Below are 112,087 nucleotides of genomic sequence, written 5' to 3'. Positions count from 1 at the left end.
TGTGAGAGCAAACCATGTTGCTGTCAAAATAAGCAAATCAGTGCTGCAGCTGAATGTCGTACCTGCAAAGCAAACGGTGGTTAACAATAAAACACAGTAACAGTACAGTAAGACCCGGTTCACACTTCTGCGTGTGCCGGGTTCGCATGTCATGTCGGAGCGCACTGCTCCGACATGACATGCGATCAGCTGTGCGGTGCGAGTTTAGCCATACAGTTTGTATGGCTAAATTCGCACCGCACCCGCAGCAAAGACGCACAGGAGGCATTTTTGCTGCCGCATCAGGATCTGATCGCACAGCGGTTCACACTTGTGCGATCCGATCCTGTGCGAACTGCACGATCGCACTGCGATATGCGATCAAACTGGGGGTGTCGTTAAGATTACATTGACACCCCCAGCGTATCGCATATGGCAGTGTGAACTGCCGGGGGTGCGTGTGCGATGCGGGAACAGGCTGCGAATTCGCAGCCTTCCCGCATCGCAATAGTGTGAACCGAGCCTAAAACAGTAGAATGACATACCTGCAAAGCAAACAATGGTTAAAATACAGTAAAACAGTAGGAACAATAAAATCGACAATTATTTTTAGCTTTATTTTTTTTTTATTTTTTTTTTTTTTTTTTTACACTTTTATTGTAACTATAAACGTTCCATGTTAGGGTCTCTCAAAATGTAATAGCCATCTAACTTCTTTCGAGACCCTGTGTGAAAGTGTTCCCTAGACTGTGCCATGCTGTACCCTATACTAATACTCCACTAGTGTGTGTTAGCGATGGAAACAGTCACCGAGGCAGAGACCAGGTTCGCCAGGACAGGAGGGACAAAAATAGCGGGTATCATGCCTATATCCACACTTGCTACAGACACAGCATTTTTTTTTTGGGGTGTTCTTTGGGTAGGGGGACATCTGGAAAATGCCTCTCATGCAGCTGGGTCACTGCATCTTGATTGGGGAAATTGGGCCACAGCACCTTCTGGATACAGAAGGGCTGTGATGGTCTCTTCCTGAAATTTTATGAAGGATCCACTTCTTCCAGATGTTTTTTTGTAGTACATAAGCGTTAAAAAGAGCCAATTGGAATGCATATACAGACACTTTTTTGTACCAGCATCTGGCCTTATGGGCAATTAAGTATTGCCCCATCATCTAGTTGTTGAAGTCCACCCCTCCGATTTTACGGTTGTAGTCGTGGACACAAAGCGGCTTCTCAACAACCCCAGTCGTGTAATTTGGACTGCATTGTCTGCGTGAATGGAAGACAGAACAAAAACTTTTTGTTTGTCCCTCCACTTTAATGCAAGCAATTCATTGCACCTCAGGCAGGCTCTCTCCCCCTGACTAAGTGGGGCAGTTACAAGCTGTTGGGGGAAGCCCCGGCGATTAGATTGCACGGTGCCACATGTGCCGATTCCTAATTGAAAGAGGTGTCTAAAAAGTGGCACACTTGTATAGAAGTTGTCCACGTATAAATGGTACCCCTTTCCGAATAAGGGTGACACCAAGTCCGAAACAATCTTGCTGCTGCTCCCTATGTAGTCTGGGCAGTTGGGGGGGCTCTGCATTGCTATCTTTTCCCACGTAAACCATAAAACTACATGTATAGCCTTGTCCCTGTCACAGAGCTTATACATCTTGACCCTATATCTGGCACGCTTGCTGGGGAGAAACTGTTTGAAAGCAAGGCGGCGAGAAAACTTAATCAGGGACTTGTCATTGCAGACTTCTTTTTGGGGGGATAAACAAAGCTGCAAATATTTGATTGAAGTGGTTTACGAGGGGCCAAAGTTTGTGGTGTCGGTCATATCCAGGGTCACCCCCTAGGACGACAGAGTTCATTGTCACTGAAGTGCATGAACCGCAATATATTTGCTCGTATCGAGCCCTGGCCATGGCAGAAGAGAACACGGGCATATGATGAATTGGGTCAGTGGATGAATATGACCACAACTTATTCTTTTTTGTAATGCCCATGTTGAGGGATAGGCCCAGAAAGGTTTTTAATTCGGAAACAGTTCTAGGTTTCCAGCCAAAATGTCTGGCAAGAGTCAAATTTAGATTTGCCACGATAAATTGATTAGCATACAAATTGCTTTGGTCCACAATAGATCTGTACACATCTTCCATGAAAAACAGCTCAACAACAATCAAGGGGAGTAAAATTGGCTGTTTCCACCTGAATTCCAGGTTGGCCAGTGAATGGGGGGGGGGGGGGGAGTACGGGCGCTGCAGAATCTGTGGGCTGCCAATCAGGATTTGCACAGGGGGAAAAGTACTATGTGCTCTACGGGCCTGCATTCAAATTCTTGGTGGCTGCAGGCCACTACTTGTGCTAGCCACCACACCAGCTTGAACTGCACTTATGGGACTCCCCACATCACCAAGTAATACTGCAGTGCTGGTTTGTCTACGACCAGGGTTTACTAGGCCGTTGGTGCTGGCCAGTTCACCAGAAGTTTGAGCAGCACAAGTACCGACACTCTGCTGCATACGAGAGTCATGCGGTTGTTGCACCTCAGCAACAGAAGAACAGGGACGGGTACGCCTGACCTTAGCAGGGACCACTACACCGTCATCAGAGCTATCTGCCAGGGTGCCGCTGCTCTCTATAGGATTGAATACTAAGCCTGATTCCAGGAATGCCACCATCCTTCAGGGAGTCAGGCACTTGGCGCCTCTAGTTGCCGCCATGGGACCCTAATTTGCTGCTCTCAGTCCTTCAGAAGCCTCCTTTTGAGAATCTTTGGGAGACTCCCCTGCTTACGCTGTCCCAGAAGGTGGACTTCTTAGTGGCTATCACTTTTGCGTGCAGGGTGTCGGAATTGGCGGCATTAACCTAAAGTTCACCTTAGTGGTTCACAGAGATTAGGTGATTCTTCGTCCCTGTCCGTCGTTCCTTCCAAAGGTTTTCTGATTTTCATTTGAATGAAGACACTGTGTTGCCTTCCCTGTGTTCCAGGCCTAAACATCCGAAGGGTTGCATGCCTTGGATGTGGTCTGGGCAATTACGGTGTACCTGGCAGCTACGGAGTCTTTTAGGAAGTCAGACTCAGTGGTGTACAAACAGGGGGGGGGATGGAGGGGCGGTCCGTCCCGTCCCAGGTGCCACACATTGGGAAGTGTCAGGGCGCACCAGGGTGACACCCAGGCCTGGTTGCCAGACTGCCTCTGCCTCTCCCTAACACAGGAGAGCAAAGCAAGGAGCAGGAGGAACTGAGGCAGAACGGGAGATAGCGAATAACTGGCACTGAATAAACAGCTGGTGCTCTAGCAACCAATCACCTGCTCATTTACCTTGCAAAGTTAACTCCGGCAGCCCCCGCTGCTTATTCAGGGCTGATGGTTCTTTTTCTTCCATTCTGCCTCAGTGTCTCCTATTCCTTGTTCTGCTCTCCTGTGTCTCCCACTCTGCATGTCCTAATAAGGTAGGAAGGGGAGAGCTGGGAGGGGCTGTGTAAAGTAAAGGGGGCCCATGGGGGGCTGTATAATGTAAATGGGTCCATGGGGGTGGCTGTGTAATGAAAAGGGGCCCATGAAGGGGGTGTGTAATGCAATTGGGTCTATGGGGGTGGTGTAATGTATAGGGGCCCATGGGGGGGCCTGTGTAATGAAAAGGGGCCCATGGGGGGGCCTGTGTAATGTAAAGGGGTTAATGGGGGGGCTGTGTAATATTGGGCCCATGGGGGCGGTGTGTAATGTACAATGGTTCAGAGGTGTGGGGGGGCTGTGTAATGTAAAGGGGTACATAGGTGTGGGGGGGCTGTTATGTAAAGGGGTACATAGGTGTGGGGGGCTGTGTAATGTAAAGGAGTACAGGGGCTGTGTAATGTAAAGGGGTCTAGAGGTACGGGGGCTGTGTTATGTGAAGGGGTCCAGAAGTACGGGGGGCTGTGTAATGTAAAGGGGTCCAGAGGTACGGGGGCTGTGTAATGTAAAGGGGTCCAGAGGTACGGGGGCTGTGTAATGTGAAGGGGTCTGTGTAATGTAAAGGGGTTCAGAGGTACTGGGGCTGTGTAATGTAAAGTGGGTCCAGGGGTACGGGGGCTGTGTAATGTAAAGGGGGTCTTTCTACATTTTACCTGCAGTTATACCTGCAGTCCTATAGATTTCTATTAGGTTGCGTGTTTTTTTCTGCATTTTCTGATATAGCACCAAAAGTCCTCCATGCTGCATCTTTGGCGCACTTTCAGAAAACAGGAAAATCATTTTTTTTTTGGGGGGGGGGGGGTTGGGGAGTGACACCGTGTTTTACTGCACCAGGTAACAGCAACCCTAGTGATGGCACTGGCAGTAGCACATACGTAGTAACTATGCCACTGCCAGTTACATGTATTTCTGTCTGGTGCCTCAGGTCAGTCTGCGCCGTTTTTGCAGAGGAGGAGGGGCCTGGCCACAGGGGAGAAGAGGGAGGAGGAATCTTTCAGGTTCCGGGCTGCATTGTGCGGAGGCGCTACACACAACGTCACTTGATGACACAGCGATGTGCGGTGTGTTACCTGTCCACCTGGGGAGGGGTCCGGATATAGGATCCGCCCTGGGTGCCAAATGCTCTAGGTACGCCCCTGGTCAGACTCACTATTTGTGCTTACAGATGGGCCTCGGAAAGGGTTGTCCGCTTTCTCTGTGACCATTTCCAGATGGATCAGACAGATGGTGATTCAGGCCTATTCCATCAAGGGTCAGGTTCCTTCTTTCCCTGTCAAGGCGCACTCTACTTGGACGCTCAGTGCCTCCTGAGCCTTCTGTCATCAGTCGTCAGTGACGCAGGTTTCAAGCTGGCCATCTGGTCATCAGTGCACACTTTCACAAACTTCTATAAAGTGGATGTGTTGGCATCTGCGGATGCTTCATTTGGCCACAAGGTTTTGCAGGCTGCTGTTTAGAAGACCTGGTCCTCTTTGAGGGTGTATTGTTTTTTTCAGGTGAGCTTCAGTTGTTTTGGTTGAGCTCCGGTTTACCTGGTTCGCTATAGTTAGCCTTGGGAATTTTTCTTTTTTGCTGTTCGCATCCCTCATGTTTAACACTGCTTTGGGACGTCCCAATGGTTATGAAGATCAGAAGCTGTGTCCGTCAGTGAACGAAAGAGAAAATGGGATTTTTGATTTACCGTAAAATCCATTTTCTCTTACGTCCTCCGACAGTCGCCGCCTCTTCATATTCGTCACATATGGGGTATTAGACTTTGCTCCGAAGGAGTAGCTAGGCAACAGAATATGTTAACATTAAAGCTTTTAACATATCCCACCCTCAAGGGGTGGTCCTCTCAGTCAATACCCTCCTACTTCCTGCAACCATATCTCAGTTTCAATGTCTAGCTTGTCAGGAGTGGCTGGCTCTCTCTGTGCTGGGGCTTTGTGCCCCAGACTCTTTCTTCTTTTTTGATTTTTTGTTTGAGTTTTCTCTCTACCTTTACTTAGCTGTTCTTTTTGTCAGCATTAGTTAGTTCTTCTGATGAAGAGGATCATGCGGGCTGGGTCTCGGGCTGATCCCCCTGGTCGCAGGTCGTGGGTCAGTGGCTTCCCAGCCTGCCATCGAGCGTTCAGCCAGGTAACGCTCCTGGCACAGTGAACGACCCATCCCTGTTCGGTGCAGGGATGATTGGTGAGGTGGCTACCTCACTGGACGCTGTGCAGTTTCTTAATCCCCATTCTGTGCGTCTTGTATGCGACTCTCCCTGCCTCATGTGCAGCGGCTTTTTCGCCTGTGCGGATCCCCCACGCCATTGTGAGGTAAGTGTATCTATGTGGGGACCTGTCTGTCTGGGGGGGTGTCAGTCTGGGACTGTGTAACCTGCCTCTGTTCTCACTGTTTGTCTCCCTATCACTCGGCTGCATGCTGTGGGCTGCAAGGGGGGGGGGGGGGGGGGGAGCTGTGTGACACTGTGTGTGTCAGCCTTGTCAGTGTGAGAAGCTGTGTGCTGTGGGGCATGTTTTGTGGCATGTTTGGGCACTATACAGCGATCGCTGCGGCGATCTACCATGTTTTTTTATATATGGATAACGTGTGCATTACTGTACTGTGGAGCGGCGGTTTCGGCGCCAAACGGCGCCATTTTGCCTACACTCGCTCCGGCCGCATGTTCTACATGCATGGCGGCCATTTTCTTGTAGCCTCCCATAGGCTTTAATAGAGCGCCCTGGCCGCATCACTTTCTCTTCTCCCGGATACACCGATCGAGGCAGCAGCAGCGGCGAGGGTCTCCTCAGGTTATATCCTTCTTATCCATTGCCTGTGTCAGTTTTATTGTCCCTGTGGGGGTCTCATTGTGCTTGTGTGTGGTGCGGTGGGTTGCGCTCGCCGCGCTTGTTAAAGGGGCAGTTAACCCTTTATTATCCGGCATTTGATATTGGGGCAATGGATTCTCAGGAGGGCAAATTTCCTACCGCCTTGGTGGAAAGCCAGGGGACCGCTGTTTCCCCCCCAGGGGGGGATTTAGCCACTATTGTGGCTGGCCTTGCTGCTCAGGTGCAGATGCTGGTGGCTGCTCAATCTACTAAGAGACCCAGAGTTTCTCATTCCTCTGATTCTGAGGGTGAAGGTGATGGGGCTGTTATGGCGGGGGCCTCCTTATCGGGGTCCCGCTCCTCCCTGGATCTAGTGGGGTCCGAGGTGGAGGCTGAAGTTGAAGGGGTTGATAATTCTCCCCCTGGCTCGCCTGAAGAGCTTGCAATCATGGATGAATTGATTGCTTCCATAAAACAAACGCTGCGTTTGCAGGATGAAGTGTGTCCCCCCGCTGCCTTGGCGGCTTATGGGACGCAGAGAAAACGCAGGACGCCGCAGGTTTTTCCCTGCAATGATGATTTTCAGCGCGCTGTTAAGGAACAATGGCGCAATCTACGCAAACCTTTTGCTGTACCAAGTAGGTTCAAGCTGCGTTATCCTTTCTCGCCTTCCACTGATGAAAGGTGGTGTGTGCCACCCCCAGTGGATCACGCAATTGCGGTTTTAAACAAATCCACTGCGATTCCTGCAGAGGATTCCCCAGTGTTCCGTGATGCCACAGATAGGAGATTGGAGTCTCTTGCCCGTCATACTTATTCTGTTACGGGTTCTATGCTTAAGGCTCTGTTTGCCTCTCTTATGGCAGCCCAGGCTGTCGCAAGTTGGACGCAGATGCTTAGGCGCGTCCTAGTGGCCGATTCGGCCTCGCCGGCGACCCTGGATATGGTGGATCAAATCCACCAGGGTGTCATGTATCTGTGTGATGCGGACTTGGACTTAGTCCCGTTGGCTGCACGTGTGCACAGCGTGGCGGTGTTGTCTCGCCGCCTGGTTTGGTTGAAATGTTGGTCGGTGGACCAATCTTCACGTAAGACCTTAGCCAATCTGCCTTATGATGGGTCTCGCCTTTTTGGGGAGTCCTTGGATGTGTTGATTAAGGGGATCACCGGAGGTAAGAGCACTCTCTTGCCCCATTTCCCCAAGGCTAAGGGGGCTTCTGGGAAGAAGCATGCTAATTTTCGGCCCCCTCAGGGGTCCTTTCGTGCCTTTCGGTCGCACTACAAGGGCAAACCGTTCAAAGGTCAAGGCTCTCAGAAGAAGCCCTGGTCTGGGAAACAGAAGTCCGGTCATTCCGGATCCGCAGCCCATAACAGTGCGGCCTGAAGGGGTGCCCTCACCCAGTTTTGGGGTGGGGGGACGCTTGCTCGGTTTTCTTCAACCCTGGTTGGCCCGCGTGCGGGACAGATGGGTTCAGGAGATCGTTCGATCTGGTTACAAGATCGAGTTTCTCTCTTGGCCGGAGAGCAGATTTTTTCCCTCAAATCTTCAACTGTCTCCAGAGCGTTTACGGGACCTACACCTGGCGGTGCGGGACCTGAGGGCTCAGGGAGTGGTGGTTCCGGTGCCTCATCGGGACAGATTTCGGGGGTTTTATTCCAATCTGTTCACCGTGCCCAGGAAGGAGGGCAAGGTTCGTCCAATTCTGGACTTGAAGGCTCTGAACCGCTCTGTGCGGGTTCGCAAGTTCCGCATGGAATCCCTGCGGTCGGTGGTGGCTGCCCTGGTTCCGGGGGAATTCATGGCCTCCATCGATTTGAAGGATGCGTATCTTCACATCCCCATTTTCGAGGGTCACCAGAGGTACCTTCGATTCGCCATTGCGGAGGATCACTACCAGTTCGTGGCGTTGCCTTTTGACCTCGGCTCCGCGGGTCTTCACCAAGGTGCTTGCACCGGTTCTGGCATTATTGAGGGCCCAGGGCATTTCTGTCCTGGGGTATCTGGACGACATTCTGGTTCGGTCTGCGACCAGCCAGGGTCTGGAGAAGGACCTGTCTGTCACGATGCAAACTCTGCAGGAGTTTGGTTGGACGATAAATTTTCCAAAGTCGACACTGAGTCCGTCGGTTCGTCTTCCCTACCTGGGAATGATCCTGGACTCGGTGCAGGCGAAGGTCTTCCTGCCGGAAGACAAACTCAGAACTCTTCAGGAGGAAGTCAGGTCCCTCAGGGACGTTCCGCACTCGTCTCTGCGGACGTGCATGAGATGTCTGGGATTGATGGTCTCGGCCTTCGAGGCGATTCCCTTCGCCCAGTTTCACACGCGGGGTCTCCAAGCGGAGATCCTGTCCATGTGGGACGGGCGACCTCAATCTCTGGATCTTCAAATCTCGTTGAGTCATCGCACCAGAAGAGACCTTCTGTGGTGGCTCCAGTCCCCGATGGTGTCCGGGGGCAAGTTGTTTCGTCCTATCTCGTGGACGGTGATCACCACGGATGCCAGCCTGTCGGGCTGGGGTGGTGTTCTGGGCGTTCTGTCCGCCCAGGGAACTTGTTCGGAGGGGGAGTCCTCCCTTACGATCAACATTCTGGAATTGCGTGCGATAAGTCTCTGTCTTCATCGCTGGACGGACCGGCTGCAGGGCTGCCCGGTTCGGGTGCAGATGGACAATGCCACGGCGGTGGCCTACATCGACCACCAAGGGGGCACCAGGAGTGCCCGAGCGGCTCGAGAAGTGGCCGACATTCTGTCTTGGGCCGAGACTCCTGTCCCGGCGATAACGGCGGTGCACATTCCGGGGGTGGAGAACTGGCAGGCGGACTATCTGAGTCGCCAGACCCTGGATCAGGGGGAATGGTCTCTCCACCCGGCTGTCTTCCAGATGTTGTGCGCGAAGTGGGGTCTTCCAGATGTGGACCTGTTCGCGTCTCGTCTCAACAACAAGGTGAGAAGGTTCGTGGCAAGGACGCGCGACCCTCGGGCAGACGCGTCGGACGCGTTAGTGGCCCCGTGGCATCAGTACAAGCTGATGTACGCGTTTCCACCGATTCAGTTGCTGTCCAGGTTCCTTCGCAGGTTACACTCGGAACGCAGCACGGTGATTCTTGTGGCACCGGACTGGCCTCGCCGGTCCTGGTACGCAGACCTCGTGAATCTGGCGGTCGACTCCCCGTGGCGTCTGCCTCTTCGAGACGATCTCCTGTCTCAAGGGCCGATATACCATCCTGCTTTACAGTCGCTGGCTTTGACGGCCTGGCTGTTGTGACTGAGGTCCTAAAGGAGAAGGGTCTCTCCCCAGAGGTCGTTCATACCTTGATCAACGCGAGGAAGTCTTCCTCGGGGAAGGTTTATTACCGTACTTGGAAGGCCTATTTTGCCTGGTGTGAGTCCAGGGGGTTTTCACCCCACACGTACTCGGTTTCCCGAGTGCTGTCCTTCCTTCAAACAGGTGTCGATCAGCGTTTAGCGCTGGCTACGATAAAGGGTCAGGTGTCTGCGCTGGCCGTTCTGTTTCAACGTCCCGTGGCTTCCAACTCCTTGGTTGGCACTTTTGTTCAGGGAGTGCGGCATCTGGTTCCTCCTAGGAGGGATCCTCTGCCCCCTTGGGACTTGAATCTCGTTCTATCTGTGTTACAACGTGCTCCTTTTGAACAGATCAGGGAGATCTCGTTGTCTATGTTGTCCAAAAAGGTCGCCTTTTTGGTTGCGATCACTTCGGCTCGCAGAGTGTCGGAGCTGGCGGCTTTGTCCTGCAAGTCTCCGTATCTGGTTGTTCATTTGGATAAGGTGGTCTTGTGACCTAATCCTTCTTTTCTTCCGAAGCGAGTTTCGGAATTCCATCTTAATGAAGATATTGTCTTGCCTTCGCTGTGCGCGAAGCCTAAACATCCTAAGGAGGTGAGACTACATTCTTTGGATGTTGTTCGGGCGATTAGGGTTTACCTTAAATCGACTGAGTCTTTTCGAAAGACGGACTCCTTGTTTGTTCTTCCAGAGGGTCCTCGGAAGGGCATGGCGGCGTCGGCCTCTACCATCGCCAAATGGATCAGGCAGACCATTGAACAGGCCTATGCTTTGCAGGGGAAGGTTCCCCCTGTGCCTGTGAAGGCGCACTCTACTAGATCTCTGAGTACGTCTTGGGCCTGTCGTCATGGGGCTTCTGTAGCCCAGGTGTGTAAGGCGGCGACCTGGTCGACCGTGCACACTTTCACAAAATTCTACAAAGTAGATGTTCAGGCATCGGCGGATGCTTCCTTTGGCCGCAAGGTTCTTAGTGCGGCAATTCCCTAGGGTCCCTTGTTGGGGACCTCTGGCTGTTGGGATAAGTTTTTTTTTATCCCCTGGTTATTTGTCTTTTCCTGGGTTGTTGCTCCTGTTGAGCAATTATTTTTCCTGTAGCCCAGCTGGTTTCCTTCCTTTGGTAAGGTTCCTTTCTTTGATGCGGAGACTGCGTTGCCTTTCGGCGCGGATGCGTTTCCCACCCCTCATGTTTGCACTGCTTTGGGACGTCCCCATATGTGACGAATATGAAGAGGCGGCGACTGTCGGAGGACGTAAGAGAAAACGGAATTTTTGTAAAATCTTACCTGTAAAATTCCTTTCTCTGAGTCCTCCGACAGTCGCCGCCCCCGCCCCTCTTTTGGGGTTTGGTTGTATACTCTACTGCTATTCCACTGAAACTGAGATATGGTTGCAGGAAGTAGGAGGGTATTGACTGAGGGGACCACCCCTTGAGGGTGGGATATGTTAAAAGCTTTAATGTTAACATATTCTGTTGCCTAGCTACTCCTTCGGAGCAAAGTCTAATACCCCATATGTGACGAATATGAAGAGGCGGCGACTGTCGGAGGACTCAGAGAAAGGAATTTTACAGGTAAGATTTTACAAAAATTCAGTTTTTCTGATGTTTATTGACGGACACAGCACCCACCCCTCTGTGGAGTTGTAATTCTTCTGACACTGCTTGTAACAAAACTAAGTACCTATAGCAGAGGGAGGAAGTATATCCCCTGGGCTGCCCATAGGTGTAGCCAGACTTTTTTCTACCTAGTGTCCTACTCCTGTAGGGGGCAGTATTACCCAATGGTTAAGAAGATCAGGAGTTGTCTCCGTCAATGAACATCAGAGAAATGGATTTTATGGTAAGTCAAAAATCCAATTTTTTTAAATGAAATATTTTCTTTTGCAAAAGGTATAATAGCTTTTAAGTAACTATCTTGAATCAACAGTATTTACTTAGTAATAATGTATGGCTGGCTTTCAATTAAAATGGCTGTCAGATCTGACCGCACAGCAATCTTTATTAAGTGCATGACCGTGTAATTTGATTTTGCCCAAGTGCAGCACTAACCCCCACAGGAGCTGCTGAAAATGATGGGTTCTCTGTATTGACACAAAGTTAAAAGGACCCAACTGATGCACTAATCTAACTAAAATGATAGTATGCTACCACTCTATAACAATGCATAGAAAGAGGCCATAAAAACTGTAGGGTAGACTGAAAGGATGGATTATGACAATGCATAAATTAATAAACAGGCAATTGAACAGTTTTGAAGATGCTGTACAAGATAACATGAACACTGTCCCATAAGAGGGCAATCAACTGAACTGTATTGGTGCTAAACCAAATTATAACTGATGCAAATGGAGTTGAAAGTAACAGTTTAACTAACCAAAAAAAAATAAAGATTGTGTGCACACTACGCATATGGCCCCAATAGTGGGTGGGTGGGTGGGTAAAAGAGTATACCCCCAGAAGTTAATACAAGTGCCTGACCTAATTGTCAGTATTAGAAGGCTTTCTTTGGGGCCCTTCTATAAGGTGGTGCACCTGAAGCTGTCCCATTAAGAATGTGTATTGGATGCCTGATGAGCTGCTAAGAGTAATCTCCATTGCGTTAACTGTGTGCTACAAAGGATTAAGCTTTGTAGTTCTGCTCACCACTCCAGGCATGTAACAGGTCTGGTCCCATATGCTTGGTGGTCAGCCGTCCCAGAAGTCTCAGTCCTCACCAATACAGGCACACATAGCACGGGTCTCCCAGCTCTGGTCCCAAGATACACTGGCTCAGTCTCTCTGTTCACTGGGTGCTCTGGACACAGCAGCAGGTCTGTACACTCTGCTTCCTGTGCTGCTCTCCACTGTAGTAGTCTCTCTGGTGGGCACGAGCAAGTCTAAACGGCCTGTCTGTGTGCTCTGCTTTCACCTGGAAAAAAAACCCTGATCTCTCCAGAATTTAATAGGAAAAATCTGCTTTCCACTCCTCTGTGAGCAGGGAATCCTGGGTGGTGAAGCCCACAGCTCAATCAGCCTCGTAACATACTCCTTGTGGACTACAAAAGAAAATTAGCACAGCCCCCACATCTAAGGGATGGTTAGCTGAAAATTATTCAATGTTTAGGTACAAACTTCTAAGTTCACCTTTTAGGAAGATCTTCAGAAAATCCCCTTATGCAATTCTGTATCCAATGAGTAGTACAAGCTCCTCTTGTTTGAAATGGTCAAACTCCATTTTTAAATGGAAAGCAATTTGTAAAGAGAAAATTGACTTTTCAGGCACAAATGTTCACGTTGTATACATCTTTATTACCGTATTTATCTGCGTATAACACACAGTTTTTTCCCCTGAAAATATAGTGCAAACAATGGGTACGTGTTATACGCCAATATTTTTTTTCCAACGAGGGGGGCGGAGAGGTATATCAAAATTATACAAAAAGGAAAAATAATAAAAACAGTATGAAAAGTGTGTTTTCCAATGTTGCTTTATACCAATATAGACCAATAGAACCCAAAAGGTTGGTAAGTTACCCCGATGCAACTTAACATGGTAGATAACACAGTAAGGCTTTATCTGGTAGCTATTGCTCGTGGCATAGTCCACCCTAGGGTGCAACAGTTTCTGCTTAACTAATGGCTTCACCATTTCCAAAAGGAGGAGGTATGGTACGTACTATTGATTGGATTTAGAACTTCATAGTTGGATTTTCTGAAAATCTTCATGAAAGGGGAACTTGCACTTCAAGAAAAGGCAGATTAAGGTAAAATTTGTGAAAAAGTCTAATGAGGGAGTCAAGAAACATCCCCTTTTATTAACAATAGAAAAAGTTGAAAAACTGAAAAAGTTGTGAAACATTTGCCATTTTGTTTAAATATCTTGCCATTTTCTAGGCAATAAAAACAACTCTGCTTTACAAAATCAGGGTAATTTTTTTAAAAATTAGCTTTCTTTGAAACAAACAGCATTAGGCAAAAGGTCAGCAGATATTTTATTATTTTTATACAGCCTAGTATAATAAATTGTACATCCCATAGTAACTACAGTTAAGTGTTAAACTTCATAGCAAAAATATATATAAAAAACCGATTTGACCTGAAGATCATTAATAATTTAGTGCAGGATGCATGGCATGCTCTGTTCACAAAACAACACATTTGTGTTTCGGGGAATGAATGTATCTTCTATATTCTGCAAGCTGATTCAAGTAAAAGTTTGAAGGCCATCTGTGTTTTTCTACAAACTCCAGTTCTTCAGCTGAATGAAAAAAAGAAAAAATGCGGTCTCAGATTGTTTACAGGCAGAGGCAAGTCTAACATCAAGAAAGATGTACAAATGGAATTAGACATGGCTGCTTCTTAGGCATGACTGTTTTCAGCATGATAAAAGCTAAGAACTTTTATTCAATCTGGTTACCCAAGGAGTGACTCCTCTGACAATCCCTCTGCAATATCTTGTTTTTATAGACTAAAAAAAAAGAAAATCTGCATCTCATCACTATGGACAGTATAGAAATCACCAGAGGAAAGGATATATTGGCTCAGTATTTCAATGGAGAAGGAATAATTTGCACTGGAAACCCTATTGATAACCTTACCCTCTCGAACACTCTCTTTGATAAAAGGGGACATGTGAAGGAATCTTGAATAGACCTCTGCTTCATCAGTTCTTTAGAGCAGTGTTTCTCAACTCCCGTCCTCAGGGCACACTAACAGGCCAGATTTTAAATATTACCTTGGGGAGATGCAGACTAGAATACTGCAATCACTGAGCAGCAAATTATATCAACTGTGATGCATTTCAGTTTTCTTGCAAACCTGGCCTGTTAGTGCACCCTGAGGACCGGAGTTGAGAAACGCTGCTTTAGAACATCATGATTTTACTACACAGTATCTGCCATTGCCTCTGCAACAGCCTGCCCTGCACTCATCCAAAGCCTGGAGAAGAGTAAATAGGTGCATTTCCACATTATCACTATATGCTACCAGTGTAAGCTAAAACCAATAATGATTTAACAAACACTCCCACCATACACATCCAGCACTTGTATTTAAAAAAAAAAGATCATTAATCCTCTTAAGGGGTTCCCTGCACAGCCTATGCTCTTTGTGATTGGTGGGTTTTTCTACAGAAAAAAAAGAACAACATTGTGCATTCTGTGCTATGGCATAGTGTAGCGATGACCTGAGGAGAATGAAGTTGTTTCTTTGGGTGGGTGGTTGCTATGTATGTAGACATGATCAGGGCTCCCCATCTCTGAGGACTTTGAGTATGGCATCATCGGCCTTGCATCCCCTAGGGTTTTCCAATGTTTCTCCTCCGAGGAAAAGAGGGAGAGTTTTTGGTTCGCTGTGTAGAGTAAATTGTCTAAACTGTGATTGCTATAACACCTAAACCATGATATTGACAGTACCACAGTTTATATATTTTTGGTAAACCCAAATGCATGGACTCAACTTCTTTACACCATAAAGATGGTCAGTCTAACAATAATGCAGGCAATTACAAGCAGAAAGCGTTAAAGGGATTTATTCACTAAAATTGGAGAGTGCAGAATATGGTACATCTCTGAAAAGCAACCAATCAGCTTCAAGGTTTTTTTTCTCAAAACCTAATTGAACAAGCTAAAGTTAGAAACAGATTGGCTACCATGCACAGCTGCACCAGAATTTGCACTTATCAGTTTTAGTAAATCTTCCCCAAAGGCTAAAGAGAGATTGAAAATGCATAGTCACTCAGTCAAAGTCTGGGAAGAAGTAGAATGAAAAGAAGAACTTGGGTTTAGAGTCCTTCAAATCTTACGGGCTGCCAAAATGATAAGTTGCCTACCCCCATAAAGTGTCACAAAAAGAAAGTGGTCTAAATAACCTAAAATGGGCACTAGTGGAGTGGATAAACCTATAGACCAGGAATCTCCAAACTGTGGCCTGTAAGCCAGATGTGGCCCTTTGCTTGCCTTTATCTGTCCCTTGGGGCACTATTCCTCCTACTAACACCAAAGATGGAGCATTATTTCTCCCACTGACACCAACAATGGGGCACAGTTCCTCCCACTGACACTAATGATGTCATTTTTAACTCCTACTGATCACCAAGCCTATGGCATTGTTTACTCCCATATATGCTGGGGCATTTTCTTCTCCCACTGTCCCCCCTAAAGTTTCAAGGGCAGTAAACTGGCTCTTTGTTTTGAAACTTTGGAGACTCCTGCTGTATACTAAAGATGTGTTCATTGGCAAAAGTATTCCGAGTGGGGAGCAATGAAGAACGCATGTGGCCCTGGAACATGGGGTATATGCTGCTGTTGTGGGGTGCTAGTGGAGAGCAAAAAAGGGAAAGAGAGGGGCGCCAATGGCCTCATAGTAAAGTTATGTCTTTATTGTAAATATAAATTCAAATTAAACATAAGTAATGCACTCACAGAGGAAGGGGGAGGGGAGTTAGCAGGCATTTAGCATGCAATGAGTCTGTGTCCAGAGCATAGTCTAAAGGGGAGAGGGAATCGGCTGCTATTGGTGTGTAAATATACACTGTGGCTGAATGCTGGAGGGAGACGCTCTGTCTGTGCTATTGCTGGTATTTTTGCTCTGATCTCCTCCTTTCAGTGTCAGGGTGCAATGGATTGTGGGATATACGTTTCAAGGTGAAGAACCTCTTTGACAGTTGCCTCTGGGATGGTTTTATACTGCATGCAATGCTGTCCTCAACCCTTAAAGAACCTCATTAAAATAGTCAGGGACTGCTTGGCAAACAGCAATGTCTCAAGAAGTCCCATATCTGGACCACTAAGAATTGTGGATTTTGGGATAATCCAGGAATGAAACAGCAGGTGATGAAGGACTGAAGAGGAGATGATATTCAGTACTGGTGTGTACATAGATACATATATTTGTGCAATGGAACACCAAGCTGGGAGCATTGACAACATTACAAGCAGTATAAAATGATCCCGGAGGCAGCTGTCAAAGAGATTGATGAAGAAGAGGTTCTCCTCCCCCAAACATGTATCCCACAATCCATTATGCCCTGTCACTAGAAGTAAAAGATCTGAGCGGGGATACCAGCGTCAGCACAAATGGGAGCGTTTTTTTTCAAGCAACCAGCCACAGTATATTTCTATACATCAGTGGCAGCCATTTCCCTCTCCCCTGTAGGCCGCGCACTGGACACGGACTCATTGCATGCTCAATGTCCACTAACACCTCCCTTCCTTTGTGAATACCTATATTTGTTTTTAAACTGTATTTACAATAAATACATAAGGCCGTCAGCGCCCTCTGTCTTTCCTTTTTTTTGTCTTTCAGCATTCGGTCTCCCAGCGGTTTCAGGTAGCAGGACAGCCCAATAGCTAGCCAGCCTTTGCTTAGTACACAGCATTTACCTCTGGGATCTGGATATAGTTCTTTTTATTATTATCATTATCTTTATGCACTTGTCATTCTTGATACTTATATTAAGACTTGGTCCACCTAGTGCATGCATACCACTAAGGATTACCCACTATTCTGGTATTGACTTTTTGTTACTTGCTACTAGGGATGCACTGATATCACTTTTTTTAAGACGGTGTACAAGTACCAATATTTTTTCTCAAGTACTCGCCAATACCAATTAACGATACCTATTTTTAGTGTCATGTGTCATTTCTTTGAATTCTTCAGTGATACTTATTTTTAGTGTCATGTGACAGTTTTTTTAGACTAATGAAAAATAATTACCATTTTTTTATAATTATGAACAACTATAAAGCCCTGGTTCACACCAATGCGATTTCAAAGCCATGGATCAGTGCGATTTGGACCTCCAATTTTATTGCAACTTCCTTTAACAGAAGTCAATGCAAGTCGCAATGAAATCGCAAAAAAAAAAAAAAGTAGTGCAGGAACCTTTTTCATATTCGCTTCCACTTGAAGGTATCAGTTTTAGTATCGGAGCATTTTTCACGAGTACAAGTACTCATGCAAATGATTGGTATCGGCACTGATATCGATACTGGTATTGGTGCAGTGCTACATTATCTCCACATGGAGAAGCTTTTTATACGTGTTCCACATAGGCCCTCTAGTGGTCAAACTTACACTTATTTGCCCATCAGGGCTCAGGAGTGTGCACCCTTTTTTTCACCTTTTTTTTATGTGCTAATGGAGGGCATCCTGGTCAAAAATCTCACTCTGTCATAATACAACTTCCATTAGGAAGAAAGCTCTCTTGTGTAGCTAGTTTTCCAATCCCGGATGCTGGTCCTCAACTATTTGTTTGCATGTCTTTGATTATAAGTTATAACTGAACTCTTATGTAAAGGATATATATTAAAAGTACCTGAAAGATCTTGGAAGTCCGACTTCTGACTGAAGATTAAATAGTGTGCAGCAATAAAATAGAGCAGCCAAGTGTACAGACTTTCAGAGTTATAAAACTACAATAAAGGAGAAACAATAGTTATTACACTATAAGGTAGTATAGTATTTATGCATATTTTTCAGTTACACATTGTAAGATGTATTAGTCATGTCCCATAGTGACCCTCCTGCCACCAGAGCCAAGGTAATGTTTTCTTGAGTTTATGACTGCTTGCATTCCATCCCATAGAGGTAGGAGGCTCCTTGATCTGGTGTCAGAATACCCAAAGATTAGTTATGATGCATTCTCATAACCATGGGATAAACCTAAACAATGTCTTCCAACACTGTGTGAGATTTCAAAGGTTAGGTGCAATAATGATCAAAGGCAATTTGGTTATATGATCTCTAATGAAATGCATTGTCAGAGTACAGGCAGAACCACAAGCAACTCAGATGAACAGCTGGGGGTTTGCTCCAATAGCAATCGCTGACAAATTTCTGAATTTCTACGTAACCGTAACGGTATGCATTTTACACCTCTCCCTAACTATCCTATGCAGTACTTTGTTCAGTTTGTTTACTGGTTTTCAGGTGCAGGCAATGTCATATTACATACAATGTATTTTAAGATGAGCAGCATGGTTGCCAAGTTACAAAAAAAAAAAAAAAAAAAGGAAGGTAGAATACAACAAGCAGAACCGGTATTTCAAATTAACCAAGTGGAAACTATTTGATGCTTAAAATGGAATGAACCAGTGCGATGGCCTGCATAGAGTGGGAGGAGGAGAAGAGAGAGAAGAAGGGAAAGGAAAAAAGAAAAAAGGGAGGAGGGTTAGTGGACAGATCTTCTGGCTCAATTAACCCCTTCTGGACCGCAAGGTTTTACCCCCTTAATGACCAGGCCATTTTTTGCGATCCTGCACTGCGTTACTTTAACAGACAATTGTGCGGTCGTGCAATGCTGTACCCAAATAGAATTGATATCCTTTTTACCCACAAATAGAGCTTTCTTTTGGTAGTATTTGATCACCTGTGCGATTTTTACTTTTTGCGCTATAAACAAATTCCGAAAAAAATGATATATATATATATATATATATATATATATATATATATATATATATATTTTTTTTTTTTTTTTTACTTTCTGCTATATAACATTTCCAATAAAAAAAAAATTAAAAATCAATTTTTTTTCACCATTTTAGGCCAATTTGTATTCTGCCACATATTTTTGGTAAAAAAAATCCCAATTGGTGTATATTGATTGGTTTGCGCAAAAGTTATCGCGACTACTATCTAGGAGAAAGATTTATGTCATTTTTAATTATTTTTTTTAGTAATGGCGGAGATCCGCCATATTTTGCAGCGGACAGATCGGACACCTAACTGACATTTCTGGGGGGACCAGAGACATTACTACAGTGATCAGTGCTAAAAATATGCACAGTTACTGTACTAATGACACTGGCAGGGAAGAGGTTAACACCAGGGGCAATCAAAGGGTTAATAGTGTGTCTCTAGGGGGTGCTTTCTATTTGTGGTGGGGGGGGGGTGGTCTTTCTGCATGAACACAGAGACCTATGTTCCTAAAATAGAGGAACCCAGGATCCCTGTTTCATTTACTGACAGAACAGCGGTCTGCCTTGTTTACAACAGCAGATCGCCATTCCGTCTCCACGAGGAGCAATCCTGGGTGCCTGGCGGCAGCCGTGGCCGCCACACCCGCTGAAATCGGCTTCCCCTGTGACGAATGGGCATGCGTGCGCGCCCCTGCTAGCGGTCCCGCAAAGCGACGTACAAAGGACAAAGTACAGAGGACAAAGCCGACCTGCTGCAGTGAAACTGCGGCGGGCGGTCGTTAAGCAGTTGAAAAGACAGAAGGTTTTGATCAAAGTTTGCTGCAAAGTAACAAGAGGTCCATAGTCTGCAGATAGCTTGCTACCACTTAACCCTGTCTGAGAGGTGCACTTGGATCTTTTCATGCAAGAGAACAGTGTTAATTCTAGCCACTTTAAGACCCCAATATGTATATATATGTTGTGGCTGTCGTGGTTCCCCCCCCCCCCCCCCCCCTTATCATTGTTTCTCGAGCGTACCATTCTGACCGGTGAGCCTGGGAAATGATCTGACAGTTCTTACAGCTGGCCGTAGAGGTGAAGAGAGATCAGATAGATCATCTCTGATCGCCTCTATGATCTAGGGGGACTGGAGCGACATGATGACGTCACTTCCGGTCTAGGGTGGAAGTAAATAAATGTTTTTTTTTTAAAGCAGATGATCAATGTTTTTTTTATCTTTTGCTTTCAAAAAGTAGAGGAGAGATTTGGGATCCCCTAGACACCAGATCTCTCCAAAAAATAGGACCTGTCATCCCTTATTTCTATTACAAGGGATGTTTACATTCCCACAGGAAGTGCGTGCTGATTACAATCAATTAACCACATGTCTCACTGGGAGGAAAATTGTGTGTGAATAAATTGTCATGTACAAAAAAAGCAACAATGGCATATAATAAAAAACAAAAATCGGACATAGCCCAAAGTGGCTAAAGGAGTCTGAGGAAAAGTGTACCCTCCAAAAAAATGGAGAAAAAAAAATATGAGTGGGTGGTTATAAAAATAATAAAATCAGAGTGTAGAGTACATAATAAGGAATAAAAAAAAGTCTGGAAACTGAACACTTGAGTGCTGCTGCTGATGTTGCAGCGCACCTCCATGCAGCCTCTATGTGGAACAAGGCAAAAGAAAAAGAAAAAAATAAAGAATGCACATCTCATAGTGCAGTACCGTGAGAAAGATTTAAGACTTATTTTTGAAAATCAAAATATTACACTCGGAAACAATGAGAGAGGGGATGCGGTGGGAAGCGATGGCTGCTGCTGGAGATACTGAAGCTGCAGGAAAAGATAAAAAATGACAGAATCTGCCAGGGTCCAGGAACTTTGAAACCACATTTCAAAGCATGTCAGCTTCTTTATCAACCTGTTGGAATTGCTTTGAAATGCGTTTCTGTTACCAGGGGAGAATTGCAGTGTGCTACAGGTGGTTTTCTGCTTGTTTCCTGGACTCCGGTGGCTCCTGTCATTTTTCCCTGCAGTGTCTCCAGCAGCAGCCATTGCTTCTCCCCAGTCTGTGGCCGAGGGGGGGAGTCAGACGTCCCTTGCACAGACTTCACATCATTTCCAGCATCCTGCTTCCCACAGCATCCCCTCTCTCATTGTTTGTAAGTGTATTTGATTGGTTTTCATTATTAAATCTTTCTCATGTACTGCACTATGAGATGTGCGCCCTCTTTTTTTTTTTTTTTGTCTTGTTCCACTCTTACTGTGAGTTTAGATGATTATGATGATAGATTGTAAGCTACTCGAAGACAGGGACTGATGGGAATGTACAACATGTATTAAAGCACTGCAAAATTTTCCGCACTGTATAAATGTCTATAATAAAAATAAGTTGAATTGAGACCCTCTTAAAGTGTTACTAACCCCAGGAGCCTGCATTCACTATATCTGGTCTCCCACAGTACACAGAACATGGAAATGCAGTATATAGCCCCCCCCCCGGGACTTCTATCAGTGTCTGGTTAAAGCTTGTAGGAGGAGATTTTCATTCTACTCTGACTGTCCTATGGAGTCGCAGGACCCCTGACCCTCTGTCTGGACAGTGCTGATTGGCCCTGTGCTGCTCACATGCACTCTCCCAAGAAAAAAAAAATCTCACATCAAACTGAGCATGTGCAGAGTGACTCCAAAGGCTCTGTACTATCAGGAGATGGATTGGGGACAGTGGAAGAACGGGAGGATAAAAGAAGACAGATTAAACAGCCTTTTTTACACAATGAAGAGGATTTTTTTTAATACATTTTTTATTTAATTTTCTTGAAAACTCACACAAAAAGTAAAAGAGGAAACAAGGAAGAAACACATTTCCATTCCATTCAGTACAAACAGCATTTCCATAAAAAAAAAAAAAAAAAAATTAAAGTGCTGGCCATAGGTGGTGGATCCGGTATAGCCCATATTTCTACACACGGGTAAAGTCTATTACTTCTTGAAAACCCATCAGTTCACAAAAGATAGGCTATACTCAAAAGTACTAGGTTCAGGTTTAACCAACAACTGCTGCCGTGGTTTTTATGTAAACACAATTGTCTTATAAGTTAGGGTGGTTTTAAATGAATACCATCTGTTCCATATTGCTTTATGTCTATTCACATTTCTTCTAGATATGTACAAGAGTTCTTCCAACAGACATACATCGTCTACTGTCCATCTATTATTTCAACGTAGGGACTTCTGTTTCTCCCCACATAGCTGGAATTAAAGCCTTAGCCGCATTCAAAAGATGTGGGACAATTGATCTCCTATATACATTAGGTGGATCCCTGGTACAATGAAAAAGTATTGCCCAAGGGTCCATCTGTAATGTACAATTGGTTATTTTTCCTATGTATTCGATCACTTGTAACCAAAATTGACAAATTTTCGGGGCAATCCCACCAGATGTGTTCATGAGAAGTGGATTTTCCACATTCCCTCCAACACAGCGATGATCTAGATGGAAACATTTTTTGCAATTTGACTGGCGTAGAATACCATCTAGCTAGTAATTTATAGTTTCTATCATTTTTGATGAGATTAAAGTAGTACAGGCTAGCAGCAAGATTTTATCTTTCTGTGTATCCGTCAGTGAATGTTGTAGATCTACTTGCCATTTATCAAGACAGGGCAGATCCTAGGGTCACAGGCGCCTGGGTGCAGACATTTTTCTGGCGCCCCCACATGGGCGTGGTCATCTTACTAACTCCTCCCCTTTATAAATGTTTCTATGGCAATGGCTCAAACACAGAGATGCTCCCCTAAGAAGTCTCCCTTACCCCGGGACCCTCCCACTATCTCTTAACAATAAACAAATTACAGTAAGAGAAGCAGAGTACTCTAATGGGAACTGGAGGGGGGTCTCTCTAATGGACACAGAGAGGGCATCTGTTAGAGAGTCTGTTAGTACAGGGGGGAGATCTCTGAGGCTCCGGACATGGTACAGGGGGAGATGGTTAGAGGCTGCGGACATGGTACAGGGGGGAGATGTCTGAGGCTGCAGACATGGTATAGGGGGGAGATGGTTAGAGGCTGCAGACATGGTACAGGGGGGAGATGTCTGAGGCTGCAGACATGGTATAGGGGGGAGTTGTCTGAGGGTGCGGACATGGTACAGGGGGGAGATGTCTGAGGCTGCGGACATGGTACAGGGGGGAGATGTCTGAGGCTGCGGACATGGTACAGGGGGGGAGATGTCTGAGGCTGCGGACATGGTACAGGGGAGAGATGTCTGAGGCTGCGGACATGGTACAGGGGGGAGATGTCTGAGGCTGCGGACATGGTACAGGGGGGAGATGTCTGAGGCTGCGGACATGGTACAGGGGAGAGATGTCTGAGGCTGCGGACATGGTACAGGGGGGAGATGTCTGAGGCTGCGGACATGGTACAGGGGAGAGATGTCTGAGGCTGCAGACATGGTACAGGGTGAGATGGTCAGAGGCTGTGGAGGGGTCTTACCTGGCCGTGATGAGAGGTGCGCGCCACTGCTGGGCCACTGCAGTTTTTTACTTTAGATTTAAAAATGGCGCCCCGCCGGCGCCAATACGTCACTGCTGACAGAGAGGAGGCGGGACCGATTACTTAGCTGAGAGGAGACAGGACAGAGAGGAGGCGGGGCGGAGGCGGGACAAAGTGCTTAGCTGGGAGGAGGCAGGACGGACAGAAGACATCCTCGGGTCTGAGAGGAGGCGGGGCGGAGATGGGACGAACTGCTTGGCTGGGAGAAGGCGGGACAGAGGTCGAGCATAATTGTAATAATGCAGAGCTTGCTGATTTAATTTTTTTCTACCTCCGCCCCGTCTCCTCCCAGCTAAGAAATCCGTCCCACCTCCTCTCAGACCCGAGGATGTCTTCTCTCCGTCCCGCCTCCTCTCAGCTAAGCAACCAGTCCTGCTGCCTCCTCTCTGTCAGCTGTGTATTAAATTTTACAACACCGGCCCTGTCACTGGAGCTTCGGCGCCCCTCCTCCGCCTCAGCTTGCGGCGCCTGGGTGCGGTGCACCCTGTGCACCAGCCCAGGATCGGCCCTGTATCAAGATAATCTGGGTATAAAGGTGTCCGAATGCCTATTAGAGCTTTATAAAATTTAGATATTCTGTGGGAAGGGGTTAATTTATTTTGTAATATTACCTCAAATGGATTTAAATCTTCCATACCTCTTAAAGGTTGAGGTAAGGTTTGTATAAACCTAGCAAGCTGATTGTGTCTCCATTTGTCTAAATACTTAATTGGTTGGTTTCTCAAAATCTCTGCAAGCGGTTTAAGAAAACCTGCCTCAAGTACCTGATGTAGTAGCAAAGGTCCCTCTAAGGACCATCGACCAAATCCCTGATCAACCATACCTGGGGGAAAAAAGTTATGTTTAAGTAGAGGCATCAATGGGGAGTTATATTTCCAATTGAATTTTTTATATAACATATCCCATATAGCTAATGTAGAAGTAGGTAGTGGTGAAACACCAGGTGAAATACCTATGGAGGCTCTCGGAAGCCAAGGAATGACTGCTAAGTCCACTTTTCACATCTGGGACTCCACTTGTACCCACAATTTTCTGTTTTCTGCATATTTCCAATCCTTAATCCGATTCAAAATAATAGCATGATAATACGTTTTTATGTCAGGATAAGCGAGGCCTCTATTATGAGAAAATCCGGACAGGACCAATTTAGAAATTCTTGAATGTTTCCTTCCTCAAACATATCGAGAGATTAATGTTTCTATCTTTGGGAAGAAACCAATTGGAACTCCCCACGGTATCATTTGAAAAAATACCAGTATTCGTGGAAGGATATTCATTTTTATGATATTATTTCTTCCTACCCAGGAATGGGCAAGCGATGACCATTTATTGAGATTGGCTTCAATTTCATTTAATAGAGGAATGTAGTTAGATTGGAACAGAGATGATAGACGAGATGTTAAATAAATTCCCAGATATTTAAGTTTATGGGACTGCCATGTAAATGGAAATAGAGGTTTAAAAAGATCTACTTCTTAATATTTAATATTTCTGATTTTGTCAAGTTATTTTAAAGTTAGAAAGCTTTTGAAAAGTTTGACAGGATTCTAAAAGATTCAGAAGCGATATACGTGGACTCTGAATGAAAAACAAAATATCATCTGCATATGCAGCATATTTGTGAACTACTGTACCCATCATTACTCCTTTAATATTACAGTCATTCCTAACCATGGACAGAAAAGGTTCCAAAGCAATTGTAAATAATAGAGGTGATAATGGGCAGCCTTGTCTTGTCCCATTGAACAAGGGAAAAGAATCACTCAGTAGGCCATTGACTCTCACCCTAGCCATAGGGCATGAGTACAAGGCCGAGATCTGATTGTACATTTTATGCCCTATTCCAAAATGTCGTAATGTCTTCATAAGATAGTCCCAATCCACCCTATCAAATGCTTTTTCAGCATCTGTTGACAGAAACAGGGTGGACTGGGACATCCTGCGTACATAATACATAATGGATATTGCTCTCAGAGAATTGTCTCTGGCTTCTCTACCGGGAATAAATCCCCTTTGATCCAATGAGATCCATTTAGGAAGTAAATCCATCAGCCCCGGTTCACACTTATGCGAGTGCGGGAAGGCTGCGAATCCGCAGCCTGTTCCCGCATCGCACACGCACCCCCGACAGTTCACACTGCCATATGCGATACGCTGGGGGTGTCAATGTAATCTTAACGACACCCCCAGTTTGATCGCATATTGCAGTGCGATCGTGCAGTTCGCACAGGATCGGATCGCACAAGTGTGAATCGCTGTGCGATCCGATCCTGATGCGGCTTCCAAAAAGGGTCCCTGTGCATGTTTGCTGTGGCTGCGGTGCGAATTTAGCCATACAAAGTGTATGGCTAAACTCGCACCACACAGCCGATCGCATGTAATGAAGGAGCAGTGCGCTCCGACATTACATGCGAACGCCGGAGCCGCACAAATGTGAACCGGCTCTAAGTCTGGTAGCTAGGATCTTTGCGTATAGTTTAACATCAACATTTAATAATGAGATTGGGCGGTAACTTGCAGAGGATTAATCCCTTAGGTTCCTCAGTTAGTATACCAAGCATGCTTTACTGCATATACAAACTGATTTTACTGTTGTGGGTTTAGTAACACTTTAATGCAATCAATCTATTATACCTGGTTTGTCACATACACAATTATGTGCAGGAAGTTTTAGACAATACCTTGGCTTTTTTAAGCAGACCGACTACACTTAGGCTTGACGATGACAGCTCCCTGCTTGGCATGCTCTGAAGCTGAGTGATGATATAATGTTCACATGCATGTTGTAATCGGGACACCTGGTACATCTCAGAGCAAATCATCAGTGACACAGCCTGTAGAATGCTGGCTGAAAAAAGGATATAGAATTAGAGGTTACCAGAAATAGGACATAACTTGTATATCAAATGTCTGAGCCATTACTTGGTGAAACATGAGCCCATCATAGAAAAAAAATAACACTGTGCACATGGTCTGGATTCATTGATGTTGGCTAACATGGTATTAACATATGCAGCTCTAGCTGAAACTTTATTTGTAATTTAAACAAAATTATCTGAGCCAGTAAAAAACAAAGGCAACTTTCAAAATAATATGAGCTTTTGATGATCCTTTTACATTTTTAACTCCTTAGATCATAACTGGGTTGTCCATATTGAACTTCTAAATATCCCACATTCACAAGAAATGCATGTCTATTTTTTTATAATGAAAGCTATATACCCTTTTTCGCAAGTTTTGCTTGGATAGTGGCTGTTTGCAACTATACAGCTGCAAGAAAAACTAGACAGCAGAGTATATTTTCAATACATTTTTTTTAAATCATTTTAACATTTATTCAAGCATAATTTTTGACAAATTGTTCAGTGTTAATTGCTTGTTGTTCTATATACAGACTGCACATACGAACCCATACAGTGTATAAATCTATTTATGTATATGCAGATTTGTAAATGCTCCCTCTAGTGGTCATCTGTATCAAAAATACAATATACTGCAGCTTATCACCCCTTATGTTGTGGCTGCACTAGAGCTTGTTTACATTTGCAAAAAATACACAGGAGGGCGTATACACCTTGTGCAATACCATAAATACAAATTGGTTCAATAAACTTATTTCTGGTAATGCACGAGGTGTCTACGCACTCCTGTGTGTTTTTTACAGCTTGTTTGGAAGACTTCCCTGTGTGTGGAGGGCTGCACCCTTGATTGGCATTATGAAAAGAGGCAAGATTGAAGGTATCCCTTGTTTTAGCGCTGGAGTGTTTTTTTTTGGAGAACATTGCAGTCAAGGGGCAGTAAAAATAGGCTGTTAGGGCACAGCTTTACCTCCCCTATCCGCTGAACAGAACACTGAAGCCAGATAAAATTGTACTGTAAATCATATCTCGATAAGTTTGATGGGTAGCACCACCGCCAAAGGCATCCATTTAAGTGAATGGGGCCACGCCGCAACATAAGGCAAATATGCTAGGCTTGCAGTTACAGCACACGGCTGTAAAATAAAAACAAAATAAAAACAGACATTCAGGAGGCGGCAGTATCACCTACTGAACGTCTATCAGCCACTCCTGTATCACTCGCTGAAAAGTTATCCACCACAAATCTCTTTGAAGAGACCAATACAAGTGTAAGCAAGCCCTTTGATTTCTTTTTTCTGCCTTTTTGTCTCCTTATTTTTATATGAAACAAACATCTTATCCACCAGTGTATCTATGGAGGTAAGCATGGTTGCCATCCAGGCTGGATTTTAACACTACATTTTTGTTTTTGATTTTAGATATGCAACCCCACACTGTTTTCCCTACTCTTGTCAACATCCCTAATCTTTATTGCAGATTCTGCAAAGACCCACATCAAATACCACTCAAATCCAACTTGATTAGTGCCTGCCCTCGGCCATGCATGTCTCCTTCTCCCCTCTGAAAGCACTCGGGCCTGCTGCCCAGCACTGCACACTGGCTTTTTGGGAGGGCAGGAGGAGCATATACATGTGGAGTTGCTGTCAGGTTTCTTTTAATACCTATTCAGTTAAGCTCATTAACCAGGCACACTAGTTCAATTAAAATGCATCCCACTGCACGATCCTCCCAAAAGTTGCATGCTAAATAGGAATTTTCTGACCTTTGTGGTTCTTATATTAAGGTAGTCATGGGTGCTCAATATTGTACATTGAGACATCCCTGTGGTTGTACTATTAGTTCCTCACTAGTCTATATAGAAGATCAAAGCACTACATTACACCACTGTCTAGGGTTGCCACCCATCCTGGATTCACCTGGACAGTCTGGGTTTTGACTAGTGTGTCTGGGTCAGACCACCTGAATCCCGGACAAAAAATTAAGAATGGGCTGTGGCTCTCCAAGTAACCAAGTACCACAACTGCTGAGTGCATAGGTGTGCACATGGGCCCTTATCCCCATACACAGACAAGAGAGGAGAGAGGGCTTCTCCTCCTCCTCCTCCCGCCCCCTGCTCCTCTGTCTGCCCACACTCCAATCCCTGGCGCTCTGTGTCTCAGGAAAGGGCTGTGTGGGCTGGAAGTTTGAAGCTCAGCAGCTAGCAGATTCACCTGAGGATGGAGGCTCAGGCATCAACACCTCTCATCAAAATTTTGCAGCGTGGGGCTAAAGTGTTCGGGTTTGGCTTGAAGAAAAGGTGGCAACCCTACCGTTGTCACTGGGATGATTGGCAGATATTTCCGCTAGGAGATATTCCCCTCTATGGCTAGCAGTAGACTTCTCTTGAGAGAAGTAGTTCTGTACAGTCACTAAGCAGTAGTTCTGAGAAATAGGCAGACCCTGAATGTGTGATTAGCAAATAAAGCTTCCTTTGTGTATATATTTTGCATTCTATACATAAAAAGTTTAAAAAATTAGCAATCTTTGGTAAGGTTACCATATGTAGATCACATCCACATGTTTATATCACATTCACATGTTTATGTAACAAGATTAAAAAAAAAAAAGACTTTGAAAGGCTTGATACTCTATTGTTTTTTCCCCTTTTTGTTGGCCTGGAGCAGATCTGCACATTGGACTAATTCTCTCTGATAAGTGTCTATATAGAAACTCTCCAGAATAAGACTGAGCTAAACAGAGGACAGGAGGCAGCCTGCAGTTCCCTGTTAAGAGGGATTGGCGGTCACCAGCTGGAACAGGCAGAAGGCGGCTCTTTGCTGCTGTGCTACCTGCTCTTCTCTCCTGCCCCATCGATTACTTCCTAAATTATAGGAGAGAGGAAAAAAGCAATACAGTGAGCTGTACAGTACTGCACAATGCCGAGTGTAAGCTGTCACTGTACAGTATGAATCTAACAAATGGCCGTCACACAGGGACCCCTGTTTCATAAAGGCTGATAGGCATGCTAAGCATGTATGTTTTAATCTGAAATAGAAAAAAATAGTTTTTTGTTTTGCTATAAACAACACCCTTCACTTCACTTTTTATGAATTTGACCCACTGAGAAAATAGGATTAAATGCATCTTACCAGGGTAATATGAATCTTTGTAAATATACTCTAGAAAAGCAAGGAATGTGTCTTTAGACATGTCATGAATAGGAATAACAACTCGATTTGCTTCAGAGTAACTTCCACTGAACATGGCAGACATTACATCACAGCGAGCCGCCAGCACTGCTCGATGTGCTGGGATCTTTGAGTCTAACATAAAAGAGAAATACAGGTTATTGTTTAAATGTTCATATAAATCATACTATTATCCTAGAAAAACATACAATGCACATGATGATGCTTGCCGATACCCGTGTCCTTATACCTAAAGCATGATCATGATGGCTCTGTCTTTAGATTTAAAGTTTTTACAATTACAATATGAAGAGCTCCTTAGCATAAACCTGAAAAAATCCTGTATTTTAAACTGTAAAAACGCACTCACAATTGCTGGTGCTATAACAGTTCTTCAGCTCTTGAAAATCAACATACACAACCGCCATTATTCTCCACCAAGAAAGAATATACTTGAACTTCCTGGTTGCACTTGACATCACAAAGCCCACCCACTTTGCAACCTATTCCAATGGACTTCATTAAATTGGAACTGCACCACAAACCAAAAAATACTATTTAATTCATTTGTATTATTCAAAACAATCTCCCCCATCCATCCATGTCTCCATGCTTTAGTTTGCTGACATATCATTTAAAAAAAACCCCTAGCATTTCTGGTCGTGGCCATCTTGAGTAAGGACAAATGATTCATGTATCATTTACTTCCTGGAATCCATCTGCTCTTAGCTCAGGCATAGGCTGGGCTGAGATCCCTCCCTCCTCACCTGAAGACTCCTAGGATGCATGACATAATTTGCCTAGGCATGGAAACCAGGAAGTAACTTAAGAAATGTAAAAAAAAAAAAAAAAAAAGTTTAAAACAAGTAAATATGATATACTTTCCTAACTATTTTCTAATGCTTGCAGCATAAGGATTCAAAATAGTCCATGTTGCGGTGAGTGGGTGGGCTTTGTGAGTTGACCAATATGTTCTTCAAGCCTAGGTTTAGCGAAGTTTAAAGGAGTTGAATCCTTCTCACAGAATAAACTTACAACCACATGGGTAGTTGAGGGGGGTATTTTTCCTTAGGCTGCTTAAAAAATAATGAGTAAGTAGGTGTTGCCTCCGTCCCTGTATGTGCTATTAGGGGGTTTTTTGGTGCCTCAGGCCAAGAGGGATTGGGACTTTAAGGGCAAGTGCATAGATATAGAAACAAGTATATGAATATATGATAGATAATGTTCCATTTAAAATAAACAGAATTTTATTTACAACAAATGTAAATCCATATATTGTAGAGAAGACAACATATATAGGTGAACAAAGTGCTTGGGGGTAGAGACCCCGGTGTGAAGGAAGTAATAAAGAAGTTGATTCAGAGATGAATCAGTGACAATGGTGAAAAAAGTGACTTTTGGATAGGATTTCCACAGGTATTGAGTGGGACATTGGTCCCTTAGGAGAATCCTATTGCTGACGCGTTTCGGCTCACTCGGAGCCTTTCTCAAAGCGTTGAGTCACTCTGTACTTCAGTCTATGAAGATAATATATAATATATATAGTTTAGATCTTTATTTATGTCAAGTGTAATTTCTAACATTATTGAGAGCAATTTTACCTACATGGATATAGCTGACGGTTACTGCGCATGGCTCCCTTCATCCTGTTGCAAACGCAGCGGGATCAGGCTATGCATATTGCCTGGGATGGTAAGATAGTATTAATAGGTAGTAGGACACATAGTATCTTTATGTCTTGTGGAATGGGTAAAACCACTTACATTTAGCATGAACTGAAGGAGTTAAAGTACTTCCTCCACGGGGAATAATTTTCCCTCTCTTGTTTTCAGGTTGCTTGATCTAGGTTAGAGAAATGGTCTATGTTACCTCAAATTGCATATGGTGTAACATAAAAAGTGACTTTGTCCCAATGGAGGTGTATAGCCTCCTTGTGTTTGTACAATAAAAAGTGACTTTGGTGCCCTTTGGCCCCCAATGGGCACCAAAAGTCACTTTTTATTGTACAAACACAAGGAGGCTATACACCTCCATTGGGACAAAGTCACTTTTTATGTTACACCATATGCAATTTGAGGTAACATAGACCATTTCTCTAACCTAGATCAAGCAACCTGAAAACAAGAGAGGGAAAATTATTCCCCGTGGAGGAAGTACTTTAACTCCTTCAGTTCATGCTAAATGTAAGTGGTTTTACCCATTCCACAAGACATAAAGATACTATGTGTCCTACTACCTATTAATACTATCTTACCATCCCAGGCAATATGCATAGCCTGATCCCGCTGCGTTTGCAACAGGATGAAGGGAGCCATGCGCAGTAACCGTCAGCTATATCCATGTAGGTAAAATTGCTCTCAATAATGTTAGAAATTACACTTGACATAAATAAAGATCTAAACTATATATATTATATATTATCTTCATAGACTGAAGTACAGAGTGACTCAACGCTTTGAGAAAGGCTCCGAGTGAGCCGAAACGCGTCAGCAATAGGATTCTCCTAAGGGACCAATGTCCCACTCAATACCTGTGGAAATCCTATCCAAAAGTCACTTTTTTCACCATTGTCACTGATTCATCTCTGAATCAACTTCTTTATTACTTCCTTCACACCGGGGTCTCTACCCCCAAGAACTTTGTTCACCTATATATGTTGTCTTCTCTACAATATATGGATTTACATTTGTTGTAAATAAAATTCTGTTTATTTTAAATGGAACATTATCTATCATATATTCATATACTTGTTTCTATATCTATGCACTTGCCCTTAAAGTCCCAATCCCTCTTGGCCTGAGGCACCAAAAACCCCCTAATACCACATGGGTAGTTACACCCTTTCTTGATAAATGTGCATGTGCTCTATTATATTTAATTGTTTTTGTCGTCCCTGCAAAGTGCACTAGTGCATTTACAAACAATAGATACCATTCTTTATTGGTATCTCCATATAGTGTTTAAATGTATCTATCTACCTTTCCCGGGGGCTGTGAAGTTGTATGTAGCTGCTGTTTTTACCATTGTGTATGGTTTTTAGGGCGATTGTACCCCAATTAATTTTTAATATGATTATGTAATAAAATTATTTTTATTTATTCATGCGGTTGTAAGTTTATTCTGTGAGAAGGATTCAACATTTAAAAAATCCCATTTCTCTATCGTTCATCGACAGAAGCAGCTCCATATCTTCATTACCATTGGGTTATGCTCCTCCAATCAGGAATATGGACTAGGCAGAAAAATAACTTTACCAAGTCCATGGGAGCTGTCACTGCAGCCCACACACTCTGCTTCAGAATGCAGTTTGTGTCTGCCTAGTTTTAGGAATAGGATCTAGCTCCCTGCTGGGACTTTGGTCTTAGCTGTAAATAGGGAATTTTTATTATTTTGTGATTTTTTTAATTTTCACTAGTTAGTTCCTGGAGAACTACAAGCAACAGCCTGCTGTGAATTCGGACTGGATAATCTAGATCCTTAAGGTCTCCCAGCCTGGCCAGCGAGAGTGAGCAGGTTATAGTCCAGAACTAGGCCTCGCCACGACAGTGCCCCAATGGATGGGGACGTGCCTGCGAGTGAACCATCTCGTGGGGACGTAATCAACCTGGAATGCCCTGGAGTCGCGGCTTACCGCCTGGCTGACAGCACCCATCCCGGGTGGGAGGTGATCTGTTTCGGAGTGGTGCCCACCTGGTATTGTGGTATGGTGAATAATTGTCCCCCCAAAACCTCTAGCAGTCCCAGGGCAGACATGGGCTGTATCCTTGGAATGGTCGAACCCCCAGAGCTCCCTCAGTTCCCCTGGCCTCTTGGGAGGACTAGGCCCAAACCCCCTCAGTTTTTTCCCCTACCCTGTGCAGGTTCCTACCTTGGGGGGTGTAAATATTGCAGCCGTTGTGGCGCCTTTTTGATGGGGGTGGTTGGTCCTGGTGGGGTCACTTTCTAGGGATCCTCCAATGCCTAATGCTCAGGGACCCCTTTTGGGGGTCCTGGAGACTGCATGGCGTGCTGTGGGGGCCGCCATTTTACTGTGGATCAATTTGTTCTTTTTCCCATTGTATTACATGGGCAGCCATTTTCTGTTAGTTCCCCATAGGAATGCATAGGGGTTGCCATTTTCCTGTGGTCCATGATCGCTGGACAGGCGAGCGGCATGGCACTTTACAGGCTTTACACTTTACATGACACAGGCTGTTCTTTCCTTTTCCTGTGCAAAATTAGTTTCACTTTTGTTTTCACAGAGCATGCTGGCAGCTCCTGAGGTAACGTTTTTCTGGGGTTCCCTGTGGGTTTTCCTTGTACACTCTGTTATTAGATTGTACTAGCCTGGGGTTTGTTAACCCGCTGAGATATCGGTGAAATCGCGATTTGGCGACTCTTAAAAGGGACAGTGCACTTTTTTTCTTACCAGTGTAAAATGGAGTCCCAGGATAAAATTTCACCTACAGACCCCTTAGGTGCTGCTGCGGACCCTTCTGGGTCACAGCTGGAATATCACAGCATTTTTACTAAGCCTGATGTCAAAAGTAGATTTTGTAACTACTAGTGTTGCCAGCTGCAAACACCCTCTTATAAGGTGCAAGTAGATATAAAATTATAAAATTATTATTAAATATGTAGTAAAGGTATGATTGAGGAATTAAAAGTCAATGACCAAGTAAAAAAATATATATATATATGCCCAGTTAAAAAATATATGTTGTTGTAAGGAGTATAAAATCTTCTTATAAAATTTGAGGTATAAAATATAACCACCAGAGGGCGTAATGTAAAATACAGACTACGACCGAAATAAATTATAATAAATATATGACAATAGATAAAAAAATTCAAGCAGTGCTGATTCCGCAAGTGATAATATAAATAGTGGTGGGTCAAAAGTACAAAAAATGGTAAATAAAGTGTAAATGTGCAAAAAAATATATAAATATTAAATGTGCGGGAAACTGTTATGCACAGGATGAACATGAAAAAACGCAGTTGTTATAAAGTGCAACAAGAAGTGATATGATAACTATACATATAATCAAGTTGGGTGCAAAATAAATGAATGTGTAAAAACAATTGTTTGCGAGTGAACACAAAAGTGCGGGAAGCTTATTTGTGCAAAATGCAAAAAGTGGTATTCAATCAGTCCATATAAATAATATGTCCATAAATAAGTGAATGTGACCACGGATAAGGTGAACAGGTATCTTACGGTGACCCCCAGATGGGTGACTGGTGAGTGGTGGGGTGGCCCCTAGTAGAAAGACCTACTCACCAGACGTACCCACCCCACACAGGGGTATAGAGCGGGTACTGTAGAGGTATCTCGTTAGATCCTGGCTCTGTGTGATGGTTCCCTTCTTGGGGAGATGTAATGTGGGGTCCGGAGTTCCTTAAATTGGGGTCCGGTAGTGGGATCCTATGCAAATAGTGTAGTATCCAGAACTTCGTGGGTTGGTCAAATATGGCCACTCAAGGGTATAGGGATGGAAGGATTCATGGAAAAAGAGAGCTCGATAGTGTGATATCGTTTTTAAACGTTTTATTTATCCAGCAGTAAAAAAATGGGTACTCACATGTACAAAGTAATATAACAGCGAGGTATCGGCGTCCCGGAACGCAATGCGTTCCAACTAGAGACCGGAACCGGAAGTGACGCAATGGCGCTGTACGCGTTTCGTCATGTGACGTCTTCTGCAGCGTCCTATCACTTCCAGCGTGGGTCCTTTTGTATATGGGGGTTGCTAGGCAACGGAGCTCGAGAGAAGGCGATGCCATGGGTCAATATTAAATATAAACAACAAGACCTAATCTGATCTTTGCCAAATAATAAAGAAGACCAAGACCCAGGCTACCCCTTATTAAATTGTCAACGAATAGGTGATTGATGATAATAGATAAATAAATAGGATACTCCGTGCCTAATAATTGCACCACCATATATACATACAGGGAAGGATATCTCGTACATAATATAAAAACATCTAAAATAATATTTTATTGACAAATTCATAAAAATAATTGAAAAATTAATTAGATATATGTGTTTTTAAAATAAATTGTACCATCTGGTGAATAAATGTATATAGATAAATACAATTCATTTAAAATTGCAGAGATTACGCCATCTAGTGGATAAAAGTATGTATGGTTTTAATTTATGTGTACTTTTCATTTGATGTAACAACATATGTATATTTTAAAACAAAGCAGATATGGAAATAGTAAATATTAGTATTAGTATATGGTATTGTGTGGGAGACACTATGAATGCCCTCTTCATGCGCATCAGAGAACACATTAAGAATATAAGAAAAGGATTTCCAAAACATAGCCTTTCTAGGCACTTTGCAGAGGCACACAATAAGGACCCCAGGGGACTTACATTCGTTGGGATCGACTCTATCACAGGACATTGGAGGGGGGAAAACAAAAGAATTAAAATTTCTAAAAATGAAACCAGCTGGATATACCGGCTTAATACTCTCCAGCCCAGGGGATTAAACCTAGACATAGATCTCAATTGTTTTATTTCCAATTTTTAATCCTTTTACCTCATTTTTACATTTTTATATTTTTATATTTTTTTATATACATACTATTTATATATGAAATCAGTATCCACCCTATCATTACAATATATTCTAAAATTCATCATAAATATTTTCATATTTTTTATACCTTATTACTAGTAAATTTATTCTTATGTTTATTTAATCAATATTATATCAGATCCCAATACCAGATATTTATCAAAGTAATTTCCCTTCCATTTTCCCATCCACATATATCCATCTATTTATTCTTTGTCCATATACCAATTCACGGACAAAATATACATACCATCCACCAGATGCCTTCTTTTTTAAAGTTCCCCATTCATAGTGTCTCCCACACAATACCATATACTAATACTAATATTTACTATTTCCATATCTGCTTTGTTTTAAAATATACATATGTTGTTACATCAAATGAAAAGTACACATAAATTAAAACCATACATACTTTTATCCACTAGATGGCGCAATCTCTGCAATTTTAAATGAATTGTATTTATCTATATACATTTATTCACCAGATGGTACAATTTATTTTAAAAACACATATATCTAATTAATTTTTCAATTATTTTTATGAATTTGTCAATAAAATATTATTTTAGATGTTTTTATATTATGTACGAGATATCCTTCCCTGTATGTATATATGGTGGTGCAATTATTAGGCACGGAGTATCCTATTTATTTATCTATTATCATCAATCACCTATTCGTTGACAATTTAATAAGGGGTAGCCTGGGTCTTGGTCTTCTTTATTATTTGGCAAAGATCAGATTAGGTCTTGTTGTTTATATTTAATATTGACCCATGGCACCGCCTTCTCTCGAGCTCCGTTGCCTAGCAACCCCCATATACAAAAGGACCCACGCTGGAAGTGATAGGACGCTGCAGAAGACGTCACATGACGAAACGCGTACAGCGCCATTGCGTCACTTCCGGTTCCGGTCTCTAGTTGGAACGCATTGCGTTCCGGGACGCCGATACCTCGCTGTTATATTACTTTGTACATGTGAGTACCCATTTTTTTACTGCTGGATAAATAAAACGTTTAAAAACGATATCACACTATCGAGCTCTCTTTTTCCATGAATCCTTCCATCCCTATACCCTTGAGTGTCCATATTTGACCAACCCACGAAGTTCTGGATACTACACTATTTGCATAGGATCCCACTACCGGACCCCAATTTAAGGAACTCCGGACCCCACATTACATCTCCCCAAGAAGGGAACCATCACACAGAGCCAGGATCTAACGAGATACCTCTACAGTACCCGCTCTATACCCCTGTGTGGGGTGGGTACGTCTGGTGAGTAGGTCTTTCTACTAGGGGCCACCCCACCACTCACCAGTCACCCATCTGGGGGTCACCGTAAGATACCTGTTCACCTTATCCGTGGTCACATTCACTTATTTATGGACATATTATTTATATGGACTGATTGAATACCACTTTTTGCATTTTGCACGAATAAGTTTCCCGCACTTTTGTGTTCACTCGCAAACAATTGTTTTTACACATTCATTTATTTTGCACCCAACTTGATTATATGTATAGTTATCATATCACTTCTTGTTGCACTTTATAACAACTGCGTTTTTGCATGTTCATCCTGTGCATAACAGTTTCCCGCACATTTAATATTTATATATTTTTTTGCACATTTACACTTTATTTACCATTTTTTGTACTTTTGACCCACCACTATTTATATTATCACTTGCGGAATCAGCACTGCTTGAATTTTTTATCTATTGTCATATATTTATTATAATTTATTTCGGTCGTAGTCTGTATTTTACATTACGCCCTCTGGTGGTTATATTTTATACCTCAAATTTTATAAGAAGATTTTATACTCCTTACAACAACATATATTTTTTAACTGGGCATATATATATATATTTTTTTACTTGGTCATTGACTTTTAATTCCTCAATCATACCTTTACTACATATTTAATAATAATTTTATAATTTTATATCTACTTGCACCTTATAAGAAGCAGCGCCATCACCCTTTATTTTATACATTCTAATTATATAGTCTGTTGGCTATAGTTCAAGGGAGGCTGCAGCTCCTTCGTGCACACACCTCAATTGTCCTTTGATATCCTTAGCGCGGATTCATTCAGATATCTATGCAAACACCCTCTGCCTTCGCATCAATTGGCAGTGTCTTCAGACTCTGAGGCAGATATGTCCACCGCAGATGCACCACACCCTGCCGGGTCGGTGTCTTCGCATTCTGTCGGTGAAGAGGACTTGTCCTCATCAACCGCAGCGCAGGAATGTGCCTTGTTGGAGCCCTTATAGTTTCAGTGCAGGAAAGTTTAAAATTGGCTAAAGAATCGACAGCGTCGGGTACGCAGGTGTCTTTTGGCTCCCGCAAATCCCAGAAATCGGGCAAGATGTTCCCTTGTCCTGATATGTTTCATGCCATTGTGGATGAAAATGGCGGTGCATCAATCACATGCTGGTAGTGCCTAAGCATTTTAAACGCCGTTACCCTTTTGCAGATGCAGTACCCACTAGGTGGTCTGTACCACCGAAGGTAGATCACCCAGTTTCCAGGCTAAACAAGTCTACTGTGGTTCTGGTGGAGGAATCCCTGACTTTTGCGGACCCTGTAGATAGACGGGCGGAGTCCCTATCCCGCCATTTACACGTGATAGTGGGTTCCATTTTGAAAACTACTTTTGTGAACATTCTGGTGTCACAGACAGTTGCTAAATGGGTGAAGCTACTAAAAGCAAACTTGGAAGCTGAACGGCTCCCCCCGGTAGTGCTTGAACTAATGGACCAGTTGGCTCAAGCCCTGGTGTTCATGTGTGATACCTTCCTGGATGCAGCTCTGCTAGTTGCCAGGGTGTCAGCAGGATTGCTAATAGACGCAAGTTGTCTCTAAAAAGCTGGTCTGCTGACCAGAATTCCAAAAAGGCCTTGACTGATCTCCCCTTTACAGGGGAAAGGTTGTTTGGATCCTCTCTGGGAGAGTTGATCCAAGGTCTCACTGGGGGAAAGAGAGTCTTCTTCTAAGAGAGTCTTCTTCTAAGGGTAAGGCGCCACGTTCTAGGTGGGGGCCTTCCTTCTCTGCTAATAAGCGACTTTTTCGTACCTTTGGGTCGCAAGAAAAAAGTAAACCGTTCAGATCTTCTGGGGGTTCCAAGAAGCCATGGTCGGGAAAAAAAATCAAAGGCCGATCTATCCGGATCTGCAGACAAATCTTTATCTGCATGAAGGGGGCGCTCTCACCCATTTCTGGGGTGGGGGGGACGTTTTCGCTTCTTTTCTGGAACCATGGACCTCCTTGATTCAGGACAAATGGGTTCATGAACTGATCCACTCGGGGTACAAGATCAAATTCTGGTCTCGACCATCGGACAGGTTTTTCCCGTCCAATCTTCTACTATCTCCAGAACGGGGATTTGCGAGGGGCGGTACACGATTTGCTGTCACAAGGAGTGATTGTGCCGGTTCCCTCTCAGGAACACTTTCAAGGGTTTTATTCAAACCTGTTCACCGTGCCCAGAAAGGCGGGCAAGGAGTGTCCCATCCTGGACCTCAAGGCCCTGAACCTCTTTGTGCAGGTACAGAAGTTTTGGATGGAATCCATCCGCTAGGTAGTGGCGTCACTACACCAGGGAGATTTTTTGGCCTCAATAAATATCAAGGACACATATCTACACATCCCTATCTACACTGGACACCAGCGGTTTCTTCGCTTTGCAGTAGCAGAAGAGCATTATCAATTTGTGGTGTTACCCTTTTGTCTCGCCTTCGCCCCCAGGGTGCACCAACAGGGGATTGTAGTACTGGGGTACTTAGACAATCTCCTATTGAGAGCAGACTCTCTTTCGGCTCTGATGGGTGACCTAACAATCACTGTCCAAACTCTGCAGGAGTTCGGGTGGACCATCAATTTCAAGAAATCCACCCTGATACTTTCCTCTAAACTGGATTATCTGGGCCTGACTCTGGACTCTGCCTTGGCGAGGGTCTTTCTTCCCCCGGACAAGCTGAAAAATTACAGGAGGTGATTTGGTTGCTGTTGGGAACTGATCTACCCTCTCTGAGAACCTGCATGCGGGTATTTGGTCTGATGGTATCCATCTTTGAGGCAGTTCCATTTGCTCAGTTCCATACAACAGTGGTCCTCAACTCCGGTCCTCAGGGCCCACTAACAGGCCAAATTTTAAGTATTACCTTGGGGAGATGCAGACTAGAGTACTGCAATCACTGAGCAGCAAATGATATCACCTGGGATGTATTTCAGTTATCTTGCAAACCTGGCCTGTTAGTGGGCCCTGTAGGCCAGGGTTGAGGACCACTGCCATACAAGACCTTTTGCGAAAGGAGATTCTTGTCAATTGGAACAAGGATCCAAATTCCTTAGAGACTGTTATTCGGTTGAGCCACAACACACAGTCTGCTCTGTTGTGGTGGCTTCAGTCACCAGTACTATTGCCAGGGCTAGTCCTTCCTCCTGTTGTTTTGGTTGGTGGTAACCACGAACGCCAGCCTGTCAGGCTGGAACAGGGTGCTGGGGAAGCTCTGTGCCCAGGGAACCTTGACAGCAGAGGATTTCAAATTGTCAATAAACGTTTTGGAGCTCAGAGCGATAAAGCTTTGTCTGCAACAATGGATGACTCGTCTGCAAGATTGTCCGGTTCAGATTCAATCGGACAATGCCACGGCTGTGGCTTCCATCAATCACCAGGGGGGCACCAAGAGTGTCTTGGCGGCCAGGGAGGTGGCCGAGTCATCAGGTGTTTGACCAAGGGGAGTGGTCCCTACTCCCGGAGGTGTTTCATCTGTGTGTTTGGTGGGGGATGCCTGAGGTCGAACTGTTTGCTTCTCGTCTCAACAAGAAGATGCAGAGGTTTGTAGCAAGGTCTCAAGACCCTCTGGCTGATGCCACGGACGCACTGTTGGCTCTTTGGGGTCAGTATCGGCTGATTTATGCCTTTTCTCTGTTAACACTTCTGCCAAGGCTTCTACGCAGGGTAGAGGTGGAAAGAATTCTGGTCATTCTGGTGGCTCCAGACTGGCCTCGCCGGTCTTGATACACAGACTTGGTAAGATTGGTCGCGGAGCTTCTTGGAGTCTTCCTCTTGGGGAAGATCTGCTGTCACAAGGCCCATTCTTCCATCCTGCTTTACAGTCGCTGGCTTTAACGTCATGGCTGTTGAACGCCAGGTGTTGAGAGAGAGGTCTTTCTGACTCTGTGATTACTATGCTATTGAAGGCTAGGAAGTCGACTTCCAGGAAGATATATCATCGTACGTGGAAATCGTACATTTTATGTTGGGAATCACTGAAGGTGCACCCTCGCTTGTTTTTCATTTGGTTGGGTTTGGCCTTTCTACAGAAAGGGGCTAAACAGCGGTTGGCTTTGGGCACTATCAAAGGCCAAGTGTCGGCTTTGGCTATATATTTCCAAACGCCCATTAGCCACGCATACCTTGATTCGTACTTTTCTTCAGGGAATATGCCATGTGGCTCCTCCGAGACGGTCCCCGTTACCTCTGTGGGATCTCAATTTGGTACTATTTGTTCTTCAAAAGCCTGCTTTTGAGAACATTCAGGAGATTTCTCTGGTTTCGTTGTCTCAGAAGGTTGCCTTTTTGATGGCTATCACTTCTGCTTGCAGAGTATCTAAAATTACGCTTTGTCTTGCCATTCACCTTATTTGGTGGTCCACAGAGATAAAGTGGTACTTCAACCTTATCAGTCTTTTCTTCCTAAGGTGGTTTCTGATTTTCATTTGAATGAAGACATTGTGTTGCCTTCACTCTGTCCCAAGCCTAAGCATTCTAAGGAACTTGCATTCTTTGGATGTGGTTCAGGCGATCAGGGTTTACCTGGAGGCCACTGAGTCTTTTAAAAAAATAGACGCTCTTTTTGTCCTTACCGAGGGACCTCGTAAAGGATTGGCTGCATCTGCTGTGACCATATCCAGATAGATCAGGCAGACGGTGGTTCAGGCTTATTCACTGAAGGGTCAGGTTCCTCTTTTCCCTGTGAAGGCGTATTCTACTAGGGCACTAAATGCCTCTTGGGCTTTTCGCCATCAAGCGTCTGTGAGACAAGTTTGCAAGGCGGCAACTTGGTTGTCCGTGCATACTTTTACAAAGTTCTACTATGTAGATGTGTTGGCATCTTCGGCTGCCTCTTTTTGGCCACAAGGTTTTTCAGGCTGCTGTTTAAAGAGAATCTTTTTTTTTTTTTCTCTTTGAGGGTGTATGTTTTTTCTGGGTGAGCTCCGTTTTTTCCTGGCTGAGCTCCTTTTTACCTGGTTGGCTAAGTTTAGCCTTTGGGGAATTACATTCTTCTTTGCGTTGACATGACAATACTGCTTTGGGACATCCCAATGGTAATGAAGCTGCGTCTGTCGATGAACAATAGAGAAAACTGTTTTTTTGTAAGAACTTACCGTAAAATCGTTTTCTCTGAAGTTCATAAGCAAACGTAGCACCTGCCCCTCTACTTTTGAGTGTATGGGGTTTTTTTTGTCTTCTAAACACTGCTTGCAATGAAACTGCAATCTGAAGCAGAGTGTGTGGGGTTAGAACCCCTGCGTATTTTAAGGTTAAACCGCCTTTCCTCTAGTTTTAGTGAGTGGCCACGTGTCTTATTGTATTCCCTTTCTCTGAATAAGTTTTTCCATATGCTAGGGTTGCCAGAACAGTATTTGTACATTGATATCATATCCCCCTCAATCGTCTCTTTTCCAGAGAGAATAGGTTCAGTGCTTGTAGTCTTTCCTCATAGCTGATGTCCTCCATTCCCCTAATTATTTTTGTTGCCCTTCTCTGGACTTTCTCCAGTTCCAGCACATCCTTCCTGAGGACCGGTGCCCAGAACTGGAAAGCACACTCCAGATGTGACCGGACCAGAGTCTACTATCTGCCGAGGCGATATATAAATAGGAGGTATAACTATGTGCAATAGCCCCCCCTAGCAAAACCTAACTCAAAAGCAATCCTTCAGGTGGTACTATACTATATATTACTAAATACGATTTGTTTTTCTATTCCTTATATAGAGGTTACCAAGCTGTATAATAATAATTTTATCCCAATGCAATTTCTGTCTACCTAAATCGGTGTAAAGCCATAGTAGTTGCTTGGTATTTTGGCTGTAGTTACACTCCTTATCAAAAACCTCAGCATTGAGGCTTGCAGTGTGCTGGGAAAGACAGTATGTCCTGGGTCATGCCAGGAAAAACTTATCTCCATTGCTCTACATTGGTGTTACCTAATGCAAGGGATTTAATGAGACCAGTGTTCCTTTGAAAGAATATAGATCTTTCTAATATTTAAATACCACAAGGAAGTCAACCGCATTGAAGGATATTTCTGTCCAATATGACTTCAATAGATTCAACACTGAATATACTGCATATGGTGATACACAGAATGTGGTGATTCCTGCAGAAGTTGCACAGTACCTTGTACTTGGAAGATCACATCCGCCAATAATGGGTTGTTAAAAAACTGTCCAAGAGATTCACACAGCTGAAGTGGATCCTTACAGTGAGGAAAAGACTCATCTGTTGAAGGTCTTGCCTATTAAAAAGAAAAATTGTACCCTTTGCATAACTCTGTAGAGTGGTGGTCACACAGATAGAGAAATATAGTTCTAGTTAATACTTAACAATGATAATGAAAAATAATATCTAAAGCAGCCCTCAAAATTTCTACTCGCCTGCTCACATTAAGCGAGTGAAAATATGTTGAGGGAGAGTATTCCAGCTCGGCTTGGGAGGGGGTCCGCTCAGCTTGAGCTGCGTGCCGCCCAATCATCCCACGCTGCCTCTCTCTCTCTTCCAATCGCCCAGGCCCCTCCCTTCCTGTGTTTAAACCAATCTGTGGCTGCTGTACGACGCCTGCTAGACTCCTGGACTGATCCTTCTTGCGCCTCAAAGCAAGAAGAAGGCATTATGAGGGGCCTGTCGGTGAGCTGCGGGGGGGGGGGGGAGATGGAGAGAAGAAGTGGACAGGGGGGTGAGTGGCATTGTTGGAGCTGTAGGTGGACAGGTCGGGTCCAGTCTGCTCAGCTCGGTTGGGGAGGGGGGAGCGAGCCGCTGGCCCGGTGCACACTGCGCTGCCACAGAAAAGATGCCTAGCTAGATGGAGGGGAGATTGTTAAGAGAGGGAGGAGAAGAGGAGCCTACCAGCTCTATGCCAGAAGTTCCTGCTTATGCATGCGTGGGTGGGTGTAGCTGCTATTTTGCAGCAGCCCCACTCTTTTAGAGAATGTGTGGGGAAGAGGGCTCTGTACTGGAATTGAGGAGATCTCTGTACTGGGGAAGAACTTGGGAGTATGCAGCACATCCCTTAGCCCTGCACTCAGTACATAGCGCACCCCTCAACCCTGCACTCAGTACGTAGTGCTCCTCTCAACCCTGCACTGGGTACGTAATGCACCTCTCAACCCTGCACTCGGTACGTAGGGCACCTCTCAACCCTGCACTCGGTATGTAGAGCACTTCTCAACCCTGCACTCGGTACGTAGAGCACCTCTCAACCTTGCACTCGGTATGTAGCTCATATTTACTTAACAAGGCAGTGGTGATGTGTACAGTGCCTATAGTAGCCAATCATATTTTATCCTTATTTTATTTATCTCAGTTAGATTATTGAAATATGCTTTATGGTAATATTGTTAAAGTTGTTTTTGTTAATTTTTATTTTTGCAACTTAATTCTGCATAAAACATTTAACAGTGTCATTTCATGAGATAATTTACGAGGGCGTATTTAGGGGCAGAATTAGAGGCGGAGCAGGGTGGGGGTTGGGTGGGGCAACTGGTGGAGAGTAACTCTTAATGTCTGGCTAGTTTTTTGATTTGTAAGATTTTATATTTCAATATTTTTATTGAAGTAATAAGACAATGACGAATAAGGCAAAATTTTTGAACAATAGTGCAAACAGGTATAAAATCAAATACAAGTACCGGAATGTATTTCCTTCAATTATTCGTAAACATAGAATCTCCGAACAGTAAACGGGAAATCCCACCATTGAGTAATCGATAGAATTATCAGATGGGGTAACAAAACAATATAAAAGTGTATGAGAAGAAAAGAAAGAAAAAAGAGAAAAAAAAAGGTATAACGGAACCCCACTGTACATTCCTATATGTATCATTAATATAGGACTATATGTTTCATCAAATATTTTGTAATTATTGAAGAAATCGGACAAGCAAAGAGAGGAAAAAATTGTAAGAAAGAGAAAAAACTTAGGAAAAGGGAGTAGATGAGGGAAAAAGAAAGAAAAGAAGAAAGAGTCAGTGAAAATTTCCTTAGGATACGGATAAATATTGTATCCATGGATCCCAGTCAATGTTCTTGGTGGAATTGCGGAGAATACAGGTAAGTCTATCGTTAACCATTATCCAGTTAAGTTTATTCTTCATGTACTCAAGGGGAACCATCGACTGCTTAAAATAGTTAGCAATAGTTATTCTGGCTGCTAAAAATATATAGGTAATGAGTTTTGTCAATTTTGTGGGAACCTCCTTGGGAAGTTCTTGAAAAAGCCCTGGATTCGGAGATCTATGGATATTAATCCCTGTCACTGAGTGTATCAGATTAAATATGGGAATCCAAAATCTAGTGACTACCAGAAATTGCCACCAGATATGATACATTGTACCCATCTGGCCACAGCGCCTAAAGCAATGGGGGATGCAGATGGATGCATCTTCGCAATTCTGGTCGGGACTAGATACCAACCTAGGATCGTTTTATAATTTGCTTCACTTAATGATATGTTAATGGATATTTTGGATAATGCATAGGCATTATCTTGCAAGTCAGATAATTCAAAAGTGGTATTCAAATCCCGTTTCCATTGAGACATAAGGGATTTTGGTGGTCGGATCAGTAAGCGTGGCATACACCGTAGATAACCGTCCCTGTAGGAAATTCTTTATTTGACTAAGATAATTTATTAAGATAATTTAAAATTTGTAAGTGCAAAGGGTCTCTTTTGTAAGTTGAGTTTAGATTGTATAAAAGAAAAAAGCTGATTGTGTCGTTATAATTAATTCAAGGGCATTTGTAACGTATATCTTTAAAGTATTGTAAAGAGTGTGGTTGGTCGCCATTGAGATAGTCACCTATCCTAAAAAAGCCCCTTATTAAGCCACCATAAAAATGGCATCAGAGTCATTCTGGGAGAGAACTTGCAAAATGGGGGGGGGGGGGGGCAGGAGATGACAGGGGGTTTGGATGTTTTACTCCATACCAAACCTGGGGAGTGGGACAGCGTAGAGCATAAAATAGGGGGGCAAAGAGGGGCAGGAAGCCACATTAGGGAATCAATGGCAGAAGGGTGGCACGAGAGAGCTTCAATAGAGACCCAAAAAGGTGTGGATCCCTTGGCCGTTGTATAGGACAGCTATTTGACCAGCTTGATAATAAGCTTGTAAATAAGGGAGGCCAAGTCCACCACTCGGTTTCGAGTATAATGTAAATATTTAATATTACGTTTTTACATGAAATATCTTGTTTACAGAATTCCCTGGTGACTACTATCCATGACATTTTTTAAACTATTTACGATTCTATGGAGACACATTTTTCCGTGAAGTCCTTCTATTGTGCCCTGGTGGCCGCGGATCGAGCCTCCTCAGTTCCCGGCATAGACGTTCCCCCAGTGGTCTGCTGCCCACAACATTTATGTGCTGACATTATTGCTGGACTGTGAGTACACTGGTTGGAGACAACCCAGGCTAGGGAGGACTATATCCCTTCCCTATCATTATACAATTAATTACTTTTTCCTATGCTGTCTGTAAAAATAATTTTTCTTTCCTATAGTAACATGTGATGCATCCGCTCCTGAAGAAGTGGAACATATTTCATGAAACGCGTAGAGCTTGCTTATGGTGCATCCTTCAATTCTTTATCTTTGGATTCTTTTATGTTATTTGATACTAGTGCTCCATTTCAGTTCACAATCAGTCAGCCTTCATTTATATGATGCGGTCAGTCATTATACCATTTATCTGTTGTACTGTTTACATCTATGTCATTATGTCTTTTTATATATGTGGACAACATAGTTAATAAAATTGCTTTTATATCATTATGGGATATGTATGTATATGTATATTGTTTACGCACCAATCGTCTCTACACACTTCATGTAAAGTCCAAACTTCCCCCATATCCCTTATTTCTTTATGTAACAACTGGCTATTATACTATATTATTATATGTGGATCGGTATGGTTTTACCTGTGTTATACACGTGGCAGTTGTTAATTTGTATTTTCCAATCCTCTCTTATTCCCCTCCCCCCCTTTACTATTCAGAGAATTTCTTATAGTAATTATAGACCGTCAGGCCCTGGTGATTTATTTAAGGACAATGTTTTGATAGTGGTGTGAATTTCTTCACCTGTTGGACCATGAGCTCCCTATGGGATTCTGTGAGGGACAGTAAAGATAAGGTATTCAGGAACCTACTAATAGAAGTGGAAACAGGGCCCTGAGGTGGGTTGTATAATTTGGTATAAAAGTTCTGAAATTCTTGAAGAGTTTTTTGGGGATTTTGATAAAGATTGCCTACTAAAAGTAACATTTTTGGAAGGGCTGTATATGTGTGTTTAGGGTTGAGTTTACATGCTAACAACGAGCCAGGTCGTTCATGCCAGGTAAAGAATTTATGATTAGCCCAGTGCAAGTCTTTCTCCTCCTTTGTAGTAAGGCTAATTTTAAATTCTGTGTGAGCTTGTTCAAGCTTGCTCAATAGATCAGGGTGGGGGAACATTTATGTTGGTTAGCTGGAGCTTCGTATTCCTTGGTTTGGGCAGTAATTACCTTGTTTCAAGCTTTCTTAAGTCTAGATGACAGCTGAATCAGAAACCCAGAATAGAAGCTTTATGTGCCGCCCAGTTGATAGCGGGATTAGTGCCTTCTGCTTTTTTAGTATCAAAATAGGTTTTAAAGTGGGTACTGATATCTAGACAAAGAGATTCATTACTGAGGATAGATTCATTCAATTTCTTTAGCTGAAAGTAGTTTAGATAGCAGTCCCGAAAGGAGAAATATATGGTCAATACAGGAATAGTGGTTGTGTGCTCTAGAAAAATGAGAGTAGTCTCTAACGGTAGGGTTGGCCTCCCTCCAAGAATCAATAGGATCATGGTGATGTAACAGTTGAGTGAATTTGTCTAAAATTTGATCTAGCGCCAAGTTAGATTCACCCGCTAGAATACCATCTCCCTCGAACTCTGGAGCTAAAGATCGAAGAAGGGAATGGAGAAAGGTCACCTGGTTCGTATTGTGGGAATAGTAAACCAAAATTGTTAACAAGTTCTCTCCCAGGTAAGTAGTTCCCTTCCTTATCTTTCAGTATTTTAGTTTCTGTAAACGAGAGCCGTCGTGACAAACAGAGCACTACTCCTAGTTTTTTCTCTGTAGCATTAGCAAAGTAACAATGGGATAATCTTTATGTATATAGCGGGGAGTGAAAGAGGTAGTAAATTGTGTTTCCTGAAGGGCTACAATATCAGCACCTAGTGATCAATAGTAATTAAAATACTTGAATGCGCTTAGAGGGTGAGCCCAGCCCCTGAACATTATGGGAAAGCAGTCGCATGGTTCTAGTGGAATTGTTTAACTTGGACATGGTAAAGGATAAGAATAGCTGTAAACAAGCAGACTTACCCACCAACGTTTGTATTCATGACTCCTAGGAATCCAGGAGAAACTCCAACTGACCCTCAGAAAGGAAAAGGGAAAAGGATTAGTACCAGAAAATTAAGCAAGAAGAAAAAAAGGTAAAAGATACATGGGCCCAAGGATGCCCAGTTCCAAAGGGTGCAGTATAGGGATTCAATTGGCGAACTGAAACAGTGAGTATTATTACTATATAGTCCAGAATTCAAGTTCTGGGAATGTGGGAGTCTTCGCCAAAGTCAACCAATGGGAAGAGTCTGACAAATTGGAAAAGTGCATAGCCCCCTCCCGACACAGGTGTTAAGTAGTGGAGAAAATAAAGGCCCTCATAGGAGCCCTTAAGCAGCCTAAGAAAACAAAAGAATAAAACAGTGACTAGAAATCAACAATTATTAGGTGTATGGTGCAGAACTAAAAATGTAAATCTGCAAACCAAAAAGGTCAGAGGTCACCCAGGGAATTAAAAAAAAAAAACAGGTTTAAGACATAGAAGACAGTAACCAAACAGGGGTAGCGGCTAATGTCCCGTAAAAGGACCACTGAGAAGCCACCGCCATAGAAAGATTCAGCTGACGTCATTCAGGAAATTCTCAGGTAATGCGGTGTGGAGTTGCAGCTTTCTTTGATGATGGGGAGGACCAAAGAGGTGAAAGCAGGGGAGGGGGAATCACTGGATCTAGGTTGATTCCGAGATGATGGACTGTGAGAGATGAATCCCAAGAGGTTCATCTTTGGAAAAAATATGAAAAAGTTCCTGCCCTAAGCCTGAATGCTAACATCGTAAAATTTCTAAAACAAACTACAAGAGAAATCGAGTCCCTTAAACTAAATACCACACAAAATTTAACGACAAACCTTGGATGGAATGTCCGCAGCCATAGAAGACTCAGAGCGGTCACTCGTGTGACTCTCTCTGGTATTCTCCTCCAGTACTTGCCTTGCAGCTACATAAAAGTTTATGTAGGGAGTTGAAGGGAGGGGTGGAGATGGTGGGTCATCACAGACAGCAATTCGACACTCACAGAAAAGTAGAGGGCTATGACATGCAAGGAGGGAAGGGACTGTGCCAGGGAATAAGGAAGCAGGCAGAAGACCACAGTAAGAAACAATATCATGAAAAATAGATTACAAAGTCACTAAGCAATGGTTGTGTAAGGATTAAATTTGGAGAAGATATAGTTATATAAGGTTGTAGCAAATATAATGATTTTTTCAAAGTTAGTGAAGCCTACACATAAGAATATCATTTTTTTGATGTCTAAGTACAGCCAGGTGTGTGTCGAACATCCCCATGCCTCTTTGGCAGACCAGAAGTTTCCACCCCATCTCTTCTAAGGCTTTTTCCCATCTTTCTTTTAGATGACAAGGGCAGAGTTAGGACATATACCCATTTTTTTTCTGCAAAAGGTAACTGTATGCACAGTTTTTCCTTCGTCCCACACTGTTCCTATGCAGGATTCTGCCAATGAAGGCAGAATAGGGACCTATACATGTCTTTTGTGAATTGCTGCAATCAGGAGATTAAAAACTATTTACATCTCACCACATCACCAATTATAACCATTGTATATGCTTAAAGAGGGCCTATTACCTTTTTGGCCAGGGCAATGTATTTATTTTCTACAATGTTTTATGTGCATTCTTTACTTCATGATACACTGTTGATGTACAGGTTAGCACCTTAATGAAATGGTAAAAACTAGAGATTTCTTATCCAGCAAGACAAAAGTTGGCATATAATAGAGAATCATTTCTAGAAGAACATATATTTCTTCCAAGTTTCTTTGGTGCCATCTCAATCATGATGAAAATCAAGAGCCATTAAAATCATCAGATAATACATACCTGGTTAGGTTTCTTAAGCACACATTGTACCAGGCGACAAAGATGTTCGACTTTTTCTCCATTTTTCAATTTTTCTTTAATTTGTTGTTCCAGCAGTTCCCACTTAGCTGCTCCTTTATGAAGAAAATAAAGTACAAGAAACTGCAAGTCAGTTTGAAAAGTTGATATGTTAATATTCGGCTGACATGGTTTCTTATTGCTTTGGACATTTGAACTTCAGCTAACCTGCTAGTTATAAAATGACTAAGCCAAAGACAGTGAACAAAAGACACTATAATGTGGCAGCTTTTCCTGACACCAGAGCTGCCCAATACAGTAAAACCTTGGATTGAGACTGAGAAAGTTGGTTTGAGAGTGTTTTGCAAGACAAGTACATTTTTTTTTTTTAAATTTTGACTTGATAAACAAGCGATGTCTTGATATACAAGTAGCAGCATGTTACAACTGAGTATAAAAGAGAAAAGAGGTGCCTCTAAGTGTAGCAACATGGCTACATTTTCCATTCACACTTGTACGACTCCAAAATTGCGCAGACTTTGAAGTGCAACTTTGGTGCCTCTTTGATGCAACTTTGGATTGGTGCAACATGGATATGACTTTGGCTTTGATCATTTTTTTTTTCGAAAATTATTTTTATTAAATTTTTGGAAAATACAAAAAACACTTAGTGGTGTCCGCTACACTGCAGCACTACAACGAGACCTTGCAAGGCCAAAACAAAATTTAAAAAAAATTGCATAACCATTGTTGCCTACCAACAGTAACCAACTAAAACCCATTATTTTGCATCTGCTTCCACCCCCCCCCCCCATGTATCAACTTAACCCCAACAACTTAGCAGATTGCTATGACAGGATAAGAAGTGCACCAATAATTTTCAGGGTATCCAATATCACTGTAAATCATTTAACCCAAGCACGGTAATGAGAAAAGGTCACTGTTATTCATAAACAAAAAGAGAGATAGTTGAATATCATTGTAAATGTGAGAGTTATAGGCCACTTGCATACACAGTACATAGAGGGGGAGAAAATGTCGCCCAAAAGGTCTGTTGTCGATTACTTTGTCCCAAATATATTTTTACCCTCAACCAGTAGTGCAAGGTGTGTCCAACCAGGCCTGCCATACGTTACCAAACTTCTTCTCACAACCCCGAAAGATGTAAGTGGCCCTGTAGAATGGGACTATGGAGTTTACCAGGCCCTTCCAGTATGACAAGGTGGGAGCATCTGGCTTTTTCCACTTTAAAATAATAGCTTTGAGGGCATAGAATAATAAAATGTTGAGTAGGGTTCTAAGTGCTTTGGAGGGTATCACTTCCTCCACCAGGCCGAGGAGACATACTTGAGCTGACATCGGAATGGGAACAACCAGTACTTTAGCAATGCAGGAGGTAACCTGCGTCCAGAAGTTTTGGATTAATTGGCATTTCCAAAAAATGTGTTCAAAATTTCCTGGGGAATGTCTACATCGCCAGCACTAAGCAGAGGAAGTGGGATAAATATTCGCTGTTAGCTATTTAGCTGGTGTATAGTAGAATCTATGGAGGAACCTAAATTGGATCAATCTGTCCCTTGCTGATGCTAAGTGCTTGAAAGGCTGTTCCCACATGTCCTTCCAATCCTCCCCCTGAACAGTAGGTACTTCCATCATCCATCTCTCCCTGCATTTTGTCACCGCAGGGGGTGTTTTCTTGAACAATTCTTTGTAAGCTACAGATAAGGTCTTCGGTAGATCTTCCACCGATAATAGGCTTTCGAGAGCAGAAGGCCGAGTCTCCACCCTACTATCACAGAACTGTACTTGAAACACGTGACAAATTTGAAAATAATGAAAATAATAAGAATTTGGAAGGACGTGTCTTGCCTTTAATTGGTCGAATGTGAGAAGTTCCCATTCTCTGGTGATATCCCCAACTGTTGTAATACTTTTAGACCTCCACACGATGGGATCAGGCAGACCATAAAAGTGTGGGAGCCCTGGATTCATCCATAAGGGAGAGGAAGATGAGACCCCAGCATAACTAGGACTAGAAAGTCTCTCTACCATCTCCCAAGCCCTGATTGTGGCTTTCATGCTTGTAGTAAGAGGAAGGGTAGATCCGGGTCCCCTAAATAATGCTAAACACAGACTTTCATAGGAGCCCAGAAGTGCCACCTTCAGAACAGTAGCCGAATCCCCCTCATCTCCAACCAACCAATGGTGAGCAAACACCATTTGACCAGCCAGATAATATTTCTGCAAGGCCAATTCTCCCTTACCCCAGGGTTTCTGTAGAACCCTAAGTCCTATGCGAGGGGGTAATGGGGGCCGCAGGAATGAACTGGTAATCCCATCTAGTTTTTTAAAGTAAGATTAGGGTACCCATAGCAGGGCATGTCTTAGGCAGGATAGAATAACCTGGAGGGCTTTCATTTGGAGGAGATTTATTCTGCCTATCTGAGACAGTGGAAATCTCTTCCAAGCCTGCACTCTCTGTTTCCACTGTGTCACTAGTGGGGCTAAATTTAGAGGCATATAGTTGGCAATTTGGGCAGTAATTTAGATTCCTAGATAAGTAAGGGCTGAGACCCAGCGTAATGGCAGACTACTTTCCGCTGCCTCCTTAGCTCCATCATCCAGTGGTAAAATGGATGACTTGGCCCAGTTGACTTTAAGGCCCGAGAAGGAGGCAAAGTCATGAAGGATGTGCAATACTGCACACAGGGAGGGTCCAGGGTCCTTTAAAAAACAGTATCAGATCATCAGCATAGAGTGCTAGACATTCTTTAATGGATCCCACCTGAATGGCTCTGACCGTTAGGGATGATCGGAGTGCTATTGTCAAGGGCTACATAGCTAGGGCAAATAGAAAGGGAGAAAGGGGACATCCCTGCCTGGTGCCCCTACCAATATCAAAAAAGGGGTAACAGAGTCCAAGCCTGACTGCCACCTGGGGTTTACTATATAGCAATGTAATCCACCTTCGAAAAAGGGGGCCATAACCCATACGTTCCAGGACTTTATGCATATATTGCAAATCGACTGAGTCAAAAGCCTTTTCTATATCTACGTATAGAAACTAAGATTCTGGTGGGCAGACCTTTGCTGGGAAGCTGGAGATGAGTGAAAACCCTTCTCAGATTAGTATCTGTAGATTTTCCTGGCATAAAGCCAGTTTGATGTATGTTACCCAATGAGGAAATTATTATTATTTTTTTTTTTGTTAACCGGGTTGCTAAGACTTTAGTGAGGATTTTAAGATCTGTATTCAATAGGGCTATTGGACGGTAAGAGGTACATTCAGTAAGGTCTTTGCCGGGCTTAGGAAGGAGGACCATATGGGCCTCAAGCATGGAAGGCGGGAGAATTTGTTGATCTAGGCAATGGGCAAATAGTGCACTCAGTCTGGGGGCCAGGAGTTCGGCATTGGTCTTCTATAAATCCATAGGAAACCCGTCAGGGCCTGGAGCCTTGTGAGGAGGAAAAGCAAATATAGACACCTCTATCTCCAATGTCGTAATTTTGGCTTGAGGGGGATCCCTGTCAATGTCAGTTAAAACTGGAATAGCTAAATTCCTCAGTAAGGAATCAAGAGCTGTTGGGTCATATGATGGAATAGGTGCATAAAGTGAGAAAAAATAGCGTACAAATTTCGTCATTATACTCAAAGGTTCAGTAACTAGGTCACCCCCCTCTTGTTGTATACTGGGAATGTTGGTTAGAGTTTTGTGATCAGCCACTAATTAACATAGCCAGGAGCTTACCATTCTTGTCCCCTTGAGCGAATAGAGACTCAGCCCTGTGCCCCGCCTGTGTGTGCCAAATCAGAGAAGTGTATCGAGACAATGCTGTGCCTCCAAAAGAGAGGTATAAGTAGCATCTGAAGGAGATGTGGCATGTTTCTCCGCACTCTCACTTTCTTTCTCTTGCAACGCAACAATTTCAGCTTCATGATATTTTCGTGCCGTTTTAATACCAGATATACATTCCCCCCCCCCCCTTAGACTGCCTTGAACGCCTCCCATACCACAGGGGGCTCAGCTGAGTCCAAGTTAGTGGTCCAGTATGAGGTGATGGATGTTTGGAGATGGGAGGACACCTGCCCAACCTGAAACCAACTCAGAGATAACCTCCAAGCCCCCCTTCTGGGGCTGGCTGGAAGTTCAATAGTCAGTGCTAATGGGTTGTGGTCAGATATTCCCCCAGCCAAATATGCTGCATCCTGTAGCAGTGAAAAAAGGGGTGGTTACCAAAAGCCAGATCTCTACAGGCTGAAGAACCATGCGTTCTGGAGAGATGCACCTAGATGTTGGGTGTTTCCAATGCCATATTTCAGAGAGCCCCGATGTGTTGGCCCAGGATAAGAGTTTTATAGAGCCCAGTCTGGCAGGGTTGGAGGTATCCAAGGCAGAGTCAATGATATTATTGTAGTCACCCACCAGCACCATGGGTAGATGTGCATAGGAGGCCAGTTTAGTGAGTAAATAATACAATATTTGGGGTTGGAATGGTGGAGGTACGTATACATTTACAAATACCCATTTGAAATTGCATATTTCTAAGACCACTGCCACATATTGGCCCCCCGGGTCAGAGACCACCTGGTGTATGGCACAGGGAAAAGCCTTGCTGATGAGGATGGAAGCTCCTCTCGCAAAAGATCAATAAGCGGAATGCAGAGCCCTCGGAACCCAGGGTCTGCGCAAGGCCACGACCCTGTTGCCATCAAAATGCGTCTCCTGCAGGAGGACAACATGCGGCTTAAGTGGCTTGAGGTTTTGGAATACTGCCGCTCTCTTGAATTTGTCATTCAACCCTCTCACATTCCATGAAACAATACTTATACCATTAGCTATAAGAAAATAAGATTTGAATCTGCTTCAAAATACAAACCAGTAGAGTAGAAAGTACTGATAAGTTAAGTTTATAAAAGACTGCGTATTGACAGTATAAACGGCAGAAAAGTAAGCGGTGCAAAAAGAGTTGTGAGGTTCTAAAAAAAAGAAAAAACATCCCTGCAGTTGTACCAGAACTAGAACTCAAACAAAAAAGAAAAAAGGGTCCGGTAGACAGCCTAATCCCTGAACTGAGAAAAAAAACATGAGGCCCAACCGATCACAAAAGTTCAACTGTTTTTGGTGACTCTTCTGTGTCTCCAGGGGAAAATCCATAGACAGGACAGGCCAGCAGTGAAATAAGTCATAGTTAATATAATGGATAACATATTACTCAGGTTCGTCATAACAGGAGAATTAAACATTTTGGGGGTATTGAATAATTAGTGATTCCAGAAAATGACAGGCCTCAACAACTAAGTACAGTAACAGCTAGGCTGACGCAAGGTGCGCTGCTGTAGGTATTTCCCGGATCAGCGTCAAGCCAATCACTAGCTTCTTGTGGGGTGTCAAAGAACTTGACAGTGCCTTTTTGTTGGATTCAGAGCCTTCTTGAGTAGAGCATGCTGTATTGGAATCCTTTGATCCTCAGCCTCCTCCTGATATTATTAAATGACGCTGTCTCCTCTGGGTTTCCTCAGAGAAATCTTGGAACAGCAAGATCCTTCCATTCTCAAATTTATGTTCCTGGTGTTTCCTAGCTTCAGCCAGACAAGAAAGGGCCGCAGTGAAGCACCTGGAGGGCAATTTCTAGCAGAGACACAGTGAGCTCTTTTCACCACATAAGTTGGAGGAAGGTCATCTAGGGCTAGGAGTTGTTTAAATAATTTTTTTCGCAAAAATGACAGGTTTGGTGTCCTCAGGCCTCTCAGGTAGTCCAACCACCTGCGCATTATTTCTGCGCTGCCTGTCTTCAGCGTCATCAGCCCTGTTTTGGAGTGCTCGTACGAGATCTTGTAACTCTGATAGTGGTGACCCATGGGAGTGTGTGGTAACCTCCACTTCAGAAATGCGGTTTTCAGCAGTAGTTAGCCTGCCCCGGGTCTTATCCAAGTCACGTCTGATTAGGGTGCATTCTGCTGCCAGGTGGTCAATATGGACCATCAATGCCGACTGGAATGGAGCTCCGGAGAGACACGACCAGCCTCGTTCACACCCCCCCCCCCCCCCGCGGCTTTGACCAGTTTTCATGGACAAATGTTGCACACAAGTTGCATTGTATAACATTCAGGTATGACTTTCATGCAACTTGTGAGAGTTAACCTTGAAGTCTATGGCCCTCAAGGTGCATGAAACCAGACCAAAGTAGTGCATAAACCACTTTGAAGTTGCTGCAACTTTAAGTTGCGCATATATGAACGGGTATCATTGGAAAACATGGGGAACGACATGTCATGTAACTCTGATGTCCAAAGTTGCATGACAAGTTGCACAAGTGGCCTTAGGGGGTGCTGGGGAGGCTGCTGCACACAGAAGGCTTTTAATCTTAAGATGAAAAAACATTCTACTTTTACAACTCATTTAATTGTTGTTTACAGCCATGAATACATAGGAGCTGTCCTGTGAAAACAGGAACACAAGAGAACATGTTATAAACTCTAAGCTGGTTTAGCCTTAAACCATGGAGTCTGTACAATGACACCTGTTTGTATAAATATATTTCTTCATTTTAGCACTACTGCTGAAGATTTCTAGAAATATACTGGGCCATCACGACCAAGTAGGGGTTGAAACAAAAAACAAAAGTGACTATCTCATAACTGGACAAGCGTTGGTAGATCTGGTGTCACATGAAGCTGATGGCAATATTACCTGATCTACATCTGGTGCATTAAAATTTCTACTAGGTCAAAGAACAAAACATGGCATGCAGGCTATATGCAACAGAAAGGAAGTAATGTTATATGGTAATAAAAAAAGAAAATGGCAATGTAGATGTATTACCTGAGTAAATAAAGTTAAGAATGTTGGGTAAGCACATATGAAAGTCGCAGTCTTTAACAATGACCCTGACTGGAGAATTGTTGGCAGTGCCTGCAGATTCTTCATACAGAGAGAATAGGAAATGTGCTGTCCTGTATATGAAGGGGTCAGAGATATTTCTGCCGGAGGTAGTGGCAAACAAGAGCGCAAAGACAGGACTGAGACTACACAGCACTACTCTGTGGGCTCCACACACCGGCCTTAACTCCGCTGTACAGAAGAGGACATCCGCACATTGGCAGCGAACCAGCAGATCCTGTATGTCAGATATATATCGTGAAGGCTCATGTTTCAAAACTGGCATCTTTTCTGTAATAAAAAAATATCCCAAAACATTAGACCTGTAGTTGTTTAACCTTTGCCACTGTTTTGCCGAAAATTCCAACTTGCCAAAATCTCCAACCACGTCACTACCGGCGACTCTCCAGCAGCATTAATTGCAGGTTTCAATGAGTTCGCTGTTTTGACATTTTGGCGAGTTGGGGTTGTCGGCAGAACACCACTGATGTATCATATACAGTAAAACCTTGGATTGCGAGCATAATTCGTTCCAGAAGCATGCTTGTAATCCAAAGCACTCTTATATCAAAGCGAATTTCCCCATAAGAAATAATGGAAACTCAGATGATTCGTTCCACAACCATTTATTCATAAATCCTTCAGTTTATAGTCCATATAAAAAGATTATAGCATTGCGATAGGTTATATAACCATAAAATGTCCATCCACAAATAGCCGCTTCCACAAGGGGATTAGAAGCAAAATCCAGTAGGAGCTACAGAGTATCAAAGAGAAGAAAGGCGCCTCTAAGTGTAGCAATATGGTTCCATTTAATAAAGGTACAACATTTAGCAACTCACATGGTTGATGAATAAAACAGGCACATCTAAGTATGCAGGCATCCGGGGTAAAGCTGTCCACATGGACTATCTTCTGCACCGCCGGCTGCCAGTCTGTAATCCTGACCGGGAAGACCACCCTGCAGTAAAGGGATCTGAAAGCGAGGGGCAGCATGGAAGGGATGACGTAGATGGCGGTGAGGAGGATGGTCTATGTGGACAGCTTTAGCCTGGATGCCTGCATACTTAGATGTGCCTGTTCCAATCATCAACCATGTGAGTTGCTAAATGTTGAACCTTCATTAAATTTAACCATATTGCTACACTTAGAGGCGCCTCTCTTCTCTTTTATACTCAGCTGTGACTTGAGGCTACTTGTATATCAAGACATCGCTTGTAAACCAAGTCAAAATTTATTTGAAAATTTTGCTTGTCTTGCAAAGCGCTCTTAAACCAAGTTACTCTCAAACCAAGGTTTTACTGTACTTGTTACAGATATTAAGTAGCAAAATAAAAGACACTAATTTGCAACTGCCTTTTTTGCAAAACATAAAACTCTTCTATAGACACCAAAAGGCAGTAATATCTGCAGAGACAATTCAACTGTCCTCATGCATTTATGCAAACTACCAGCTCCCTACAGGGACGTAAATAGGGGGGCATCAGTGTACAATATACATTGAAAAAAAAAATTTTTTTTTTGTGCCGCACTAGGCTCTAATGCATTGTTATTTTAATGCTGCTGCCTGCTGTTACTCCACCTGACCACCTGGAGCGACGCCTGGGCTATAGGCTTGGCTTGGGATGAGGGAGGCTCTGGCTGACAGTGCTCTCGTCTGTCTGCTCCGCCTCCACACCTCCTTTCTAGTACAGACTGAGACACCAGAGACAAGTCTTGATTTGTCCAGCCAGTTACAGAAGCTTCCAGGAGGACAGCAGCACTGAGAGCAGAGCGGTAGGGAGCGGGCAGCACCTATCCTGCCCACTGACACATATGATTGGCTCCTCCTCTCTTCGAGCTGCCACTTCCTGCCTTTGGCTGTCACTTGGGGAAGGAGCTGCCTGAGCCTGAGTCTTAGTGCTGTTTGCTCAGCTGAGCCTGCCTGTCTTCTTGCCAGTACCACGTGGAAGGATGATCTCCACACCTCCTTTCTAGTCCAGACTGAGACACCAGAGACAAGTCTTGATTTGTCCAGCCAGTTACAGAAGCTTCCAGGAGGACAGCAGCACTGAGAGCAGAGCGGTAGGGAGCGGGCAGCACCTATCCTGCCCACTGACACATATGATTGGCTCCTCCTCTCTTCGAGCTGCCACTTCCTGCCTTTGGCTGTCACTTGGGGAAGGAGCTGCCTGAGCCTGAGTCTTAGTGCTGTTAGCTCAGCTGAGCCTGCCTGCCTTCTTGCCAGTACCACGTGGAAGGATCATCTCAATATTCTCTGAAGTGCTGCTGTGCTGTGTTGGAGTCTGGACCTTAACCTTAACTCCAGGAAGACAGGTCACCAACAACCACCAGGCGTGTCTCTCTCTGTGTGCTGTGTTCTACATCTGAACTTCAACCATGGATCAAGTTCAGGGCTGCTAGAACAGTTGGAGTTCAGTTTTTTTCTTATGTTTTTATAAACTCTTTCATAATATCTCTTCTTATCCTCCTCTTATTTCATGCTTGCAATGCATACCTCAGTATCAACATTAGAGTGTAAAATAGGTGTAAGGTTGCTGATCTCTTACAAAAGCCAACCCTGTCATTCTGAATTTAAGCACAGTGGGCAGGATGGTTTTTTTTTGCTCTTGTGTTATCTATTTTATGACATAAATTGGCTCTGGAAAAAAAGGAAGGTGACCTACAAATGAACAGGCTCTCTCTCCCCCATTTGTGTGCTATCTGCACATTCACATAACATTAGGAACATTCTGAGATTTACCGAGATTTACCCTTAGCTGTATGGAGTGCTGTGCTACTACATTTGAATGCTGCCCTGAAGGTTATTAATCCCTATTTAAATGTATGCTACTAGCCTGCTACATTGTAGTCCTGCTGAGAAAATTGTTGACCCTTTCCATGCGATTCTAGGCCTACTGGCCTTAGCTTAAAGTGGTAGAAAACCACAAAAAATCTTCTCCCTGAAAATTAATGGCATAATGTGTTAGTATGCATCGCATACATTATTAGCACATTTTTTTTTATTATCATTTTATATTTGCGTGGCTGTTTTGTTACATATTTGAATTTATTCTGTGTTGATTATCTCACAGCAGAGCAGAGTCGCTGCTTATATCACCAATTAGTTGTGGTTTTAATAATGATGTTTTCCAAGCGCAGTTTCAAATTTTAGATTTTATATTATATATATATATATATATATATATATATATATATACACACACATACACATACTGTATATATTTACATATACAGCTGCAAGAAAAAGTATGTGAACCCTTTGGAATGATATGGATTTCTGCACAAATTTGTCATAAAATGTGATCTGATCATCATCTAAGTCACAACAATAGACAATCACAGTCTGATTAAACTAATAGCACACAAAGAATGAAATGTTGCCATGTTTTTATTGAACACACCATGTAAACATTCACAGTGCAGGTGGAAATAGTATGTGAACCCTTGGATTTAATAACTGGTTGAACCTCCTTTGGCAGCAATAACTTCAACCAAACGTTTCCTGTAGTTGCAGATCAGACATGCACTACGGTCAGGAGTAATTCTTGATCATTCCTCTTTACAGAACTGTTTCAGTTCAGCAATATTCTTGGGATGTCTGGTGTGAATCGCTTTCTTGAGGTCATGCCACAGCATCTCAATCTAGTTGAGGTCAGGACTCTGACTGGGCCACTTTAGAAGGCGTATTTTCTTCTGTTTAAGCCATTCTGTTGTTGATTTACTTCTATGCTTTAGGTCATTGTCCTGTTGCAACACCCATCTTCTGTTGAGCTTCAGCTGGTAGACAGATGGCCTTAAGTTCTCCTGCAAAATGTCTTGATAAACTTGGGAATACATTTTTCCTTTGATGATAGCAATCCGTCCAGACCCTGACTCAGCAAAGCAGCCCCAAACCATGATGCCCCCACCACCATACTTCACAGTTGGAATGAGGTTTTGATGTTGGTGTGCTGTGCCTCTTTTTCCCCACCAACTCAACTTTGGTTTCATCTGTCCACGGATTATTTTGCCAGTACCGCTGTGGAGCATGTTTACAGTTTGCTCTTGTGCAAACTGTAAACATGCAGCAATGTTTTGTTTGGACAGCAGGGGCTTCCTTTGTGGTATCTTCCCATGAAATCCATTCTTGTTTAGTGTTTTACATATTGTAGATTCGCCAACAGGGATGTTAGTATTAGCCAGTGACTTTTGTAAGTCTTTAGCTGACACTCTAGGATTCTTCTTCACCTCATTGAGCAGTCTGCGCTGTGCTCTTGCAGTCATCTTTACAGGACGGCCACTCCTAGGGAGAGTAGCAGCAGTGCTGAACTTTCTCCATTTATAGACAATTTGTCTTACCGTGGACTGATGAAAAGCAAGGCTTTTGGAGATACTTTTATAACCCTTTCCAGCTTTATGCAAGTCAACAATTGTTAATCATAGGTCTTCTGAGAGCTCTTTTGTGCGAGGCATCATTCACATCAGGGAATGTTTCTTGTGAAAAGCAAACCCAGAACTGGTGTGTGTTTTTTTTAGGGCAGGGCAGCTGTAACCAATACCTCCAATCTCATCTCATTGATTGGACTCCAGTTGGCTGACATCTCACTCCAATTAGCTCTTGGAGATGTCATTAGTCTAGGGGTTCACATACTTTTTCCACCTGCACTGTGAATGTTTACATGGTGTGTTCAATAAAAACATGGCAACATTTCATTCTTTGTGTGTTATTAGTTTAAGCAGACTGTGATTGTCTATTGTGACTTAGATGATGATGATCAGATCACATTTTATGACCAATTTGTGCAGAAATCCATATCATTCCAAAGCAGTGGCGGCTGGTGCTCAAAATTTTTTTTTGGGGGGGGGCGCAAACAGAAAAATGTAATAGGCATTGCTTTGCGGCAAAAAATGCTGTAAAAAATTGAGTGACTTTGAAGTCGCAAAAGTGTGAAAGGGGCCTTCAGTAATTAAGGTATAGTGTGCCCCCTTTCAATGCAGAGAGACCAGCGTGCCCCCTTTCAATGCAGAGTGACCAGCGTGCCCCCTTTCAATGCACAGTGACCAGCGTGTCCCCTTTCAATGCACAGTGACCAGCGTGTCCCCTTTCAATGCACAGTGACCAGCGTGCCCCGATTCAATGCAGTGACCAGTGTACATGCCCCCTTCAATGCAGTGACCAGCGTACATGCCCCCTTCAATGCAGTGACCAGCATATATGCCCCCAATGCAGTGACCAGCATACATGCCCCCAATGCAGAGATCAGCGTGTGTGCCCCCTTCAATGCAGTGACCAGCATACATGCCCCCAATGTAGTGACCAGCATACATGCCCCCAATGTAGTGACCAGCATACATGCCCCCAATGTAGTGACCAGCATACATGCCCCCAATGCAGAGATCAGCGTGCATGCCCCCAATGTAGTGACCAGCATACATGCCCCCAATGTAGTGACCAGCATACATGCCCCCAATGTAGTGACCAGCATACATGCCCCCAATGTAGTAACCAGCATACTTCCCCCCAATGCAGTGACCAGCATACATGCCCCCAATGCAGAGATCAGCGTGCGTGCCCCCAATGTAGTGACCAGCATACATGCCCCTAATGCAGAGATCAGCATGCGTGCCCCCAATGTAGTGACCAGCATACATGCCCCCAATGCAGAGATCAGCGTGCGTGCCCCCAATGTAGTGACCAGCATACATGCCTCCAATGCAGAGATCAGCATGCGTGCCCCCAATGTAGTGATCAGCATACATTCCCCCAATGCAGAGATCAGCGTGTGTGCCCCCTTACTTACCTGGAGCAGCAACGGCGGCGGACGGCTTCTCCTGGGTCCCAGTGACCGGCGGCGCATCTCCTCCAGTCCTTCCGCTCCCGCCTCCTCCTCGGCCAATGGCATGGGGTTTGCCTTGCGGCCAATCAGGAAGCGCGTATTAGACGCGCTTCCTGATTGGCCAGGAGGAGGATCAGTGTGACAAAAGTGAATTTTTATTCGCTATTGTCACACAATGGGTGGACTCAGGACGCACTGCTCTGCGCCCCGGGTCCACCCTTTGCATCGCCCTATTAGAGCCTCTGGCTCTAATCAGGTGATGCCAAAAAAAAAAATCCCCATTGAACTCCATGCGTCTGGCGCCCCTGCATGCAGATTAGGGGGCCGGACGCATGGATGGGGGGGGCGGCGCCCCTGCGCCCTAAGTACACCGGCCGCCATTGTTCCAAAGGGTTCACATACTTTTTCTTGCAGCTGTATATATATGTGTGTGTGTGTGCGCCTCTTTCCCTTGTGTGCTCCTCAGACTAAAACTGCAAGGCAGAATTTCTTCCTGTCATTGATTCATACTATAACTAGGTATCTGAGATTGTGGGAACTGCTGGCAAAGTTTGTTGACTGAGGTGCTGGGTGCTGAGTCTTCTATAATTGTTGTTGTGTCAGCCTGTTAGGTGCTGACTGTTCATATGTAGCAATTTGGGATTGTGGGCAAAATATCCCTGTGATTCCGCCCACCGCAACACCCAGATTCCAATCCAAATTGCATGGCAATGCTGGCAAAATGCAGCACGTGTGTTTGTGTTCTATTAATTTTTAGTGACACCAAAATGTGTTGTGGTTTTGCTGGTATTGTTGAGGGATTTATCACACATGGAACTATACCACACGTTTTGGTGCCACTAAAAATGAAAGGAACACAAACACATGTGCTGCGTTTTGCCAGCATTGTAGTGTGATTTGGAATTGCAGGCAGAATCACAGGGATACTGCCAGCCCGTGATCTCAAATCACTACATGTGAACAGGGCCTTAATGACATTGACTAAGGCTGGGCTGAGTCTTCCATTGCTGTTGTGATACTGTTGTGTTTCCCAGTTGCACCGCATTCTAAGTATCTTCTCTTTTTCTGTATGTATGGACTCTGCGGTGTCTGCAAAGTACCACTTCTCTTGTCCTGTATGCCTGTTTAACAAAAAATCAGTATGTGCTTTGCTGCTTCCTTCCACAAGATGTTGCCCTTTGCATCTGCCCAGTAAAGATACCAAATTGCTACATGTAAAAAGTCAGGGCCTAACAGGCTAACACAACAGCAATTATGGAGGCCCTGGCCTCAATTAATTTTATAGATACAAGGAAGCCCAGGTTTTGTTTAACCATGTCTCTTAGACCCTCCCACTCTAATGTTTTGCCACAAACACAAGTCACTTCCTCCCTGTCATGTCCCTCATTCTCGGAAGCTTGGAAGTTGTGAGGTATGTTCTGTATGTATGAACAATGCACAGTGCCGCTTCTCTTGTCTGGTATGCCAGGTTAACAAAAAAATCAGTGAGAGCTTCCTTACACAAGATGGTGCCCTTTGCACCTGCCCAGTAACATTGGCTATTACAGTGCACCATCCTGTGGGCAGTCCAATGGCTAAGGGGGGGGGCACAATAGCACAGCTGGGGATATCGCTGTACTAACACAGTGAGATTTAGTACAGTCATTTGTCATTTTTTTTCCTTCAGCTAGTACCCAGCTTTAGGCCTCTTTCACACGGTCCGCATTCCTAGTGCGGAGAGGCAGGTGTCAGAGCCCCGCTGCTCTCTATGGGGAATTGGATGAGAGCGGACCGCCTGTCTGCTCTCATCCGATCCCATCTGCCTCTTTCACGCGGTCCGCATTCCTAGTGCGGAGAGGGAGGTGTCAGAGCCCCGCTGCTCTCTATGGGGAATCGGATGAGAGCAGACCGCCTGTCTGCTCTCATCCGATCCCATCCAATCCGATCCCCTGGATGGATGGAAAATAGGGTTTCCATCCATCCGGATTTCACAGACAGGATCGGATGCGGATGGCAGCGGGTGTCAGCGGACATGTCACCGCTGACATCCGCTGCTCCATAGGGCTGAATGGGGCATCCGATCAGACTAGCCTAAAAAACTGACAGGCGGATCTGATCGAACAACCCGTGTGAAAGAGCCCTTAGGCTGGACAAATAGAATTAAGAATGTGATTGCTTACTATGAGCAACACATAGTTTTTTCATTTTTCCAATTTGTTTTTTTTTTTTTAAAAGGCTTTTACTTAGTACCTACTGCTAAACCCCCCCAGAACAAAAATGTATCTACGGCCCTGGCTCCCTAAACTCATACAGCTGCATTGTTCAAGCAGTTGGGTTTAGCCTGCAGGGAAGTACAAGCAATCAGATAACATTTTCCAACTGATCTTTATTATGATTTTGGTAATGATTTATTCTCCCCAACAAGTGTTGGCCAGCAGTGTTTGCTGGTTACCGATAGACATTGGAATGGCTTTCCATCAAGTCATTCATTTTGAATGGGCTATTTAATGAAGTACACTGCAACACATGTTCCTTTTTCCAGCAGATCTCCACCTGCTGGCACAAAAATACAAAACCTTGCCATATATTTCTTTTCTGGTACCTTTTAGTGTTTTCATCTATTTCTTTATAGCCTATTGTAAAATGCCAGTTTACCAACCACAATAACTTAAGATGAAATCATTTGTGAGAGCAGCGGCTCACCTGGAGGTTACTGCCCGATAAAACCCAACCTACCTCATCTTTGCTGTCTCTTTAGCCATAGTGCTCTGCGAAACCTTTTCTGTGCATTAGGTTGAGAGCATATTTATATGTAGATATTTCCCAAGAACACAGAACGGGCTCATGTCCTCAAGCTTTTTTTGCATCTGAGCTGCTCTTCTTTCCCATACAATTCAATGTGGATACAAACCTTTGCTGTCATTCTGTCCTTTAGATTTTGATCTGCCACTGCTATTTTCTTACTTATTTTTAAATGCTTATAAAGTGCAGTTAATACTGTGTCGATACACAAAATCAATAACACTCAGCAGCGCTATACTTAAAGTTATCCACTCTTAATATCAAAAACATCAAATATAGGATAAGATGAGCAAGACCATCGTATGAATGTAAGTGTCCAAATAATATACATAGAGCAGTCTCTATTGCTCCCCAGTGAGGTCTTCTACTGACAGAGTGACATGGAGTCCTTAGTCCCAGATCGAATGAATAGTGGTACTTCAATCAGGGCGTGCTGGCGTTCTGACGCGTTTAGTCGTAAAACGACTTCAACAGAGAACGCCGGTATTACATTAGCTTATATGCTGAATATCCTATACTTGAATGTAAGCATTTTTAAACGGGGGGGGGGGGGGGGGCGGAGGGGCGGATTGATTGTTTTTGAACAATAAATAGTTGAAAACGTTATCACACTATCCGAGCCCTACTCTTATCTTTTTCCATTGGTAAAATTGGGTCACATGCTATTGGAGGTGTGGTGGTGGACCCATTTTATTTTCACCCTGATTGAAGTACCACTATTCATTCAGTCAGTAGAAGACCTCACTGGGGAGCAATAGAGACTGCTCTATGTATATTATTTGGACACTTACATTCATATGATGGTCCTGCTCATCTTATCCTATATTTGATGTTTTTGATACTCAGAGTGGATAACTTTAAGTATAGCGCTGCTGAGTGTTATTGATTTTGTGTATTGACACAGTATTAACAGCACTTTATTTACATTTATGGTTTATTCACAGCGGCTGCTAATCAGAGATATATATTTATTTATTTATATATTTATTGTTGCATCAGTATTGTGTGGCATGCCAATACTTTGAGAAACTCCAGTATTGTGTGGCATACCAATACTTTGTGAAATTATCTAGTATTTCGTAGTGACCACTAGCGCTGGGTGAGTGTTTGATTGATATTCATCATCAACCACAATATTCTACTATTTTTAAATGCTGCTCCCATAGTGAACAAAGGCAATTGTCTGCTATCTTAATAACAAGATGGCTGGCAAACATTGTTTTTTTGCTATACTGATAATAGTCCATATCTCTGTCTTAGGTGAGTGATTCAAAAAAGAGAGGCCCTAATAAAAACTGGAGCTCTCCCTCTCAAAGAAACAGCCTATTGTTTAAAGGTACCAGGATCCTCAAAATTTCAAATGGCCCACAGAAAGGCAGGAGCAGGTAAGCTAGCTAACAGTCCTTTGGACATCAGATCACCATCACATCCCTAAATTTAGTTTTAAAGATAGTAACATAATAAATATCTTGTCAGGTACCAGTTAAAAAAAAAAAAGTAAATATTAATTCTTTTTAAGATTAAAGTTGGAAACACAAAGCTCCTCCATATGTTCCTTGCAATAGCAGTGTAGTGAAGTGAATATCAGAAATTGGAGGGGTATCTCATACTGATTGATTTACTTATTAATCCACAGGAAAGAAATGGTATGGGATCCAAACTGCTGAGTACTGGAAGATGAATAGTAGTATGTGAGCATGAAGTGCATTCCTATAATATTACCCGGTAGTGGAAGAGCTGGAGGTTTAATCCGATTCTTTTTCTTCTTTCCCATTACAGCTGACTTGTGGTGAATAGTCTTGTTTATGTAATATTCCAACTAAAAAGGAAATGGGGAAAAAAACTTATTGGTAATATTATATCTTCTAGGGTTTTCTATCCTCCTTCCAACCTACCCCATTTTAAAGTGTTTGTTACCCCAACATTTCATATTCCTGATATGTGCCTGCTGTACCATGTACTTGTATGAGAAAGTATCATGTTCTCTTTGTATTGCTTCCTTTGTGTGAAATCCCTGATGATCCTGTCAGCCCTTCTGCTTTCCTATTAAATACTGACCACACTAAGCAGGAGAGAACAATGTGGTCAGTTCTCTAGCTATGCTGGGAACTGACCACACTAAGCAGGAGAGCACAGAGTGATCAGTTCTCTAGCTATGCTGGGAACTCATCCTGCTCTCCTCCAATGATCAGACATGTCCAGACACACCAACCCTGCACAGCCATTCACAGGGAAGCGCAGTGTGCTGCTGCTTCTCCTCCCCCCAGCTCTTATGCTGCTAAGAACAGAGGGAATGTGATCACTTATAAAAAAAAAGGAAAAAGGGGATTTATCATTTTTTTTTTTTTATATCTATACAAAAGTGTTTTGCCTTTTATTTCCATTTGAAAGGTAATGGATTGTTTTACAAGGTGATCATTTACAATCACTTTATGTAGCAAAAGTGTGCCCATTTCAAACAAGCAAACTTGGGAATATTACAAAACATCCTGGAGGAATTTTTTATACAAGTGTCAATAAAAAACAGAAACAAGGTGTACAATTTGTTAGCAAAATTGGAATGCCCATCTCCCAGCCATGTCTCTGAGGGCAGGATAGCTTCCGAAATTTGGAACAGACAGAAAAGACCAATTGTATTTAGTGGAGGAAAGAGACAGTGACTGAGGAGAAAGTCTACATCTTATTGGTCGCTGTAAGATTATTCATTTTGATAAATGGGGAATGTTTGGAAAAATATTTCTTTAGATCCCAAGTGTTTAGTGAGTATGCCTCGAAATCTAGTTTGTCTAGCACATAGGAGGTAGTTGTGAGATCTGCCAATATGTTAGAAAACATTTCAAAGTAAGCAATTTTGCCCTTCACAGATATTGCTTATGAGTTTAACTCCAAACTCTGTGGACCTTTCAAGTCCCCATGCTATTATATAATATATATATATATATATTATAACTGTATACTTATATCAATGTGGACCATGCAGATGTATTTGCACTGTTTGTTCTTGTATATCTATCCAAAAGACAACTGCTTGCGGTTTCTCTTCCTTCCAGTCATTACAGGTTTAAAAATTAAAGAATAAATTGAATGGCTTCTATAGGCAAGTATTTTACACCCATTCACCTTCAATTGCCATCTGCAACAGTTGGCGGAAGTACAGACGCAAGGATTGGGTAGACCATTTAATCTCTCATCAAGTACCACTTAGACATAAAAATAAAATCTATCTTGTTATAAGCAAGGCTCAATCAAAGTCACATGGGGTTATATTGAAAAGTGAAAGAACAGTGATCTTTTCTTATATGTACTTCTTATCTTCTCTTTAACGCTTTTTTTTTTTTTTTTTTTATTAAACTAAGTAATGAACATCTTGCACACTGACTTTGTGCATATGGCTTACTAAATCACAAATTACCCCTGCTCTCTCTAATAAGCGTGCCTTTCCGAATAATGATTAGTCCACAAGGCTTCTCTGAAAAACGTACATTATTTGGACACGGTGTGTAAGCAGATGCCCTTTCTTTTAATAAGCTTAGCATAGAACAGCACTGCTGACATACTGTATATGCTTGATTAGGATGTTCCAACAGAGAGCTCATTGTCCCTGAAAAGACACCATGTTTTTTTTTAGTCGTGTACACGGTGTTTTGCTAGATAAATAATTTAATTCAGAACAGTCAACTTGATGTTAGGCTGGCTATATATATTATGGTAGTGCCCTGGTGGTGCCCGCCATTTTGTCTATATAACATGGATGCTCGTCTGTGGAGACAGGGGACAGAGGTACTATCAGACACATTCAGATTTAGTTTATAAAATGGTAAACAATTAGGATCATTCAATTAGGGAATTGTTCTCTAGGGCCCTAGCAGCACATGTACCACAGAGGCCCTGAGCGAGAAGACTGTGTACAGGAGATTAACACCCAATTATCTCATATCTACAAGCAATCTTTATGGCTTGTAAACCATGCAATAATAACATGACATGCAACCAGTTTATGATAATTATAGAAGCGTTTTGGGGGTGCTATCCATAGGTGTGTGCACAGGGTGTGCCAAGTGTGCCTGGGCACACCCTAATCACCCTGTGCTGCGCAGATTTCCCCTGCTGTTTGGCTGCAGAGAAAGGAACTGGAGAATCTTGGTCCTCAGTCCCTTTCTCGGTCTCTAAAGTGAGACATCAGGGGTTTCAGACCCCTAATTTTTTAACCAAAGCCCCCCAATGGGGCTCCTAAAAAATTGAAAAAATGATTGTAAAATTTTAATTGTAATAAAATAATAAAAAATAATAAAAACAAACTACTACTGAAATCGTCTATTGCCCTACTGCTCTCTTTCTCTATATATAGTGTCTCACAAAAGGGGGTAGACCCCTCACATTTTTGTAATTATTTTGTATATCTTTTCATGTGACAACACTGAAGAAATGACACTTTGCTACAATGTAAAGTAGTGAGTGTACAGCTTGTATAACAGTGTAAATTTGCTGTTTCTCAAAATAACTCAACACACAGCCATTAATGTCTAAGCCACTGGCAACAAAAGTGAGTACACCCCTAAGTGAACATGTCCAAATTTGGCCCAATTAGCCATTTTTCCTCCCCAATGTCATGCGGCTCGTTAGTGTTACAAGGTCTCAGGTGTGAATGGGGAGCAGGGGTGTTAAATTTGGTTTTATTGCTCTCACTCTCTCATACTGGTCACTGGAAGTTCAACATGGCACCTCATGGCAAAAAACTCCCTGAGGATCTGAAAAAAAGAATTGTTGCTCTACTTAAAGATGGCCTAGGCTATAAGAAGATTGCCAAGACCCTGAAACTGAGCTGCAGCACAGTGGCCAAGACCATACAATAGTTTAACAGGACAGGTTCCACCTAGAACAGGCCTCGCCATGGTCAACCAAAGAGGTTGAGTGCACGTGCTCAGCGTCATATCCAGAGGTTGTCTTTGGGAAATAGATGTATGAATGCTACCAGCATTGCTGCAGAGGTTGAAGGGGTGGGGAGGTCAGCCTGTCAGTGCTCAGACCATACGCTGCACACTGCATCAAATTGGTCTGCATGACTGTCATCCCAGAAAGAAGCCTCTTCTAAAGATGATGCACAAAAAAGCCTGCAAACAGTTTGCTGAAGACAAGCAGACTAAGGACATGGATTACTGGAACCATGTCATGTGGTCTGATGAGACCATTATAAACTTATTTGGTTCAGATGGTGTTAACCTTGTGGGGCAGCAACCAGGTGAACCTTGTGGGGCAGCAACCAGGTGAGGAGTACAAAGACAAGTGTGTCTTGCCTACAGTCAAGCATGGTAGTGGGAGTGTTATGTTCTGGGGCTGCATGAGTGCTGCCGGCACTGAGGAGCTACAGTTCATTGAGGGAACCATGAATGCCAACATGTACTGTGACATACTGAAGCAGAGCATGATCCCCTTTCTTCGGAGACTTGGCCGAATTAGCAGTATTCCAACATGATACCGACCCCAAACACACCTCCAAGACGACCACTGCCTTGCTAAAGAAGCTGAGGGTAAAGGGGATGGACTGGTCAAGCATGTCTTCAGACCTAAACCCTATTGAGCATCTGTGGGGCATTCTCAAATGGAAGATGGAGGAGCGCAAGGTCTCTAACATCCACCAGCTCCGTGATGTCGTCATGAAGGAGTGGAGGACTTCAGTGGCAACGTGTGACGCTCTGGTGAACTCCATGCCCAAGAGGGTTAAGGCAGTGCTGGAAAATAATGGTGGCAACACAAAATATTGACACTTTGGGCCCAATTTTGGCATTTTCACTTAGGGGTGTACTCACTTTTGCTGCCAGCGGTTTAGACATTAATGGCAGTGTGTTGAGTTATTTTGAGGGGGCAGCAAAATGACACTGTTATGCAAGCTGTACACTCACAACTTTACATTGTAGCAAAGTGTAATTTCTTCAGTGTTGTCACATGAAAAGATAAATAAAATATTTACAAAAATGTGAGATACTGTGTATATATATATATATATATATATATATACACACACACACACACACACAATGCCTTGCGAAAGTATTCGGCCCCCTTGAACTTTACGACCTTTTGCCACATTTCAGGCTTCAAACAAAGATATAAAACTGTAATTTTTTTGTGAAGAATCAACAAGTGGGACACAATCATGAAGTGGAACGAAATTTATTGGACATTTCAAACTTTGTTAAATAAAAAACTGAAAAATTGGGCGTGCAAAATTATTCAGCCCCTTTACTTTCAGTGCAGCAAACTCTCTCCAGAAGTTCAGTAAGGATCTCTGAATGATCCAATGTTGACCTAAATGACTAATGATGATAAATAGAATCCACCTGTGTGTAATCAAGTTTCTGTATAAATGCACCTGCACTGTGATAGTCTCAGAGGTCAGTTTAAAGCGCAGACAGCATCATGAAGAACAAGGAACACACCAGGCAGGTCCGAGATACTGTTGTGGAGAAGTTTAAAGCCGGTTTGGATACAAAAAGATTTCCCAAGCTTTAAACATCCCAAGGAGCCCTGTGCAAGCGATAATATTGAAATGGAAGGAGTATCAGACCACTGCAAATCTACGAAGACCTGGCCAACCCTCTAAACTTTCAGCTCATACAAGGAGAAGACTGACCAGAGATGCAGCCAAGAGGCCCATGATCATTCTGGATGAACTGCAGAGATCTACTGTATAGGACAACAATCAGTCGTATACTGCACAAATCTGGCCTTTATGGAAGAGTGGCAAGAAAAAAGCCATTTCTTAAAGATATCCATAAAAAGTGTCGTTTAAAGTTTGCCACAAGCCACCTGGGAGACACACCAAACATGTGGAAGAAGGTGCTCTGGTCAGATGAAACCAAAATCGAACTTTTTGGCAACAATGCAAAACGTTATGTTTGGAGTAAAAGCAACACAGCTCATCCCTCTGAACACACCACCCCCACTGTCAAACATGGTGGTGGCAGCATCATGGTTTGGGCCTTCTTTTCTTCAGCAGGGACAGGGAAGATGGTTAAAATTGATGGGAAGATGGATGGAGCCAAATACAGGACCATTCTGGAAGAAAACCTGATGGAGTCTGCAAAAGACCTGAGACTGGGACGGAGATTTGTCTTCCAACAAGACAATGATCCAAAACATAAAGCAGAATCTACAATCGAACGGTTCACATATAAACATATCCAGGTGTTAGAATGGCCAAGTCAAAGTCCAGCCCTGAATCCAATCGAGAATCTGTGGAAATAACTGACAACTGCTGTTCACAAATGCTCTCCATCCAACCTCACTGAGCTTGAGCTGTTTTGCAAGGAGGAATGTGCAAAAATTTCAGTCTCTCGATGTGCAAAACTGATAGAGACCTACCCCAAGCGACTTACAGCTGTAATCGCAGCAAAAGGTGGCGCTACAAAGTATTAACTTAAGTGGGCTGAATAATTTTGCACGCCCAATTTTTTAGTTTTTTATTTGTTAAAAAAGTTTGAAATATCCAATAAATTTCGTTCCACTTCATGATTGTGTCCCACTTGTTGTTGATTCTTCACAAAAAATTACACTTTTATATCTTTATGTTCGAAGCCTGAAATGTGGCAAAAGGTTGAAAAGTTCAAGGGGGTGAATACTTTTGCAAGGCACTGTGTATATATATATATATATATATATACATATATACACACACACACACACACATACACACACACTCACACACATACAATGCACATGACTGGTCCTCTCTGAAATGTTTCAAATCATTTTTTCAAAAGTATATTTAAAATATTTTTTACAGTTTAGCTTTAAATACCTAGAGATTTGTTTCTCTTATTAAACACATTTTTTAATTTAGGAGTTTTCACAATAGCTGCAATGGCTTAAAGTGGAACTTCACTCTCTGAATCAAAATAGAAAATATTTAATCCTTATGCTGCTAGCAGTAGTAAACAGATAAGAAAGTAGATAATATTTGCTTGTTTTAATATTTTTCTTTTTTATTCAGTTACTCTTTGGTTTCCAGGCCTAGTCATAGCAGTCAAATGATGTTATACATCCCAGGAGTCCACAGGATGGGGAGATGAGATGGAAGGGTTTTCTTGGCCATGCCCACTCTCTTGTCTGCATGCCTGAGATAAGGACAGATGAATTCCAGGAACAAAAATGCTACATGAATTGTCATCTGCTCTTACCCAAGATGGTCAGAGCGAGAAATGCCAGGGGGTGTTTTTCAAAGTAACTTCTCAGTAAAACAAAGCTTGGAGACATGGATGGGCAAGTTAGCTTTGAATATTAACATTTTATTAAATAGCAATTTTGGTTTGTGGTGCTCAGGTGCAGTGTAGTTCTGCTTTAAAACACATTGCCTGTTTGCTATGGTATTCTGATAAGTCTGGCCAACTGCCAAACAGTGGAGGAAAGCATTAGCCAATACATCGTCACTGGATACAGCCATAAATCGGTATAGTCAATAAATGCTGTATGGTGTTTGTCTCGGCAGATAGCAAAGCTGAGCATGTTTTGATTTGAATTCTCATACACCTAATGTGCCAAAAAATCTTAGAAGGACCCTCTGTTTTCTCATTTTACCATTAGGTTCTCTGACATTTTTGCAGAAGCAAACAGATGAGTGAATTCATGAGAATCACTGAAAACAGTCATCAGTTTTGGTTCAACTTAAAACCTTTAACAGTTAAAATAAAAAGTAATGATCAACAATAGCTGTTAGTTAATAATTTCTAATGAGCGCAATGAACATTTTCTCGTAGGTAATGGAGTTGCCTAAAGACTTGTTAAGAATCACATTCATTAGCATTTAATCACAGTTACCTAGAGCAGTGGTTCTCAAATCCGGTCCTCGGGACCCACTAACAGGCCAGATTTTAAGTATTACCTTGGGGGATGCAGACTAGAATACTGCAATCACTGAGAAGCAAATGAGATCACCTATGATGTAATTTAGTTATCTTGCAAACCTGGCCTGTTGGTGGGTCCCGAGGACCGGATTTGAGAACCACTGACCTAGAGTGGACCTGTAACACGAATCAGGAAAACAAAGAAGTTAACGTCACCTATTTAGTTTGTGTTGCACTGAGCAGTAACTTTCACCCTAATGAGCTTGGGTTTCACTATACAGTAAAACCTTTGATTGAGAGCAACTTGGTTTGAGAGTGTTTTGCAAGACCAGCAATTTTTTTTTTTTAATTTTGACTTGATAAACAAGCAATGTCTTGATATACAAATAGCGCAATGTCATAATTGATTATAATAGAGAAGAGAGGCGCCTCTAAGTGTAGCAAGATGGTAACATTTAATGAAGGTTCAATATTTAGCAACTCGCATGGCTGATGATTATAACGGGCACATCTAAGAGGACATGTGCTAGGGCAGTGGTTCTCAAATCCGGTCCTCGGGACCCACCAACAGGCCAGGTTTGCAAGATAACTAAATTACATCACAGGTGATCTCATTTGCTTCTCAGTGATTGCAGTATTCTAGTCTGCATCCCCCAAGGTAATACTTAAAATCTGGCCTGTTAGTGGGTCCCGAGGACCGGATTTGAGAACCACTGTAGGGGGCACTATGGGAGGGGAGAGGAAGGTCATATGCTCGAAATGGGGGTTGGATTTGAAATGCAACCCTCCAAAAGAGCACAAGCCCTCTCCCCTCCCAGAGTGCCCCTCTAGCACAAGTGGAGAGGGGGGGTCTGCACTGAGGGGGGTCTATACTGATGAAGGGGGTCTGCACTGAGGGGAGGGGGTCTGTATTGATGGATAGGGGTCTATACTGATGGAAGGGGGGTCTATACTCATGGAGGGGGTCTGTACAGGGGGGTCTGCACTAATGGAGGGGGGTCTGTACTGCTGAAGCAGGGTCTGTACTGATGGAGGGTGGTCTGCACTGACGGAGGGGGGTCTGTACTGATGGGGGTCTGCACTGATGGAGAAGGGTCTGCACTGATGGAGAGGGCTCTATACTGAGGGGGGGGGGGGTTCTTCACTGATGGAAGGGGGGAGGGGCTGCACTAATGGAGAGGGGTCTATACTGAGGGGGGTCTTTACTGATGGAGGGGGGTCTGCACTGATAGAGGGGGGTCTGTACTGATGGAAGAGGGGGTCTACACTGATGGGGAGAGGTCTATACTGATGGAGAGGGGTCTATACTGATGAAGGGGGGAGTGTACTTAGAGGGGGGGTCTATACTGTGGGAGGGGGGTCTGTACTTAGCAGAGGGGACTATACAGAGGGAGGTCTGTACCTAGTGGAGGGGGGTGTGTACTGAGGGGTCTGTACTTAGTGGGGGCGATCTATAATGATAGGGGGGTCTGCACTGATGGAGAGGGGTCTGTACTGATGGAGAAGGGTCTGCACTGAGGGGGGGGTTCTTCACTGATGGAGGGGGGGGGGGGTCTGCACTAATGGAGAGGGGTCTATACTGAGGGGGGTCTTTACTGATGGAGGGGGGTCTGCACTGATAGAGGGGGGTCTGTACTGATGGAAGAGGGGGTCTACACTGATGGGGAGAGGTCTATACTGATGGAGAGGGGTCTATACTGATGAAGGGGGGAGTGTACTGAGAGGGGGGGTCTATACTGTGGGAGGGGGGTCTGTACTTAGCAGAGGGGACTATACCGAGGGAGTTCTGTACCTAGTGGAGGGGGGTGTGTACTGAGGGGTCTGTACTTAGTGGGGGCGATCTATACTGATGGGGGGGTCTGCACTGAGGGAGGAGGGTTTGCACTGAGGGGAGGGGGGGTCTATTCTGATGGAGAGGGGTCTATACTGATGGAAGGGGGGGTCTGCACTGAGGGGGGTCTGTACTGAATGGAAGGGGGGGTCTGTACTGATAGTGAGGGGTCTGTACTAATGGAATAGGGGTCTATACTGAGGGGGGTCTGCACTGATGGAAGGAGGTCTGCACTGATGAAAGGTCTGCACAGGGGGAGGTCTATACTGAAGGGGGGTCCATACTGATAGAGGGGGGGTCTGCACTAAAGGGAGGGGGATCTGCAGTGATGGAGGGGGGTCTGTACTGAGACAGAGGGGTCTGTACTGAGGGAGAGGGGTCTATAGTGCAGGAGGGGGTCTGTACTGAGGGAGGGGGATCTATACTGTGTAAGGGGGGCTGTACTTAGTGGGGGATCTATACTGAGGGAGGGGTTCTGCACTGATGGAGGGGGATCTGCACTGAGGGGAGGGGGGTCTGTACGGATGGAGAGGGGTCTATACTGATGGAGGGGGGTCTGCATTTAGTGGGGGGTCTACACTGATGGAGGGGGGCTATACTTAGTGGGGGGGTCTGCACTGAGGGAGGGGGGTCTGTACTGAGGGGGGGGGGGGGTGCTATAGTTGGTGGAGGGGTGACACAAGGTTTTTTTCCACTGAGTAAATGGCATAATGTAGGACTTCTTCATTCAGTTTAACAGCGTTTCTCTTAAAAGGTAAGGCAGGATTTTGGGCTTTGCTGTGTAGTCTCATGCCTTTAGCTTGTAATATCTCCCAATCAATGGTACATGGCTTGCTAACAGTCCCATTTCAAGGTTCCACCAAGGAGTAAACCTACTTATGTGCAGCTCTGCATTTCTCTGTACAGTGTATATAAAAAGTCTACACAGCCCTGTTAAAATGTCATGTTTCCGTGATGTAAAAAAACGAGACAAAGAAATAATTTCAGAACTTTTTCCACCTTTAATGTGACCTATAAACTGTACAACTCAATTGAAAAACAAACTTAAATCTTTTTTTTTTTGGGGGGGGGGGGGGGTAAAAATAAAAAAATAAAATAATGCGGTTGCCTAAGTGTGAGCACCCTCTTATAACTGGGGATGTAGCTGTGTTCAGAATTAAGCAATCACATTCAAACTCATGTTAAATAGGATTCAGTACACACCTGCCATCATTTAAAGTGCCTCTGAATAACTTCAAAGTTCAGCTGTTCTATTAGGTCTTTCCTGACATTTTCTTAGTCGCATCCTACAGCAAAAGCCATGGTCCGCTGAGAGCTTCCAAAACATTAGAGGGATCTCATTGTTAAAGGGTATCAGTCAGGAAAAGGGTACAAAAGAATTTCCAGGGCATTAGATATACCATTCAAGACAGTCATCATCAAGTGGAGAAAATATGGCACAACAGTGACATCAACAAAGAACAGGACGTGCCTCCAAAATTGAGAAAAAGACGAGAAGAAAACTGGTCAGGAAGGCTGCCAAGAGGCCTACAACAACATTAAAGGAGCTGCAGAAATATCTGGCAAGTACTGGTTATGTGGTACAAGTGAGAACAATCCCATATTCTTCATATGTCTGGGCTGTGGAGTAGAGTGGCAAGACGGAAGCCTTTTCTTAAGAAGAAAAACATTCAAGCCCCAGCTAAATTTTGCAAAAACACATCTGAAGTCTCCCAAAAACATGTGGGAAAATGTGTTATGGCCTGATGAAACCAAGCTTTAATTCCAAATGATATGTTTGGCACAAAAACAACACTGTGCACCACCAAAATAGCACAATATCCACAGTGAAGCATGGTGGTGACAGCATCATGCTTTGGGGCTGTTTCCTTCAGCTGGAACAGAGCCTTAGTCAAGGTAGATGGAATTATGAACAGTTCCAAATGCTAGTCAATATTGACATAAAACCTTCAGGCTTCTGCTAGAAAGCTGAACATGAAGAGGAACTTCATCTTTCAGTATGACATCGACCCAAACCATACATCCAAATCAACAAAGGAATGTCTTCACCAGAAGGAGATTAAAGTTTTGGAATAGCCCAGCCATAGCCCAGACCCGAATCCGATTGAAAATCTGTGGGGTGATCTAAAGAGGGCTGTGCACAGGAGATGCCCTCACAGTCTGACAGATTTGGGGTGTTTTTGCAAAGAGTGGGCAAATATTGCCAAGTCAAGATGTGCCATGCTGATAATCAGACTCATACCCCAAAAGACTGGATGCTGTAATCAAATCAAAGGTGCTTCAACAAAGTATTCATTTAAAGGTGTGCACACCTATGCAACCATATTCGTTTAGTTTTTTATTTTTACTTCCCTCAACCTAAAAGATTTCAGTTTGTTGTTCAATTGAGTTGTACAGTTTATAGGTCACATTTTGGAAAAAGTTCTGAAATGATTTATCTTGGTCTCATTTTTTTACACCACAGAAAGCTGACATTATAACAGGGGTGTATGGTCCTTCTCACTCCAAAGACCAGTCTCCACCTCAAGCCCAACCCCTATCTGCTTGAATACCCCTGCTACAGAAAGATGCATGGGCCATATGGCAGACACATCACAGTGCACTAACCCTTCAATACCAAAGCATTAACCCATAAATGACAATCACAACTAAAATTTTAGACACCTGCATGCAGATGAAATGACACATACAAACAGATGAGTGTTTTACTGCACATTTTAGTGATCCTGTTGCCAGGTGAGTTTTCACTAACAGGATTACTAGGGTAACATGGGACTTACTGTTTCTGCACAAAAACTAACAACAGCAGACATGCAAAAATGAAAGTGAAGATGTAGGACTGAAAAGATCCTCTTCAAGAAAGCAGATAGTATTTTCAGACAACAATTAGCCAACTCTGGGATAAGCAAATTTTATGTGTATTCTTGGCAGGGGCGTAACTACAGGGGTTGCAGGGGTTGCAATCGCTACCAGGCCCCATGCTCCAGGGGGCCTGGTAGCAAACCAGTGGGTGAACTTCCAGGATCGCAAAGGTCACACTTGCGACCGGACGCTGGCATTGCACCACTGTGGGGAGGCCCCAAGATTGCAGGAAGGGGGCCCACAAGATTGCAGGAAGGGGGCCCACTGCAGAACCTGTGAAAGAATCCTGCTGCGGGACCGTAATAAAAGGCCATGCAACGAGTGTAAAGAGCCCCAGGGTTAGTGGGAAGAGCCCTGGGCTTGAAGGTAAGGGCCCCGGCCAGGGGTCTGGGGGGCCCTTCATGGTTTCTTGCATCAGGGCCCTGAAGGTTCTAGTTACGCCTCTGATTCTTGGTGTGTATTTCTTCCAGATCTGTGCAGTAATCCAGTGGGAAAGTTTGCCTCTGTGAAGGAGCTTCTTGCAATAAAGACCCATCACTGCTACTTGGTCTCCTTGTGCTCGTGACTGGTCTTGTCCCCATCCCTGTAGGGTTATGCAGGCATCCTGTAGTGGGTGGGCTTGCTGGGCCTATCCAACAGCTCTGCTCTCTGTACAGGCTACATGCAGATCAGTGATGAGGTCACTGCTAGGTTTACAAGGTAATGACTGGGTTTACAAAGGCACAAACTTTCAGCATTAGTGTAGTAAAAGGGGACCAGAAGTCATTTTTGTGACATCAGGTCTGCAGTAATATTGATATCCTTACACAGAAAAGACAAACCCCTCACTCATAGAATTGGACATTTGATGCAGTGTTATAAGGAAAGGAACTATAATGTAGGGAATCCCAGTGGGCTTCCAAGCTGAGACTACTCTTGTCCAACAAAAGAAGACATGCACAAATCTCCACACACCACATGTACAGTTATGCCTCGTTTCCACTGAGCGGATCGGTTCGGTACGGTATGCTAATTTGAGTGTTTCCATTATGAAAGTGGCCCATACAACCGAAGCAAACCGCACCATTCCTGGTCATCCTTCAGATGTAGGGCCATAGGAAATGGTACGGTATGGTTAGGGCCAGTGGTGGGATTCAAAAATTTTAGTAACCAGTTCCGACTTTCCCAGCAGAATGACCAGCGTGCCCCCTTTCAATGCACAGTGACCAGCGTTCCCCCTTTCAATGCACAGTGACCAGCATGCCCCCTTTCAATGCACAGTGACCAGCGTTCCCCCTTTCAATGCAGAGAGACCAGCGTGCCCCCTTTCAATGCACATTGACCAGCGTGCCCCCTTTCAATGCACAGTGACCAGCGTGCCCCCTTTCAATGCACAGTGACCAGCGTGCCCCCTTTCAATGCACAGTGACCAGTGTACATGCCCCCTTTAATGCACAGTGACCAGCGTGCCCCCCTTTCAATGCACAGTGACCAGCGTGCCCCCCTTTCAATGCACAGTGACCAGCGTGCCCCCCTTTCAATACAGAGAGACCAGCGTGCCCCCTTTCAATGCAGAGAGACCAGCGTGCCCCCTTTCAATGCACATTGACCAGCGTGCCCCCTTTCAATGCACAGTGACCAGCGTGCCCCCTTTCAATGCACAGTGACCAGCGTGCCCCCCTTTCAATGCACAGTGACCAGCGTGCCCCCCTTTCAATGCACAGTGACCAGCGTGCCCCCCTTTCAATGCAGAGAGACCAGCGTGCCCCCTTTCAATGCACAGTGACCAGCGTTCCCCCTTTCAATGCAGAGAGACCAGCGTGCCCCCTTTCAATGCACATTGACCAGCGTGCCCCCTTTCAATGCACAGTGACCAGCGTGCCCCCTTTCAATGCACAGTGACCAGTGTACATGCCCCCTTTAATGCACAGTGACCAGCGTGCCCCCCTTTCAATACAGAGAGACCAGTGTGCCCCCTTTCAATGCACAGTGACCAGCGTGCCCCCCTTTCAATACAGAGAGACCAGTGTGCCCCCTTTCAATGCACAGTGACCAGCGTGCCCCACTTTCAATGCACAGTGACCAGCGTGCCCCCCTTTCAATGCAGAGAGACCAGCGTGCCCCCTTTCAATGCACAGTGACCAGCATGCCCCCTTTCAATGCACAGTGACCAGCATGCCCCCCTTTCAATGCAGAGAGACCAGCGTGCCCCCCTTTCAATGCACAGTGACCACAGCATTGCCCCCAATCATTGCAGAGTGCCAGCCACAACATTGCCCCCAATTGCAGAGCGCCAGCCACAACATTGCCCCCAATTGCAGAGTGCCAGCCACAACATTGCCCCCAATTGCAGAGCGCCAGCCACAACATTGGCCCCAATTGCAGAGCGCCAGCCACAACATTGCCCCCAATTGCAGAGCGCCAGCCACAACATTGCCCCCAATTGCAGAGCGCCAGCCACAACATTGCCCCCAATTGCAGAGCGCCAGCCACAACATTGCCCCCAATTGCATAACGCCAGCCACAACATTGCCCCCAATTGCATAACGCCAGCCACAACATTGCCCCCAATTGCAGAGTGCCAGCCACAACATTGCCCCCAATTGCAGAGCGCCAGCCACAACATTGCCCCCAATTGCAGAGCGCCAGCCACAACATTGCCCCCAATTGCAGAGTGCCAGCCACAACATTGCCCCCAATTGCAGAGCGCCAGCCACAACATTGCCCCCAATTGCAGAGCGCCAGCCACAACATTGCCCCCAATTGCAGAGCGCCAGCCACAACATTGCCCCCAATTGCAGAGTGCCAGCCACAACATTGCCCCCAATTGCAGAGCGCCAGCCACAACATTGCCCCCAATTGCAGAGTGCCAGCCACAACATTGCCCCCAATTGCAGAGTGCCAGCGATCCCCCCCCCCGCGAGACCCATGCACTTACCTCACGGACGGTCGCACAGTCGGCTCCCCGCGTCTCCGAGTCCTCCCGCGGAGCCTCCTTCTCGTCCAACGGCACGGTGTTTGCCTTTCGGCCAATCAGGAAGCGGGAGGACCCGCTCCCTGATTGGCCAGGAGGAGGATCATGTGACAATAGCGAATTCTCATTCGCTATTGTCACAGAATGGGCGGGCCGTGGCGCCACGTCTGCCCGAGCGCGGGACATTCAATTGTCCTGCGCGTCCTCAGACGCGCAGAGGGATTCAGCCGGTTCTGCGAACTTTCAGAAAGTTAGCAACCGGTTCTATGGAACCGGTGTGAACCGGCTGAATCCCACCACTGGTTAGGGCGGAGCTACTGGCATCACACGATAGAGTCCACTGATTGGCGGACAGGAAACCATCAATGCTCATGTCAAATGAAAGTGCAAAACAAACACCTCATTTGGTGTAAACCCCGCATGGCCCCTGGTGGCCCGACTTGCAGTGGAAACGCTCACCTGAATAGACCGGACCATTCTAACCCTTCCAAACTGTACCGACCCGAACCGATCCGATCCGATCAGTGGAAACAAGGCATAAGTGTCCATTCACACTACCACGACTTGTCAGGCGACTTGTCAGCCTGACAAGTCGCGGTCCGTCGCGGTCCATTGTGTGGTACAGGAACCGTTCTAATAGAAGTGACACAAGTCGCTCCGACTTAGAAAAAGGTTCCTGTACTACTTCGGGCGACCTGGAGTGACTTGCGTAGACATTCATTATATGAAGTCCGTGCAAGTCGCGCCGAAGTGCACGCGACTTCACAGGTCGCCCCCGAAGTCGTGCCGCGTTAGTGTGAACCGGCACTAAATGGGGAGACTTACAGTCACAACATAGCTGAAGGATATGTACAGACTGAAGAACTGTTAAGGTCTGGTTTTAGTTTTTTTTGTGTTCAGATAATAAAGAGTTAAGTGTAAGGAAAATGCTTTAGTATAGGATTACATTTGTGGCCAGCTGTTTTTCACATTGGTTTTAACCACTTGACCTCCAGAAGGTTTAATCCCCTTCATGGCCAGATCATTTTTTTCGATACGGCACTGCGTTAATTTAACTGACAATTGCACGGTCGTGAGGCACTGTACCCAAATAACATTTTTGTCTTTTTTTCCCCCCCTCACAAATAGAGCTTACTTTTGGTGGTATTTGATCACTTCTGCGGTTTTTATTTTTTGCCTATAAACAAAAATCAACCGACAAAATAAAAAGACAAACAATATTTTTTACTTTCTGCTATAAAACATACCCAATAAAAAAAATGTAAAAAAAAAAAAAATCAAATTTCTTCATCAGTTTAGGCCAGGGGTCTGCAACCTTTAATACAAAAAGAGCCACTTGGACCCGTTTCCGAAGGAAAAAAGAAAACTGGGAGACGCAAAACCATTGCGACATTTAAAACAAATATAACACTGCATATATTGTTTCTTACCTTAATGCTATATATACAGGATCACCATACATGCCCCTTACAATGTAGTGACCACCATACATGCCCCCTTACAATGAAATGACCACCATACATGTCCCCTTACAATATAGTGACCACCATACATGCCCCTTACAATGTAGTGACCACCATACATGCCCCTTACAATGTAGTGACCCAATACATGCCCCTTACAATGTAATGACCACCATACATGCCCCTTACAATGTAGTGACCACCATACATGCCCCCTTACAATGTAGGGACCACCATACATGCCCCCTTACAATGTAGTGACCACCATACATGCCCCCTTACAATGAAATGACCACCATACATGTCCCCTTACAATATAGTGACCACCATACATGCCCCTTACAATGTAGTGACCACCATACATGCCCCTTACAATGTAGTGACCCAATACATGCCCCTTACAATGTAGTGACCACCATACATGCCCCTTACAATGTAGTGACCACCATACATGCCCCTTACAATGTAGTGACCACCATACATGCCCCCTTACAATGTAGGGACCACCATACATGCCCCCTTACAATGTAGGGACCACCATACATGCCCCCTTCAATGCAGTGTGTGGGCCCCCCCCCCCCCATCACTTCACTTACCTCACACTGGTGCCTGGTGCGCTGCTGCTGACGGGAGTCTGGACGGACGTCATCTTCCTCCTCGACTAGGGTAGACCTGCATGCGCGCCGCTGCCCTCTGATCTGACAGTGGGCGGGAAGGTGACGTCGGGACGGTGTGCGACTAACGCACGCACCGCCCCCATGCGACGTCACAGCCAGTACAGTGCCCACCACAGTGGGGAATGTCGGGGCGTACAGTGCGCCTCCTCCCCTCGCTAGTATCCACCCCGGAGCCGCGGCAAAGGTTTAAAAGAGCCACATGCGGCTCCGGAGCCGCAGGTTGCTGACCTCTGGTTTAGGCCAATAGGCATTCTGCTACATATTTTTGGTAAATTAATCCCAATAAGGATATATTGATTGGTTTGTGTAAAAGTTATAGCATCTACAAACTATGGGATATTTTAATTTCTTTTTCATTTAATTTTTTTTACTAGTAATGGTGGCAATCAGCAACTTTAAGTGGGACTGTAATATTGCGGTGGACAAACTGGACACTAACTGACACTTTTTGGGGACCAGTGAGACTAATACAGTGATCAGTGCTAAAAATATGCACTGTCACTGTATTGATGAAACTGTCTGGGAAGGATTACCATTAGTGGCAATTAAAGGGTTAATTGTGTGCCTAGACTGTGCTTACTTACTGTGGGGGAGGTGCTTTGACTAGGGGAAGGCAAAGATCTGTGTTCCTTCTTTGCAGAAACAGAGGATCAATGCCTTACCTTCCGACAGAACGACAATCTGTCTTGTTTACATAGGCAGATTGTCAACAGTTCTGCCTGTGTCCTCTAAAATCGGCAGGTGCTGGCAGACACCCGCTGCTGGGCTCCCGTTGTGTGGGGTCGGTGGCAGCATGCATGTCCTCCGAAGACCCATAAGTGTCAGATTATGTATTAAGTACGTGATCTGGCATAGAGCGGTCTCCCGACTGCAGTAAATGTATGGTGGGCGGTCTTCAAGGTTAGGTGCAGAAGAGCTTTGCACCATAATCTACCTGTTCCAAAACAAGAAGCAGCATAGAGAGCACAGATTGTGTACAAAATGTAGTACATTTTAGCGACAAAAGTAATTAATTCGCCTAGCCCCCCCCCCCCCCCCCCATATAGTATATAGGTGATTTTGAGGCTTTTCCTGTGTGTTTTTAGGTGTGAAGTCCCATAAAGAGTTCTTCCTTTGGCAGAATTGGGTGTTTCTGGCCCAAAATAATTATGAGAGAATCTAAAAAAACAACTTTAATCCAAATTGTTTTTCATATTTTCTTTGTGTGAAGCTTGCGATGAGGTCTATGCACTAACTATGCGATGTTGGTACAGCAATCTCCCCGCTGAGCTATGGTTGTCTGACTGCCCCCCCTCCCCACCAGAAGACACAAGTCAGCTGATCTAATGCCAATTGGCAGATGTTTTTCTGGCATGCCTGTTCTACGGAAGTCGGACGGAGGCTGCTGTACACACAGGCAGAATGTCACTAGTTTCTGCTGAACCGACCAGTACCGGACAATAATCATCCTGTAGGTACCAGGCTTTAGGCATTGAGCTACATGTGCCTGAATGCTCAAATGTGAAAAGGATGATTTAAAAGCATTGGAATTGGCTTGTAGAGTGTCTTTGAGCTTCAAGTTGCAAAACACTGTGAGTAAATGGGGGGTAACTGATCTGACTACATTAAAATAGATTTAGGTTACTTGTATTGGGTTACTGCAGTTCATGTGTTACTGCTCCCTTTTACCTAGATTTTTTTTGTATTACCTAATGTTTATTCCTTCTACAGACCTTGAATGATATAAGATTTTCTTACTAATATTGAAGCAGCAAATGCAGTCTTAGCAGGCTATAAATGACATAAATGTACTTTGTATGTACTTACCACTCCTCCAAAGTATTTTACTACATAGAAGTAATTCAGAGCCAGCAGTTCTAGATACGTTGCCCCAATGTCCTTGGCAAGCTGAAGGCCTTCATTAGTAGTGACAGAAATCTCTCTGTCTGAGGAGCACATAGGACAAGTACAGAATGGACCATCTAAAAAAAAAAAAATAGCATTTTTTAACTTAATAATTATGCACATACATTGGTCATCCTCCATGAGATCATTGCTGCATAAGTACATGCCTCCAAACTGTACCTGTTTTTGAGGGACTGTCCCTCATTTGGAACAAAGTCCCTCTTTCCTCGTCATTTGCCCCTCATTTTGGTCTAACCCATATAATTTTATATAAAATGTACTATTTCTCCATCATAAATTGTTTCCCAGTGCTAAACCTTTCATCATTTTTCTAAATTGCTTGCATTTGTAAATTTCAAAAGCCAATATAAAAAAGGAAAAACTAGTGGTAAACAAAAATACAATATGCCTACATACTTTGGCTAATAGGTGTCCCTCATTCCCATCTCAGAAAGTTGGGAGGTATGCAAGTAGATTGCTAATTTTCATGTGTGAGGATGTCTAAACCTTGCAATATTTAATGCGATTTTGATTGGGCAATTCACTCAAATTGACAAAAATTGTATAATATTTGTGTCAGGCTATCAGCTGTACTCCATTTCGTTCAGTAGTACGGACACTATATTTCATGGTTTATTGGAAACTGGCCTACTTTAGTAATGCAGTGTTTTATTGCATTTTAAGCATAAAAAAAACCCATAAAAACATGTACTATCAGAGTATGGTTTTCTGCCTCTCGGGAGAAGGGGAATTTAGACCTTTCTTTATGGCTGTGGCTGTACAACTACATGCATTTGTGATTTAATTGGAATGTTTGATTTATGTTATCTCCAGACTTCCTGTAACATAAAAGGGCACAACACTAACAATACAATATTAGCAAACCCAAGATTGCATATGAATGCATTCTGCTTCCTCTCTATACATGTGAGATAAAGTGGAAATCTATATTCCAATATTATATTTCAGGCCAGCTGCTGATTTGGTTTACAGCTGAAAGACACAGAGCTAAATATTAACTTCCTTTACACTTTGGCCCAAAAAAATCTCAGGTATTTATCTTACCTTATATACTGCACTAGAGGATAAATTATGACACAACAATAAAAGATGTATTTTCTGCCAACTTGAAGGTTTTACACAGGGCACTGGCAGCGTAAAGGCTCACGTCCATTGGCGTTCTTTTATCAAACGCTGCATTTGCTATTTAAAAATGCTGTGTTTGCCCTGCTTAGCTTGCCGTTCAATCACCCCTCAATAGGACATGATGTGCCCAAAGAAAGTCAGTGTAAAATAGGTCATATGCTGCCTCTGAACTGCCATGTCTACTGCTTAATTAAAGTTTGCGCCATTTTTTCAAACACAGGGAAATGTCTGTCAACATGAGCCCTTAAAGTGGGCTCACATGTAAACCCTTACATATACCCAGTGAATTGAATGGCCTCAGGTGATATACAGAGATGAATCAAATCCTCCTACAAACGTTTTACTTGTTGAAAGTGATTGCAAAGGTTTGCTTTTTTTATTTTTTTTAAAAAACATGCCCATACTTACCTGCTTTGTAGCCCCAATCCTCTTCTTCTTGGGTTTTCCCGTCGGTGCTCCAGGCCCCTCCTCTTCATCGAGTGCCCTCACGGAAAGCCGATTTCACTGGGTGCACCCGTGCGCACTCGCTCCTGTCCCGATAATGCATCTATTGACATGAACAGCGGGACTCAGCCCCCCACTCCCGTGTCATAGATTTTTAATGACAGCAGCAGGAGCCAATGGCTCTTGCTGCTATCAATCTGTCAGATGAGGACAACGTGCACATCACTGGATCGAATCGGGCTCAGGTAAGAAAAGGGGGGGTCTGAGGGGGCTCTGCTCGGCAAAGAATGCATTAAGGTGAAAAACCTTAAGGCTTTACAACCACTTTAACTGCAGTCTTCTCTTCCCTCCAACCCTTTAAAAGTGATAAAACCTTCATGCATCTTTGAATAGTACAGAGAAGGAAGTGGAAAAACTGAAATTACCAGCTCTGAGACACTGAGCTGATTGGAGGAGGGGGGGGGGGTCCCTCCCTCCACATAGACAGAGGAACAAAGGAACATTCAGTGCTGTATTCTGAATAGACAAGCTGTGTGCTTATCTCCCTCCCCGACACAAATTTTTAGCTCTGTCAGAAGTGACTCATGCTGATAACAGAGGAACAGAGCAGCAGACAGAAATGACACCTAAAGCTTTGGAGAGAGACAAGTAAGCACTACAGATATATGTGCTTAGCTCAAGTTCCATGACTAAAGTTTACAGCCACTTTAAAAAAAGACAAAACATTTTCTCTGACTTCTTTCTTTAGTTAGAAGTGAATAGTACTGGTGACTTTTTCCACCATAAGAGCTTTAAAAAAAGGAGGAGCCTGATGTAAAAATGAATTCCCCCCAAAAATATATACCTGCAAACACACAGAGTACTTACCCACTGCTCCTCTTGCCCACACTGCCAAATGCGGATTCATGCTGAGCAATCATTCCTCAATGTGTGCTAGAAAATCAACTCATTTGTGTGTGTCGATCTCCTGTGTCCCCCTACAAGGCTCATTGTTTCTTCCTGCTGACCTCCACATCACTACAGGACATAATATTGATGTTGGAGGTCAATGGGAGAAACAAGTGGCAGCTCTGTGGGACACAGGAAATGTCTTTGAAATGTTGGTTTCCCAGCAGATTTCAGGGGACAATTCCTCAACAACTAAAATGTGTTCAGTGGCACAGGCAGTAGTATAGTAGAGTAGTAAAGTACATCTTTTTGGGGGTTTTTATTTTGACAAAAGGACCACTTTAAGGATATTATTATGAGGAAAAAAAGGATATATAGGGTATAAAGAGGTAAAAATACTATGCTTTGTTAGTGTTCAATTAAGAGCACTGGTACATAAGCCCACCAAGAAAAATCCCCACAAAATATACTCTGTAACCTTAGAACATTGTCCTATACCATTTCTGAGCAAGTCGCAGGTTCTTGCTGTCTTAGCCAAGTCACATATCTTAATATGCACACACTATAAAGTGATCCAGTTGTCTAATTATTAATCAGAGCTTCTCCTCAAACACAGGCATAGACTATCAATATTCATGCATCTGCCATATCATCTCCGGAGTAAAGTCATAGTAAAAGTTACTTCCTCCTATGTGAAATCAATGCAGTATTTGGATTGTGGATCTATCATCTATAGCTAATCACATGGTACAGGGTGTTGTAATTGGCCCAGGTACCATGTGATAGCTGTGGGCCAATCACAGCATAGGAAACACAGCTTTGTTGATATTGTGATAATGCAATCACATAGCAATCACATGATCATGGAGTCGCAGGTACCAGGATCAGTAATCGCTGTGCACCCTTAACCTAAAGCAAGCTGGATGATGTTCATGTACGTCATCCAGCCTGCCTGTGCCGGCCGCCTGCAGGAAAAGTACTGTGGGCGATCAGCAAGTGGTTAAACAAAGCAATACACATGTATGCACACTATGTAATATGGAAAAAGTGCAGTAAAGAGCAGTTAACTAAATCAAAACTTTTTTTTACGTTTTGGATAGAGTGGAGAGGGATTAGAACCCCTGTCAGATTTTATTGCTGTCTATGCCTCCATTAAGGAGATTCACCCTCTCTACTGGTCATGTTTACCACGATCACTATAACTGAAAATGAAACTAAAAGAAAATCCAAATTTTGTTGACACCAGAACAGTAATAGAGGGTAAATCTGCCAATGGGGACACTAGTTCTCATGACATACCGGGATTCCTCTCACTTCCTGATTTGACTATGGGACAGAGAATGAAGGCAAATCTCTCCTCTGGAACACAGATGGCAAAACATAAACTGACCGGGGTTATAACCCTCCCTTACTCTATACAAAAAGAAAAAAAAGCGTTGCCTTTAGTTACACTAACTGAATTCCAGCTGAAACTGATTTTCAACAGTAGAGCAACAAGGTTGCTAATAACAACTCATCTAAATTCTTTTATTTTGCGTAGGTGAAAAAAATAGATTTTCTACCATCCTCAAGGAAATATTCAGATCAACAGCATGTAAATAAGGGCAAAAATTCCTTTACCCAGGAGGTTATATGGACCCTTGTTACATCTGGGACACATCATTCTTAAGAAAGGGGCATTGGATGTTTCTCACTATGAGGAACCAAATTTGCAAGTTTATGGAACACTCGGCTGCATTTAAAAGTTGTTTTAGCCCTCATTCACATTGGAGCGACTTGTTATGCGATTGGACAGGTTTAAATCGCATGACAAGTCACACCCTTTTGCCGGCAATAGCACTGTTTGAATCAATGCTATGCCGACTTTGCAGTGCCGCATCAATTTGAAAAAGTAGTTCCTGCATTACTTTTGGCGTTTTCCGGTGCGACTTGCATAGACATCTGTGCATAAAGCCGCACCGATGTCTTCCAAGTCACACCCAAAGTCACACAGACATGCGGCTTTGAAATTGTGAGATTTCAGATGAAGTTGCACGATTTCAAAGCCGCAGTCGATGTGAACGACGGCTGACCCCCCTTTGGATCATCTTTGAGTCCTCTAAAGTCTATGACCAGCCTAAAATATACAGCATATGTTACCAGTAACTCAAATATATTCCAAGTAATAAAATAAGAGAAGAAATTCAGCTGCACTCACCATTTTGCCTAGTACCAATGGCCAGTACCATAACAGGAATAAAGCTGTGGCTGAAGATTTGCTTTACCACTGGAACAAAATTATTCTTTATATTCAGAAATGAAGCCTTGTCATTGACTGAGAACTTGATGACAACAATATCTGTTTCTTGAAGTCTGTTCTGAGAACCCTGTGAGTCATTGTCAAATGCATCCTATAAAAACATCAATACCAAAAATGATCGTGGTGGGTGACAATAATAAAAGCATTGGAGTTCTGAAAGGAACAAAAGGACCCCTTTTGGTTCCAAATGAAGATGACTTCTGCTCCAAAGGCTTCTGTGGCTTTTTTTTTTAGACCTTATTCGTCATGTGAGCTAATATTAGTCTTGGGGAGAGAGCTGTTGGAGAGACTCCGACAGGGTGCACGAATGTAACTATGTATAACATGCCAATGCCTAGAATTATTCTTTTAGGCTGAGTTTACACTAGCTTCAAAAGCAGGCGTTTACCACTTCCATACAGGGCACTTTCACCCCCTTCCTGCCCAGACCAAGTTTCAGCTTTCAGCGCTCTCACATTTTGAATGATAATTACTCACTCAACGCAGTACCCAATCAAATTTGTTATAATTTTTTTCACACATATAGCGCTTTTTTTTGGTAGTATTTAATCACCACTGGGTTTTTTATTTTTTGCGATATAAGTGAAAAAAGAGCGAAAATTTTGAAAAAAAAAAAATAATTTTGTTTTAGTTTCTATTATAAATTTTTGCAAATAAGTATTTTTTTTTTTCATAAATTTGGGCCAAAATGTATACTGCTACATATCTTTGGTAAAAATAACCCAAATTAGTGGATATTATTTAGTTTGTGTGAAAGTTATAGTCTACAAGCTATGGTGCCAATCATTGAAAATTGATCACACCTAATCACACCTGATGTACCGACGGCCTATCTCATTTCAGGATGCCCTGAAATGTCAGGACAGTACACATATCCCCCAAATTAACCCTTTTTTGAAAGTAGACATTCCAGGGTATTTAGTAAGATGCATGGTGAGTTTTTTGAAGTTGTAATTTTTTCCCACAATTCTTGGGAAAATTAGGAAATAATTTATTTATTAAATTTTTTTCCACAAAATTGTCACAATAACAAGTTATTTCTCACACACAGTATATGCGTACTTGCAATTACACCCCAAATACACTCTGCTACTCGTTCTGTGTATGGAGATACCCAGGGCCGGCCCTACCATGGGTCCAGGTTGGACCATGGGACCCAGGCGTCACTTAGAGAGGGGCGGCCCCCACCCGCCTCTTCTCCTTCGGTTATTACTCAAGTAAAAAAAAAATAAATAAATAAAAGGTCCGCGGCCGGCCTGACATGAGCACTGCGCATGCGCTGCCGCCGCTGCTCAGGAAAGCCTGTAAATGTTTGGCTATTTCCGGGAATAGCTGAACATGTACGGCGCATGCGCGGTGACGTGTTGGCGCCAGGCGGCACCATTTTTTAATTCTAAGGCGCATTTAGGAACAGGTAAGTGAGACTGCTCCACAGCCACACTACCTGCCATTATGCAGGGCTGCAGGCATACTACAGAAGGTGCAGTGCTGCGGGCATGGTACATGCCCGCAGCACTGCATCTCCTGTAGTATGCCCGCAGCCCCCGCATTCTCTTGTACCATGCCCGCAGACCCGCATTTTCCTCTACCATGCACGCAGCACTGCATTCTCTTGCACCATGCCCGCAGCCCCACATTCTCCTGCACCATGCCCGCAGCCCTGCATTCTCATGCACCATGCCCGCAGCCCCACATTCTCCTGCACAATGCTCGCAGCCCCACATTCTCCTGCACAATGCCCACAGCCCCGCATTCTCCTGTACAATGCCCACAGCCCCGCATTCTCTTGTACCATGCCCGCAGACCCGCATTCTCTTCTACCATGCCCGCAGCACTGCATTCTCTTGCACCATTCCCGCAGCCCCGCATTCTCCTGTACCATGCCCGCAGCCCCGCATTCTCCTGCACCATGCCCGCAGCCCCGCATTCTCCTGCACCATGCCCGCAGCCCCGCATTCTCCTGTACCATGCCCACAGCCCCGCATTCTCCTGTACCATGCCCACAGCCCCGCATTCTCCTGTACCATGCCCACAGCCCCGCATTCTCCTGCACCATGCCCACAGCCCTGCATTCTCCTGTACCATGCCCACAGCCCCGCATTCTCCTGTACCATGCCCGCAGCCCCGCATTCTCCTGTACCATGCCCGCAGCCCCGCATTCTCCTGTACCATGCCCGCAGCCCCGCATTCTCCTGTACCATGTCCACAGCCCCACATTCTCCTGTACCATGCCTGCAGCCCTGCATTCTCCTGTACCATGCCCACAGTCCTGCATTCTCCTGTACCATGCCTACAGCCCTGCATTCTTCTGTATTATGCCTGCAGCACTGCCTTCTCCTGTACCATGCCCACAGCACTGCATTCTCCTGTACCATGCCCGCAGCACTGCAGGGCACTGTGGCACTATTGACAGTAGAAAGCTTGGTGCGCTCATCTGCCCAGTGTCTACTGCTCTGTCCTGCACCTGCTGTCACTCCATACACACTCACACCCCTCTGCCTGTTTTCATAGTCCTATAGAATGTGGGGGCCTCTTGGAGGGCATGAATTTTTTTTTTGGGGGGGGGGCAGCATTTCATTCTTGGACCCAGGCAGCACATTGTCTTGGGCCAGTCCTGGAGATACCACATGTGTGAGACTTTTACACAGCCTGGCCACATACAGGGGCCCAACATCCAAATAGCACCTTCAGGCATTCTAGGAGCATAAATTACACATCTAATTTCATTACAACCTATCACACTTTTGAAGGCCCGTGAGCACCAGGACAATGGAAACACCCACAAAATGACTCCATTTTGGAAAGCAAACACCCCAACACATAATCTAGGAGGCATGGGCTGCAGATAGGTACTCAGGTATTCTGATTAGCTGCAGATAGGTACTCAGATACTCTGATGGGCTGCAGACAGGTACTAAAGTACACTGATCGGCTTCAGAAAGGTACTCGGGTACTCTGATGGGCTTCAGAAAGGTACTTGGGTACTCTGATGGGCTAGAGACGGGTACTCGGGTACTCTGATGGGCTAGAGACAGGTACTCGGGTAATCTGATGGGCTGCAAATAGGTACTCGGGCACTCTGGGCTGAAGACAGGTAATCAGGTACTCTGGGCTGGAGACAGGTACTCAGGTACCCTGGGCTGGAGACAGGTACTCGGTTACTCTGATGGTCTGCAGATAGGTACTCGGGTACTCTGATGGGTTGGAGGCAGGTACTCGGGTACTCTGAAGGGCTGGAGGCAGGTACTCGGGTACTCTGATGGTCTGCAGATAGGTACTCGGGTACTCTGATGGGCTGGAGACAGGTACTCAGGTATCCTGAAGGGCTGGTGACAGGTACTCGGGTACTCTGATAACAGGTACTCTGGAACTCTGATGGGCTGGTGACAGGTACTTGGGTACGCTGATGACATGTACTCGGGTACTCTGATGGGCTGCAGAGAGGTACATGGGTACTCTAATGGGCTAGAGACAAGTACTCGGGTAATCTGATGGCTGCAGATAGGTACTCGGGCACTGTGGGCTGGAGACAGGTACTCGAGTACTCTGAGCTGGAGACAGGTACTCGGGTACTCTGGGCTGGAGAGAGGTACTCGGGTACTCTGATGGGCTACTCTGGGTACCTGTCATTGGAGTACCCGAGTAACTGTCACCAGCCCATCAGAGCACCCGAGTACTTGTCACCAGCCCACCAGAGTACCTGAGAACCTGTTATCAGAGTATCCCGGGGGCGCAGGAGAGCGGCAAGAATGGACGGACGTCATATGATGCCCACCCGGAGGGAGGAAGCATCCCTGCTGGCATCATTTGCATCATCAATGCGCCCAGTAGGGAAGTGGTTAATGAATGTCTTTTAAAGTTCCATTAATGCCTGTCAAAATGATGTGCATTGCGGCACTCAGTGTTGTTCACATGGTTGCGTTCGCGTCACGTTGCATTGTGTCAAAATTGACCCAACATGTGTCAATTCCCAGGTTTTGCCGCTTCTCAAATGCTTCTGTTGATGTCAATTTAAATGCGCTGCAAACACACTACAAATGCAACACAAATGCCCTATGGCGCTTTTGAGATGCATTTCGAAAGTGTTACTAGCCCTTTAGGACTCATTTAAACAGACAAAGAAATTTGAGCACACATTAACGCACCTAATGCATTAGGATGCATTAAGGGTGTGTTTTTGATGAATTTTTGTTGCATTAAAAAATGCTTGCCAGACGCCCATCTCCATTGTTTTTTTTTATTGTATTGTTATGTATTTCTGTTTTTTCATCTCGGCTAGTAATGCTTTCTAAATGCATCTCAAACATGCCATGGGGGAGTTTGTGACATGTTTGCAGCACGTTTACATTGGCATCAATAATGTTGATGTTTGGGAAGTGGCAAAACCTGGGAAACAACACGTGACACAACGCTAAGGCCCTGTTCACACCTGAGCGTATTTCATTTTGTAAAACGCACATTTCTGAAGTCTCAAAACGCCCAACAAGCAAAATCCCATTCATTTCAATGGCCCCTGTTCACATCTGAGCGTTTTGTTGCCTGAAGCAAAATGCCTGAAGCTCAAAAAAGTACATGAGCTTCTTCTTTAGCAGATTTCAAGCATTTTTGTTAGATGTCAATGCCTGCCTCCAAACACCTGCAAAAAATGTCTGAAAAAAGCTAGAAAAAAAAAACAGAAAAAATGCCTGAAAAAAAGCCAAAATAAAAAAAATGCCTGAAAACTATATGCTCAGGTGTGAATGGAGCATAAGTCAACCACCTGAATAACACTGATCGCCGCAATGCACAAACTTTTGACAGGCATTCATAGAGCTTCAAAAACGCTCATGAAACTCCGGCTTTTGAAGCTAGTATAAATTTTGCCTAAGTAACGCAGAAAGTATGGAATCCAGACACAAACAGACACCTAGCACTTTCAGAAGCAAGTCAACAATGGTAGCTTACAATTTCCTTACACCATAAATCTCCTTCAAAGTAAGCAGGCAGGGTCTAAGACTTCAGGGACAACAAGGATATTTGAAATAACTTAAAATGATACCTAACACGCACTGTTTAATTTACATTGTCCATTCTATTTCTGTATATAAATGCTGCCACTGTAATTATTTTAATGGAAAAAACCCCACTGAAGTACCTTTTTCCCAATTGATATACAGCTGTCACATGACCCAGCTCTTTCCCAGCCTGTCTGCAGGGAAACATAAACAGGAGGAGCTTCTAGTCCTCTGCTGCTAGCCACATGTTAAAAAAAAAAAAAAAAAACACTGAGTAAAAATAAATAAATAATATCAATTAACTGTTTTAAATTGGCATAAAAATATATATTTGAAATCAAATCTTTATTATTTTGTGGAAATAACCTGATGGTGTCTGACAGTCACAGGCTATGTCACACCCCTCCAGCCTGTGTCTTAGAATAAGAGGGAGGTGAAGCCACCATCAATCTACATGCAATAACCTGCCCCCATTGTGTTTAGTTTGTTAGTGGGAATGGAGGAGGAGGGAGAGAGTGGGCTGTCATTTACCACTGTGTATAAGCCCACATGTGTGACTCTATAGTCACATGGGCTGCTCTGATGTGATAGAAGGAATTGCTCAGCATAGAAACTCACTGAAAACTGAGCATTTGTCAGAGTGGCCACTACAGCTGCAAAATCCCTAGCTAAATTGGGGACATGGACAGAAGGTGGGAATAGAGAGCAGCAGGATCAATCATGATTTTCGCAGAATACGGGGAAAAAATCCCATAGAGACTGAGTGAGTATGAACAGCATGTAATACTGCATTTATTGATAGTTTTTTAAGATGTGGGTTTAGTGACACTTTAAGTCATAATGACATTACTTTCAGTTCTGCTGTGAGAGGTGTTTGAAAGTTCTGCATATGTGCCCTGGGACATGAACATCATTAATGAGTAATGAACGCAGGCCAACTTGTATTATGAAACACTTACCCAGTCGGAATATTCATACACCACTACCTGGACATGACCCAGAACAATGCCTTGGTAGACCTTGAGACCTGGGTTTTCCTGCGTGTGAGATTCATTAGCTCTATGGCCAAGGTAAAACGAGACCAGGCTTGAATGATCTTCATTGTCCTCTTTTCCGAGTGATAGAATCCCAATTGACCTTAAACAAATATAATTGTTATTTACTCATTTTATTTGAGCAGTTTAAATAAATAGATAACTAAGCTGATAAAACAAACATTATCACAGCGTTGTGTGTTTGAAGTCTGGGCAATGCAAACAAGCATAGAATAAAAAAAAGCATATTTTAGATTAATCAGTGGAGCCAGAAGGAAGGGCAGCTCCAAAATGCAAAATTTAGAGTTTTCCTTTAAACATCAAGCTTGGCATTACCCCAGACTCCAATGCCTTACTTTGTGACTATTGCCTGGCACGCATGTCTATACAATGAGCAGACTCTAGTCTTCCTCATGCTTATCTTTGTGGAAGAATGGACAAATGAAAAGTCAATGTTCCCAAAGAATGATTGTCAGGGTTATCTATTATAGAAAAGTGTGTGCACCAGGTACTCATTGTTACCAAATCTATTGACTTGTTTCAGACATCTGTCTTGCATTTAAAGTATTTCACATTGAAGTACACCTATCAGAAAAAGAAATTCTCAATCCACTGTCCTTGCCTTGTTCTAGGCTCATTCCAGTGTCTATCATTTAAATCAGGTATGAAGGAGCAAGTGATATGCCACCTGTTTCCCCACAATACAGTGCCTAGTGCCTAAGCGGCCAACCGCCAGACCTCAGTGCTGTCACATGAGGGCGCAATTTCCAGAATTGTACACTAAATGACATGCAGCCTGCCCACATGACAGTACTGGGGTCTGGCTACTGATTGCTCATGTGGTGGGTTATGCAGGGAGTGGTGGGTTGGTGATTTTTCTATCAATTATATCTTGTACAGAGCCCCCAGTTTAAGACTAGAATTACATCTTTGTTTGATGAATTTTCTGCTGAAATCAAGAACAACCCAACGCATGCATTTGGATGCACAATATGATGCACGATAACACATAATAACAAAGATAAATGTACAATGACACATGCCAATGTGCATTATTATGTACATTGACATCCAATATAAAGTTCACTACAGCACACTTTGAAAATGTGCAGCAACGCATGTAAACATGCGTTGACAAGCGTTAACATGTATTCTAATGCCATTTTATTGACTTTATTAGAAAATGAATTAAGGAGGAAAACGCATAGATATGATTCCAGCCTAAGGACTACCTTGACAAGGCCTTTAGGTAAATATAGGCAGAACATTTTTTTTTTTAGTTTTGGAAGGTGGAGTGGAGAGGGATTAAAACACCTATTAGGTTTATATTAATCTCTCTGCCTCCGTTAGGGAGATTCACTCTCTCCATTTGTGCTGTTTACAATTAGGATTCGCCATATTTCCAGGAATTTCCTCTTACTTCCTGTTTTGGGACAGGAAGTGAATGCAAATCTCCCCAGGGGGATGCAAATTACAAAAAAAAAGTCTGACAGGGGTTATAACCCTTTCTAAAGCCTCGTACACACGCAACGAATTTCCGCCGACCGGTCGCCGTCTTTTGTCCAGAGTGGTGTCTGTTGGTTGGAATGTGCTCTAGACTGCACATGAATTTTCCCGCACGACAGAATTCTACTTCAGAAGTGATGTCATGTGTTGGATTGCTTTCTTTGTGTTCTTTCATCTCTGAGCATGCCTAGTCTTTCTCATATGATTTTTCCCCATCGAAATCTGTACTAATGAGACGAAAATCAGATGTGTTTTGACGCTCGACAAAAATTATATAGCCTGCACACCAGGATTTTTTCAGCCAAAAAGTCGGTTGTCGGAAGCACCATACCAACAAGCCAAAAATCGTCAGATCGGTCGTCGGATGAAATTTCCCGGCCGAATTTCTACTCGTGTGTACGAGGCTTTACTCTATCCAAAATGAAAAAAAAAAAAAAAAAAGTTTTGACTATAGTTCTACTTTAAAACCTTCACACCAGCAGTTATGAATTTGATTGTCTGTCTGTGGATAGCTCTTCATTTTAGTGATAAATGGATATTCCTGCTAGGTACAGCTTGTTTCAATGCAAAGTCTTCTATTGTTCCTGATCTTCTCCAACCATCCCCTTTCCATTCACCTGACTTGGAACATATGGCCATCCAGCTTTCCTAATAATGGAAAGATCTGACAGCAGAGTTGCAGCATATCATATCACACCTGCTGGACTGATCACCCTCCTATATCCATGAGTTTCCTCACAATAGCAGTAAATGGGGATTTCACAAGCTGCATTTCTCTTTGGGCAGTACTCATCTCGTCTCTGAAGAGGAGATGCCTTTTCTATGCTAAGCTACATCACCAATCAGTTTACATGGTGGTCTCTTTATGCCACATAAGCACATTGAAGGGTAATGTACTCCAAAACAAAGTACAAGCACCTGTGAATGACACCAGCAATAAATGAAAAATTAGGGATTACCTCTGCTGTCCTCAGATTCTGAAAATGCTGGTTATCTGGCTCCCATTCTGATTGAGAAGCTTTATGCATTTTAAGTCACCAACCTAGAACATGCATGCGGATCATGAGTTCTGACCTTACTGTGACATTTGCTGCATGCCTATTACATGTCATCGACAATTTCCAGAAATTGGTCAGCAATGGCAAACTACATATTTCTAAGTACAGACTTCCTTCAAATGTACTCTTCCTCCCTCTCTACATGCTGCTATGATGGGAAAGAGCAATTCCTTTTTTAAACTAGATGGGGCTGTTGTATCTCAGCATAGGTGTAGAACATTTTTGGGCGTATGGCCTGCTTAAGATTCCTCTTGTTCACTGGCTAAATTACTAAATTTTCTTGCTAAAAGCATGGATGGACAAATCTGCAGTGCTGGCTATTGTATTCCGCCAGCCAACACCCATGGCTGTCAGAAAACCCGATCACTTCCCTAATGCCTCGTACACACGCAACGATGATCTGCCGTCTTATGTCCAATGTTGTTGTGTTGGTTGGAATGTGCTCTAGACTGCACACGAATTTTCTCGGCCAACAAAAATCTATTTCAGAAGTGATGTCATGTGCTGGTTTACTTTCCGTGTGTTTTTTCTTCTCTGAGCATGCCCAGTCTTGCTCATCAGATTTTTGTCTGCCGAAATCTGTACTGACTGACGGAAAATCGGCCGTTGTGTTGACGGCCAACAAAAATTTTATAGCCTGCACACCAGATTTTATTCGGCCGAAAAGTCGGAGTCGGTTGTTGAAAGCATCATACTAACAAGCCGAAAATCGACTGATCGGACGTTGGACGAAAATTCCCGGCCAATAATCGATGCGTGTGTACGAGGCATAATCTGATTGGATACAGGCACTGTTTAGACTAGAATTTTTTTTGTCGGACTGTTTGGTTGAAAGAACCTAGGTTGAGCCAGGCGGTGCTGACAGGGCCTCTATGGAATTAATTTTGGCCGATTTAACAGAAATTGAGTGAAATTTGATTTACCATCATGCCATGTGTTCCTGCACATGGCAGGTGACTATAGAAGACAATTTCTTTGGATGGTACCTTTAGGAATGTTGTAGCATGTAAAATCACCAGCGACACCCCTTGTTCCCTTGTCAGCTCTAACTACAGTACAGACCAGTATACAGCACACGTCATCATCCTAGTCAAACTTTTACCTCTTTTATAAAGTGGAATGTGCCAAGTGAAGGCTTTATAAAATGACACATTATAAAGAATGACACTTTTATTGCTGCTCTCCTGTTCTAATCTGCATGAAGAATAGTGTGCAATCACTGCTATAAAAATACAGCTAATCTGTCCGTGCTTGAAACTTCCCAGCTGGTCGCACCAGTGCTTGGTATTCTACAGTATATCATTAGGGTGTTCACCTATTCCTAAAAGAATAAAGGCATTAAACCCCATTCATATACATTGTTCTCTAACCAAATTATTTAAATATAGATTCTCTACTTAATTAAATTAGTAGTTGAGCCTTGTATTGTGTTAGTTATTGAATAATAGAGAAAGTGTGGAGTTTAAGTCATACCCTTAAAGCTGGATACACACAATCCAACTTTTGTGGTTAGATTTCCTTCAGATTTACCTTTTCTATGTAGTACAAAGGTGTTAAGATATATGACATTTTGTTTATATGCCCTTATACAGCTTATCCATTGATCTACAGTCATATGAATATGTTGTCTGTTTGTTAACCAGGAAGTGTTTAAATAAAGTTGCACTCACTAAAAAAAAAAAAAGAGAAAAAGAGGCAGCAGAAACTGCAGTGTGTGTTCCTGAGAAAACTAAAGCATGGTGCCTGTGTGAGTCTGTCCTCCATCAAAGATCTGCTATAATCCGGTTATCCTATCTCTTAAGTAAAAAATGGCAACAGGTTATGGGCCCAGGAGAGAGGGAACAAGCCGATGGAACAGGCTGCTTTTCGATGGAGATGAGAAAAATTATGAGCTGTGGGAGACAAAATTCCTAGGCCATCTGCGCTTGATGAATCTTAAAGAAACAATCCTTCAGGAACCATCAGACGAAACAGACCCTGTGCAAGACAGGAATAAGAATGAGGAAGCTTATGCTGAGTTAATACAATTCCTGGATGATAAAAGTCTATCTCTTATAATGAGAGAAGCAACTGATAATGGAAGAAAAGCGCTGAAAATCCTGAGAGATCATTATGCTGGCCAAGGTAAGCCACGTATCATAAATTTATACACAGAACTAACATCTCTTCAGAAGTCTGAATGTGAAAGTGTCACAGACTATATCATACGCACAGAAACAGCGATTACAGCACTTAGAAATGCAGGAGAGACCCTCAGTGATGGACTATTAGTGGCTATGATTCTTAAAGGCCTGCCTGAATCATTCAAACCATTTGCAATCCACATAACACAAGGTAAAGAAGATATGACGTTTACTGACTTTAAAACTCAGTTAAGGATTTTTGAGGACACTGAAAAATATCACAGCAGCACAAGCACTGATAATGTAATGAAAATCAGCACCCCTGTTGTACCAACAAGGGAGAAAGACATCATTGTCTGCTACAGTTGTCATCAGAAAGGTTACAAAGCTAATGCATGTCCATACAAAATGAATAAGAGGAAGACAAATTGGTGTAATTATTGCAAGAGCTCCACTCACAGTGAGACATTGTGCAGACGAAAGGCACGAGACAATGTAAAGCAAGTAGTGGATGATACAGAACAAACATTTGCTTTTAAAATAAGCGAAGACCAGTTAAACAATCCCAAAACAAAAAGCCTGATGGTAGATACAGGAGCAACATCGCATATTATCACAGACATCAAGAAATTTAAAAGATTTGACACCTCGTTTAAGCCAGAGAAACACTACATGGAGTTGGCAGATGGGAAAAGAACTTCCGGTGTAGCACTCAAGAGAGGCGACGCTGAGGTGTACCTAATGGACAGTAAGGGAAGACAAAGGAGGACATTGCTACAAAACGCATTGTTTATCCCCACATATCCACAAGACATTTTCTCTGTTGAAGCAGCAACAAGAAATGGGGCGTCTGTTGAATTCAGACAAGATGACAGTATTCTGATCCATAAGAATGGTACAAAATTTGTTATAAAGAAATACAACAGGCTTTACTATTTGAACACCTATAAGGAATGCGATGACAGTTGTTACGGTTGTTATGATATTCAGACATGGCATGAAATCCTAGGTCATTGTAATTACGATGATATCTTGAAACTACAGAATCTAGTAGATGGAATGAAGATCCAAGGTAAGGTTGATAAGTCCAACCTGAATTGTGAGATTTGTATCCAAGGGAAATTTGCTCAGAGTAGAAACAGGGAGCCTGACACCCGTGCAAAATACCCACTTGAACTAGTACACACAGATTTAACAGGTCCTATAGAGCCAGTTGCAAAGGACGGATTCAAATACGTCATAGGATTCACTGATGATTATTCTGGTGCAGTGTTTGTATACTTTCTGAAAAACAAGAGTGACACAGTTCTAGCCACAGAGAAGTTTATCGCTGATACTGCCCCCTATGGGATCATCAAGAGAATGAGGTCAGACAATGGTACCGAATTCACATCGAATGACTTCCAGTCACTACTCATAAAGAAGAGCATAAGACATGAGACTTCAGCACCTTATTCACCACATCAAAATGGAACAGCTGAAAGAAACTGGAGAACACTGATAGAGATGGCAAGATGTATGCTAATAGAGAGCAAAGTACCAAAAGAGTTATGGACATATGCAGTGATGACAGCAGCTATGATTCGAAATAGATGTTTTAACAATCGTTTGAAGCAAACGCCATACAACATACTGACAGGGAAGAAACCAGACTTATCAAAAATGAAGATTTTTGGGTCAGAATGTTTTGCATACAAACACGATAAGAAAAAGCTGGATCCAAAATGCACAAAAGGAATTTTTGTAGGATATGACAAAAATAGTCCTTCTTACCTAGTGTATTACCCTGAAACTGGCAAAGTCTTCAAGCACAGACTAGTAAAATTCATTGAAAAGGATGTAATCGAGAAACAAACTCAGACTGAGCTGTTGGACAATAATGATGATTTCTATGAGGAAAGGAGTGTAATTCCTGTATCAGGTCCAATGACTAATGAGACCCCAGATTCTTTAGAGAAGATTGTAGAGGACAAAGATGAAGACCATGGTACAAGATACCCTACAAGAAATAGAAAAACTCCTCAGTATTTAAATGACTATGTACTAGAATCTGTTGGTGATGATCAGGTACTAATGAACATAGATTACTGCTATAGAGCACATGATGTACCTCAGACCTTCAGAGAAGCTATGGAAACACCCCAGTCACAAAGTTGGTTAAATGCAATGAAAGATGAGATGGAATCACTAAAGGAGAATGATACCTTCAAATTGACCACACTACCAGAAGGCAAACATTCAGTGGGGGGTAGATGGGTGTATGCAATAAAAAGCAATGCAGATGGAACTGAAACGTACAAAGCCAGATTTGTGGCAAAAGGCTATAATCAAGTAAAGGGAACCGACTACATTGAAACTTTTTCTCCAACTGCGAATTTTACTTCATTACGCATTTTGATGCAAATGGCAGCACAATATGATTTAATCTTGCATCAAATGGATGTGAAGACAGCTTATTTGCATGCCCCAATTGATTGTGATATATATATAGACCAACCAGAAGGTTTTGAGATCAAAGATGACACAAATAAAAAGCTAGTTCTCAAACTAAAAAAGTCACTGTATGGTCTTAAGCAATCGGGAAGAAACTGGAACAAGATGCTACATGATTATCTATGTTCAAATGCATTCATACAAAATTCTGTAGACCATTGTGTTTATGTCAAACAGAACAGAGATGAACAAGCAATATTACTAATATGGGTGGATGATCTCATCATTGCTGCAAGCAATGAAAAACTACTCAATGATGTGAAGTCAACACTTGCGACAAAATTCAAAATGAAGGATCTTGGAAAACTGAACTATTTTTTGGGCATTGATTTTAGACAGACTAGTGAAACGGTGAAGATGAATCAGAAGAGATACATTTTGAAAATGATAGAAAGATTTGGTATGTCAGATTGTAAACCGAGATCTACTCCTTGTGAACAAAAATTAGATTTCGACGACAAAAGTGAACTTGCAGATGTAAAAAGCTATCGGGAGATAGTAGGCAGTTTGATTTATGTGGCTACGTGTACAAGACCGGATTTGAGTTGGACTATAAGCAAACTGTCACAACACTTTTCACAACCAAGTGTACAACACATGATCACGGCCAAACACGTACTGAGATATTTGAAAGGAACTGTCAATTTTGAACTATGCTACAGAAAATGTAAAGAGAAGTTAAAACTAGAGGCGTATAGTGATGCCAGTTGGGCCTCAGACCAGATTGATAGGAGAAGCACAACAGGATATTGTTTTAGCCTGACTGAAAATGGACCTCTGATTTCTTGGAAATCAAAGAAACAACCAACAATTGCACTATCTTCATGTGAAGCTGAATATATAGCATTAGCTGCAACCACACAGGAGAGTCTATATCTTGCACAACTGCTGAGAGAATTGGACAGTGAATGTCAGTTTGAGCCAGTGAAGATTTTTGAAGACAATCAGAGTGCGATAGCTCTCGCAAAGAACCCAGTTTACCATCAAAGATGCAAACATATTGACATTAAATTTCATTTCCTTAGGTCTATTCTGAGTGAAGGCAAGATAGATCTTGAGTATTGTTCTACGGATAAAATGGTAGCTGATGTTATGACTAAACCAATAACAAAGTTTAAGCTTGATAGGTTTGTGAGTTATATTTTTGGAGTATAGAGAGTAAAATGATGTAACTGTACTAAACTATTTTTCATAAGCAGTATAAGAGCAAGTGGGGGTGTTAAGATATATGACATTTTGTTTATATGCCCTTATACAGCTTATCCATTGATCTACAGTCATATGAATATGTTGTCTGTTTGTTAACCAGGAAGTGTTTAAATAAAGTTGCACTCACTAAAAAAAAAAAAAGAGAAAAAGAGGCAGCAGAAACTGCAGTGTGTGTTCCTGAGAAAACTAAAGCATGGTGCCTGTGTGAGTCTGTCCTCCATCAAAGATCTGCTATAATCCGGTTATCCTATCTCTTAAGTAAAAAATGGCAACAAAAGGCCTGCCTGATTGCATACAAATTGAAAGTGTTTAGGTTTGACCTCATATTATATGGTTTTGATAAGTCTAAAGGTCTTCAGAAAATCTTATAGTGTGTATGGCCCATTACTGGCTAACCTTTTAGTTATTAAAGACACAAGCTTTCAGGATACATTAGGGCGCTTCATCAGGCTTTTTAGATTTGTAATGTTAAAGCCTGACACAGGGATCTAGGTAATTTTGAAAGATTGCGTCTTTAATAATGTGAGTTAGCCAATAAAAGAGTATCACTTAAACTACAAACTTTCTATTTATGTCATTTTTAGCTATAAACATGCTCGATTGCTACAGTTAAATCATTAACTTTTCCAAGGTTTCTAAAACTGGGGCACCCCTAGAATGATCCCATGATGATGGACCCTGCGATATCATCATACACACACAAAGATCCTTGCCATGCAGGTAGAGATCCATCTTGCCATTGTAAAGTAGTATTATCTGTGTGCCTCTCTGCTAGAACAGTGGTTCTCAAATCCGGTCCTCGGGACCCACCAACAGGCCAGGTTTGCAAGATAACTAAATTACATCACAGGTGATCTCATTTGCTTCTCAGTGATTGCAGTATTCTAGTCTGCATCCCCCAAGGTAATACTTAAAATCTGGCCTGTTAGTGGGTCCCGAGGACCGGATTTGAGAACCACTGTGCTAGAACATATACCAGTTTACCCCTAGATGCCCCCTTTGATTGACTTACATGTCTGAGTGTCGGAGCTCCCAGCTCATCACATTGCTCAGTGTACAGTGCAGGTTGCAGAAAAGAGAATGGGAGAGGCGATCACAAGTCTTGTGTGGGTTAATGTTCAGCTTGCTTTGCTCAGCCCTGATTGTAGCTGCTGCCCTCCCCAACCAGAGGATCCAAATACTAGCAGATCCCAATGCAGCACATACTGCCTGCCTGCTCAGTCAGCAAGAGCCCTGGACAGCTGTGTGTGGGCAGATGACATGAATGCTGCTACACAGTCCCAGTACAATCGCCTTGTTGTGTCATAGATGTGAAAAGCAGTACTGATTAGTATGCCAAGAGCTGTGCTCACAAAACCTTTAGCTGCTACAGAGGGAGTGACTATCAGAGTGAGCCCCTTCTTTCATTTGGAGGACTATTCAAAGCTGATTTTTGATTGCATAATCTTCTATACGGTGGCCATAAGCTTCCATTTTATTATCTGAACAGTCTGCAATTCGACCAAATGATTTGTAGCACCCTCCTAGGTAGGTGCTAGAGAGTAAAGTTTGGAGCTCTGTCTGCTTACCAGAGAGGCTGCAGGTAAATCTATATAGTTCTCTGCCTACCAGGGAGCAGGATCTGTTAGTTAAGTCTGCTCAATGTGCTCAGTATGCGATTCATTCAATCTGGAGAGTGTTTCACGCTGGTCCAATAGGGAGGCATGTTGGACAGTGGGAGAAAACCTGACGAATGGGTGCATAGGCTTTGAAACAGTTCTGATGATGGGTAGAGGGAAGTTCACCTTGATGCATGCTGGGATACTATATAAAAAGCCAGGAGCACATGTGCTCGGGGTCTTTGGCTGGAGAGCGGAGTCCCGGAGGGAGGGGTGGCTGCCTCCTCCTCTGTAGAGGTGCCATGCGGGGGCAGGAGGTTGTTCTAAGGGCCAGGGGACCGGTAGAGAGGAGCTGGACCCAGAGGTCCTGGGAAGCTGACTGAGAGGGGGGACACTGGAGACCCTGTGGCTGCAGTATCTTGAGTACAGAGACTAGTGTCAAGGGGCCGGACCTGAGGAGGGGCCACCCCTGCTTGTAGGATAGTCAGTGGACAGGTGTAAGCAGAAAGAGGATGCTAGCGAGAGTATCCTGAAGATTAGGTAAGAGATTGTCCACCAAGTTGTCTTGTGAGAACACAAGAAGCCCAGCTGTTTCATACCTAAACATTAAGTAGAGAAGAAGATAGAAGTCCTCAAATACTGTGAATAGTTAAAATGGAGTATCCCACCAATTTCTTTCTCCTATCCCCATTATAAAATAAACAACAAAATAAGAAATTACCCCTGGACTGATTATTGAAGAGATAGAGCCAAGAGGAATGTAAGAGAACTGTGTTGCTTATAGCTGTGTGCTGGTAACCAGGGGGATCCACAGAGTGAATATCGAGCAGTCCTTACAGGGGCAATGCTACAGATTGAATCGGCAAGCTACTGAAAAGGCTTAGTTTCCTTTCCAATCAATTTAGACTTGATTTAGATCAGATGCATTCAGTGCCTGGACAAGGTCATTCTGTGCCCAGGGCAAATATTCCAAACTGCACCCCCCCTTCCCTTAGGTTTAGGGTCAGGGCCAACACCATCTCTTCAGTAAACAATTGCGCCCAGGGCAGCCGTCCCTCCTGCCCACCCCTTGTCCCGGCCCTGGATGCATTCAAATGTAGCGCTACCCGTTATTAGGATGGGTCCTCTGTCCTTTGCCTCACCTTTTTCCAAAAACCTCGACCCCTCTAACACAGCAGGTTGTGTGTACAAACATTCAATATTCCAGGAATTCACTGAAAGTAAGGCGTCATGCACACTGGGCATTATCAAAACGTCAGTAGAAAGCTGTAGCTGTAGAAAGAGTTTTTCAGCTTTTATGCAGTAGCGTTTTTTAGCATTTTTTTTTTTTTTTTAGCTTTTTTCAGCTGTAGCATTTTTTAGCTTTTTTTTTTAGATAAACTATACTCCCACATAAACTTATGGCTCAAAAACTTTAATAGACGCAGAATAGCCATTTTTTTTGGCATTTTTCAGCTTTTTTAACCACTTTACCACCGGAGGATTTTGCTGTCTTACGTCCAGGCCACTTTTTGGGATTCGGCACTGTGCGACTTTAACTGACAATTGCGCGGTCGTGCGATGCCGTACCCAAACAAAATTCATGTCCTTTTTTCCCCACAAATAGAGCTTTCTTTTGGTGGTATTTGATCACCTGTGCGATTTTTACTTTTTGCGCTATAAACAAAAAAAAAGTGTTTATTTTGAAAAAATAACAATATTTTTGACATTTTTTTATATGAAATTCCCCCCCAAAAAAATGTAAAAATCTATTTTTTTTTTAAATTTTTGGCCAATTTGTTTTCTGCTACCTATGTTTGGTAAAAAAAATCATGATAAGCGTATTTTGATTGGTTTGCGCAAAAGTTATTGCATTTACTAACTAAGGGAAAGATTTCTGTCATTTTTGGTGTTTTTTTTTTAACGCGTAATGGCGGCGATGTGCGATTTTTTTTTGCGGGACTGCGACATTGCGGCGGACAGATCGGACCCTTGACTAACATTTTTGACACTTTTGGGGGTACCAGTGACATTACTGCAGTAATCAGTGCTATACATATGCACTGTTACTGTAAAAATGACAGTGGCAGGGAAGGTGTTCATTTTATTGGAGAGGGAGGGGTTAATGTATGCCTGGTGCTTACTAACGTGTGGGGGGGGGGGGAGGTGACTGAGTGACACAAGGACAGATCGGATGTTCAGCTATGCTGAACACTGCGATCTGTCCCTGCCTGTCACTTCAGAGATCCGCCCGCTTGTGTTTACACAAGCGGGCGGATCTCCTCACTCGATTCCCCGATGATCGGGGAAGAGCGCGAGCGCCGCCTACAGGGGGAGGAGTCCAGCGACGTAGGTCTACGTCATTGGACAGGAACGAGCCACATTGCTGCAGTAGCAGCAATGTGAGCGGGGGTAAAGTAGTTAAGCTTTTATCAGAGTTACATTGTTTTTATAGATTAAAAACTCATCTCAAAACCCACTAGTTCTGGGGGGTTTTTCCAGCCAGAAAACGCCCCTGCCAAAAACTGCTTAAAGCGGAGTTCCGGCCTCGGGGGTCAATTTGAGCTAAAAATACCCCCGGGACAGTCAGGGCTAGTACATTCCATAATGGATAGCCTCTGAACTGTCCCGGGTCGCACTTACCTGTAAGAAGAAATACTTACCTTGAAAATTTCTTCTCCAGCGCTGCCATCTCAGGTGTGGGCAGCTGAAGCCGCAGCGTCCCTCTTCGTGTCCTCTTCCGTGACGTCGGAGTCCCACAATGCACTGCACCGGCCCCGTTCGTCACTTCCGGTGCAGGCGTGGCATCCCTGCACAGCTTCCGGGCATGCCCAGAAGCTGTTTAGCAGTGAATGCCACGCCTGCACCGGAAGGGACGAACGGGGCCGGTGCAGTGCATTGATTCCTGGGAGCGATGGCGTTCAGCTCCCAGGAATCATCGCAAACCGGAAGTGACAGTGCGGGCCGCAGAGGGAGGAAGTGGAAGGAAGGTGAGTATATTTTATTCTATAATAAGGTAAGTGACCAAAAAAAAAAAAAATCGCCAGTATCCATTTCTTTTTCAGGTTGCCCTCAGCAAGCGGATTGGCCCAAAATCGATTTTATCGATTTTGAGGCCAGAACTCCGCTTTAAACAGCCTATGTGTGCATGGACAAATAGGATAACATTCTGGAGGGTTTACTGAAAGAAACAGAAGCTGTAAAAACGTCCAGTGTGCATGAGGCCTAATACTTAGTACCCAATAGTAGTGCTATATCAAAGAAAACAGGCAGCAAACCAGGTAGTAAAGAAAAACTTAATATATTGTCACCTAATATGGTTGGTAACTAGGCAAGCATAAAATGGATTAGCAATGGTAAAAACGCAATTTCGCATACAAAGTGATTAAAGCAGAACTAAACTGCATCTCAGCACCACAAGCCAATAATGCTAATTCATTTTTAATATTCAAAACAAACTAAACCATCCATCTATGAATCCATGCTTTATTGTACTGAAAAATCATTTGAGTAAGGTCAGATGATTCATGTGGCATTTGCTTCCAGGAATCTATCTGCTCTTAGCACTGGCATGCAGGCAGGAGTGTATGCTTAGCTGAGAAAACCCCTCCTCTCCTCCTGAAGACTCCTGGGATTTATGAAATTATTTACCTAGGCCTGGAAACCAGGAAGTAATTGAAGAAGTGTAAATTAAATTAAAGTTCAAAACCAGTAAATATGAAATTCCTTCCGAATGATTTACTAAGGCTAGCTGCATAAGGATTAAAATTAGTACATGGAGATTGAGAGAGTGAAGTTCTGCTATAATAGTAAGGACTAGGCATAGGATTACATTTGGCACCCAGATCGGCATAATAAGTAGCAAGGCCACCCAGTGGCATCACTATGGGGGTGCGGTCCGCACCGGGTGACACCCGCCAGAGGGGTGACACCACCTAAGCCTAAACCTCCCAACCTTCCTGAAATGCCCACGGCGTGTGCGGGCAGCGGGTTGTCTACACGCCGCGGGCAGCACTTTGTATGTTGGCCAGGATGTCTCTCCAGCTGCCCGCAGTCTTCTCTTGTCACTTGTGTGTACGGACTCGGAGTACACTGAAGCCGCCCCTCCTCTTCTTGCTGTGATGTTTACTTCCTATACACAGAGCAGGAGGGGGGAGGAGGCACACCACGCTGCAGATATGGCATTCTCCATCAGGATAAGAGAAGCTGGGACGAGATAAATTGCAGGTAACCCTTCCACTGCTGGCACATTATCACTGGAAGGGATCATCCATGTTCTTTTTAACTTCAAGAAAATTGAACTTCAACAGTATTTTACGTTTTAGGAGAGTGCTACTGTAATATGTCATGTACTATGTCTCCAGTCTCTTGTATACTACAGAAGCATGCTCCCAGTCTCCAACAACCCCTGTATAATGTCCGCAGTCTCTGACCGTCTCCTGTATAATGTCCCCAGTCTCTGACCGTCTCCTGTATAATGTCCCCAGTCTCTGACCGTCTCCTGTATAATGTCCCCAGTCTCTGACCGTCTCCTGTATAATGTCCCCAGTCTCTGACCGTCTCCTGTATAATGTCCGCAGTCTCTGACAGTCTCCTGTATAATGTCCCCAGTCTCTGACCGTCTCCTGAAAAATGTCCGCAGTCTCTGACCGTCTCCTGTATAATGTCCGGAGTCACTGACCGTCTCCTGTATAATGTCCGCAGTCTCTGACCGTCTCCTGTATAATGTCCCCAGT

At 43.6% G+C, this 112,087-nt stretch overlaps 1 protein-coding gene across 1 annotated transcript; it reads right to left on the bottom strand.

Annotated features, from left to right (window-relative positions):
* Positions 1–13,456: 13,456 nt before the first annotated feature.
* RHOBTB3 (Rho related BTB domain containing 3) lies at positions 13,457–107,081 on the bottom strand. The gene is made up of 12 exons (XM_082243356.1): positions 106,787–107,081; positions 97,311–97,488; positions 91,256–91,448; positions 86,503–86,657; positions 67,793–67,889; positions 57,414–57,761; positions 50,593–50,705; positions 43,502–43,619; positions 29,457–29,630; positions 26,149–26,315; positions 17,828–17,924; positions 13,457–13,765 (listed from the first exon to the last, which is right to left on the bottom strand). The coding sequence occupies exons 1-12, from the start codon at positions 106,813–106,815 to the stop codon at positions 13,650–13,652; spliced, it is 1,785 nt and encodes a 594-aa protein (XP_082099482.1). The 5' UTR covers positions 106,816–107,081; the 3' UTR covers positions 13,457–13,649.
* Between the last annotated feature and the right edge of the window lie 5,006 nt (positions 107,082–112,087).

This window comes from Pelophylax lessonae, assembly GCF_965119305.1.
Source record: "Pelophylax lessonae genome assembly, chromosome: 1".
In the NCBI taxonomy this organism is placed as follows: Eukaryota; Metazoa; Chordata; class Amphibia; order Anura; family Ranidae; genus Pelophylax; species Pelophylax lessonae.
The sequence above is the reverse complement of the archived record's forward strand: the minus strand, read 5'-3'. Positions and strand labels throughout refer to the sequence as shown.

Excerpts from the sequence above, each read along its gene's own strand:
- RHOBTB3 (XM_082243356.1), bottom strand. The coding sequence starts at position 106,815 with ATGAGCTGGGAGCTCCGACACTCAGACAT. Across the intron at positions 67,890-86,502 it reads TAAAATACTTTGGAGGAGTG|TTGGAATATTACATAAACAA; the intron begins GTAAGTACATAC and ends TTTCCTTTTTAG. Across the intron at positions 17,925-26,148 it reads GTCTGCTTAAAAAAGCCAAG|TTTTATAACTCTGAAAGTCT; the intron begins GTATTGTCTAAA and ends CCTTTATTGTAG.